Source organism: Cinclus cinclus, chromosome 7 (assembly GCF_963662255.1).
Source record: "Cinclus cinclus chromosome 7, bCinCin1.1, whole genome shotgun sequence".
In the NCBI taxonomy this organism is placed as follows: domain Eukaryota; kingdom Metazoa; phylum Chordata; class Aves; order Passeriformes; family Cinclidae; genus Cinclus; species Cinclus cinclus.
In genome coordinates, this window is record NC_085052.1 from 3,183,675 (window position 1) to 3,327,265 (window position 143,591).

The 143,591-nt window shown below is 44.5% G+C and overlaps 2 protein-coding genes across 6 annotated transcripts; one reads left to right on the plus strand and one right to left on the minus strand.

The window, feature by feature from the left end:
• The first annotated feature begins 6,041 nt into the window (after positions 1 to 6,041).
• Positions 6,042 to 76,526, plus strand: CTBP2 (C-terminal binding protein 2). Of its 3 annotated transcripts, none has more exons than XM_062496266.1 (10): positions 6,042 to 6,576; positions 20,752 to 20,911; positions 66,236 to 66,390; positions 67,940 to 68,084; positions 69,550 to 69,756; positions 70,341 to 70,555; positions 70,965 to 71,095; positions 72,018 to 72,145; positions 72,780 to 72,897; positions 74,351 to 76,526. In XM_062496266.1, exons 2-10 carry the CDS (start codon positions 20,854 to 20,856, stop codon positions 74,529 to 74,531), a joined length of 1,338 nt encoding a protein of 445 aa, XP_062352250.1. In that variant the 5' UTR covers positions 6,042 to 6,576; positions 20,752 to 20,853; the 3' UTR covers positions 74,532 to 76,526. The 3 variants fall into 3 exon arrangements, with proteins under 3 accessions (XP_062352250.1, XP_062352249.1, XP_062352251.1); XM_062496267.1 differs by lacking the exons at positions 6,042 to 6,576; positions 20,752 to 20,911 and adding exons at positions 61,006 to 61,035; positions 62,961 to 62,967; XM_062496265.1 differs by lacking the exons at positions 6,042 to 6,576; positions 20,752 to 20,911 and adding an exon at positions 36,231 to 37,917.
• A 952-nt stretch (positions 76,527 to 77,478) lies between these two features.
• Positions 77,479 to 119,231, minus strand: ZRANB1 (zinc finger RANBP2-type containing 1). Of its 3 annotated transcripts, none has more exons than XM_062496323.1 (11): positions 119,152 to 119,231; positions 107,386 to 107,483; positions 105,814 to 106,664; positions 95,166 to 95,353; positions 93,488 to 93,641; positions 91,042 to 91,113; positions 90,106 to 90,304; positions 86,627 to 86,747; positions 85,670 to 85,799; positions 81,716 to 81,945; positions 77,479 to 80,169 (listed from the first exon to the last, which is right to left on the minus strand). In XM_062496323.1, exons 3-11 carry the CDS (start codon positions 106,625 to 106,627, stop codon positions 79,951 to 79,953), a joined length of 2,127 nt encoding a protein of 708 aa, XP_062352307.1. In that variant the 5' UTR covers positions 106,628 to 106,664; positions 107,386 to 107,483; positions 119,152 to 119,231; the 3' UTR covers positions 77,479 to 79,950. The 3 variants fall into 3 exon arrangements, with proteins under 3 accessions (XP_062352307.1, XP_062352306.1, XP_062352305.1); XM_062496322.1 differs by having other exon boundaries at positions 105,814 to 106,710; XM_062496321.1 differs by lacking the exon at positions 119,152 to 119,231 and having other exon boundaries at positions 105,814 to 106,710; positions 107,386 to 108,168.
• Positions 119,232 to 143,591: the final 24,360 nt, after the last annotated feature.

Genomic DNA, 143,591 nt, shown 5'->3' on the forward strand with positions numbered 1-143,591 from the left:
TCTTCAACAATTTAAGAGCTTGGAGGGGCTGAAACAGTAGCCAACAAGTGACCTGCTCATGTATTAGGTTGGGAAATACAGGTCTGAGCTCAGCCCCCACTGATTCAGGTGCTAATGAACAGCCCTGTTTTCTCTTCATGTAGTGTCACAGCAGACCTTCTTTCCTATTTTTCCTCCAAGTATCCCATCACAGCTTTGGGAAGGGAAGGGAAATCTAATTTGTGTGTAAATACAGTATTGTGGTGTTTGTTTAATGCCTTTGTTTGCTTTGAAAGTTCATCCCGTACTAATGAATTTACAAAACCTACATTATCCATAAAACTGTTGCTGGTGCAGAATCCTGTCATAACTCAGATAGCGTATTTAAACCACGAGTGAGTTTGCTCTATCCTTGAGTTGATAAATTGTGTAGCTTAATTTGGTAGGAATCAGCAATTTTATGTCGCAATTAATTTTAAGCGCAATAGGGAGCCAAAGGACTAAATTTTTGTCCTTGGTTTTCTGCACATGTAGGGGAATATCCTCATGTTTATTGTTCAGGTTGCTGCCCTGGGATATGGTGTGTGTGTGTCTCCAGGGAATGTCACTTTACAGGTATTATGGCCATACTGCTCCAGCTCATGGTCCAGCCCTCCAGATAAACCATTTTGGGGGTTTCACATCTCTTAAAATATGTCAGAAAGAGGGAAGATGGCCAGAAAATCCCTCCTCAGGATCTGTGTTGCTCTATCCCCTTTCTACTGCCTGAACTTGCTGGTTGCCTTTTTTATTGTGTAAGTCACCACCATCAGGGGTGATGCCAAAATCATGAACTTAGAGTCAGAGGGGAAGAGATCAAGTGTTTCTGAAGTGATTTCCATTGTTTGTTTTCTCTTTGCTGGTCTCTGATATCCAGCCTGGAAACGTCCCGTTTGTACAGTTGGCTGCAAAACTGTGATTGTGTAGGATCTGTTCTGGGAACCAGGAAAGCCTTAATTCCAATCTCAGGTCCTGTCACCAGAATTACGTAGTGGAGCAAGTCATTTGACTTGATAATTTATGTCTGTGACACTGCCTGCATCCTCAGCAGTGTGCAGAAAGCATCGGAGTTCCCCTAAAGCTAAAACCTGTCTTGTGGCAATAAAAAATGCCAGGAGAGGTAATCTGAAAGGGATTTATTTAGGATGCTCTTAAGGAATATCCACATTTTGGGGTTTTGCTGTTTGTGAAATGGGAGAGATTTGGGGGCATTGTTGGGAAAAACCAGACAGACATGACTGAACTCATGGAGTAAATAAGGGTTTTATCATAGAACCAAAGGCGTTGGGCTCCCATCCATGGCCATCAAGCCACTGGTGTCTAAGTGGGTGCCACTGCTTTGTCGGTGGCTGGGTGTGGATTTCCAACATCATTTGTATTACAGCAGTTCCCAGAGTGGAGTGATGGCTTCCAGAATGAGGTTTGGGGAAGTTATGAACAAGGTCATGAGCCTGATGGAAATTTCATTTTGTTCCATATTTATTCTGCTGTTTGGGGTTGCACAGAGCTACTGGTCTGTAAAATGAGGTCGCAGCCAGGAAAGAAAGTTTGGGAGCTGTTGCTTTAGAGTTTGGGTTGAAATTAATTATTTGTGTACCTCAGAGATTTGGACTGTTTTTTAAACAAGGCAGCTGGGTTAGAAAGCAGTGGGAATTCATTGTGAAACATTCTGTGTGATGGCCAGCACTTGAACCTTGCACTCCCTTGGTGTGCCACCAACCAGAAATTTCAAATTGGCTGCTCAAAGTTGGCTGTGTAGTCACCCAGATATTTCATCACATTATTTCGGAAATCCCAGTGGCTCTAGATGTTCCAGGGCCATTGTTGTCATAGTTGGAAAAGTTGGTCTGGTGTAGCTTGTGTTACACTCCCACATGTTTAGACAGGAGAAAGGTGGATACAGAAAGGAAGGCCAGACTAATGCTGGTTTGAGAAAAAGAAGTCTAACCAGTGTGGAATTGGATGTGAGAAATTTAATACCAAAGATGTCATCTTAGTGTCTTCGAGGGAAAGTATTCTCTTATTTTTTTCTAAGATGAAAACACCTGTGAAGTAATAATCTTTAAAAAGCTGGGTGCTCCTCATACACCAACTCAAAATGCCGATAATTTGCGGAAAGGAAAATCTTTATTTTCATGCACATAACTTGTGGGCTGTCTGGAAAGCAAAAAACCTGATAAAACAGCTGAGCCAGGCACTTGAAAGTGCTTTTCAAGGGGATTTATTTCTCTGTCCAGGTGCTTGCATATGCTTTCCAAGGGCAATTTCTCTGTTGAGCCCCTTTTCCTGACAGCTTCCCCATCACCCATTCGCTCTTTTTCTGCCATGAGCTCTGTGATGTCCCCACCACACTCCTGCTCTCCTGGTTCAGTGTTGCAGGATTATTTTCAAGGTGGATGTTTATATGCAGGCCATGTTCATGAGGAATTAGTCATCTGTGCAGTTTTTGAGTCGTGCAGTGCTGACTCTGGACATATATTTGTTGTTGTATTTGTATGCTATGTTCTGAAGAAATCCCAAACAAATATTTAAAGGTGTTCTGCTTAGGCCGGAATTGCTAATTCATCTTCAAATCGCTGTGCTTTGGGGATATTTGGTGGAGGGAGGAAGAACAACCCTCCCTCACCATCCCTGGCCTAGGAATGCCACGTGGGAAGCTGCAGGTTGCTCCTGCTCCTCTGGCTGCAAACTCAGCATTTGAAAGAGAAATTTCTCCTCATTTTTATGGTTTGACTTGTGACTTAATTGTTGTGTGTTCTGAGTTCTAAGGAGAAAAATAAGGAGCAGGAAAGGAAAGGAGAGTAGGGTTTCCATATGCTTCCTGCATCTTGGGGACCCATCCTCTGTGTTAGCTGCTGATAAGGAGGTTTTAAACCCACAGGTTTTAAAATGTGGCACATAGTTAAGCACCAGGGAAAATAGATGCATTTTTTGTCTCAAAAATAGCCATTCCCTGGCAAAGACTGTGCCATTTGGACCACCCCTGCTCTGGAGACAGACTGAGAGAGCTAGTGTTGTTCAGCTTGGAAAGAAGGCTCTGAGGAAACATTGGAGTCCCTTCTAATATCTAAAAGTGCTCCAAGAGAGCTGGAGAGGGGCTTTGGATGAGAGCCCAGAGTGACAGGACAAGGGAGAATGGCTTCACACTGACAAAGGGCAGGATAAGATTAGGCATTAGTAAGAAATTCTTCCCTGTGAGAGGTATGAGGCACTTGAAGCCCTGAGAAGCTGTGGCTGCCTCATCCCTAGAAGTGTTTAAGGCCACACTGGACAGGGCTTGGAGCAACCTGGGGTAGTGGAAGGTGTCCCTGCCTGTGGCAGGGAGTGGGAATGAGATGTGGGGTCCCTTCCAGCTCAAACCAGTCTGTGGTTAGGCTGTAGCTCTGTGTGTATGTACAGTGCTGCTGGTCAAGGTTTGAATAAAACCGCTTCGTCCGTCTCTCACTTCAGTCAGTAAAACATGTTTTGATTAGGAAAGCCTTATGTCCAGCCTGTCTCTGTCAGATGCACCTTCCTGGTCCTCAGTAAGGGCAGTCTTTCATGACTTCAGCTTTGAAATGCTGAAGCTTCCATATTGCTCCTTCTTGCACTCTCCTTTTCACTCCCCACATTCATCCTACTCTTGAGAGCTTTGCATTTTTAGGGAACTGAAGAAATTAATCCCTTGAGTGACACCATGGCCGTGGGTGCAGATGTTTGTGTTCAGGAGTCCCAGAGCCTGCAGTAGGTCCACGTTCATGTTGATATTGGACAAACCCCAGCCTGTGTGACCGTTTTCCCTGCTGGCACTTCAGGTGGTGCCTATGAGTGCTGGCAGCCGTGGCAGCGGCGCTGCTGTGGGCTGCCCCAGAGCAGTGATCGTGTTTGCCTGCTCCCTAGCAACTTGGTGTGCTGCTTCAATTACAGAGGGCTCGGAAAAACGCGCTCCATCTGGTTTTCCAACCCCAGATGCGACCACCCCAAAGAGTGATCTAATTCTTCTCTATATAGACTTGAAAACTTCTCACCAGTTGGTGGTGTGGGAAATCAAATAAGAGTCCTTAGGAGCAATAAGATCCACATGCTGGCCTAATTGCACATGGAGCTACGCTGCTGCTCCTGCTCCAGTGTGTTTGCAATGCTGCTCTCAAAGGCGTATTGTTAGGAGAGGGAAAAACCCACAAATCTTAATTTGAGAAATAATTTAATGTGGGCCGATAATTGGCTATTCACGATAGGGGCCCCTTCGTGTCTGGTGTGGTGTGTAAGGAGAAGGCAGGCAGGGTTCACAGGCAGTCTTGGTCTATGGGCCAGGGGATGTGGAAAGGGATGATATCTCATCCTGCTTTCCAGTACTGTCCTTTTAGTCTACATTAGGTCATCTGGGAGTGTTGTTCTTGCTTTAATGTGGTTTGGATTTGTTTTAAGTTAAGACCATAAAAATGGTGCTGCTTTCCATCTCTGCAGACTGAATCAGGATAGGACAAGGGGGAATGGTACTAAACTAAAAAAGGGGAGATGTAGGTTAGATGTTGGGAAGGAATTGTTCCCTGTGGGGGTGGTGAGGCCCTGGCACAGGGTGCCCAGAGCAGCTGTGGCTGCCCCTGGATCCCTGGAAGTGTCCAAAGTCAGGTTGGACGGGGCTTGGAGCAACCTGGGATTGTGGAAGAGTGGAGCTGCATTATCTTGAAAGACTTTTTGAAACCAAACCCCTCTATGATTTTGTGACTGTGGGGAGGGAAAGGCAGAACCCAGACTGGGGAGTTCCTGAGGAATGGGAGAGTATCACACCTTGACTGAATGCCGAAACGTAAAATTCCCTCCCTCCTGCAGAAGATGCCATCCTGAAATTCCTTGTTCAGGAATTTTTGTTGGCTTAGGGCTCAGGATCAGACCTTACGATTTTAAGCTTGTCCTGAGGTGCCAGCAGCTCATTCTGCCTGGCTGACAATGCACTCTTCTACACCTGAAGATCAAGAGAGGGAAAGTCTGAAACCAACTTCCTACGCACTTAAAACTTGGGACTGAGTTTTAACGAGGGGGTGCCAGCCTTAAGCACTCTCTCAGCCTCTGGGAGCGAGCCCTGGGTCGCAGCAGGGGTGTTTTCCGTCGGGGTTTCCTGTGGGAGCCCCGTGCCGTGCACGGGAAGCGCGGCCAGGCCCGTGGCCATCAGCCTCCCGGGCGGGCACAGGGAGCGGTGCCAGCCCCAGCCCAGGGCAGGACAGCCCCGGGCAGCCACCGAGGTGAGCCCGGCACTCCGCAGGAAAAATAAAAAGCTACAGAAAGGCACGATCCCTTGGGACCCCTGTTTTGTCAACAAATCAAGCGGGCACTATTTTAAGACGCTATGTACCTCAGGCTTCCTGTTTTTCAGAAGAAACTTCTTGTTTTTTTCGCTTTTATGTTGATGGATTTATTTTAGCGGCTTGTTCCTGAGCCGGTGTGAGGACTTTTGTGTCCCACGAGGAGGGAGGAAGGTTCCAGGACACCCTCATCCCCCTCCTGAGGGCTGCTCGGAGGGTTCCTGGGTGCACCAAGGGGACTTGAAGGTGGGTGGTTGTGGAGGGGACGGTGCTCAGCTGAGCCATGTGTGGCCCTCTTTCGAGGAGCAGTGGCCCAACCACTAAGGACAAAGTAAATAGTGTTCATTTCCTGCTGACCTTTTAACACAAACAGATGTTTTCTCTTACAAGTACCATAGGCCACTCTAGTCCCTGACCTCATCAAGTGGGCTGCTGCTGTTTTCGTGCTAGGCAGTCTATAAAACTCCTTATTTAACCTGTTTTGCTGATACCTGCCTGCAGAAGTGGATCTCCTACCTTGGGCAGGACCTGTGTGCATTTTAGTATTTCTGACTTTCTTTTCTCTGGATGGACCAACCACTTCCTCCTGATTTTTGTCCTCTGTGGAGGATGGCAGATGTTTCCTGTGATGGGCTCTATCAGGCAGCTGGAGGAAGTGAGTTTCCCTTTATGATATTTTCCCTAGCATTCCTCACACAGGTTGGATTTGAAACCCCATTGCTGGAGCAGTAAGTCTATCACCCTTATCCCTGCTTGTGGTGGTTAAGCAGCATGAATGGGATCTTAGAATCACCTCCAAGCTCAAAAAGTAAAAGCATGGCAGTGCTGGAGCTGAGTCTTTCATCTGTGGAGCCATCCCAGGACCTGCTGGTGCCTTCTCCTCTCTGCCTCATGGGTCTTGGTCCTGCCCAAGGGAATCAAAAGGAATTCAGCTCCATCCCAGTCTACTCTGCTTGGAGATCACATTGATGTTGCTTTTTTGCCATGGTGTCTTCCTGCCTCCCACATCACCTGTGGATGGTGATGGGCAGGGATCTCTGCGGGAATTGAAGCAGTTTGGAATGTGGTGTGGTGGGAAGAGCAGTTAAGCTCTCATTCCTGACATGGGCCAAGGAACATGCAAGTCTGGCCGTGACTTGCTGTGCCCAGGAATATCAGAGATACATAGTTCATCCAGGAGACATTTACAAGTGATTTCTCTGGTGGATTTCCTGGCCAGAGCCTTGTTCTTCTGCCAGTCCTGCCTGGAGACCATGGGAGCAAGCTCTGCACTGAGGTAATGGAGGAGGGAAATGTGAAGGCTGACTGGTGCATGTGCCATCAATTCTTTGGAGACCTTTCCCTTTTGGTGAAGAGCCTTTTTCCAAAGTTGACATGGCAGTAGTGTCTCATGGGATGTCATCAAGCAGGATGAGGTGTCTCTGTGTCTGGGATGAAAAAAGCCCTGTGTGGTGCTTGTGGACTGGTTTATTTGCTGTGCTGCATAGTCCAAAACTTGACCTGGACTCAGAAAGCAAATCCCAGAATCCTACATTGGGTTGGAAGTAGAAACTTAAATCCCATCCAGTGCCACCCCTGCCATGGCAGGGACACCTCCCACTGTCCCAGGTGCTCCATCCCCAATGTCCAACCTGGCCTTGGGCACTGCCAGGGATCCAGGGGCAGCCACAGCTGATCTGGGCACCCTGTGCCAGGGCCTGCCCACCCTCCCAGGGAATAATTTCCTCCTAATCTTTTTGGGTCTTCTTTACCTTTCATGTGGGGGACATTAGAGGTATGAATAATTAGCATTGATGATTTCAGTTATTGTGTTTTGCATCTGCAGAGGCATATACATTAATCCAAAGTTCATAGATTTACCTTTAAAGACTTTTTTAATAGCATACTGAACATAAGTTGATACTCAGGTTGTCTCTTGTTGGGTTTTTTGTCTTTCTCTGAAGAGATACTTTGTTTTTTATTTGTTTTTTCAGTATTCTTTGTTTGTACTTGGGGAAAGATGTTCAGAAGTTTTATTTCAAGAGTTGTGATTCCATCCAAGAGCAGCATTTCTGTGCAGGACAAGGGGAAACAAGCCCTCTGGGAGTCAGGTTACCCTCCTTTTCCTGTTAAATCAAGAGAAGAATGCAAATTCTTAAAAATTCCTGACTACTACCCAAACATTACCATTTTTAGAGTTACAAGTTTAGAGAAAATGACTCACAGGCACTTTTAATAAAGGATTCTCAAAATAGAGTGGAGTGTGATTCACGTTGAAGAATGAAGACCCAAGAGAGGCAACAAAGAAGCCTTTAACCTGATGCTCAACCATCCCCATGAGGATATTGGGAAGGGGATGGTTGGGATTCCCCTCATGTCACCTGGTGCTGGGGGAGCAGCGTGCAGGGATCCTGCCTATCTTGTTTGTTGGGTTTTACTGGTCGCTGTAATTGGGCAATGCCTAATTGTTGAAGGCAACCCTGAAGATGACACCTTTGAGGCTGAGGTATAAGCAAATCTGCAATTACAAACACACCTGCCTTTTGTTCCCCAGCACTGAGCGTGTGTCCAGCACCACACTGGGCTGTTCTGAATTTTAGGGTCACCATGGCAAGAGAGATGTCCCATCCACAGCAGTGTGCTGCCTGGAGGGACTTGGAGTGAGGAGCCAGAGCTGCCTCTACCTGAAAGTGAGGAGCACTCGCAGAAAGCTTGTAACACAAGCCTTGTGAGAAAAATTGTTTAACAAATAGCCAGATAATCTAGTTTGCCTTTTCCACAGTGTTTTAGCTTGCCTTGCACTGGCAGTCAGCCTTTCCCAGGTTTAACCTTGCAGAGATTTTATCTTGCCAGTCTACAGAGGTGGCTGCTGGTTGTGGAAAGCATCCCTGACTTACCAAGTGGATTACTGGGCAAAATCGATTTTACTTGGTGCATTCATATGCTGAAAAGCAACATAATAGTGTCTGCTTTGCTTCCACACCACTGAGAGGGGAAGTGCCCCAACATGTGCTGGAGACCCTACATGAGTCTGAGAGGCAACTGAGTGTTCTGGACCATATCCATCACCAGCGTAATTCTGACAGCGTCGTTTTGGCTGACTGAGCAGGACCTGCAGAAGTGCCTTAGGTGTACGTGCTGATGTATATTTTGTGGCTGTCTCTACTTAAGTGCTGTACATTCCCCGTGAGCTATGAGAGCAAAGACCTTCCCCGTGCTCCTTGCAGCTTCTTCAGTTGATATATGGTGTTTTTCCTCCTTTTTGTCAAAGTGTCCTCTGTCCCAGAGATAATGCAATTGCTATTCAGTGCCGTGCAAATACTCTTTTGTATTTGTATCTCTTTTCTATTTAATTATACTGTATAAATGTCCTCGGTAAATTTGATAAGTTGGGTGAAGGATATTGATTTTTGAGTCTCTCTGTTGCTGGGCTCCTTGTAGGAGCAGCCATTCCCCAGGCCTGTTTTCTGAGGAGGTTTTGAAGGTCCAGTGTTTAAGTAGCTATGGATAACAAAGGAGTTTCATTCTCTACACTCACATTTGATCTGCTGATTGCAGGGTTTAAGGCCAGAGAGAAAACATTAGTGTTGGGTGCTTTGTTTTTTAAAGCCTTAGACTCACATTATCTGCAAAAGCAGGTGGGAGGGGAAACCAAGAATAGAGCCATTGCCTTCATTGCTGTAAATAAAGCTACCAGCTTTGGGATGAAATGAGAGAGGGATGCTCCCAGAGCAGGATGAGGTCCTGGGGAGCAGTGGGAGGACCCTGGAAGTGTTCAAAGGCAGGTTGGATGGGCTTGGAGCAAGCTGGTCTAGTGGAAGGGGTTTGGAACTAGACAGTGTGTAAGGTCCCTTCCAACCCAAACTGTTCTGTAATTCCATCATTCTGTGACTTGCAGCTGGGCAGGGCCCCCTTCACCCCTCCATCACCCCGTGGCTGACAACAGGGCAGGAGGGGAAGGAGAGACCAGGGGTGTGCGGGGAGGTGGAGAGGAGGGGAGGGAATTTGCAGGGTTAAAAGGGGAGGACCAAGGGTCTATTTTTAACTGCAGTTTTGAATGTGAAGTGTCACTGATGTTAAAAAAAGCTTCTGGTAAATGGTGGGGAAGATGCAGGCGCTAGTGCAAAGCCAGCTGCAGCTTTTTGAACTGTTCACTGATGTTTGTGAGGAGGGTGCAAACACTTGGTTTGTGGTGATGTCTTAATTTTCCTTTCCTCAGCCCCAGGTCTCCCTGCACAAGTGACTTTATTTAAACAGTGCTTAGCTCTCAGCCTCGTAAGATTATATTTGTTCTTTAAGAGTCAGAGAAGAGAGGAATACAGATATTTATGCACTTTCCTTTTGCACTTGCTTTTGTTGCATTCTCTTGGAACATAAAATGTTTTCCTTTTTTTTTTAATGCTGAAAATTGGACGCTGATTTTTTTCTGGCTAATTTCCATGTATTTCTCAGACAGGATGTTTAGCCTTGATCTATAATGCAGGCCCGTGGCTGTTCTTGCTAAAAGTTTGATCCTACCAGGGCTTTCATTATAAACCCTTATTTTTCAGTAGCAAATTGCTTTCTGCAAACGTCACCTCTCAGAGGTTTGGGTGGGTAAGGGGGGGGCACTGTCCCTGCATTGCCAGGTCTCTGCCATCCATCCCAGCTTCCCCAGGATTCGGGAACGTGAGGTTTTGGCGTGTTTGCTGCTGGCAGCACTGAGGCAGGAGGCTGGAGCCATTGCTGTCAGGCCAGTGATCCATGGGATAATGCATCCCCAAGTCGTGGCGTTTCTGTCTATTGTGTCACCGATCTGCGCATTAAAGGGACCCCGAGTAGGTGTTGCTACAATAAACCCTAACAGCTCTATAGGAGCCGTCACACTTCATTGCATCAATAATCTGTGTATTAAGGCGTCCTGAGCAGGCCTGGGCACACAATGGACCGTTATGGCTCCAGATGAGCCTGTATAAATTTAGGTCAGTAACCTGAGTGTTGTTAAATCCCAAAATTGCCCTGCTACAGAGAGCTGGCAAGGCTTGGAATAAAAACATGTAGATTAGGCAAACCTGGTGTTTGCAGAGGATACTCTTGACTAAAGGTTGGTAGTGGGATAATTATTTCTTCTTATTTATGGCTGTTACCTAAACCTATCTCCACTCACTTGGCTCCCTCCTTCTCTCTCCTTTGACTCAGTGTGGGCAATGCTGGAAGGGCAGTGAGGGAGAGGTGGGGATGGAGAGATGGAGGGATGGAGGGATGGAGGGATGGGAGGAGCAGGGAGGAGGCAGCGTTCCACAGCTGAGCCGTCCCGGAGCCGCCCCGCATCCCGACCCGAGCTCTTTCCCACGGGACTTCATGGAAACACTCACACATTTCCATCCTGCCTGTGCCTGACCCCGTGGAGCTCAGTATTGTCTGGAGCATGGCAGATCGCTGGGGGCTCCCCAGACCCCTGGTTACTCCAGAAGCCACCCTTCATCCTCATTGCTGAGCCATTTCATGATCCAAGCCCTCCTTGGTGCCTGATGCCCCAACACCTGGCTGGGCTCTTCTCCTCTGTGCCGTTCTGTACATCCTGCCCCTTCCTTCCTTTCTCATTTCCCTCAGACAAGGCCCTTTTGTGGGTAGGTGGAGGGAGAGGAATGCCTCCAGCGCCGGCCGGAGAGCCCAGTTCTCATTGTGGGTGTACGCCTGAATGGAGACGTAGCCTTGAACTCTTGAACTCTCTTTTTTTTTTTTTTGTGGAGTAAAGCTGCTGTGTGCTGAAAACAAACAGGACTCACTCCGATGGAAAGAGATTGTATAGTAGGAACAGGTCTCAGACCACAAGAAAGGGGTTTTTCCATGTTTCCATTCTGAGCATTTCCATTTGAGATTTTGCCAGCAGTTGGGCAGCAGAAGATGAATTAGCTGAGCTGTTAAAGGTATTACATGTGTTTCCCCCTTCCGAGACTTGTTAGAACATATTTTCTTCAGTGATAGTAATAGGTGTTACAAACAAAACACAGTTTTCCCCTTTGAATATTCCTTTACACAGAGCATCATCTACATTTAAGAAAAAGTACATTAAGCAACATGAATAGCTTCAGGCTATTTTATTTCATGTTGCTAAATAAGTCAATGCAGATGAGTGCTTTTTATGTAAGAGTGGCTTGTAAATATAAGAACTAAGATAAGGGCAAACTATAATTCCACAGATTTCCTGGAGACAGAATAGTGTCACTGCTGCCTTTCACTATTTCTAGTCCAGGCATAGATCCCAGGACAGGGATTCAAAAAAGATTGAATTTGTGCCATGTGTGGGGGAGTTCAGTGTGCTGGAGGAAAGCTGAGTCTGCTGGTTTGCTGGGGCAGGAGTGGCTTTGCCCTTCAGGTAAGAGAGGCCCTTTCTCTGGGTGAATAGTGGGATCTCCTGCAGGGCTTAAGGTTCCTCCTCTGACACTCAACTGGGATTTGAAGAAGTGGCCTGGTGTGATTTTTTTCCCAGCCTATGTGAGTATCCATGCAAGATTTAATTGTCCAATCCTGATTATGGAAGAATTAAGAAATGAGGAGTGAAGGATAGAATTCCAGACTTGGAGACACACTCCAGCTGTTTGTCCTGTACACCTGTAGGGCTGGATGTTGGTGCCATTATGTCCTTGTCACATAATGCAATGCAGCAGCACCTGGTTACAGCTCAGGACACTGAGTATGCCATGGCTTTGCCTATAAGGATGTCCTCATCCTTATTTCATTATTTATTTTAATTAGGAGTAGTGATACAGAGCCAAGGACTTGCAAGAGTCTGAAAGACAAGTGGTCCTGGTTGTTGGCTTGGGCTCCCAATGGAATGTTCCTGGGCTGGTTTGGGTTTGTGTTGCTGCTCTTGCTGTTTTGAACTTTCTGTTGAGGAGGAATTCAGGAGTAACTTGTGAGTATTGCAGGAGTGTTTGCTACATGCAGATGTTCTGCCACATCCTGTAAGGCAGGAGCTCTGGGTGCTGCTGTGATGCCTCTGCAAACCCTGGGGTCATGGCGGGACGTGGGCTTGGGGGATCAGCAGCACAGAGTCATGGGGATGGGAGAAACACGGGGATTCACAGGGGCATGGGATGTGTGTGGCAGGAGGGGGGCACAGAGGTTGGGAGGATGTGGCTCTTGGCCCCATGGAGATTTTGGTATGCAGTTCATACTGAGGAAGTTTGGCCACCCTGATTACAAACATACGTATATTTGGAGATGTATAGAGAGATATCTTGCCTCTTTCCTGATTTGATTTGCATTTATATGGGGAGAGGAAAACCACTGGAGCAGGGGCGTGGGTGGCTTTGTGTGGTTCCCTAGCCAGCAGAAGCTGAAGGCGTTTTACAGTTCATATTTAGCAGTATTAGTAGTAACCAGAAGGAGACATCTGAAGGTAAGTGGCCATGTCCTGCCTCCTGGCACTGAGGGAGCTGGATTTGCCTTTGTTCAGCCCTAGAGATGAATGAGCTCTCCTGTCTAGCTCCAGAGATGGATAATGATGCCATGGCACAATTTGCGGTTGTTCTCAGTTAATCATGTTCAAAATTTAAAACATAAAGTGCTGTTTGTGAGAGTGAAAAAGATTAAGTTTGCTGTGTTATAGCTGGGGGGGTGAGAAGTGAACGGAACAAAACCAAACCTTGGAAGCAGCAATAGCTGAACACCAAAGGGTTTATTTAAGAAGGACTTTTTTCATAGCTATTTCATCTTATTTTCCTCATGTCCTTGCTCTTGCTTGCTCATCTATATGCAGCATATGGAAAGGTTGAAAAGTGGCAATTACTAAATGAGAGTCGACAGAAACTGTTCTCCAGCAGCTCCAGATGGGGTTAGTGATGCTGTTCCCAAGCTGTCGGTGCTTCACTCCACAGTATAAAATGCCCTCTAATGGACAAGTAACTGCATAACTCATCCAACAAACCAGCAAATACTCATTTTTCTCAGGATTTCTAATCTGCTGTGCCGATTTTGGTGTGGGAGTAATTAATGGCTTGAGTAGAGAAGAGCTTTTGCTTATCCAGATGTGCAAACAGTGAAGGTTCACCCTTCTCCAGCATTGATCTTTGTGATTAGTGCAAGTCAGTAATTTGTAATTTAAGGAATTCTGGTAAAATGTAGAGTGAGGTTTTATTTTCCAGCATGGCAGGGACCCCCAGAGAATGTAAAATTATTTATGTGTCTTTTCCTCTTGTTTCATTTGAAAACTTCAGGGTAGTTTTCCAGCCATTTACGTGCTTCAGCAAGATTGGTGTGTATGCTATCAGCGTCAGATACTTAGAAAAACAAGATAAGAGAGGTTGAAGGAGGCCCATGATTAATTAGCAAATAGATTAGGCACTCTGAAAGCTAAGTGGATAATTGGGGTTCAGCTCCTGGTTATTGTTTTGCCCACCACCAGCTTCTGAAGGCTGTTGGTTCAGGGTAAGCAGAGCATCGACCTGCTTCATTTCTGGTGCCAGAAAGAGAGATGACAGTTATTTTCTTTAAAGCAATTTTCTTGCTGTCTGTTGGGGTTGTTTGTTTGTGTTTCAGCTTTAGGAATGAAAGGAGTGCAAGTTCTGGTATTTCCTAGTTTTACTTGAAAGCTCACAGAAGATCTGTGGAGGGCTGTTACTACCTGGCAAGGGAGCATTGTCTGTATCTTCTTTTCTCAAAGTCAAGAGCAAATCACTAATATTGAAAATTGAAATTGGTAAAAGAAGCTGAAAATAAAAAGGATGTCTCACTCCTCTCTTTTTTGTACCGTGGCTATTGTGGTACAATATTGAATATTGTCATTTCAATTGGTCTTCATAATATCTGTCTGGCTGCTGAGAACCCAGTCTCGAATTTATAGCCTGACACACAGTTCTTACAGAAAGTTTTCTAAAAATCCAGCTCCAAACAAAAACCTTTCTTGTACTTTGCACATCATTAAGGTGGAGAGGAAGAAAAATTATACAAACTCATATGTCTTTTTACCCTTTGAAGGACACCTATATATAATTGTGATTCTTCTTTTCCTGAGTCAACAAGTAGCTTTGATGGAGCAGAACTGCTAAGGAATAATCACTGTGACTTTCAGGGTCTGTAACGGATACAGGATCAGGCTCTCTGTGTCATTTTTGAAGCCTCATTATTTTGGCAGGGTCTGTATCTCGTTGCATAGTGTTTTAAGATGTGGTCTGCATCATTATGTAGCATGTTTAATTTAGCAGCAGATGTGCAGGCTCATATGCCATTATGGTACATTTTGTTCACTCATATAATAGCAAGTCCCTCAAAATTGTTACCACTTCTTCAGCACAAGACTCGTACAGGGTGTTATTCACCTTTTCTGTGTGATGAGGAGTGGAAGAGCCTTTTGTGTGCCAGCAGCAGGTGCTCACGTGGGAGTGCTGGCTCTCTGTGAACACATTTAACCTGCTCCCTCCCTGCTTTCCCTGCATCCAGGGAGTGCACCTTCCCCAGCAGGTTTCAGGGGAACACATCAGGCAGGCAGTTGAAGGGTGAGGTTTTGGTTGTTAGGTTTCTGAGCTGGAAAAGAAGCTGGACAAATAATTCTTCCTGCCACTCCCAGCAGCCTCCAGGCATTCCCACAGAGAAGCCTTAACACAGAACATCACCAAACACTCCACGGCAGTAAATCATGATAATAACTGCCAAAAACATTAAACCTAATTAATAATGGCTTTGTAGCAAGAGTCCTGCCCTCACTGTTTTGAGGGTGATGATGGTCCGGGGGGGATGCAGACTGCTGGGAGGGTGTTGAGGTTTAATCCCAGCCAGCAGCTCAGTCCCGTGCAGTCATTCACTCCCTCCCGAGGGATGGGAGAGAGAATCAGAAGCATAAGAGTGAGAAAACTCGTGGTTGTGATGAAGGCACTTCAGCAGGAAAAGGAAAAGCCCTGCATGCAAGCAAAGCAAAACAGGGAATTCACTCCTGACTTCCCATGGGCAGGCAGGCAGGAGTTCAGTCATGCCAGGAAAGCAGGGCTGCATCATGCACAGCAGTGACTTGGGAAGACAAGCACCAACACTCCAGACATCCCCCTCCTCCTTCCTCTCCCCCACTCTACATGCTGAGCATGACAGCACTTGGTCTGGGACATCCCTGGGTCAGCTGGGATCAGCTGTCCTGGCTGAGTCCCTTCCCAACTCCTTGTGTCTCCTCACTGGTAGGGCAGTACAAGAAGCAGAGGCCTTGACTCTGTGTAAGAACTGCTCAGCAACAACAAAAACATCCTTGGATTATAAACCCTGTTTCCAGCACAAAGCCAAACCACCACCCCACACCATTTACCACAAAGAAAATTGGCTCTGCCCTAGCCAAATTTACAGCCAGGGTACTTTTCCCAAAAAAACAACCAAAAAAGAAATAAAAAACAGAGAGAGAAAAAAAATTATTATTTTTCTTTTTTTCTCCCCAGCCTCCTATTTCACATGCAGTGGCTGAGTGTTTAGTGGAGCAGGAGAAGTCAAACCCTGGCCACAGAAACTCTGTGATTTCCCTTCCCAAGTGAGGGGATTTATATCTCTCCCAACCTATTTTGGTTATTGAAATTCTATGTTTGTTCTCACTATTTGTATAAATGTTTAATCTATTTTTGGTTCCTACTGGGCTATTAGGTTTAAATGGTGTCTTTAACACTGTGAGCTTCCTGTGTTGTCTCATTGTGCTTTAAAAGATAATATCCCCAAAACCCATCCCCAGAAGGACCAGTCTGTGCTTTCTCTTCCCTTCTGTGCTTCCCTCCTCCCCTGCAGTCTGGGAGGGAGAGGCAGGTGATGGGGGCTGAGCAGGGCATCTCACTTAGGGCTGGATGGGAGGAGGGATGACAGAATGTTCTCCAAGTGTTCTCCTTTGTCCGCTTCCCTCCCCTGTCATTATCTCTGCGTGTCTCCTGCTTTCTTCTCCCTGCCTTGCCTTTCTTACACAGAACTCTTGTTCCCAGCCCCTCCTGCCCTCCCCAGGCAGCTGAAAGGCTGAGCAATGGGCATGGCCAGAGCTCAGGGTAGTGAACAGCCAGGGATGCTGACGCAGGGCTGGAACAGTTCACAGCTCCGAGGGCTGTTCTTGCGTTCAAATTTCAGTTTGAGTGGGATCAAGCTTTGAAAAACTGGACCTTTACGCAAAGGAGGATCCAGGGAGAGCTGCCCATGGCATCAGAGGATACTGACTTCAGCAATTCTTCTTGGGCATCCTGCTCTGCTTCCAACTGAGAGGACTGATGTTCTACAGTAATCATGAGTACAAAACCTTCTCCAGAAGCCTCTCTTTTCCTGAGAGCCTAGGAAATACCCAGCAGTGCCATCAAAACATTTGGACTTGTAGGAATTGTACATGTGAAAACCCAGTGTAGATGTGAGGAGAGAACGATGGAATTTTTCCTTTGCTGTTTGGAAATGGGACCTTTTGCAGTTAGTGGAGCTGGTAGTTCTCTATAGTAGAGACTGTCCATTTTGTTGCTGCCGTATTTCATAGAGGGTAGAAAATGTAGTCAGTTGGTTTGTCACAGAACAGGGTGTAGGGAGCACCATCCTGCTTTCCCAAGGCTGTGCACAGACAGGGAATGTGTGAGATGTTGTGTCTGGAGCACTGGAAAGGGCATCTCTTAATCACCTGCCATGTGCTGGGTGGTCTGGTGGCAGTTCCTGTGATGGATGCTCTAAGATAGAGGACCAGAGAAGGTATGGATGCCTGGAAATGTCCAAGGCCAGGTTGGACAGGGCTCAGAGCAACCTGGCATAGTGGAAGCTGTCCCTGCCCATGGCAGGGAGTTGGAACTGGTTCATCTTTAAGGTCTCTCCCAAACCAAACCCTTCTGTGGTTCTGTGATTGATGTTTGTGCTCCTGTCCTACCTCCATGTGCCATAAAAAGATGGTACAAAAGTTCAGCTTGAGAAAGAGCTTAAAAGACAGGATGTTCTTCATAAAATTACTTTTACTTTTATCTAATCATGCATCTTATTTCGGAGGATCACCTTTATTTCTTTCCATTTTCCATCGAAAGTCAGGATAAAAAAAAGCCCTAATACAGCTTTCTCTGCACTCATTTTCTGGCTCATGGATTGTGCTCTTTAACAGGCAGTATTTAGAAGCTATTTAAATGTGTTACGTCAGGATTGAGGTTTTTTCCCTAAAGTGTTGTATTTCAGTAAATTCCTTCCTTAAATAAATAAATAGCTACTGGACTATCATTGTGTCCAAGTGTTTTCAAGAAAATTTACATTTTGAAAGACACTGTTGGAGGCTAACATGGCCATGCAATTACTGTATGTAAGTCACTTCACTTGTTTCCTAATCTCGCTGAGGATGAAGTACAATTTTTGTGCGTTTGCCTCTCCCTCTCAAATTTCCTTAGACGATGAGGTTTTCTTGTCTTTTAATTGCTGACCATGATTTTTGTTCTGCCTAGCCTGATTGTGTTTATTTTGTGGTGGGAGACATTTAGCTTTGTGATTGTTTTGAGATTGGGTTGGCTGTAGAAACCATTGGGGATGGATTGAAGTTGGGGGCACAACTAATTGCAACTTCCATACCACAAATGGAAGAACTGCTTTCTTAATTACAGCCTCATGCAAAGGCTGGGGAATATCCTCTTGTTTCTGTGTCCCACACATCTGCTTTTCCCCATTTTATCCATCCCTGCCAAATTCTGCTCAGCAGCTCCTGCCACATTTTTAATAAATCTTTTTAGCTGGGCTTTTATCGCTGGTTGGACACCATGGACACCTGTCAGATAAAGATGGGGCAGTTCATGTCATTAGGAAGGAGCTCATTCATGGGCATTACATTAAGCTGTGTGGGACTCTGATGAGCAGTAATTTCTCTGATTGTTATTAGTTTCTTTTGTAGGAAGTTTTCCTCCAGGGAGTAATGCAGGGAATTAAGATGGTTGGGGGAAAAAAGACTTTAATGGACGCATTTGCCCATCAGAAAATGCACTGTCAGAATTAAGTACACTTTGCAAATTGGTTTTGTTTGGGGAAGTAAAGGGGGAAGGAGTTGCAGCCACCACATAATGAACCATTTGAGTGTTTTCAGAACAAAATGGTAACTTTTTCTCTTACGATGTGATTTTTTTTTTTTTAATAACCTGGTATTTCTCCCTCAAAGTGGGATGAGATGTAATAGAGGTAAAAAATCATGTGTGTGCCTGTAAATGTTGATCATGGAAATACCATTAGCTACTTGGGCTTTAGCTACACTAACAGCTTAATTTTTGTTGCATGAAATATTTTGACTGCACCAGGCTTCTGCCTCCGGAATGGAAGTTTTCTGCCTCTTCTAGAATGTTGCATTAATTTTTAATATGAGTGGGAATCGTGCTCTTTAGCATCCTTATGTTTAAAAAAAAAAATCAATTAATTATTGCTATAAATCTCAGTGATTATGCTGCAGTTGTGCTGCTGGGAAATTGGCCATTAACTACCAGGAAATCGCCGATCATCCCTTAGTTGGAATTCAGCTGTACCGACATGAGGCTTTTCCTTTTGGAAATTAACTATCAATGCGATGCATAATTGATAACCATTTATAATAATAACAATAATCCCCATGAAATTGTCATCCCAGAGTGCAGCAGCTTTGTTAGAGGCTTTACCCCTCGCCTGCTCAGCCTACTGCACTGGTTAACTGGGTTTTCTGGGAAGTTATTGGAGTGTTTTTAGGAGAGTCAGTGCTGGTGCAGAAGAATAAAATGCAAAGTAGAAATTGCTGGCTGGGCTACGTGAACCTGCAGGGATGCTCCAGAGGATGGGTTAACTGCTGCTATTGCTTCTCTGCACAAGGGAAAGCAAAACTCCAGGTTAAAACCATTGCCCAAGGTGAGCTTCTGCACATCAACCTGGATTTTCTGGTGTGGTGTTTTCTCTCATGTCCTGCATTTTGTGAACCGGATGGGTTTTTTTGCTGTTTTTTTTTGTTGTTGTTTTTTTTGTTTGTTTGTTTGTTTGTTTGGGGTTTTTTTGGTTTTTTTGGGTTTTTTTTGGTTTGTGACCAAAATTTTGTTTGCAAATGCTGCAGTGTGAAAATTCACCTGCTGGAGAGGAGGTGTATGGGGGTCGGTTTGAATGAATGATGCCAAGTTTGTAGTTACTTCTGGCTTTTCAGAATTTTTTTCAAGTTCTTGTAAACCGCTCTAGTGTATGTAGGCAGAGAGGTTGGGACTTTACACGGCGATACAGATGGCCACTCAGAAGAGGGTTTCTTGCTGTGCTTGCACTCATTTTTGCTTTCCTCTTCCCCTCCTCTCTGTGCAAAGCTTCTGAAAATGTGGTGGTGCTTTGCTTTGCCTCTAGAAATCACAGATTTACACTAATTTTTTTCTTTTGGTGCCTTGCAGTGAATGGTGGATGGCTGGTGGGGGGCAAAGACCTCTTTCTTGAGCAGGTTTCTTTCTTGGGAAGGTTTGTAGCTGTTATCAGGGTCATCTGTCCTTACCTTAAAACACAAAAGAGGATATTGAATCAGCAGTTGCATGAAGTATTAGTGTGTTATGTTGGATTGCTGGAATTCAGTTTTTAGCATAAGGTCTCTTCTTCCATGTCTTGATTCATGAATGCTGTTGTGGAACTTGCTTTGAAAAGCTCTCATCTGGGTTTTACATCAGAAAATCAAACCTGAAGTACCATAACAGCACATTCAGAGGCTGCAGCTGAACTCAGATCACTGTTCAAGGATTAAATAAACCTTTGGCTCTCTGTAGGAGCAAAACATGTCAGACCTGAGAGTATCCACTGAAGGTCTTTCTCTGTGCCACCAAAATGCTGAAAACCTTTAGCTGTTGTCTCTTTGGAGAGCATTTCTTGTCAGTCAGATGCACACGTGGCTTCGTGGATCATTTTATCTCAGTGGAGTTAAAATGTGTGCACTAGAAATGGCACCTGAAGTTTAAGGTTGCCCCTTCAAGTATGAGGGCAAGGACAGGCTGCAGTGACAGCTGGAATATACATCAAGGTCTTCTTGTAAATGAAGGTCCATTGATGATCTTTACAGGGCAAAGTTTAAATATGAAAGTGTTTTTTTAAGTACTGGCAGAGCAAGAACTACTTTCCCTGTTTTATATACTCTCTAAGAATCCTTCAGCATCTGTGAGCCTACAAAATAACCTTATGGATTTTATTTGCTAGGAATAGATTTTTCAGTTAGGAATACAACTGGGAAGCCCATGCAGTGCTTTGGCAGTTTTTGTGTACAAGGCTGGTGTTCTGAATCACAGGGAGGATAAAGAGACTGATGTGTGTTGCCAGATGTGTGGTTTGTGGGGTGCAAACTCAGAGCTGTCCTTTCCAAAGCCTGCTCTGCTGTTGGGCACAGGCAGATCTCACCTGGTGTGCTGGAAATCCAACACTGATTTGGGCTGGAAGAGGCCTTAAAGCCCATCTCGTTCCTTCCACCTTCCACTTCCCCAGGGCTTGAGCCCCATCCACCCTGGCCTTGAGCACTTCCAGGGTTGGGAAGTCAACAAATCTTACGAATCCTCTTCTTTCTCTGCAGGATCCACAGTGGCGGTATGCACGCCGATTCCTCTGAGTTTTCCTGAGCTCCTGGGGGACTGCTGTGCTTTTTGAGTCAGAAAGTTGCAAAATCCCATCAAGAATGGCACTTGTGGATAAACACAAAGTCAAGCGGCAGCGACTGGACAGAATTTGTGAAGGTAAGAGCGCGCTTACATTCTCCTGATAGATGATCAGGGTAGAATATCTAATTTTTACTTGTTTCTTTCAGTACTTAGGCATAAAGAGATCCAAATCCAGGGCTGGATTCCCTGTCCTCTCTGTAGGCTCAAAATACATTCACACTCCTCTGGTTACTCACATGATAGTCACGTGTAGTCCCATAAATAAGATTTTTTTTTTATTACCAAGTCACCTCCTCTTATCCTAATTTCTGCTAAAACAAGTTGGTGAGTCCCAATTTAAAACGTATTTACTATCATCCTGTAGGAAATTATGGAAAATTTAAGAGTTGTTGTTCTTACGGTTTTGAGCACATAGTTGTAACAGCTTTTATTTCCTTGGTGTGTGGGCAGGTAGGTTTGCTGCATTTCTTCATTCATGGTGTGGTTGCAGTGTCTCAGCACAGGTGACTTTTACCTTTGAGAGTAATTTTCCAGCAGAAAAAGTTTTTAGGAAACATTTTCTATTGCAGCTCACATGGTGTAAGTTACTTATGACAGAAATCAAGCGATGGTGAACAAGCTCTGACTTTCTGGTGTACACTCCAATAATTCTCCAATGCTCGTGCAAGTTCTGCCATCAGCAGCAAATGCAGAACAGAGTGTTGTATTAGGAGAACTATCTCAACATCTCCTCAGGATTCCCAGTGTTCAGCTGCTCTTAAGGAGATGGATAGTGACCTGCAGGGCAACAATTTGCAGTATTACTTGAATGCCAACGAGGTGAAATCAGATTTGGTGGTGGATGAAAGCACAGAGCTCACAGGGGAGTTGTGCTGTGCCTGTTTGAACAAAATATGTTGGGCTTTTGTGGAGTTCCAGTGTGAAATGGTGATCAGCAGGACAAGGGTGGATTTTGCCTTGACTTTTCTGTGTTATGTATTGCTTATTCTACACTGCTGCTGTTTTAAACTCACTGTAAGTTACTTATCTCTTTTAATTTTGCTCTGTTAATTTTGGAGAAGGGGAGACAAAGCAGAGATGAGTTAGGAGGGAGTATCCAGAGTATGCTGCAGTGTGGAGCTGTCTCTTTCTTCTACTGAATGTCATAAACACTCAGGTGTAGCACACTATCTCATCTTCAAAACTTACTTTGAACTTGACTTAAAAGAGTTCTATCAGCTGAGCCTGGATTTTCAAAAGCTGCCTTCCTGGTTTGATGTTTACCATCAGATCTAGTTGCTGAGTGTACAAGAAATTCAAAAGGATCGTACGACAAACCTGCTAACGGAGCTTTAGATGTGATTGAAGTTTAGATTATTTTTCTCTGATATATGAGCTTTTTTCTTCTTTCTTGGTCAAAAGATATTATTTTCTCATCTGTAAATGTGCAGGAGACGTAACTTCTTAAAGTATACTTTGTCATTTGCCACTGGGTTTGTAATTTGATGGATGTGGTGGGAGACACTGTTGTGTTGTATTTGGAAGCAACAGACAAGTACTGAGCATGAGAAGCATTGTAAAAATTGCCTTGAAAAATGCAAAGAGCTTTGGATTTGCCAAAACACCAGATTTGTAGGACAGCTGAATACTCCACTGGCTTCTCTGATGGCTATTTTTTACTCTAGGCTCCTAAGCTTGGATTATAGCATAGAAAAGCACTGAAAGGGGCCATTCCAGCTGCTGTGAAAACACACTTTGAAGAAGAAGAAAAAAAATCCTTTTTCTTGGTTTTGTCTTGAGAGGCATATGGAATAATCAGTGAAAGATTATGAGAAATTAGGCAACTAGTTCAGCAGGTGGAAGAGTCTTTGCAAACAGAATTGTGTTCAGTGAGAAGAATCTATTGCTCCATCAAGCTTAGGGCAATGTGGTCCAAAATAGTTGCTTTTAATGATTTCCTGTTCTGTGGAAGCACTTAAGGAGCTTTTCCCTTTAAATGTGAATGGGATACAAAACTGCATTTACCTGATGAAAGGCTAAATGTCTGGTAGCACAGAGGTGGATTTCTGGGCTTTTCCTGAAGTTGCATATACCATCCCTTTTACTATCCCCCACACAAACCCTTCGCAGAGTTTGCTAGGAATGGACTTTATTCCATGCAGTAGGATGGTGGCAGGTCTGGAGGTGAAATATCCTCAGGCTACATGTTGTAATCACTGTCCAAAATGCCAGACAGATTCTTCTTCCTGCAGGCTTACTGAAACCATAACCAGACACATGTTGAGGGAAATGCCTTACAAACTGTTGGGGCATTAAAAGAGTTTATTAAGGAGTTGCAGTGTTTGTATTACTCTGTTAAATGTACATCTGGTATGGAAAAATAATCCAAGCCATACAAGGAGGTGATATAGTTTTAAAAGCCAGTTTACAGCCTTTACAGGCAGGTTTATGAGTCTTCCAAAGAGAGGGGCTGTGCTGTCTCAGTGCATGGCTCAGCTTCAGCAGCTCCTCTGGTTTTGGTTTTTTAAATATATATTTATGACATCTTTGTATGACAGTGTTACTTTTTGCTCTGAGCAGGCTGGTTTGAAGATGTGAGCTTTTTGACCAGGTCACAGATTTGGATCTGTAGAGGAATATGGGTGGGATAAAGGTCCAGACTTAAGGGGATAAAGGAATTTCAGGGCAGCAGCCTGCAACAAAGACATTTTGAATAGTCTGTCAGCAATTAAGTGGGTTGGTGATGCCCCTCTCAATGAAGTGAAGTTGGACTGTGCTCACAGTGGTCTTGGCTTACCCATTTCTTTCTCTTCTGCTTGTCCCAGAGACTTTGGGTGCCTGTTCTGTAATTGGATCCATATGGGTGGCAGGATGGACCCATTGAATGGCTGGGGCTTTTGCAAATAATATATGCAGAGTGGTTTACATAACTCTTGTTTGTGGAATTGTGTCTTATTCCATAGTGGGTCAAAGTATGCTTAGTGGTGGAGCCGCTGGTGCTGTGTGGAGTCAGACTTGTCCAGCAGCCCCTCTTTTGGGTCCTGTTCCCATGAGCTTGTGATTTTGCCACATTTAAAATCTGTTGGAGCTGAAATTTTCCATACCATGATGGGCTTTTACCTCAGGGTGAATGAAAAAAAAAAATGTGCCAGCAAAAATTGTGGAGCCACGTCCAAGTAGGAGATGGAGAGGGAGGGATGTTGGCTTTGTTGTGTGTGAAACAAAGCTGAGGTACAGTCCTGCAGCAATGGATGTGGGGCTGCCAGACTCGCCTGCTCTGCCTGGGATAAAAAGGGCCTGAATTTTGCAGCCAAGTTGCTGTGTGTAGGAGCAGGCTGGTTCCCAATCCTGGTGTAGTTTCCAGCCTTTCAAAGAAATGGCAGAAGTTCACCTGCCTTTCATTTAGGAAACAACAGCAGAAAGATTAGACGTAGTTTTTTCTTTGCTAGCTGTGGCAGGCCAAGGTGTCTGACAGTGCCTCCAAGAGGCTCCACACTCAGAAGACCCTGGCACTCCTGGTGCTTGGCATCCATCCCTCCCATGGGATTCCTGTGCTCGCACACAACATTCCTGGGCAAGGAAATAACTAGCAGCATCATTTTTGCTGCTTGCTCAGCTGACCTTTATCCTGTGCTTCTGCCAATATGGTTAAACAAATATTAAACATCAGCAGGAGCTAGGCAGGGAGTGAGAGCAGCCCATCCAGAGTTGCTGGTTGTGTCTCTGGGAGCAGGCAGGGGAGAAGGTGCTATGGCACTGAGTCGTTTCCTTGTTGAGCATCAAAACTCAGCAGGGACAAGGCAGCAGTGGTGGCACATCCTGGGTGCAGGATGGCAGCATCTTGTCTGTGTGTGGGTTTCCCAACACCACTGAATTCCTGTGTGATGATCCCAAGTGCTGCTTCTGCTCCAGACTGTTGCAGCTCTGCTAGCCTGTCTTCTGCAGTGCCAGGGAATGGGAAAGCCTGGCTTTAGAGGTTATAGTTTGTACTAACATCTATCCAGGGAATGGGAAAGCCTGGCTTTAGAGGTTATAGTTTGTACTAACATCTATCCAGGGAATGGGAAAGCCTGGCTTTAGAGGTTATAGTTTGTACTAACATCTATGAGGCAGTTAAGCTTTCGACACACGCCCCAAAAGTGGCAGCCCTGAGACGAGCAAGAAGCAAAGTGAAAAAATAATTGCAAGGCCAAGTGAGCCCAGACATTTTCTGACAGTTTTTGCTCCAGGATTTGTCATTTTCCAGTGGGAAATCATGTCTTTACGTGTCAGTTAGTGCCACCAAAGTGGTCTGTACTTTACAAAATAGAACTGTTTGCAGGGCAAACAAGCCATCCGTGTTCTTTGTTTTCTTTCAGATCCTTTGATATGTCTGATGCCTGATAAATGCCAGCACAGTCACATAATACTTTTCAGGGCTTAATGCACAAGTCTCTGGCTTTTTTGACTTACTGCCTTACATTCTGAGTGGCACCCTGGTGTCTTCTTCAGCAGAGGCTTCTGTGGTCATACTTCCTGTGGGAATTCCTCATGTATTTACCTTCCAGCCACTGTAGGATCTGTGTGTGGCCAAGACTCTCCACAAATCCTTGTTTCTCAGTGGGAATGTGACCCCGTTGTGGCTACTGAAGCCTCTTGGGTGGGTCTGAGTCCTTGATGCAATAATTTGTCTTACAAACCTTGAATAGGCAGCTTCCCAGGGCACACTGTCCAGCTGGGATTGTGGAATTATAGGGTTGGTTAATGGGGCTGCCCAGGGAGGTTGGGAGTCCCCATCCCTGCAGGTGTCCAAGGAAGGACTGGACTGGTGGTGGTGACAAGGTGGGGATTGGTCACAGCTTGGACTCACGGTCTCAGAGGTCCTTTCCAGCCTCATCAACTCTATGAAATGGGGGAGGGAATTTGGGGTAGGAATTGATGTTTTCAACATCACCGAAGTCATCTCTGCTGTGGCTGCATTAGGCTGGTTAATTCATTTCCAGGGTGGACAGAAGTTTTGTATCCCACTCTGCCCCCTGTGACAGAAGTCAGTGTAGACCATGCCCAGTGATATTTAAATAAATACACTGTGTAATGGTAGGTATTGTTATATTCTGGTACATAGCTGGGTCTGTGGGAGGGGTGCTTTTTATCTCTTTATTTCAGTTTATCCGCCACAGAAATAGACTTAATAATCACAGTGTCAATTACTGCTTATTGTGCATGTTGTTTAAAAAAAACCCACCCTAACCCTCATCAGAAGTGCCCCTGAAGAACTGTGATGTTTCTGGCTTTTCAGGAGTATTTGAACAATGTGTCTCTGAGATCTGAGCTCACACACTAACAGCAGACTATGGAATAGGTTCTCATTCAATAGCCACAATCATGCTAAAAAATAGAGGAACCTTGTTCCTGGAAACAAAATGGAAAATACACATTAAAACTACAACTCTGGACAGTGGCTGCCTCTAATTCTTGCTGCCTTGTATAATGTAACAGTAGCCAAAATGAATACATTTGATATTTGGGTGGAGAAATTTTCATACATTCTTGCAAATTTGCACACCAAGTAGCATCTGATAATACTTTTTTTTTTTTGCTTAGAAATAGAATCTTGTTATCTCAGGAAATCCTTATCACCAGTAGGCATTTGATGAGAAACAATGAGTTAAAGATGATATCAATCATGGAAGAAACTGCTTGTCCTGAGTAAAAGTGACTTATTTTGAATAAATGTAGACCTTTTTTATCTAGTGGATTTGAGTTTCTTTGTTCCATGAATATAAAATACAGTACAAGGATTTCCCCCCCACAACAAAGCTTTTTTGTACTTCTTTTTTTTAAGTTTCCACCTCAAAGAACATAAACTATCAGGCTTTTAAGGAAGGGTTGCTTACCACATTTAGCCTAGAGAAAAAGCAGTATTAGCTTGTCAGATCTTCTGCCATTGCACCCTGTGCTGATTTATGCAAACTGAAGATCTATCTGGCTGCTCCTGATGTTTTGCTTTTCCAAAATTAAGTCTTTGGCTTTTATGGAGGTTTCAGAAAATTATTTCAAGTTCATACTAAAGCTGGATTAGACCTCTTTTTACCAGTGAAAAAGTAATGCTCTTAATTATCCCTCCTCTGATAGAAGCATGGCATATTTGGGAATTACTTGTCATTAATAGGTTTTGTTAAAATTTTAAGAATTTTTTAAAAATTGGACGGCATCCTGTGAATGAAGAAAGTTCAAACAACCTCAGTGGGTTTACAGATATATTATTCAAGCTTATTGACCTTATTCCATGGTTTCCAACCCTTGTGCAGTGCAGAATCAAGACTCTCTATGCTTGTAGGAGTCCTTTTTGTGCTTTGGGGTGGAGCTGGTGTCCAGGGCTGTGCTGTTGTCCTTGCATGGATGCACAGGCTGCTGAAGCAGCTTCCAGTCCTGTGTGGACATTTTCCTGTACATTCCCTCCTGTGACATTCCATAGGGGAATGTGCATGACAAGATGTAGGACTCCAGCCAGATATGAAGCCAGCCTGACAAAATGCCCCAGGCATCCAGGCAAGAGTAAGACACATTTAGATAAGGTTACAGACAAAAATTCCATTAATTTGGTGTACATCATAGTAGATGTGTGGCTCAAGCTGTTGTAGGAGGGGGAGCTCCCCTTTCCCTGGACTTGAGGGCCATATGCACCAAAATAGAAACAAATACTTCTGTTGTTCTCCTTGTGTTTAACCCATGTTGATGGGAACGTAATACATGTCTAACTCTTAATTCTGCCTTGTATTTTTCCATTTTCCCCAGCCTCCAGAGAAGGTTCCATGTAATATTCTTTATAACTTCATGTCATTAATTAAGAAACAATTACAGCTGATGACTTCAATACCATTAACTTAATTTCCATCCTTACCACATTTCCCGTTTAAATTAACTGGTTTAAGGATTAACGTGTTGTCATCGTATCTGGGTTTTGGGGGGTTTTTTTTTTGCTTCTTACTGTAAATCCTCCTCCGCATTTGAAGCTTACTCAGAAAAGTGATAATATTCCCAGAATATTCACTGGGAAGGGGTTGTTGGAGCAGGGCCTCGGGGCAGCCCTGGCGCCTCTTCCCGAGCTCCAGAATGCTGCAGAAGCTGCCTCCAGCATCCAGGGGGTGGAAGTTGGATGCTTCCAAATATGTGATGAGAAATGATCAGTTCCTCGGGGACAGAAGAGAACAGGATGGGGTTTCCTTCAAAATACCAGAAAAAAACCTTACATCTGACTCCTAAATTGCACTCTTTCAGGGACTGATGGTGTTTGGATCTGGACCAGTCTTTTCAAATTTTTCCTGATTTCCTCAATATTATGCTGGTAAATATTTTGACAGGAGTAGGACATCTGGCTATACTAAAATAAAGCTGCAGGGAAACACATTACACAACTTTTCTTTTATATTTTTTGCTCCCCACAAACAGATGTAATGGATCGAAGTGCCAAAACAGTGAAGGTTTTCATTAGAGAGCTTTCTTCAAAGAGCAAGTTTTGAGTTGGTTTTGCATTTCTTAAAATTGAAGAACATTGATCATTTCTTAGTGACACTTTTATACAGCCCATTAGCTTAACACTATTAATTTGGTTTTTCTTTTTTTTTTTAAGATTATATTTTTAATTTTTGTTTAAAACAAAACACTCTCTGCTGCCATCTAGCACCACAAAACTTAGTAGTAAACAGGTTAAGTTCACAAAATAGCCTTAGTATAGATTGGCCCCCATTTTTGAGAAAAAACTCTGTTGCTGCTGATGATGATTCAGGAATTTGATTGACTTAGCAAATGAAAATGAGCAAGGATGGTGAGGGAACACAGTAAGATATAGCTCACTTTTGATGGTTTGCAATACAGCAGTACAAACAACCAGTCTTTTAAAAAAGCAAGACATAAATGCTTTTTTAGCTAAATTAATATTTCCTTCTGTCTGGTTTTGTTTTTTATCTGTGGTGGGTGTGAAAGGGAAGTACATGTTTCAAGCTTGTGGCATTGTCAGGGGGAAGTAAGGCAGAGAGACACCCTGAACCCCAGCCTGTTTATCTCCCCAGACCCGTGTTGCAGTCTAGTAATTAATTATTTCCTATGCAAAGCCCAGGCATGCATGGCAGAGTTCATATTTACAATATATATTAATTTAACAGTGGATTTCTCTACTGCTTTCTGGGACAGGTATAATTCCCATGCTTTTCATTACGTATGCTGTTCAAATCTTGATCCTGAATTCTTATTAAAAATGATGAGATTTGACCTCAAAGTCTAATACCCAGTTTTGGAGACAAGGTGCTTGATGTGATTTCCAGAGGATTATTTTTAAGAGCATTCTCAGATTAGATCTTTGCGAATGGTTGAGGGATGTGCCCAATGAACCTTGTCTGCTGCTTTTCACCCGTCGTTCAGCATCCAGATTGATTTTTATTTTGCAGTCCTTGAGACTGTGTAGCTGTGTGCTGTAGGGATACATCTGATATTTTTATTATCCCTTTGTTGATGCAGGAATGTGACAGTGCTGTTTCTGCCAACTTTTATTGGAGTTTCCCCATGCTTAAAGGCAAAATGGTTTCTGATTGAAGTTTGAAGAGCTTGTAAGGCTCATTCCAATGGCTCAAAGTGTGTTTTACAGCTGCACTTCTCTTTTTTAGCTGCAAGCGTGTTTTAGATGATTTCTGCCTTCCTGCATTTGTTACCTGCAGTTTGATTTTCTGCCTGGATAGCAAATCATGGAATGGTTTGGATTAGAAAGGTTCTTAAAGACATCTAGTTCCACCTCCTGCCATGGGCAGGGACACCTTCCACTCTCCCAGGTTGCTCCAAGCCCTGTCCAGCCTGGCCTTGGACGCTTCCAGGGATGGGATATCTACAGTTTCTCAGGGCAACCCCCAAGGCTTTGCCAGGGAGTAGGATAACATGAGGTGGTAAGTTACCACATGCTCACTGGGGTGCTTCTGGCACATACCTCATTCTGAAATAAATAGAAGATAGTTCATAGAATCACAGAATGTGCTGAGCTGGAAGGGACCTACAGGAATCACTGAGTCCAACTCCTGGCCCTGCACAGACACCCCAACAAACCCCCCCTGTGCACCCCTGAGATCAGTGTCCAAACACTCCTGGAGCTCTGGCAGCCTTGGGGCTGTGCCCATTCCCTGTTTGGTGCCCACCACCCTCTGGGAAAGAACATTTTCCTGATACCCAAGCTAAACCTCCCCTGACACAACTCCAGCCATTCCCTCTTACCATAGGGAAAATTGGGGTAAGGCACCCATCTGTCTGTGAGACGGGATATCCAGATGGAGAGCTGTTGTGTGGCAGTGATCAGAGGCATGGCTGGCTGGCCATGAGGGTGGGAAGGAGCACATCTGCTACATCCAGCCCCTTCCATCCAGAGATCAGCACAGAACAGCAGAGGAGAGGCAGCTCCACAGGGACAAAGGGAAAGGTCACTCATTTATTTTCATGGAGTTCTTCTGTGCACCTTTTCAGCACGATGCTGGCTGGTGGGAGTAGAAGAAGCTTCGCATCCTCTCTCCTCACAGTGCCTTGTGGGATTTTGGGGCAGTTCTTGGGGAATGATTCAGAAGGGCACTGCAGTACAGTGTCACCAGCTTGGAGAGGAAACGTCTGCTGCCTTTGGCATGGGAGGTTCTGTGCTCTGCGTTGTGTTGGGGTCTCTTTGACCTTTTATTTTCCTGGGCCCAGTCATATGTCACTGGTGGGAATGGAGGCTGAGCCCAGTCACTGGTCCCAGTTTGTGCATCACATTTCAGGGCAGCGTGTGCTCGTGCATTCCTGGAGCCTGTCACGCCAATGCTTATGGCACATTCTATCCCAGCACTGACAGATCCAGTTACAAACGGACATAAGCTTTTGGTTTTTTTGCTTTAAAGTCATTAAAATGCAGAGTTCCATGAGGCAATGATTGTTTAATAACCGGCTGATCTTCAGAGTGTTTTGTTGTAAGGCCCCAAGTTGGTGTTTGTGAGCGTTTTGTTGGAGTTACAAAGCATCGATGCTTTTGGTTTGGAAATTGGTAAAAGCATGTGGCAGGGCTTCAAGTGCTGAGTGCTTTCAGATGCTGTGCTGCTCCTTTGATTATTGAAAATGATTCCAGCACAATCCTGCTAATTTTCTCTTTGTGCTCCCTTAATTTCAGGAGACTGTTAAAAAGTCCATCTAGGCAGAGTGCTTATTGCCACTGTGAGGGAGATTTTGCAGAGCCAAATTTTAGCAAATGCAGTAGTTTCAAAGGATTTGGAACATGTTCTTGCTGCTTTTCCTCTCCCATTTTTCTTTTTAATTTTGTTCCTTTTCAATTGGGGGGTGTGTGTGTGTGCATTACTCACACTGCATCCCATTCCTTAGCACTCCTCCATAGCATCTATGGTACACACAGTATGGATTAGCTCATTTCTGCTTGCCTGGCATCCTGCAAGCTGAACATGGGAGGAGGATGTTCAGGAGAGGCTTCCTGAGCTTTGGGGGTCATTAGGCACAATCACACGCAGTCCTTGAAAGCCCAGGCAGGGAGAGCAGGAGCATTTATCCTCCCAGTAGCTTTGTACCTTGTCACCTGAAAACACATGACAAACACTGATTAATCTTAGCACCATCTGAGTGTGAGAGGTGTATATTATTATATCCCTCTTGATGGAAGGGGAATCAGCAAGTAAGAAATTAAGCAATTTACCCTCTGACAGTGGCAGAGCGAGGTATAAAGCTGGGTGTCCTGATACCTGCTCTCTCCATTAACAAGAGATGTATTTGTTCTCCAGAGGATTTTTCACTACTAGGGGTAGGATTCCTTTGCCTTTGAAAGAGAAATAGCCTTTCCCAGACTGCTGCATCTTACAGTTTTTGCCAGAAATTACATTTGGCACGTTGTTTCTGTTCGACTCTCTCCCAGAAGAAAATAATTGAGGAGAAAACATCAGCATCTTAATCTGCATTAAAAATATTTTCCCCCAATATAAATAGGATTTAAATTTATAGTTGAAATATATTTTACAATAATACGAAGCAAAACTAATCCCAGTCTGTATTATTTTGCTGCACTGAATAATTTTTCCAGCAACATGCTTTCAGAATAGGTAATGAAATGTTTTATATCAATATGAATGAAATTTTGCAGCCAGCCTCCCTGAGTCAGTGCTACAGACTCCAAAAACTATTGTTTACACAGTTTTGTTGCAGATTTAGCATGCTGATTTTGTACCCTGGGTTTTAGGTGTAAAACACTTTCCTCATGGGAAGAGAACAACACTTTGTAGCATTGCTTGTTTCATATCCACTGCAAGAGGGTTCCAGGCTCAGATTTCTTGCTGTCAGTTTTGAATGCAGTGTTTCAACAATGAGCCCACCTTTCTTCTACTCTGTCATCACCTTTTTACAGAGCAGACTCCTATGGTAATTGTATCATAACCAAATACTGTGGCCAAATTTACCATGTATGAGACCAATGCTAAACTGAAAATCAGGGTATTAAGTCAAAACTCTACATTTTTCACGTGATCTGAAATACCAGAACATTTAATCTCTTGATCAGCTTTTTTTTTCCCCCTTCTGTGAGTGCTTTTTTTTTTTTTTTCCTTTCCCAAAATACCTCTAGAATTAGAAGATAAAAGGAGAATAAATCATCTGCCTGTTCCACAGTCCTTGTCACCCCCTCATGTTGAGGATGTGGGTGCTGGTGGCTCCTTCACTCCCAAGAAACACAGTGGGATCAGTTACATCAGGCTGAGCCCCAGGGCCTCTGTATCTTCTCCGGGCCATCCTGCTTGGGTCTGGATGTAGAAATAGGAGCAGAATCATTTCATAGAATTTAATAGAATCACAAAATGGTTTGGATCGGAATAGACCTTAAAGCTCATTTAGTTCCACCCCCTGCCATGGCAGGGACACCTTCCTCTGTCCCAGGTGCTCCAAGCCCCAATGTCCAACCTGGCCTTGGGCACTGCCAGGGATCCAGGGGCAGCCACAGCTGCTCTGGGAAACCTATGCCAGGGTCTCGCCACTCTTACAGGGAACAATTCCTTCCCAATATCCCATCTAACCCAGTTCCCTGGCAGTGGGAAACCATTCCCCCATGTCCTATCAGTCCACACCCTTCTAAAAAATCCCTCTCCAGCTCTCTTTGGGGAGCTCTTCAGGTGCTCAAAGTTTGGATAAGATCATCCTAAAGCTTCTCCAGGGTGAACAAGTCCAATTCTCTCGGCATTTCCCCATAGCTGAGGTGCTTCAACCATCAAATCATCTTTGTGGCCTCCTCTGAACTCATTCCAACAGCTCCATGTCCTTCCTATGTTTCAGTTCCCAAATCTGGACACAGCACTGCAGGTGAGGTCTCACCAGTGGAGTAGAGGGGGACACTCACCTCACTTGCCCTGCTGCCCATGCTGCTTGAATTTGCAAGGGGGCTGCTTTTAAGACTGAAAAAGCAGAAAAAGACAAGACCCTTCCTGCCCATCTATAAATATTTCATTCTGATAATTTCTTATTCATTTCTTGATTCACTGGGGGTGTAACATTTCCTTTGCTGCTATGCGTGGCACAGGAGGCAGCCCAGCTCCATGGCTCCTGGCCACATCTTCCCCACTGGATACAGTTCTTGGTCATCAAAAACTGGGGCCAGCAGAGCCCTCCAAAGAGGACATCTGGCCCTTGGCTGCAGGGAAATGTGCAAATCCTGCAGCCCCTGGTCCTGCAGGCATTTGCCTCTGCTTGGCTTGGAGCACAGGAATAATCTGTTTATTCCATTTAGGTCAGCACTTAGGGATAAACCATCCATATGTATGAGTGTTCCAGTGGCAGGTCCCCAGTTAGGGTTTCCTGGCCCCCATGAAGAGCTGGAAGAAGAGAACATCTCCTGCCCAAGGCTGCAAGGGCAGGCTGATGCCAGGGTGGTTTTCAGAGCCCAGATGTGCTCCTGTGAGTGGGATGGGGGGAGTTTGGAGGTGGCTCTCTTGAGTGCTGCTGTCCCCCATGCATGCTCTGGGTAGGGCACAGCCACCAGTCACACATGTGTTGGTTTGGGTGAGGTTTCCATTGTGTGTCCATCATGAGACCCAAGGGCTTGTTAAAGCCCTCGTTTTTTTCAGAGGTAGTGAATGCTGCAAGCTCCCTTCTGACTTCCCTTGCAGTTGCTGAAAATCAACATTTTTGAAATCTCATTTCTCTGTGGCATGGTTTGTTCCATTGTCAGCCAGGGCTTAACATGGTAACTGTTTGTTAGTAATTTCTTTGAAGACAATGGCAGAAGATGCCCTTGATCTACAGACCAGGATTTTATTATTTTGTCATATACATTTTTGGTAGATTTCTTCTACTGCTTCAGAACAAATGGCACCAATCTTTCTGTATCCAGTTGGGAATACATTTTATTCTTTAGCAAAATGTTGTTGTAATAAAATGTTTTTGTTGGTTAAAATACCCTCTGCTTTATTTGTAAGCCACAAATGTGTCTTCCCATATTGACTCTCACAAAAGAAATTTTCCAGTGTGCCTGAAGTTTGTTAGTTAGTTCAGTACAATACCAGTCAGATATTCTCTGAGAATTGCATAAATAATATTTTGGACCCTGTGTTTTGCATGTCTGTGTAATATCCAGCATAATTTTCAAGATCATGATTCTTGAGGATGGAGTTGGCAGAGAGAATGTTTGAAGAGGATTTGTAATATTTACTGCAATAAAGAAATTTAGGGATTACTCAAAGATCCTGTCAGTATTTGGGTCAGAAATATAGCCCAGAGGTATTAGTATGATAGGCAAGTATAAGCATTAGACTGTATTAGTGATTTAGCTATCATAATAGCACAATAGTCCATCATGTGATGGCTTGTGCACTAAACATTTATTGTGGATTAGCTGGGGAAAATGCTCAAGCTGTCTTGCAAACAGGCCAGGGAAGGTGACTGTTCCTCCTTTCGGTGGGTCTGTCCTGGAAGGGGATGTGTTGGAGGGGAAGAAATCTGTGATTGTAACTGAGAAAGGCAAAACTGTTTCCATCTGCTTTTTTTAATTCAAAAAAAAAAAATGTTGCCTCTGTAGCAGTGGTCAGAAAAATAAGAAGCAGTTGAGCTATTTCTTCTTTGAAAATGAATATTTGAGCATGAGCAGCCTGTCATAGTTTGGGTTATGTGTTTTGGGGACCCATTTTAATATCTCTTCTGAAAACAATGACTCTATATGGAAATTTTTATTACATTCCCAAATAACAATTTTCTGTGCTGTGATTCCCTCTAAATCCCTTTGCCCACTCTAAGTGTAAAAAAACCTTAATCCACATGAATGTTGAAATACTGCTCAGTACAAATTGAGTTTTGTGTGATGCTTCTGAGTGTTTTCCTATTTCATAAACATGTATTTTTTCCAAAGGAAGCTGGAGATAATGAGTAAAAGTCTACTATTCCTTTTTTGCTTTGTTAGGCCAGGCTTTAGATCCTTTGATCCTCCCCTTGTTCTCTGTGACCTGCGCTAGGGTCTTAAAATTATACATTCCAGATTACACCTCCACAATTTTCTGTCCTGGGATGATGAAAGGATTTGCGTATTATGGTAATATTATAAAAAATCTTTTTGGAGCCTAGTTAGCATGGCTAATTCAAAACTGCAAAAAAAAAAAGTAATTTCCAAAGCAAATTATAATATTCATAAAGTGCTAAACAGATACCTAATTTATAACCGCTCTCGTATTCCCGAGTATCTTGCACTGGCCTTTCTTAGGCCTGTCTGCTGGCTCCTATTTAATTTGTCCTTAGCTGTGTGCAGTGGATTAGCATTTCATCAGGTTGGATTAAGATTGAGCTGACACTGAAGGTTTCTTTTTTATTTTTACATGCGCGCGTGCGGGGCCGAGCGGATCCACCATCCCCGGTGGGTGCTGGGACAGCATCCCCAGCACGTGAGGGGGGAGAGGAGACACACGTTTAAAGAAAACGTTAAAAACAAACAACAACAAAAAAAAATCACTCCCCGGGGGAAAAATTTCATTGAGGTTGCTGGCTGGGTCAGTGCGTGAGATTTCATCAGGCTAAAATGATGTCACATGGAGCGAGGGCTTTAGTGGTTTTATTTAGCTCCTAATCCCCGCACACTGCTCGGCCGGTTGTCCATGTGCTCGCGCCGTCCCCAGCAGCACAGGATAAAGCATCTGGGCCAAGCACGGCCGCTCTCCTGCACGGCTGCAGCTCACGGCCAGGGCAGCCCCGCCGCCGGCCGCCGCATGCTCTGCCTGCTAAGGTTACCGAGGATTAATAATTCAGGTGACACTCGGAAAGGCTAAACCGCCTGCCGGTGGTTTCTGAAGTCCCGGGAGGGCTCGGGTGCATCACGGTCCGGTTTGGATGCATGCCGGAGAAGCGCTGAGAAGGAAGGCACCTCCTCTTCTCCGTGTCAGCAGGAACAAGAGGCCTCGTGGTGATGCCCATCCCCAGCAAGCACCCCAACATCGGCCGCTCGCAGAGCTGGGACGCTGCCGGCTGGTATGAGGGAAACTGGGAGAGCGAGAACGCCTTTGAGTACCAGAGGCCACCGGGCCGGAGGAGCTCCCTGACCTATGGCGGTGAGGGCAGCTGGTACGAGCCACCGCGGGCGAATGATATCATGTTGCAGGGCGGTGCGGAGCTGAAGCAAGAGGCGTACCCGTACCAGGATGCCACCTTCGCACCGGGGCCCCTGAGGAAGGGCTCTGTCCCCGACTTTACCTACTGCGACCGCCCGGGACCCATGGCTGGCCGGGGCTCTCTGCCACCCCAGGATTATTACAGCGACCCGTCGCTGTCGGCGAGGTCACCCAAGGACCCCCGCTGCTACCGGGACCACGTGGCGGGCAGGCCGCTGGCGAGCTACGGGGCACCGGGCAGCCGGCTGTCCTGGGACCAGACCTCAGCGCGCCCGCCTGCCCCACCAGATGCCACCCGCCTCTACAGAGACCCCAAGCTGGCCCTGGATGGGCAGCGGATGCGTGGCAGAGATGTGTCCCCAGCGTGGTACGGCACGGAGCCCCCCGGCCCGCGGTACGCGGCAGAGCCGCCTGCTTTCCCCGGCAGGCCCGGCTACAGCGATGGGGCAGAGCGGCCTCCCGAGGCTGCGGTGGCCAGGCAAGCCACCCCCACCTGCCTGGTGGTGGATCCCACCACCAGCACCGGCACCAGCTATGGGCCAGGCAGGGAGAGCACCGGCACCAAGGGTCCCTACGACAGCTACGAGCCGGTGGTGGCGACACCTTCCCACCCGCCGGTGCCCCCCGCCTTCCCTGGGTCAGAGGGCAAGAGGAGCTTTGACCCCGAGTTTGTGGCGCTGCTGCGAGCGGAGGGCGTCTCGGAGAGCACCTTCGCTGCCCTGCTGCAGCAGGGCTTCGACTCCCCAAACCTGCTGGCCATGATGGAGGAGAACGACATCAAGTCGGTGGCGCCCAACCTGGGGCAGGCCCGCGTGCTGTCCCGCATCGCCCACAACTACAAGGCAGAGATGCAGCTGCAGAGACAGGAGCGCAGGAGCGGGGCGCTGCGCCCCAGGACCCGCTCCAACAGCTTCAGCCACCGCAGCGAGCTCCCTGCAGAATACGGGGTGCCCGCCGTGGATGGCCCTGGCAGCTCGCAGCACCCGCCGCCCCTGCAGCCGCTGTCCCCAAGAGGTGTAGACATACACCGCCGACCATCCAGCGCCCCGACCCAGCACTTGCTGGAGACCACCAACTACCCGGCCCCCGCGGGGGCTCCTCAGGGGCCACACTTCCTCCCCGGTTCGGGATACAACACCCCCCTGCCTTGCAGCACACACCCACGTCCCCCCTCTGCCTACTCTGCTCCCGTCGGCTTGCCCATGACAGCGGCCAACCCTCATGCCAGCCCCAGCCCCAAGACGGCGTACCCCACCACCTACACCGTGCCCATGGAGCTGATGAAGAGGGAGAGGACAGCGGTGGCGTCACCGGCACCCAGCCCCCACAGCAGCCCCCAGCTCCTCCGGCGGCCGGGGACAGCAGGGGACAGCAGCCTGGCACCCACTGGACCCGCCTTCCCTGCCCAGCTCTCCCCATACCCGAAGCTCAGCAGGCGCACGGGGCCTCCTGTCATCGTCTCCACCATGGCATCACCTGAACCAAGTAATTACTGAAGGGGCTTAGTCCATATAGTAGTTTAGAACCACCTTGTTGTTATTTATTTTACCCCTCAAAAAACCCACGGTCAAATATCATGGTGGTTCATGCCTAAATGTTAGGCACTACTTAGAAAATGAGGTGAAGGGGATTTATTTGCAGGGCTGTGCTGGCCATGCAGAGCTAAAGATCCTGATTCTTGCTCTGTGGTTAAATTTCAAATATTTTATTTGTTTAGCCAACTTCAGTTAAACGTGAGCAGTATCTCAGATAATGCTTCCAGGGTTAATCTTGCCGTTCCTGTTGTTTGTTGAGAACAGGAGATTAGACACTGTGCTGGCTGAGCAATTAGGACTACAGGGTTTGCTGCAGATTGACTTTTTACTGCTGTTATCAGGCACAAATGTGTTCCTCTGAGGAAATGGTTAGCATTGTTTTGACTAAATTCATCAGATAGTTAATGGTGTTATTCGAGAATCGACTTACCTTTGGCTATTACCTAAGGCTTTTCTTCTTATTATTAATTTGCTGTTTTATCAGGCATACAAAATAAACCCCTTGATTTCCTTCTCAAGATGCCTGTAAGTGAAGCGATAGAGCTGTTAAAGTAATAGGGCTGTGCTTAAAACTAAAAGCCTGTCATTAAGCACTGGAACAATAAAAATGAATGGTGGCTCCTGGACTTCCCTTCCCTTTCTAGAAATGCTCAGGCTCTTGGCTGCTCAGATGAAAAGCTGAACAATCCGAGCAGGCTCTGCTCCTCCACTTTGGAAATGTGGCACTCAGAGCCTGATAGAAACTAACCCTGAAAATCACCCAGAGAAATATAATCAAATCTGTTCATTTGTGCCTTGACTCGTTTGAAAAAAATGTGGAAAGACACCTCTTGAAATGTTTTTTGCTGGTAGTGACTCTGGGACGGGGGAGTTTTCTCTCTGTGCAGCTCAGCTGAACTCCCATTCAAACGATTCCTGAACAATGTCCTGAACCAGCACACACACACACACACAAAGCTTTAGTAAGAGGGATACCATTTATAGGCATCGAGATGGTGCCGAACTGGTGATGCCATTCCACAGGAATCTAAATAAAGAAATACTTAGTGAGTGGAAATGATAAAGTTGTCAAAGTGCAGACTCTTGGCACACCCCTTTGCCTGCCATACCATAATTACACAGCTAGGAAGTAAATGCCGGTCCTTTCACGCTTATGGGTCCTTTATGTAGCTGGTGTACTGTATTGATTTCTAAAAAATGCTTCAATATTAGGCAACATGTTCTGTGTTGACATGGATCAGATGCTAAAGTAGTACATCCAGGCAATATTTTTAAATAAATGCGGCTAAGAAGACGAACTGGCATAATGTGGGGAACACAAATATGTTCATTTATTTGCGCTGCGTCTGATTGAGCCGATTGGTCGATGCCGACGCAGCAACAGCTCTGGGCTGAAAGTCCTCCAGAGCACAGGGGTTGAGAGCAATCTCCTCCACCATGGGAAACAGAGCCCTCCTTCCCTGGTTCTCATTTATAAACTGCAAACCCTGTTCTCTAAAAATCTTGAAATTTTCCCTTCACCATATTACCGCTGCACAGCAAGGGGAAGCTAGCAGCATTTTTGTGCTGTTGAGCTCTTCCTTGCTACTCAACCTTCTTTTCTTCTTTTTTTTTCTTCTTTTGCCTACGACCATCTCATTTGCATGAGGATGACATTTGTTGCTCCAGTAATTTCATCTGATAATGGCCAGCTTGCAAAGCGGATCTGAAAACATATTCCTTAATTATGTGTTGCCAAGCAACGAGAGGGTTTGGCCATAATCACAGAAAGATTATCTTCTCATTGAAGGCCCTGAAAGGTTTAGCTAAAGTAGGACCTGTAAAATTGTCTTCATTTTTATTTATTTCCCCTTTTTCCTTTCCAAATAGCCTGAGAGGTTTTCTTCCTGTTAAACTATATTTTAAAAACAGAAGCCGAGGTAAAGCACGTGGTACATGGAAAGATTAAAAATGGGAAAGTGTGTGGTGGTTGTAGATGTTTGAGCTGTGTTGAGCAGGAGTGTTCATATTCACACTTACCCACGAGGGGATAAGCTGAGGTTAGAAATATGTTAAGATGTTTTAAAGCTTCGAGTGGACGGCAGAAACTTGACTAAATCCAGGAAAATTGTATTTGCCAGCCAGGAAGAGCCAGGATGTGTTTTCAGGAGTGATGAGTCTTCTCTTGGCTGTAGCTTTGGCTGTGGATATTTGAGTCACAAGGTGAAAGCAAATTTAGTGTTAAACGCTGTCTCCAAATGGCTGCAAATATTTTCTGTCAGTGTAGGTTAATGTCTTCCCAGTCAGCAGAGGGTTGTAAAGTGCATGTTACAGCCCAGTCATGTTTTGAAGCTTGTTACATGGTTAAGATACAAAAAAAACCCCAAAAAAACAAAAAACAAAACAAAACAAAAAAAAAACCAGATCATTTGGATCTTTTTTAAAGTCCTGTGAACTATGCATTGTAGTATTTTTACAATGAGCTGTTCCTAAATGCCCCATTTGTCATTTTGTGCTGAGTTTAACACTCTGATTGCATTCTGCACAGCTGCTGTTCACTTTGGAGTTTGGACAGAGGGCTTGCAAGGAGGAAGGTGTCTTCTCCTGCCTGGTTTTCCTAATGGTAGAGGCGGGATCCCAGGCAAGGCTACAGGCACATGCTACATGTTTATGAATCTCTTGCTTTGGCGTGGTCAGATAAGGGAAAAGGAGCAATGAGATTTAGTGCTGCAACTGCCTTGCTTTCCTTAAAATAATTAGTAAAAAATTGGGGAAATTGCCCTTCCTGGGACTGGCGGGGTTGTATGGAGAGGAGGTGGTGAATGAGCACCTTAAAGCCTTTGCTGTGGTGGTAGAGTGACGTCTCCAGAGATGAGCTGGCTTCCCATGCCAGGAACTCCCCTGGCACACCTCTGGCAAAGCTGCTGCTCTCGATGTCATTGGGACCTTGTCAGGAATAGCTGACAGGAATTCTCCTGCAGCCTCTCCATCCACAGGATCACCAGCAGTGAACACAGGTCTGAGTGACAAACAGGTGTCAATAGGAGGGCTGAGCCAGAGTGGGTTTGTGGCCAGCCCCGTGCTGAGCTGGGACAGAGTGCCGGGAAATAAATAGTCCAGGTCAGCAAAGCTGGTGAGGGCAAATAGTATCTCATAGTCACTGATCACACTGCTGCAGCTCCACCTCCAAATTTTGCAACTTCAATTTATGATGTTTGCTAGTATTTTTAATAGATTACTTAATTTTCTTTTTTTTTTTTTTTTTTTTTAATAGCCCAATGTTTTAGTAGTAAAGCAGCTGGCAGATGAGAAGCCTTGTATTTCTGTAGCTAGCCTGGACTTCTCCCAAACAGGGGCTGGTCCACATTTCTGTTTCTGATGCTGGATTTACGGAGCTTAAACAAGAAATGGTGATTCATTGCAAATATGTCTTAGGTGGTTTGTCAAGCTCTCATTTACACATGAAGATATGAAAGTGAATTATCACAAAAGGGAAGATGCTTCCCACAGGGATGGAGGAGCAGAGTTGCCCTGTATAAAATCAGGTGGGTATCATTAGGAAGCAAGAGAAAAACTACTTGGCTGTAAGATTTGGTCGAAAGCATGACCTTTTCCTGAGCAGGGAAAGCCAGGCTGAGGGCAGCTGCCTTCCTTGGACAAGTTATTCTCTCCAGTGTGAAGGGGACTCATCCTCTCTTTTATCAGCTTAGAGCCCAGCTAGAAATACCTTTCACTGTGATTAGCTCAGCTCTGCTTGTACTCTTTAACACCTCGTTGTGATGCCTTTTATTGGTATTTCCCCTCCTGTGACAGATAAAAACTGTGTTAAAACCACACATAATTGCAGGCTGAAACTCTGCACATGGGCAGCCCCCAAAGTGGAAAGGGCATAGGCAGGACTAAGAGACTTGATTTTTAAAGGATGGTTAAAAAGCCCATCAGAGATGGTTGGAAGAGTGACATTTACCCACTCCTGTAAGCTATTAATTCTTTTAACCTAATTAATTTAAGATAAATTGCCACAGCTTTCTATGAGCAAAGTTTAACAGGATATTTCCTACACAATATAAATTTCCTGAGCATTTGCTGATGTTGATTTATTCTTTGCCCAGTACAGTGGACAGCTCAGAAGTCGACTTCAGGTTTTCTTCCCTGTGTTTTCTGTACAAACCTCAGCATGGAATCACAGCTTGTCCATGTAAGGCCACTCAATTAACAATCCGGACTGCAACAGCACCAAGGGAAGCTCCGTGCACTGAATAAATCTGATTTAATTTGCACATTGACCTGACAGACCATAGCATGTCCTTGGAGCCATTCCCAGCTAGTGTGTTAGTCCAGGTAAACTCTGCACTGTGCTCATGAACAAAAACATGGACTAATGTTTTTAGCTGGGATCATAACTTCCTTACAAAGATACAGGTTGAAATCAGCACACTGGTCTTTCTCATCTCTGCTGTCCCAGTGGTCACAGCATCAAGACACTAATATTCAAAATTATAAGGGAAGTAGCTGGAAAGCTCACAGTGAGTTTGTGAAAGCCTTTCCAAGGCTGAGAAGGACACTCACCAACCTCTGCTGAGCACATGAGTGTGCAGATCTTAAAACTGAAGGGACCCCAACTGCCCCCCTTAGTAGGGTGAGTGGCTAAAGAACAGAATGTGCAAGAGATGTGCAGTTGTCTGTCTTGATATTACACTGGCTGTCTTGGCCAATCTGCATGTACAGTTCATTGGTGGCAGAGAATATGCTTTTGAAATATTTCTTTAAAGGCTGAAATATGCTTTTGATAATGGTTTTATCAAAAGCAATATCAAGTGTCAAACTCATTCCAGTTGCAATTCATTGACTTTAGTGCCATGGCAATAAAAATGAATTTGGCCTGTCGCTGGAGAATGTGTTGTCAGATGCACAAGTGTTGTCATCTTCAATTTACACTTTTCTTTCACCCTGTGTCTCTCTGGTTCTCGAGCATTGTTAGGACTTTCATATATCCAGATCATTCTCCGACTATATTTGCTGACATTTTTTTAGCTTTCTCATAAGTAGTTTCCATAGCTACAAACTTCATGTTCGCAGAGGAGAAAAAAATTTAAAGGTTTCTTATTATTATTGTATTAAACGTTTTTTATATTTCTTCTCCTTGTCATTCCCATATCATCACACTGCAGCCGAGTTTAATGAAAATGCTGCACAGCTGAATTGTCTGTTATTTTTAAAAGCAAAGTAGGTGCTGAGCTGAATCCTTGAAAAGCAGAAGACCAACATCATTAAGCCACTGATGTAGAATAAATGTTGCAGATGTAGGACTGGTATTAGTGATGTTTATAGATGGGAACTGGCAGGCGAGCTTTTGACTTTTACACCTAAATAAAACCCGGTGTTAACAGCATTCTGCTGGCTTTTGGTAAAGAAAGCTAATTTTTAATCTCTTTTGTCTGCTGTTGGTAGTGATTTGTTTAAGGTGAAGTGTTGCTTCTGGGAGTGGGATTCACAGGGGTTGTGTTTCCGGTATTTAGTTCTGCCTCTCCAGTAGGGAGGTGCTGGAGCAGCTTTGTTCAGGGAAGATGGAGGTTCGGAATGCCCAGTGCTGTGTCCAGGGTCTTGCCTTCTTCACCCTCAATCCAATTAGCTGCTCCAGAGCAGATGGAGCAGATTAGTGCCCAGCTCTCCTTCTCCACCCTCTCCCCCGATGCAGGGGTGTGCAGCCAACAATCGGCTTAACCGTGGGTCCCGTGGCACAGCACCCACCCTGCCCCTCAGCAGGGAAACCTCGCAGCTCTGGGGCTCCTGCTGCTCATCCCCCAGCCTGCTGGCTCCAGTTCTTTGGTAGTTTGGAAGCTCTTGACCTAAACTCGTTTGCCAGGCATAAAATTCCATTTGTTTGTTTGCAAAGAGCGTCTGCAACACGGCCCCCGGGTGCGGGAGCTGTGCTCCACATTGGAGCCACCACTCCAGCAGTAGGGTCGGGAAGGAGGATTGGGGTCCTTCCCCACCTGCAGCATTCTCTCCCTAAATCACAGTCAAAAATGTTGTGTGGCCAAGGGAGATTATGGCTCTTGCCTCATCTTGTACATGAAAGCAGTGTCAGGCAAGGAGAAGTGATGCCAGAGGACTGTTCCTGCAGTTCTCAAAAGCATCACAGTCCCTGGGAAGAGGGTGACTTAGGCTCTGTAATGTAAGACCTGAGTAGGTTGTCACAGTATGAAGGAAACCAGCAGGGCTTATCTACTGGTGGAGATCCTCAGTAAATAATGGTATGAACAGCCAAGATGGTATTCCCATGTTTTATTTATGTATGCGGATATGTATAGACATGAAAATGGGGAGAAAAAAAATCTCAAAAATATAATCAGCATCTCAGTCATTATCCATTTGGATCAGTGCTTCTGCAGTCTTTATTATTTGCCAGAAGTGTCTTGTTTTGGTTATCAAGCAATTTATTATTTCATAGCTTGGAGAGCAAACAAGCAGACGGGACTTTGTTTAGACAGCAAACACAGTGATAAGAAATAATTTAGGATATACTTCCCATGAAAAAAGTCAGAAAAAGAGGATCAGAACTAAGGTGTCATGGAAACATTTGGCATGTATTTTCCAGATGTGAAAGTGGTGTCTCCAGGTAAGTTCCCTCCATCCAGGGAGCATCAGGAGGTGTAGGGTGTAGGGATGCAGGAACCTGGCAGTACCCAGCTGACTCCCCTGCTGCTCTTCTTAACCTTAACGCGTTTCCTGACACTTGTGCTAAACACTCCAAATCCCTGAGCTGCCTCCTACACATTCCCTTGCTGACCCTATAGATTATCAGCCTTTTCTTAGGATGGCCCAGTCTCTTACTGGAGTCTCTCACTGCAGAGTGAAAAAAAAAAAAAGGGAGGAATGGAGATGTCACACTCATTTGTTTTCTTCTCTGGTATCTTCTGAGTGTTTTGTTAAAAAGGTTTAAGTGAAAATTGAAAAAGTACAGTAGTTCATGCAAGTGGATATATTTTGTTTTGTCAGTGCAAGGAGTCTTGATTAATATTATGAAGGATAAAAGAGAGGATGCAGTGTGGACAGAAGAGAGCTTGTCAGTATCTAGACCATCCTGCTGGGACACTGAAATAGTCAGGAATGCTTAAATGTCACTTTAGTTATCCTACCTGGCCAACAATTCCTGTAATCTCTCCTATCAAGCTTTCCCCATCTTTGAATTCTTCCTCATGTTGAGTAGACCTGCATAAAAGTGGGAGCTGTTATCTTACCAGCTGAGCATTTGGCTTAAGAGCCTTAAATTTCCATTTCATTCTTGTCTGCAGTGAATGTGCTCGTTTCATCTGCAGTCAGAGCTAAAAGATCCCCAAACCAGAATTACTAATAACTAATAACATCAGGGCAGTGCCAAACAACCTGTCATGCTCTACAGTGGAAGTTTTCCTCTTGGGGCTCATTTTTATTCAGAAGGGAAGGTGATCTCTGTATTTGCTGTTCATCCTAAAAGCCCAGGCTCCCTTGGAGCAGTGTGGCATCTCCCAAACCGTGCTCTGACCAGAGGGAGAGCCAGGGCATCACCTCCCTGCTGTGAGATAAGCAAGATACAGAGGTACATCCCATGGACCAGCAGCTCCACACTCTGGCTCTCAGCTGTTTTTCTCTTCAGGATTCTGTTTCTGAAGCTTGCATGAAAAATGCCAACAAAGTGGTTATTTATAATTTTTGTAGAATGTCTTTCTGGAGGAGCAGTTTCCAAAGTAGGACAGTGAGTCAAGCTCACTTGAAAAATGGTGACTCTGTCATTGATTTCAATAGGAGAAGGATTTTTACTCTCTTGGAAAAGAAACCAGCTCTACATCACTGACTTCCATTGCATTTCTTAAAATTAGATCCACAAACCCAATGGTTTCTTAAGCAGGAGAAGCTGTACATTTCATGCATTGGAAGCCCGTGCATTATTAAAAATAATAGGATAGATTTGTCAAATGGATAATGAGTAGGTATCTTTCTCTGTTTTTCAGTGTTTTAATGAGTGCAGGAAATGTTTGCTATTTATTTGCTTTCAGGTTTTACCAAGGAGCTCTGGAGATAATTGTCAAATTTCCAAGTGTGTATCAATATTTCATGAAGCTCTGTTTTCCCTCTTCACAAGTTGGGTCATTAGCACTGGGACTGATATTAACAGGCTGAAGCAAGGCATGAAAAGGAATTCCACCAAACCCTTGCAAGTTTAAGAATTTCTGAAACAAAATTCTAGTCAGGTCTTCTCAATAAAATAAATATTGGTGAGGTTGCATGGTTTCAAATGTTGAATCTGTTGGAGAATTTCTTGTTTGATCTTGGTTTCTGTGGTTTGTGGACTGAATCCAGAGAACACCAAGGCTTTGTGTGTGTGTTCTGTGTCTTTTGTGTGTGTGTTCTGTGTGTTTGGCCTCACGCCCAGCACTTACCACAAACTGGGGTGTACCTTACAGAGATAGGATATCCATCCACGTCATCCTTTGGAAAAAAGCAAATTCCACCTTTCCTACTACCAGCAGATTAAATTGTGTTGAATTATTAAAGGTCAAATTGCTTTTAGATGTGGTACCAGTCGTCACCGATGCTGACTTTTTAGTTTGTTGTTGGCTGTTCAGTTTTGGGTTATTTTTGCATGATCTTTGAGGTGCAGTATTGACTGTGTCTTGTTCTGTTGTTCTGCTTTGGACATTTGGCATTTATAAGAGGCTACATTTTGAATGCTGAATGTTTCCTTTTTTCTTAATTTCTGATATTTTTATGTAAAACCATCATATCCCTGTTCTCTTTCTTAGGCAACTTATCCCAGTTTTGGTTTGCTCAGCCTAAAACTCTGTTGTCAGGCTGGCTTTTTCTCCTTTTCATGATCTAACCCAACTAGCTCAGTGCAATGCTCTCAGGAAAAAAAAAATAACTCAGGAAATGGAAATTATTCACTGATACAGACCCACTGTGCTTTGCTGTAAAGAGGGTGAAAAATTGGTTGATAAATTACTGTGGCATTTTGACCATTCTAAATGGTTGCCATAAGGGCTTCACCAGGCACAGCTGAGTGGTAACTTGGAGAGAGCAAAAAATGCGATTTTTGATTGAGCTACCTGAAGTCTGGAGAATTAATGTGGAACTCTGAAAGTGTGCAGAGAGCTGGAAGGTGGATGGAAGGAGTATCCAGGGCTTCTGAAAGAGAAAAGTGCTTCAGAGTTAGAAGTGATTAAAGCAGAAAGGAACTGTGGTGCTTCCCTGGAGAGGGAGGGATGGATTTCTTCGGGATGGGAAGAGCTGGCTGTTTGACAGAGGGGTTTGAAGATCCTTGGAACTAGCAGATGTCAGAACTGGCCTGTCTATCAGTATTTTTGGATCATTTTAGGATTTGTGACACTATGGGCTACAGTAAAGCAAAGGAGGTCACTTGTGAGCACAAACAGCAGTGTTAATCATGGCAGCAGTTGAGGAGGAGAAAGAGAAATGGCAGTCATGTAATATTGACACAACAGGAGTGTGTGGGGATTATGAATTTGGTCACAGCTCAGTATGACAAAGTTTCAGACTGTAAACAGAAATATTTGTCAGAGGGAAGACAGTGCTCAGGGTGAAGAACGGGTGCTTTGCTAAGTAAAAAAAATCACCTTGTAAAGGATTTTCAGCATTGGGGGGGTTTTAAGAGAAATCCAGGGCAGATCCATTTGACCACCTTGTCTTTCTAGGAGAAAGTTTGGAAAGTTGGTGGTAAATATATAAGTAGCTTGTGCTTAGCTCTGAAACTGAGCTTTTCTCTGAGCTGGACTCAAGAATACAAGAGTTTGCAATGCAATTCCCACCCAGCTTTTGGTGGTTTTCTGGTTTGCTCATTGATTGCCTATGCCAGGTGCCAAGAGGACACGATTCCTCTGTGTGATGCTGCCTGGGAAAACCTGGCCTTACTCTGGACAACTTCCTGGGAAATCTCCGATTTCCTTTACTTCCACTCTGGGAAGTTATTAGGCATGCTGACTTAATATGGTTCTTACTTATTTGTTTGTTTAATCTGCTCATAAGGCACTTAGAGCCCCACGGTTCTTTGAAGAAGCACATACTAAGAGATGCTGGAAAGCCCTAAGTAGGCAGGGCTGGAAAACTACTCCACCAAGTCAAGGAGAGCAGCTTTCCTCCAGCACGAGCACATCTGGAGAAGTGGGAGAGGAAGGAAGAAGGTAGAGAGCAGAAGAAAGAGCAAAATACTGGAATCAGCAACAGTAATCCAACCAAAATACTGCAGCGGGACAGAGGGTGCCCTAAAGGTAGCCAGTTTCCAGGAAAGTATTCCATGCTTGGGAAGAATGGTGCTGGTAACAGTCACAAAATGTTTGTGTTCCAAGTTTTTTGTACACTTCCCCTCTCAAGCTGGCGTGGTTGCACGCTTTGTTTGTTTGCCTCCAGCTCCTACCCTTCGTGGAGTTAGAAATACTCTGACTCAAGTCCATCCAAATACACCAGTGCCATGCTTGGTAAGTGGGTCATGAGCCCTTGGGGTCTGAGCAAAGTTTTTCAATCAAAATTTATCAAAAGAGCAAGTTAAAATTATTTTCAAAAAAACTCTCATTTCCAAGATTTTGCTTTAAGATTAATTTTCTTGTAAATAATGTGTGACCTGTGCTTTGATTCTTTGCATTAATCCACATGGAGCTCCTGGGTGTCAATGTAAGGCAGTTTTGGAGATCTCCTGGAGTGATACCCATATTCTCCTGTCAAGTTTGGGATGCTTCTTGTTCATCTCCTGCCTGGAAGTGCATTGTGAGGGTGTCCTGAGGTTTCTTTTTGGAGCCACACTTGGAAAACTCAACCTTGCTGCTTCCATTGCTCTGTGGTCACCTGTCTGCAGCCCACAGCTGTGCTCCTCTGCCTCCCTCACGTCTGACACTCCTGTTTTGGTGCATTCTGTGGCTGGTTTGAAGCAGGAAAACCCAAATCCCCCATGCTCAGTCGGGTAGGGAAGCTCCCACCACCCTGAGGAGTGTGCACAGCTCTGGGAGGCCACAGCTTCATGTTCATTTATAGTGAGAGCATCTCAAGTGCAGCCCTGGAAACAGTCCATGACCCCTGTTTCTCCTTGGCCAGAGTCCTGTGCTGAGGAGAGGCATCAGCATGGTGGTTTTCTGCTGCATCCAAGGAGTCTTTTCTTCTCCCTTTGCCTTCCCAGTCTCCCCAGACACTGCCTCTTCCCAGGAGTGACGTTTTGGCACCGGACATTGGAATTTCCATTGAGGGATGTTCAGTTGTCTCAGCACAACAGGTATCAGCTTCTCTCTGATCACAGGTGTCAGGTGCTGGGCGCATGTCAGTGTGACCAGCACAGGGAAAAGTTGCAGTTTCTCTACCTGTGGTTTTCTTCCCTTTTCTGTTCAGTGTTTCTATCCCTGTGCTGGTTTGAGAGACACACCCACACTGAACTGTCTCTTCTTAGAGAGTTTGTCATCCTTGGAATCTGGTCTGCTGTTTAAATAAGCTACACAGCCTTCCTGGTTATTTTTTTCCATCACCAAGCAGGGCAAAGGCTGAGAAGACCACCCACCACCACTGCTGTGCTGGCAGGGGTTCTCAGATGCTGTTGAGGATGGGATGACTGATGCTCTCAGAACGTGCCAGTCCTCTCATGGACCACGATGGGTGGTTGCAGCCCACCCTGTGAAGTGCAGAGCCGCAGTGGGGATGTCCAGGGGATAGAGTGACAGCTTGTCACAACTAGACAGCAGTTCTGTATTTGACATCTTGAGGCTAAAAACTGTCAGTTCCTTATTTTTTTATGGTGTCTTAAATTGCCTGGACAGTGTTTTGAGCCTTTGTCAAAATTAATTAATTAAGGCCAAGTCATCTTCACAAGCCTCTGCTGGTCTGATTCAGCAGCAGGATTGTACCTGATTTCCAGCCTAATAATTACAAATGGTTTTGGAGGATCTGGGGGGCTGATAGAGCCCGTTTGTGTTTCCTCCAGGGCTACATGTGCTACAGTTTTTCCTTGCTCTTTGCCTTGGCAGTCTGCAGCATTGTTTTCCTCTTCCTTAGGAACACAGCCAATTTTCTAATTAAGGAAAATCACTCTGCAGCCATTGTCGCTGTTCATCTGAGTTCTTTGTCCATACCAAAGTTTCCATCTCCCCAAAAGTTTTGAAGTCACTCCTTACTACAGCTGGAGGAGGACAGAAGTTTTGGCTCAGGGCAGGCTCTTCCTCTAACTCTGTTAAGAACCAGGCATCAAGCACCTCCGTGGGCAGCACATTCATTTCACAAGAGCTTCAAATCCACCTCTGGCTATGACAAATGCTGCTGAGGTTATTTTTCTATTGGATTCATATATATAAAAAAATAGTTGTGAGAAATAAATATCACTTTGTGCTGGGCTTTACTGCTTACTGGGCTTTGAGCCTAAAAGGATTTAAAAGTCATCATGCTCTAAGGGAAAGTTGTAGCAAGAAAGAGGATGTGGAGGGTTGCTCCAGCCAGCTGTTGTGATTTGGGAAAAGGCTTGTCCTGACTGATGGAAAGGAGCCTGGGACTGAGAGGCAGCCAAGGCTGACCCAGCTCCACCCACTGGGATTAGGACCAAATTAGAAACTCAGTGTGCAGGGGTTTATCATTTCCTTTATATTGTGACATTAATAAATGCAAGTATTTATCTTCTAGTTGTTACCCTCCCTCGTATCTTTTGTTAATGAGCGTTGTCCCCAGTTCAGGCTGCGCTGGCAGCTGGATGGAGAGGATACAGACATTCATGTGCACACATTCAGGTGCCTTCTTGTGCTGTGCAAAAGTACCTGGGGGTGTAAAGAAAGAATATGGGCACTTCTGTGTGTGTCAGCTCCTCCTGTCAGCCTGGAGTTGGACAAGAGTCCTGGAGACAATGCCATGTTAATGCAGCACAGTTCAGTGCTTTTGGTATTTCACAGTGCAGCACAATGACTTCTTTTCTCATTTTGTTTCTGAAGTGCATCAAATTCAGAACATATGCACCGTGTCAGGGCTGCTCTTGCCAGTCAGCCTAGACAAAATGCTCCAATCAGGTCTGGTTGGTCACTCAGAGGGAGCTGTTGAACTCAAAGATGATGAGTTTAGATTAAATACTGGGGAGAAATTCATTACTGTGAGGATGGTGAGGAAGCTGTGGCTTCTCCATCCCTGGAAGTGCTCAAAGCCAGGCTGGGCAGGGCTTGGAGCAGTGTGGTCTAGGGGAAGGTGTCCCTCAGGGTGTTGGAACTGGATGAGCAATAAGGTCCCTTCCAATCCAAGCCATTTTGTGATTCTGTGGCTCCTGCACAGCTTGGCTTCACAGTGGAGGCCACGGTGGCCTGGTGCTCAGCTGGGTTGGGCTCTCCATCCCAGTCGATGTGCTTTCCATCCTAGATAGGTCCCATATGGCAGGGAGCTCTCTACTAGCCAAAATAAAGACACTCAGCAATCTGCCAGAGCCGATTAAAGCATGTAGTCTGTTACAGGCAGAAAGAAATACAGTTTGGGGTAGAGGATACAAAATACATTTGCAAGGCATCTGAGACTGGTGTAAGACATTCTTTTTTGTCAATGTTGTTGTTGCCAATAGCTTCTCTTGTGCTCAGACCAAAACTATTTAGGGTGGAACATTTGCTCCCTACTTTCTAGCAAGCCTGGTCGCAGGAATGAAGAATGGATTCTTTTAGTGGCCACAGCTGGTTTGAATGATCCCCACACTGAACCCATTGACTCCAGGCACTCCTCATCTGAATCACAAGGATGCAGCAACTGGGATTTTGTTTTTGTGCCTGACAGGGACAGAAACAGCGGAGCAGTCACAAGTTGATTGCTTGAGCCCAGGCACATGCCAGGGATGTCCCCTGCACACTCTGTAGCTCGTGCTGGCAGCAGGCAGCATTCCCCAGCTCACTCTGAAGTCAGGAGGCAGAGGAGGGTGAGATGTGTTGCTGTCTGGGTGTCTGTGCTGCATCCTCACCCACACCTCCTGCAGGGCCCCCAGAGAGGACAGTGTGGCTGCACATGGTTCACATCCATCCTGTTCGTTCGTTCATTGAGAGCTGGAAGAGGAGTTTTTCAAAGATTGTGACCCTTGCATTACATACAAAACAAAAAAAAAGTCATGAAACCCTTCAGTGTCAGTTGGCAAGACCTTGAGCAAGGCACTGAGATGGATCTGCACCTCTCTCAAGGTCTGCTTCTTCTGAGGAGCAGCAAAATAGCTTGTTTGGGTAAACCCAGGGAATCATCTCCACACCCTGTGACAAATCTACATCTCTTTTTATAGGGGAATCTCTCTGTTGGTTTTTTAGCTGAAGGAAGATTAGATATTGGGAAGAAATTGTTCCCTGGGAGAGTGGGCAGGCCCTGGCACAGGGTGCCCAGAGCAGCTGTGGCTGCCCCTGGATCCCTGGCAGTGCCCAAGGCCAGGTTGGACATTGGGGTTGGAGCAGCCTGGGACAGTGGGAGGTGTCCCTGCCGTGGCAGGGGTGGGACTAGATGAGCTTTAAGATCTCTTCCAACCCAAACAATTCTAGAGTCCTGATTTTATGTTGAGAGCAACTTCTAGTAAGTTCCTGTAGAAGAATCACCTTCCTTCTTCCTTCCAAAGGATGAGGGCTTTAGGGAGGAAAATTTTGTCTGCTTGCAGTGAGGGGACAGCCGGTCAAGGAAGGCAAATCGTGTTAGGCTGATAATCAGAGAGAGGTTTGGGAAAACTCTTGCTGAAATTAATGGCATTGAATAGAAAGGGTTTGATGGTGATTAAAAAACCACCTCTGTATTCTTTAGTATTCTTGAGAAAGTCAGCTGGCCATGTGCTCTGTTTTGGTCTTTTTTCACAATACAGAGTTTTTCTTTGTATTACCAAAGGTATTGATGAGAGGAGTAGATTACACTGAATGCTGTACAATTATCTCTTGGGTATTTGTGGAACGAATTATGAAGACTGTGAGAAATTGTAAAATGCTCATTGAGCTGGTGTCTTGATGAGCACCATGTCTTATTTCCCCTCTTAGCCAAGTCCCCTGAACCTGTTGATTGCAGCTAGCAGAGTGGTTCTGTGTTAGTGGCAGCTCTTGGGGGGGATTTAGGACCCCCTCAGACAGAGGCACAATGTAGGATTGTTATTGCTGCTGGAGCCTCTTTTTCAAGATCACAGGGAGTTTTCTTAACACACTCAGTTTGATTTGGGGTTTTTTTGTAATCTCTGTGATCTAAACAAGTGTATAAACACGTAGACAGGGGTGGGATGCAGCAGGATCCTTCTTTGCCAGCCGTCTTCTGCTGCAAGGCAGGAAATTTTGTCAGCTTTCTGAAATTTCAGTGCAAGACCCCTTTCCCTCCCTTCCCCAATCTTACTCCCAACAAAGAAATTAAACCTGATCAGTTCATTTTGCCATACCTTACTTTGGTGAGTTCATGGCACAGTTTTAAGACTAAATAAATTAATTGAGACTCTCCATACGGCGTATAACTACAGCTCTTGGGTTGATAGGTGATGGGTTTTATTGAACCAATAAAATATAGAAAATGGTTTGAGGAAAAGAGCTTACTGCAGTGATATTGTTTAGTGTGATTTACAGCTTTATAACTGTAGGCAAATGTGAAATATTTTTCACTATCTTGGGTATACTTTATTAGATAAACCTATATCCTCTGCTTACCTACATCAGCACTGTGATAGTGAAGAGACATAAAAATGAAGACATTTTCAGCCCATTAGAGTTAACATGGTTTCAAGAGCAGTCAGTTTCTCTACAGTTTGGATTTTATTTGTCTCTCAGTGTGCTGAGGTTGCCTGCAGGAAATCTCCCAGCAGCTGTGGGAGCTGCACTTTAGCAATCCTTAGCATGCACAGGAAAATAAGACACCTTAAATATGAAGGCTGTTGGCCAAAACACCAGCTTGTGAAAAACAGAGAGAAAATACAAATTTGTACAGGAATTCTTTGTTGGGCATCCTGCTCCGTCTCCTTTAGCTCTTGTTACATTGCTGAGGTTACCCCCATGAGAAAAGCCATGGGGCAGGGACAGGGCTGCTCCAGGAGGTCCTTAATGCCCCTCTCTGTGGCCAGAGGAGTGTGGTGGACTTTGAGGGCTCCTGGGCCACAGCCTGGAGCTGGGACAGGCTGGGGCTGCAGTGCTACAGCTCCTTCCCAAGGGATTGGGAGGGTAGGAGACACCCCTGGAACTCCAGAGTGGGGGTCAGACCCAAGTGCTTGGGGGTGGGGTGGGTGTTGAACTGCCGTAGCTCAGGAGTAGCTCATCATTCTTGGAACTGAAAAATAAGAATGTGCCAGTGTGTTATGTGGATTAATGAAGATGAAATGTGCTGTATAAATACATCAGGAGCGTGATCGTGCCGTTACCCCTTGGGCTACTCTGGCTTACAAGGAGAAAAGGTTGATTTGTATTTGTAGATGATTTTGCTTGTTCTGCCAATGCTCATTTTTGCTTTAGTACGAAAGCCAGGGAGTGTGTGTTTCGTTTGCTCAAAGATGGAGCAGATTAACCAAGATTTTTCTAGATTATCGTCGTTTAAATAGCTCTGGTTTAAGATGAATGTTTCAACTACAATTACTTATTAGTGATACTATTTTAAACACTGATGATAAATTAGGGAGGTTCTAAGCTCTATTATTCAAGGATCTGTGCAATATTTGGACATTGAGCATGGTTTTCCATAAACCAGAAGGCACTGGCGTGCAGCTGAGGGCCCTCTGACTGGGGTGGGAGAGGGGGAGATGAAGCAGCTTCAGGGGCAGGATTTACAAAATGAGAAGAGTTTAACCTTGCTTTGACCCAGCCCACCCTGGGCGCAGAGCAAAACGCCGTGTGAAAACCCTTGGTGGGGTGGTCATCACTTGTGCTGCCACATGGCAGGTCACAGGGTAAGGGGCACTTCGGTGTCACAACGTTGATGACTGTTTTCAGTCAGCATTGCCCAGTCCCCTGCTTTAATTTAAAATGTGAAATGTGTGGCTGGGGATTATCACTAATCCACAGAATGTTTTAGGGTCAGGGATAAGAAAAAATGTTAGGTATGTTCTCACCCATTCGTAGTGCATGCTGTGAATCCAGACCCCAGGAGCAGCCTGGCTGGTCAGATCTGGAGGGGTTGGTTTGCTTCAGCCTCCAAGGCTGGAGAAGACTGAGAAGGTGAGCTGGGGTGCCCAGAAGCACCTCAGCTTCCTCCTGGGTCCTTACTCAGAGCTTCTGTCCACTGTACCAAAAGAAATCACATCCCAAATGTCATTTGAGAATTTTTTTGAGAGAGTTACAGCTGGTTTAGGTCCACAGGCTCTTGTCCAGACCTGCAGCCCATGTTTTGCAGCCAGGCAGGAATGCTCGTGGCCAGGAAAAGGCTGATAAAGAGGCAAGGTAGAGAATGGGAAAGTTAATCATTGAACTTCTTGTTATCTTTATTCAGCTTGGAAAACTGAAGCCAGACCAGGTTTGCAGGGGGAGATAATATCCTTTGTTAGAGCAACTTACATAGTTAGGAAAAACCCCATGTGATTCTGGGACCACATGCTTTTCCTCAGATCTCCACAATTGCACATTGCATTAAAAATAAAATAAATTTAATTTTCAAAAGGTTCCGCAGATATTTGAAAGAACTGAATTTAAAAGCAACTTACAAAAAAGAAAAAAATAAAAAAAAGAGAAAAATCTCATTTGGTTTAATTTTATTTGAATGTTTCAAGAAAGATTCAATAGCCCTGAATTACAAAAGACTTCTATTCTAGCTTGAAATTTACTCATAGGAACATGACATTTGTGTACCTGAGGGCTGCCCAGGGCAGTGATGGAGTCCCCACCCCTGGAGGGGTGTAAGAGCCATGTAGATGTGACATTTGGGGACATGGGTCAGTGGTGACCTTGGCAGTGCTGGGAATTGTTGGACTTGATGATTTTCAAGCTCTTAAATCAAAATCTTAAATCAAAACATTATTAAATTATAATATTCTAAGGTGTATGAGTTTGTAAATAATCAGTGTATTGTTATTAATCAAGGCAATTTCTCTGCTCCAGGAGATAAAACATTATTATTAATAACCTTTCCTGTGAGAGGTTTTGCATACTCACCCTGACCTCATGAAATCTACAATTCAGTTTTATTTTCTTTTTTCATTTTTGAGTGGATTTTCCTTTCTTTTTTTTTTTTAATTTTATTATTTTTGGTAGCCTGCTACATCATCCAGCACACTAATTTAAAATTCCCTCAATCCACCTTAGTCTCAGCTGTGATAATGCATGGCTCGAGGGCACAGATAGCTAAAAAGGGCTGTATTGTGTGGCATCTCTAAATTCTTTTTTCTGAGAAGTTGAATAAAGAGGCTGAGGTTTCTTAGGGCAGGCTTTGGGTTGGTTTTTTTCTTTTTCCCCAGCTGGATGAGCAGCCTCACAGGTGGTTCAGTGAGAAGATGTCAGGCCAGAAGATACTGCTGGAGCCCCATGTCACCCCATTCCTGTTAAACTTTCCAGCAGAAAATGCTGCTCTGGGAAGGTGACTGCAAGCACAGTGTGGGATCCTTCATCATTTTCTTGATGTATCTCGGGAGACAGCTTTACAGCAATATTGAAAATAATCAAATAAATTGGGTAGGGAACATGGGTTGAAGCAAGAGTGATTTTCTCTTCAATATTTTTTCCTGGGATATCATACACAGAGCTGTGTCTTCTTAATGCAGTCATGCTTGGGAAATCCTGCCTGAGTGTGCACCCAGAAAATATTGGAGTTTGTGGAATCACTGAATGGTTTGGGTTGGAAGGGACCTTGAAAGGTTGTGTAGTTCAATCCCCTGCCATGAACAGGGACACCTTCAGCCAGGCCAGGTGGCTCTGAGCCCCACAAGGGGATCAGCCTCCCTCCTTAGACTGTTCCTTGAGGGACACAAAGGAGTGCACCTGGGGTTTGGTGGTCACTGCCAAGCCCAGAGATTTGTTTGCTCTGTTTTTATGGTTCTGGGCTGCTTTAAGTGTCAACAGGAATATAAAGTGTGCCCTGTTTGTTTCTTTAAAATGCAACCACGATAAAATGCTATGATAGACCTGTAAAGCTTTTGTTGTAAAATTAAATCAACTTTAGTAGCAAGTAGGTTGTAGTTAAGTGCTTTTGAATGTTGGTATTTAGGGTTTTTTTCTCACTTAGTTATAATCTGGTGCTAGAGGGAAGTGAGGGTGTTGATCTCAGGGAAATGAGTGGGATTTGCAGGCATTGAGCACCTCCCAGGACCTCCCAGGGTTATTCCTCTGCTCACATACTTCACCATCCTTTCTGCACTTAGAGGAATTGGTCTCAAATCCCTCGAAGAGCGATGGGAGAGCACAGAGGAGCTGCAGATACAGACTGGGATGGGGAAAGAAACAGCTAAAAAATGAAACAAGAAACTAGGACACGAAAAAGCTGGAGCAGTGTGAACATGGCAATACTTCCTGACTGCACTGAGGGTTCCTTCACTGGATCTTTGCCATGGGGATGTGGGAGAGGAGAAGGTTGCCAAAGGTCCAGCAGCCTTGGCCAGAATGTTCCCACTGTGGCTGTTGGGGCTTCAGGAGGGGTGACCTCACAGCAGGGACACGGAACAGACGGGTCCAGCTGGGCTTGTGCACTTGGCCAGCACCCAGGAGCTATTTTAGGAGGTCTTAGAAGGGACGAGGCCTTGGCAGGACCTGTGGGTTTGCAGTGAGCTCTCAGTTCTCCCTGCACAGTCCAGTGGGCATCACACAGGCTGTGGAGGAGCTCCTGGCAGCACACGTAGCTCACAGGGCTCAGGACCAGCCCAGGGACACCCCATGTGCTCCTGGCTGCCTCGCAGGACACTCACTGCCCGTGGTCTTTTTACACTTTGAATAAAGGTGCTGGAGGTGTTCAGGTGGATTTAAAGGATTGGAGTCATCCCTTGCCCCGGGCCAGAGCTTTGGCTGCTCCCTGGTCCATCCACAGTGTGTACAGGAGGAGCTGAGGCAGCTGCCAGCTGTTCTTGGCACTCTGTGCTTGGCCAGAATTTGCTTTGGGGAGGCTCCTAAAGTCAAGCTGGGCTCTCACTGAAGGCTCCCACGTTGCTCTTATGGAAAAAGTGTGAGGAAAAGCCCGGGCTGGATTCCTGGGGCGTTATTGTCCTTTCTGGCTGTAAATGAGTGACTGGAGATGACAACAGCTACAGGTGGACATGGAAATGAGGATTTATCTCCCAAAAGGCTCTCCAGGCTCCCACCCCAGCAAAGCAGTCTTGTGTCTGCAGAGACAGAAACTCCTCCGATGCTGTCTCAAGCCTCTTCTGGGATCTAAACCTCCAGCAGATCTCAGGAATGCCAGCAGCAAAGCAGAGATGCTCAGAGGAAGCTCTGTTGCTTAAAAGATGGAGAGCACTTTCTGTCCAGCATAGTGGGAAGGATATCAGTGTTTAAGAGCATCATTTAATTCTACAACTAGCTCCCAACATGGCCTTTTCTTTGTTTTCCACTCAGAATCTCTCATTATCGATGTGCAAATACAATTTCCAAAGGTGCTGGTGGCACACGGACAGCTGGTGGGATTGAATCCTTTCTGCTTCCCAAAACTGGATCCAAGTTCTTGCTTTAATACTTTACCTTTTTTTTTTTTTTTTGAGGGAATTTCCAGTCTAAACCATAGGGCTGTCAGTGGTCTGTCTGGGTGCCAAAGCCAGGTTTGCACCCCTCAGTGCTGGTGTGTTGTGGACAGCCCTGCTGCTGGTCAGACAGCAGAATTCCAGGCTGTCCCCATGCCAGGGCTGTCATTGCAAGTCGACAGGCTCATCTTTAATCTTGATTTCAATATCTCATATTCCAAAATGTCTTTACAGCCTCTGAATCCCTCGGGGCAATTTGAAGTTTGAGCAGCCTCCTGCCCAGATGGCCGATATCAGCAGCTCTCCCCTGGCAGCAGCATCCTTCTCCTTGGGTTTATTTATTTTATCTTTTCAATCAAAAAAACTAAAAAACCAACCAAAAACCAAAACAATGAAAGCTGCCCATTTCCTGGAGCAGATTTTTTTTTATTTTTTTTTTTTTACTGCTGTAATTTGTTTCCATTTGGATGGAAGGGAAAAAGATAAATGGATAAAGAGGGCAGGGAGGAACCCAAAGGAGAGCTGGCATGGGATGTTGTCCCTGGTGCATGATGCCCTATGGCTGGAATGTGGCTCAGAGGTGAACGTTCCACCCACGAAAAATAAAGGAAATATCCTGCAGCTGAAGTGCAGGACAGGAGAGAGTACTGGATAATATCAGGAAAGCTGCCCACTGAGCACTAGGAACACAATTTGTTCCCAGCACTGGGCTTAGTAATGGAGCATACTCAAGGAGAATTTATTGGGGCTTTTTTTGCTGCCTTCTCTGTGTTTTTTTTTTTTTTTTAATATGAGCTGTAAAGCTCAGCCCTGGGCAGTGGGACAATTTGAGTGTCCTTATGGTCCTAACCACCAAACAAACCCTAACTGAACTTTACTCCTCTTTCTCCCATTCCTCTCTTAAAAGAGAAAAAAAAAAAACAAAAACACAAAAAACCAAAAACAAGCAAACAAACAAAACTCACAAAAAATTAATAAAGTATTTTAAAAAATTAAAAGAATACGGGAATCTGAGCTGCTCTGAGCAAGCAGTTTCTCTCCCAGGTGCTTCTTTTAGCTTTCTTGGTAGCATCCCTCCCTCACCACCCCATATGGCCTCTCCCATCTGCTCTGCCTCTCCCGTGCCCTGGCAGCTTCCACTTCTTCCCTGGTTTTGCCATCCCATCCATCCCTGCCCTGCTCTGCACTCCCCCTTCTCAGGGTCTCTGCATGGCCCTTGGGCCAGCACATCCCTCGGGCACCCCTGTGTCCCACAGCCCTGTGTGACCACTGGGAGTTTCATGTTTAGCTCCTCTTGAAGTCACTCCTTGGTGTTTGGTGTTCACAGACACAGATTTACCAACCTGACAATGAGGGAATAACCTGAACACCCACATTTTGATATATAGCAGAGGCCGTGTTTCTCTTCTGTCACTCTTTTATTGCATTAACACCAGTTCATGTCCTTGCAGCTGTATGAGCTGTACTCCTGGGTGAGATTTAATTCAGTCCAGAGATGATTTCAGAGACGAGCACTCGAGTTTTGCAAAGCCTGTTCCCCAGGGCTGCATCCCCATGGCATCAGCAAGGTATCCCAGTGCTTTAATGGAAGGACACCAAAGGAGGTGGTTTAGGTATGTTTCCCTGCAGGAATTCAAATAAGAATAATAAAATACAATGCATATTTCTATTTTAACTGAGTATTTCTCTGTAGCTGCTGTGTCTATAGTTCAGCTGGGGACTGTAACCATGGTGCTTGGATCAGCTAATAAGGATATTGTTTTATATGGGAACTTCCTATGAATTTTAAAAAATACTTTCTTAAAGGAAGTCCTGACAAGTTATTTGGGAAGGGAACTGACCAAAATGCAGCTCTTGTGTGCTGACTGGGGAAAACATGCTGGAGAGGTCAGAGCTTTGCACAGGCTCTTCCCAAAAGCAGGTCTGAGTTTTCCCCTTGGCAGCAGGGCAGGATTGGCCTTGTTTCCTCTTGCCCATCTCTCTGGAGCTCAGGAGTTTCTCTGAAACAAGATTTCCCTCACCAGGCAGGACTGCCATGAACCTGTGGGTTTTTCTAGTGGGCTGGAAGTTGCCTCATCCCTTTGTCATCATCCCTCTTCCCCAGAGCAGCTCTGGCTGTGAGCCTGGAGCTCCAGCATCAGTTCAAGCACCTGGGTCTCCACTGAAGGAGAAGATTCTGCACTCTTTCCCTGGTAAGACCCTGGCAGCCTCAAAGATGCTTTGCTTTTAAAATGCAAAACAGTCTATTATTGTTTGTAAAATATATATTTGATGTCACTTTCAAAACATGCTCTGTGTTTGTGTGGCTTCTGTCTGCACAGTGCCAATGCCTCCAGACTATTTGTAGTTTAGAAAAAACAGTAAATATCTGTTTGGGATTTTTTCCCCTTCTTTCTAAGAGATAATACTTGTGTCCTATTTCATTTTTGCACATGCATTCATTATGAGAAGCGTTTTTTAACAGGAAAAGTTAAAGAAAGAGCATCACTGGTGAGCATGTTATGGTGGATGCTGGTCCTCTGGGTCCTGCAGCATCACAGTGCTTTCCCAAAACATCCCCGTCCTCACAGAATCACTCAGTGGCACCTTTGCCACTTTCTGCTTGCAGGGAGTGGGGACCCCTGGAAGGGCACCTTGGGACCTTGGCTCTCCAGCTTGTAGTGCAGAGGTGATGGCTGGGATGGCACATCTGTTGGGAGCTTCAAGTGTTTAAGCAATGGTTTATGTTCACGAGAAAGATGTGCCTAAGTCTCCTTGTCCTGTAGTCAGAGACTGGATTTTAGGGAGGCTTTAGGGGATGTCAGTTTTACAAGTCAGTACCAACTCCAGGTAATAAACCTTTGTTCTCCTTATTCGTGCCCTATCCTCCAGTTCCAGGGGTGCCCTGGGCGTCCCAAAGCTCCCTACAGGGTGAGCAGGACCCTGTCTGCAGCGGGCTGTGTGTGCCACAGGAGGATGCTGTTGGAACCAGTAGGATGGTGATAAAATGGGAACAGATAACACTATGGAGAGGTGAACGGGACTGAGGTGCAGATATTTTCTTATTTCTTGGATGGGGATTTTCTATAGCTGTTGGCAACTGGAAAGAGGGAGAAACAACTGCTCCATCAAGTGCTCCAAGCCATGCTCTGGAGATGGGGCACTGCACAGGGTCAGCCTGCCCTCGTTCTCCACGTACACAGCAGCAGTGTCCTGAATACTGCTGACAGAGTGTGGGATTGGGATGACAATTATAAAGTCATAAAATATCCTGAGCGGGAAGGGACTCACAGGGATCATTGAGTCCAAGCCTTGCACAGATACCCCAACAATCCCACCCTGGTGTACCTGGAGTGTTGCCCAAATTCCTGGAGCTCTGGCAGCCTTGGGACCGTGCCCATTCCCTGGGGAGCCTGGGCAGTGCCAGCACCATCTGGGGGAAGAACCTTTCCCTAAAATCCAACCTAAACCTCCCCTGACCCAGCTCCAGCCATTCCCTCAAACAGTGACCTGGGGCTGCTTTGACCTATTTGGGACAAACTGGGCAGGACCAGGAGATGGACGTGTCCAAGAAGATGTGGATCCTGCCAGCAATGGAAGTGGCTTTTCTGATGCTGAAAATCAGCTGATTCACATATCAAGAGAGAATTTGGCCCTTGGTTTCTGGGTGCAGCTGAGACCAGCACAGCCTTGCTTTGTGTTTGTTTTTGAGGTGCTGCTGCCCAGGACTATCAGCCTTTTTCAAGAGCCACACTCTCCATGGAAAGAAAGGCATATTTCATTTTTAAGCTGCAAAAGAAAAAAAAAAAAAAAACACGCACACAAAAAAACCCAAACAAACATAAAACGCAGCGTGGCACAGATTAAATCCATTTGAGACAACTCGGGGAAAAAAAAAAAAAAAACCCGTCGTATGTGCAAGTCAATAGGAGGAGGGGAGTGGAAGGGGGAAAAGCAACTGTGACATATACAAACCCTTTAGTGTGCATAGCATAAGATTTTTTGGCTGGCACTCACATGATTTTATTCAAGGGCTGGGAAAGAACTACGATTAGTTAAAAGCTTCGGCAAAGTCTGGAGGGAGTGCTCTGAAGAGTTGGGAGCCGCGCAGAGGTGACCGTAACTCCTCTCGCAATTTCAGACCATTCTTCTGGGGCTCAGGACAAAAGCCTTTTCTTTTCCCTCCGTGTTCAAAGAGACATTTGTCTTGAGATGTTGCAGCTGTGGGCCGCGGGATCGCTTGTTTGAAGATACCCCCTCGTAGACGAAAGGAGAGGCAGCGCTCTGAGAAGTGGTAGTATTTTATCGTGTGTGGGTCCCCCCTTCCTCCTCCCTCCCTACTCCTCCACTGCCATGTGCGGTTTTTAATAAGAAGAAGAATGTGGAGGCAACATTTTCCAGGCAAGGGGAAATTTCCTGTTTCTTTTCTGTTTGTTTAATAAAGTGTGTAGTTGACTGTAAAACTGTAGCTACTTGGTTGCGAGCGGGTAATTCAGGCGAGTGTCAGGATCGCTTCTTGATGCGCTTTTGTATACTGCAGGGCAACATGTTTAAAGCCTTTTTTTCCCTTTTTTTTTTTAATTTTTATTTTAGTGTTGCGTGGCGCAGGCAACTGAGATTAATAAGAATTAGGCAAATGGCTTCTGCTTTTGTTTCGGTGAGATAGTACCAGCCGTCTTGCGGTCACACAAAGGCTGCCATTTAGCAGGGAGCACTCCCTAATTCTCTTGGCAGGGGTGCCATTGGGATCGGATACAAGTGGGTGGCAAAGGGGAGGAGCGGCAGGAAAGGACAAGCAGGCTTTGTGTATTAAAAATGAAACAAAAGCACTTTATACGCGGGGCTGCGTGCAACAAGCGGCGCTGCCTGTGAGCTGGGGTGGAGTTTGAGTTCTCTGTGCCTGCAAAACCTTGCTTTTTTCCCTCTTTTTTTTTTTTTCTTTTTCTTTTTTCTTTTTTTCTCCCTCTTTCTTAGCAAGCTCTTTCCACACTGCTGGCCAGGCTCCGCAGGCGGCTGAAAACGCCTGAAAAAATTATATATATATTTATATACACATGTATATATTGAACAATACTTGCCCCAACTTTGCAGGAGCAACTAGGGGGGATTCTCAGCAAAAATCAGCTTCAGGTAGCGTGGGAGGCACCGAAATTGGGAGGCAGAGCTGATGCCAGCCCAGCCCCGAGGAGAACTGGTACCCAGCTCCACAGGGGTGGTGATGCTCGTGGTTTACACAGCACTGCACCCTCGGTTTGGCAGAGCGAAAGGGTTAATGGCTGCGAGGTTTTATCACAATTTCGGGGGGAGTGGCTGCTGTTTAATTACTTTCTGATCCCTGGCATACCTCGTTCTTAATGAAGCAGTCGCCTGCAGAAAAAAAACATGCTGTATGAGCGGGGTGGCTTGGTTTTGTCAGCCCAAACGTGTTGGTTTGGATGTGTTTGTGCAGAGGTAGGAACCAGGACGGTGAGGAATGGATGCAGAGTGGTGGAAGGGTGGGCAAGGAAAACAGAGCATGGTTTAAGCTGCAAACCTGCCAGTGGTTTTTATTAAAATGTAATTTCCATACATTATGCACTTCATCCTGTATTGATTTGCTTCAGAACTTTCCTTGTCGAGCTGAAATAAATTCTCTCCTTGAAGCAGGAGAAAGGAGAGCAGTTCCTGTGAGTACCTCTCGGGTTCCAGCCACATTCATCCTCAGTGACTGCACTTGAGTGTGTGGGCAAGGGTGACGTGCCTAAGAAGCCTGTGTCATCATGCACAATTATATCCCTAATCCCAAGCAAAGACACAGATGCTGTTAAAAAAAAAAAAAAAAGGAAAAGGGGAAAAAAACCAAAAAGCTATGTTTTGTTTGACTTTCAAAGAAGCTTATGTAAGGGCAGCATAATAAACCTGTTATTTTGGGGCTTGGATTAAATGTCAAAGTTTCAGATAACCTGTGGTTTCATCTTCCACCAGCCACACTCACAGGAAGCCACTCCAACCTCTGTGTGCCCACTGCTCTGCCTTGAGGATGGTTCTGGTCCCTGGTGGGCACTGGGCTCCAAGCTTGGAGACAGGGCTGGTGGCTACTGGGGCTGGCACCTCTATGGCCACCTTGGCCCTGCATCAGATTCCTTTTTATTTGCAGTTGTGGTGTGAGGCTGGCAGGTGATGCTCTAAGCCTTGGATATCATACACATTAGTAAGCATTTAAGTCAGTGCTATAATTCACTTGCTTGTTAACCTGAGAAAATAATCTAGCTGGGGGTGCAGTGCTGCCCAGAGGGATTGTGTAAGCACTCAGAGATTTGGGCATGTTTTTATTCTTGCTTATCTTCTTATCACAAGCTTCTTTCCCTTATCCAGATCGTCTCGGCACCCTACCCTGCCTACTGACACACTTGCACTCCCATCTGGATAAAATGCATGCAGACATAATGGATTACTTCCAGTAATGGAGACCTCAGTAGGGAAGGGGGAGGGAAGGACCAGTTCCAAAAGCGCCCACCTGTAATGCTGAAAACCTTCAGTCAGGTCTGCTGGCTTGGTTGGCTCTTCATTTCTTTAAGCAGATTCAGTAGAAGAGGAATGGAAAGCCACTGAACCCACTCCATTAAACATGCCTGTTTCCATGGAGTTTTTCTTTCCCATGTGAAATGAGTGTAGCTGTGTGAGTGTGGCAGCAGTGAAGGGTCCCTCCCTGGGACCACGCTCGTGGTGCCTGCAGGTCTGGGGTTCATCACTGTGAACTGTGAGTAGTGCCCATGTCTGTAACACCCACGTCAGCTGGGGGAGATTCCCTCACAAAATACCCCAAAACAGCCCCACAGAGTTCCCTCAGCCAAGCCTTGGGCCTGTCCTCCTAACCAGCACAACCACTGCATGTAAAGGTCAGCCAGATGTTGGCTGGTAGCCCTGGTTCTTGTGCAGAAGTGGGGTTTGGTAAGGAGAGGCTTTGCTGGGCCTGCATGTGTGAGGGTTTGGAGGCTTAAACCCAGACCCTCCAGCTCCAGCCATCTCATGGTACAGCAGCAGAAATACAGCACCACCTTATACCCAGGGTACCTGTTCCCCTTACCTGCACTCTGTCCAGGAACTGCCTGGGCAGCTGAGAAAGATACCTGAGGTATTTTGCAGGGTCCTAATATAATAAACATCTTTACTGAAAGGGAGGTGTTGAAATTTCTAAATGACTTCTCCTGAAACGAACCTGTTAATCCCCAACAGAGCAATAAATAGGATATAAAATTCAGCCTTCTGTGGCCCTTGGTAGTGATCAATTACTTTCTCATCTCAGAGGAGAATGTTGGGTTTACAAAGATGAGCTTTGCTGTTCCCATGAAACCTTTGGTAGCCAGTCATACATCAGAGTATAACCTTCTGTGCTGAAGAGGTCTTCAGTGTCCTGCTCTTCCATGATTTTCCAGTAATCCTATTTTTTGAGTGATTCTGTTTTGACTTGTTTTTCTGAGGTGGTCAGAATGGTAAAGCCATTCCCTAAAAAAACAAAACCGCAGCTGTGTTCCCAGAGAGTATTCCAGTCCTTTGGGCAGACTTGACCCCATGTTGCTGTTTTCCCTGACCCTGCTGTGCAGGGTGTCCCCAGGTGCTGCTGTCCTTGGGCTGCAGAAGCCCTGCTGTAAGCCCCACTGTAAATCTCACTGTAAACCCCACTGTGTAATACCCCTCTGTGTAATCCCCCAAAATAATACTCCTCTGTGTAATCCCCCAAAGTAATACCCCTCTGTTCCCGCAGGTATCCGCCCGCAGATCATGAACGGCCCCATGCACCCCCGGCCCCTGGTGGCACTGCTGGATGGCAGGGACTGCACTGTGGAGATGCCCATCCTGAAGGACCTGGCCACGGTGGCCTTTTGTGATGCACAATCAACTCAGGAGATCCACGAGAAGGTACTGGGAGAGGTGGGGTGGGTTGGGGACAGTGGGATCTGACCTTGCTCTTCCATGTCTGTAAAGCACCTTCCAGTGCCTAAAGGAGCTCCAAGAGAGCTGGAGAGGGGCTTTGGACAAGGTGTGGAGCAACAGAACACAGTGGGAATGTCTTCCCACTGCCAGAGGGCAGGGATGGATAAATGGGATATTGGGAAGGAATTGTTCCCTGGGAGAGTGGGCAGGCCCTGGCACTGGGTGCCCAGAGCAGCTGTGGCTGTCCCTGGATCCCTGGCAGCGCCCAAGGCCAAGTTGGACATTGGGCTTGGAGCAGCCTGAGATAGTGGAAGGTGTCTCTACCCATGGCAGGCATTTGGAAAAAAGAGCTCCCTTCCAACCCAGACCAGACTGTGATCGTTTGATTTTTGAGCAGAAAGTGTACAAAGCTGCACTTTGTGTAAATCAGCAGATAACATCAACAGAAGCCACTGCAGATTAAAATTCATTCTGGCTGTTTTAGAAGCCAGATGCTATTTTGGAAAAAAAAAGAGAAGTCACTTTATCTCTTTGCGTCAGGTTTTTCACATCAATGTTATTAACGTTTCACATGTTTTTTGAAGTCTGTGTTGTTGCTGCTGTGGCTTTGCTGACACTATCCCAGCTGCAGCTGCTGGATCTTCACAGGTTTTTGGGTGCACCTCCAGCAGCTCCTCCTTCTGCAGGGGGAGTGGAGGAGGTTTGGGAATCATTAAGGCAGATCCATGCAGTGCGGATGAGTGTTTCTGCTTGGAAGCTCAACTACTTGTAAATACTTCTCTTAAAACTATTATTTTAGATACATCAAATGAGGTTTGAAGTGATCAGAAATCACTCCCAAGATCTGGGAAAGAGGAATACAAACAGCATCAGTGCTGGTCTTTGCAGATATTAAATTTGGGAGAAGGAGAATGAGATGTTTTTGTGAGACATTCATAGATGAGCCAGGCTTGGGGGGGTTGGATGGGTCTTGAGTTTCCAGAGCACTGAGGTAACTTGTGGTGAGGACCAGTGATGGTCTGGATCTCCACTGAAGGGGACAAAGCCCAGCCCTGTGAGACTGTGCAGCCTCTGCAGAGCTTCTCAAGTCCCCTTGAGAAGGGCCAGGAAAGGTAGATGTGACTGGTGTGGCCGGGGTCTGGACATGCACAAGGAGGTCAAGGTGTAAGGAGTGTCACACAGTCCTGTTTAAACCCAGCAGACACTGCTGCAATTCCTTTCTAAAAGCAGAATTACTGCTGCTTGGAAGCAGAGGGATTTGCAGATAACCACCTGGAAAAGGGTCCAGGTGAGAGACAAACGTGTTTTTCATCTGCCTGGTCTGCTCAGATGTGACATCATAATTTTCAGATATTCACCAAAGCCATTCCCTGAGGTGTTGGAGGGTCACACCCCTGCAGGGTTTGGTGGCACCTGGCTCAGACAGCAGGTCATCAGTGAAAATGTCCAACTCAGTGTGTCATATTCCTGATTCCTGAGCAGCAGCTGCCCCCCAGGTGTGCCAGTGGCTCCTGACTCCTGTGCTGTGTTGCAGGTGTTGAATGAAGCTGTGGGGGCCATGATGTACCACACCATCACCCTGACCCGGGAGGACCTGGAGAAGTTCAAGGCCTTGAGGGTCATCGTCCGAATAGGCAGCGGCTACGACAACATCGACATCAAGGCTGCTGGGGAGCTCGGTAGGTCCCAGCTCTGTACCCTGACTCCTTCCCCTGTCCTTCCAATCCTTTAAAACCAGCACAAGGAGCTGCTGCCTCCATGGCATCATGCTGGCACAGCAGAGTTCCAGGCAGGACCTCCATTCAGCCCCTAAAATTACAGGTGCAGTTTAAGTTTTTTACACACAGAGAATATGAGAAGAAAACTGACCATGAAGTGAACAAAACTGTGCAGTTCTAGAAGGCAGCTTTTGGGTTCATACCATGTTAAAATTGCCGAGTCTGAATCCCTCATTCCTGCACTGTTCCAGGTGCCCCCTCATACTGCTGGATATTTGTATGGCTGTTCTATTTCTAGCACAGGAGAGTTGGTACAGCTTTAGAAAAATTGGAGGAAGGGTGTTTTATTACATTTTGTTATGCAAGATCAGTCTCTTGATCTGCGCTGGTTCTGAGTCATGCCTGCTCGGCTGGGAAGGCGCTGTGTTGGATGGAGGAGCAGGAGCTGTGTGTTGGGCTGTTGCCACCTCCTTTGCCATCTCATCAAAGGTGCCTCAGAAACTTGAAAAAAGCTTTTAGTGTGGATTGTCAAAAACAGGGAGAGTCATGTTGTCAGACAGTGCTGGGGCCACCCAGTTTCCAAACTGGTTTGGGTGGTCACAGACTTCTGGCTGCACATCCCCAACTGCAAGAGCTTAATTGTATCCCTGGTTTTAGCAGCTGAGTTGCAACAGGCTTTACTCATCTGATCCCAAGATTCAGTCTGTGGAGCAGCCCTGCAGTAGTGTTTGGGATATGTTGTATTAAAGGTTATCTCTGGGGAAGTGAAGAATAACAGCCATTCCACCTGAGCCGTTTTACAGAGATAATTGCGATAAGAGAGTCTCAAATAGTCATCCCTAAAAAAAGCAATTCTCAATATAGCGAGTTGTTTTCTTTTTTCAAGAGAACAGTGACTCCTCAGTCTAATGGTTTCTTCATGTTTTTAACTCTTATTGTTATTATCCATTATAACAATGTTCTGAGCCTTTGAACATCAGGAAAGGAAAGATATAACGAATAAAGTAATGGGATACTGCAGCATAATCCTTCTTTTTTTACTTGGCAAATTGGGTGGCCAAATGATGTGGTTTCGAGTAGAAAATGTAATGACTCCCCACAAATGTAGCGTAAAGTTTAATTGGTATTCCTTTCCATAAGGTAGTTTTTAAACCGTGCAGTCAATCAGTGACCAGTGCCTGAAGAACGGTGCCAGGGCCACCCACTGGCTGGGCTGGGCACCAGTTTGGACCCGTTAAAAGGGACCCCCAAAATGGAAGGATGGGGTTGAACCATCATCACCCGTGGGTGTTTAAGGGGCACGGAGTAAACAGCAGTGTAAGGAGCTTGTGGGATGGGCAGCTGGGAGTCCTCCCTTTCTGTAAATGGGTCCCTTAGACAGGTGACAGGAGCTGGCAGGGCTGTGATTTGTGTGTGGCTTCCGCAGGGATCGCCGTGTGCAACATCCCCTCAGCCGCCGTGGAGGAGACGGCCGACTCCACCGTGTGCCACGTGCTCAACCTGTACCGGCGGAACACGTGGCTGTACCAGGCTCTGCGCGAGGGCACGCGGGTGCAGAGCGTGGAGCAGATCCGGGAGGTGGCCTCGGGAGCCGCCCGCATCCGCGGAGAGACGCTCGGACTCATCGGCTTCGGTGCGCGGGACAAGGGAGGGCGACTCCTGAGGGGGCTCAGCGCATCCTCCCTGCCCTGGGAAGGACCCAGAATGAGCGTTGCCAAAACCAGAACCACCACGGTGTATCTATGTGAAATAGAGAGAATATCTCCCTTGTTTTTTTGGGGAAGGAGCTGTTTTTGAGCTGTGGTTGAGTCCTTGGAGGAGCACTGGTGAAACACTGGTGTTTTAGAGGGACCACACCTCTAGAGGTGGTGCTGCTGTCCTCTACCAAAAAAAGACCCATCCCTGAGGCACAGCTACACCAACCCAGCCTTCCCGAGCCACTCCAGCCTGCACAGTGACAGGGCTTTGTAAAACAGAGCTTGTCTTAAGTTCAGCCACAGCTGCAGAGACTTCCAGGGTTAGATGTGGGATCAGCTAATAAGCACGAAAAGCTCATACGAGCGTGTTTAAATGGGGACACCGCGGCAAGGCAAGGGAATGTCTGGGAGGCCCAGCAGGCCCCAGGGGACAGTCCTTAGGTCCTGCTGGGAGCCCATCCTCACGGGCACGGGGAAGCTGGGCTCAGTTAACTCGCCCTGTCCCTTCCCTTCGGCACAGGTCGCACTGCGCAGGCGGTCGCGGTCCGAGCCAAGGCCTTTGGCTTCAACGTGATCTTCTATGACCCGTACCTGCAGGATGGCATCGAGCGCTCCCTGGGCGTCCAGCGGGTCTACACCCTGCAGGACCTGCTCTACCAGAGCGACTGCGTCTCCTTGCACTGCAACCTGAACGAACACAACCACCACCTGATCAACGACTTCACGATTAAGCAGGTAATTAATTAATAACCTCACGTGCACGGCCAAGGAGAGCTTTGTTGGGCAGGGCCTGAGTGCAGGAGATGGCCATGGATCCCTCAGCTTCCCCAGTGAGCCAGCAGCTCCAGAACAGCTGGTTGCACCCAGGTGTGTCTCCCCACAGTGTTCAGGGGAGCGGTGTCCTGCCAGGTAAATGATCCTCGTCCCTTGTGGTGCAGAGGTGATGGCAGCAGTGGGTTTTGTTTGCCAACACCGACCAAAGATGGAGATCCCATGGAAAAGGCATGTGCGGTGGCATGGGGATTGCTCTGGGGCTGAAGCACAGAAAGTGAGATGCTGTCCCAGCTGGAGGCAGCACCCCAGGGTGGGGGGTGAGGAGAGGATGGGGTCAGTGCACCCAGCTGATGTCATCCCTCTCTGGCAGATGAGGCAGGGAGCGTTCCTGGTGAACACGGCCCGTGGGGGGCTGGTGGATGAGAAGGCCTTAACCCAAGCCCTGAAGGAGGGACGGATACGAGGGGCCGCGCTCGACGTGCACGAGTCAGAACCGTTCAGGTAAAGCTCTGGCCCTGGGGCGGTGTTGGTGTCTGTCATGGCACATCCAGGGGTACCCAGCACCCACGGAGTGTCACTGCCCCTTATCACACAGCCCAGCACTGGGGGACGGTCCTGCCGTTGTCACCTTGCAGCAGCCATCGGCTGTAGTCCAGGACTGGGGTTATGTGTGCTCAAAGGGACACGGGGAGCTTAGAACAAGAACCCAGCCTGGTGTTAGGAAAAATCCCAAAACATTCACTGGCCCGAGAGAACAAATTCACTGCAGTCAGTGCTGGGCATTCTTGCCTGCAGCCTGGGAAGGGCTGGGTTGTAACTGAGAATGCATCTTCTCTCACCACAGAAATATTAAATGAATAAAATTTTTCTCCTACACAAGAAGAGCCCCAGTGTCCACCCCTTCTATCCTAGGATGACCCACAGCCTACCCCTTTATCCCCACACTGCTGCAGATCCCCTCAAACATTATTCCTGTGGGAGCATTAAGCCAAACTACCCCATGGGTTGGTGGTTCAGCTCTTTTTTGGTGCATTTTTAAAAGCCTGCATTTTCTGAGACCTGCATAGAAGCTGTGCTTCCTCCCCAGCACTTCTGTGGCTGTTTTGGGCTGGCAGGACTATCAGACCAGGGAATCACGGAATGATTGGGGGTGGAAGGCATCTTAAAGGTCATCTAGTTCCAATTCTTTGCTAGGGGCAGAGACACTTTTCACTAGAGCAGGCTCATCCAAGCCACATCGAGCCTGGTCTTGGGCAGGCCACAAGACTTTTGCTGTTCATATTTTATTTTTATTTTTTGTTTAAACATTGATTAATCTCTTGGTTTGTTTTTTTTGTTTTTTTTTTGTTTTTTTTTTTTTTTTTTTGTTTTTTGTTTTTTTTTTTTTTGTTGTTGTTTTTTGGGTTTTTTTTCCTGCTCCCAGTTTTGCTCAAGGCCCATTGAAAGATGCTCCCAACCTGATCTGCACCCCACACACAGCCTGGTACAGTGAGCAGGCATCCCTAGAGATGAGAGAAGCTGCTGCCACCGAAATCCGACGTGCGATCACAGGTACCCATCCCCGGGGACACTGGCCTTGGCTCCCTGGGTGCCTGGAACAGAAGCCAGGAGGAGCAGAGACAGGGATTCACCCTACCCATGTCCCAGCAGGACAGTGGAAAGAGATCTAACCCCAGTTTGCTTCTCAGTTAAAGAGCTGAGAACCCAAACTTCCCTGTTTTGTCAGGAGTGGGTGAGGGGTTTTGTGTTCGTTTTAATTTTTTTTTTTTTAATGAATGGGCAAATACTGGTGTCTGTGTCTGGGAAGAACAGGACAGGGAATTGCTGCCCTGGTTACTGGTGCTAACCCACACAGTGGTGCAGACACAGCCACTGCATTCCAAAACCAAATCCCAAGGTGGTGGGCACAGAACTCCAGCAAAAGAGTGCTTCTCTTGTCCTAAAAGTCACCCTCAAGGGAACAGCTCCTCTGCAAGCCAGGTGTTGGGAGCGAGGGTTGGAAACTGGTCTCCAACCCTGCACCTCGGGACAGCCGAAGCATCCTGAAATAAGGAATGGGGGAGTTTTTTTTTCCTCCCATTCTTTACACTGACAGACATAGTATAATGATAAGCATTTTAGCTCATTAGAGGGTGATAAAGCTGGGCCCTGCCTGACACAGACTCACCTTTCTCACCAACTCCAGGGCGCATCCCAGAGAGCCTAAGGAACTGCGTGAATAAGGAATTCTTTGTCACGACGGCTCCGTGGTCAGTAATAGACCAGCAGGCGATTCATCCCGAGCTCAATGGTGCCACGTACAGGTGAGCGGGAGAACGGGAACACCGGGAGCCGGCATTGGCAGGGCTGGGACCCGGCTGCTCTCACCCCAGCACTCACAGCACGGGGCTTACTGATGCTGCTTGAGCCAACCCCGGTGGGTAAAGCCTCCCTTTCCAGAGCCCTGCGGGCTGGGAGGAACGGGGCAGCGTCTCTGGAAGCAGCAGGATCCCCCCCAGACCCCTCCACAAGCTGGATGTGACTTCTGAACTGCAGCTGTAACTCTGTCCTGTCCATGAACAGCCTCTTGTCGGTTAATGAGCCAGGGGAAAAGCTCCAAATACAGGGCTGTAGTCAGGTGACCCAATTTCCACCTAAATCCCAGATTAAGGGTTACTTACTGCTCTGTTTAGATGGCTCCAAGTGTGCTGGTAGGAGACATTAGGCTCAAGGAGCTGGAGCATGGGCTCATTCAGGGTATCACCACTGCCAAAAATACTCTGAGCTACAAAATACCCTGCAGGGTACATCGGGTCATGCCAGGCAGAGCCACGCCACCTTTACCCAGCAGCAGAGCCCCAAGGCAGCTCCCGGGCCGTGCAGGAGGCTCCCTCTGACCAGCAGAACGTCCAAACCCAGAAAAAGCCTCCCCATTCCCACTCTTGTTCCCAAACACATGGGCACAGTGCCAGCATCCGAGGACAAGCCTTGGCTTCCCAGCTTAACCTGTCCCTGCAGGGAGCTTCATCCTGGCTAAGCTCCCTGGAGCTGCAGCCCTGGAGCCCCTGTAAGGTGGCTCAGCTCACCACCTTCACAGGCAGGTAAAATTCCCTTCCCCTCCCGCCTTCCCAATCCATCTTGCCTCAAGGCAGTGGAGCCACAGGGAAGTGGGAGCCCTCAGGCCTCACATGGCCACAGAGCTCCACATCGTTTTCTCATTGCCCCCACATCACAGCTGAAATTACCCTTCTCCTTTTTCAAACTACTGTTGTTTCTTGGAAAGTGTGTAATTCCTCCTGCTCTTGGAAAAGCTAGATTAGATCTGATCCCATCTTTGAGCTGTGCTGTTCCATGAGAAAGGTGCAGTTCACCTTCCACCCAGGGAAAATTCACAAACCAGGTGTTAGTGTTCAAGGCAGGGATCACACACAGGGATGATGGGGTTAGCATGCCAGCACTTGGGAGTTTCAGAGAGCATTCCAGATGGTTCCTTACCCAGATTTCCAAAGGAGAAGGGCTTCCCCATGGTTCAGGAGGCTGTGAGAAGGCACAGAACAAGCTGCAGTCCTGGTGGTGTGGCAGAGGACACTTACCCAAGGCACCACAGTTAATGTTTAACTCTGAGCTCTCCCTTGTAACTTAAAAGGAAAACCAAACCTGGTTCCAGGAGGGAAGTGGCATCTCTGCTGTGGTTTTTTTTCCACAATGGTGGTGGGGTGACGGGTGTGTGACAAGCTCTGCTGTGACAAACCTGCCTCTCTGTGTCCCCTCTGCCAGGTATCCCCCTGGGATGGTCAGTGTGGCACCAGGAGGAATCCCAGCAGCTATGGAGGGCATCATTCCTGGAGGCATCCCTGTCACTCACAACCTTCCCACAGTGGCACATCCTTCCCAAGCTCCATCGCCCAACCAGCCCACAAAACACGGGGACAACAGGGAACATCCCAACGAGCAATAGCAGATAATTTAAAAACCATTCAATAAACTTAGGACCAAGAGACATTGGAAAAGAAGTTATACATGAACTAAAAGAGAAGAATTTGATATGGAATTTGTAATGTTGATTTTGGACAGACGCATCATTGGTGTTCCAGTGTTCCCGACAAAGTGACAGCAGCCAAGACTGGGGAGAAGCTCTGGAGAAGTCACCTGCTCCCTGCAGTGCTGAAAACTAGGATGTGATACATTAATGAGCAACTTCTGTTATTGTGTGTTGAGTTTCCTTCATCTGTGCATCAATCACATGAATAAAAATGAATTTCTTTCCCCCCCTCAATTCCTTGGGAAGGACAGGGCTCCTGCACTGTGGCCAGGCCACTGAATTAAGCCATCTTTACAGAGTTAACAAGAAACCATTGTGTGGCTTCAGCCCTTTTCCTTTCTCTTGCATCTGGTGACCTCTCTAACAGGGGGCAGCAGTCCTGGCTTAGAAGTGGAAGAAAAATAAAAAGAAAATACTCCTCCTCCTCCTTCTTTTTGCAGTCTCACAGGGCCAGTGCTGTGTAACAGAAGTTCTCCTGCCAGGTCTAAGTTCCAGCCATTCCAGCCAGGATCTGTGGGATGGGAAGGGCAGAAAGGGCTCCTGGCACTGACCATTGCCCTCCCAGGCTAAGGAAAACCAAACTGCCAGTCTCTTCTCTGCCCAATACACTGAATAAAGTAGCTGTGCATCCACCTACGCCCTGCAATGATGCAAGAAAAAATAAAAGAAAAAAAAAAGAAAAAAAAAGGAAAAAAAAGAAGAAAGTATTAAATTTCACACACTATTTGTACTCAAATATATTTTCTCAGTTTTAAATCTGCAGCTATTTTATCAAGTGGAAAAAGTCTTGAGCTGGAAAGGGTTCAAGAATAATGTTGCATTTCCTTATGTCTCAGGAAACACTTTTTATGGTAACTTGTCAGACTGTCTATGAACAAAATCCACTTTTTTAGACATTGATAAAAGTCTTCTTTTCTTCACGTGATATTTTATACAAGAACACTTCAAGATGTGTTATTAGATGTGACTGATTTTAACAAATCCTATTAGATTTGTATCAACTAGCTACATGTTATATTCATAGTCTTTGTGAATCATCGCCTTTTTGTTTTTAAAGATGGCCTGTTTTGAGCCTTTGTATGGGTACATTCCTGTTTCTGTGACAAAAAAAAAAAAAAAAAAGAAATCTTGAGCTGTCCCAAACAGACAAAAAAAGAAACCAATGGCTATCAGTATGTTTTGTTTTAGTGTGTTACCGTTACTGTATTTGTTTATTGTAAAGGTGGACATTTAGCGTTCAGTGCAGTTTTCAATAAAAAGTGATAAAATTTCTATAATTTCTGAAAGGCAAGAGCTCTCGCTGCAATCTGGGGCTTGGAGACACAGAGGTAACCATGAGGTACAGAAACATAATTCTGGTCACACCTGGTGAATATTTACTCCAGTGGGAGGGGAAGGTCTCTTCCAACTCAGACCATTCTGTGAGCACTGTGGGTTTCCACTAAGCAAGCTACAAAGGCAGCTACAATTCAAACAACGTTTTCTGTACATTCTCAAGAGCTGAAGCATTATCAAACCATTGGAAAATAAAGTGAAAAAAGTGCTCAAGAGGTGCTGGTGGCTTTGAGCCTCACTGGGCAAAAGGCCTGTTCTTGTTTCCACCCTTCTTTCCCACTGTGTCCAAGTGCCACACACATGGAGTTAGAGGGGACTAAAAACAGCTGAAACCAAAGTGTCCAAGTTACAAAACTCTGTATTTTGTTTCCTTTAAATTAAACTGAAAACTTGGTTACAGCTTCAAACATCCAAAAAAGAGGTCACCTGTTACAGAGGTGATTGCTCCTTGTCAGTGCTCAGCGCAGCCCAGCAGTGAATTATCTGTGACCTCTGTGAGAAACTGGGATAAAACAGCTCAGATACAGGGGAAGTGTTTGGTAGACACTGAAATGACCATCAAAACCAAGAGGAAAATATTCAATTGATGTTAAGGTTTAGAGTTGTTTTAAAAATAAACGAGAGCCCAGGTACTTTGTTTCTCAATAATCTGGTACCTCCCTGCGCCGCAGGATCCCCTGTGCCTGCAGTGACTCTGAGCTCAGAAAATGCTGGAGCTTCCATCCAACACCCAGCTTCCCTTTCAGCCAAAACCAAGGACAACAGTGCCACAAGCTCAACCAGAGCAGAGGTTAAACCATCCCAAGGGTTATAAGTGTCTGCAGGGACAACACCAGCAAAACATGCAAAGATGGGAGCTGTGGAAGCAGAAAGGGAAGAATGTCATCACACCAGGAGCTGCAGCTCTCAAATGGAAAATTACTGGGCAAAGAAATGGGAGATGAACAGCTGCTGCTGAAGGTTTGTGGCTGACAGAGCCATGCTGCTGTTGCCCCACTCAGGGAAGGCAGACAGGAAGGCTCTCCTGGGATAATCATCTCTTTGTCCAGGGAGAGCTCCAGAGATGTCAAAGTAGCTGTCAAAACAAGCAGCTTCAAGGTGACAAACATTAAATAAAACCTTTTAAAAAGGGTATTAGGGGAAGTTACTGAATAAAAGGGAGGAAAAGCAGCAATTAAATTCTCCAAACTCAAATCTACAAACCAACCTGGGGAATGGAGGAAACGCAACTCGGGGGTATTTGCCATAAGCCATGCAGCAGAACTTTGGAAGAATCCAGAATTACTAAATTTTAATATATTAAAAACAAAAGAAATACAGGGATTTTCACTGAGGAAGTCATAAATAAAACCAGAAAAAAAATCCTGACCAGCTGTAAAGGAGGTAGCGATGAAAAGCCAAGTTCTAAGAAAGCGTGTGCTGCTGCGAGCAATATATGAGGAAAATAACATTGAGAAACCCAATTTTTTATATATTTTTTCATGACTGAAAGTGCAGAACTTGCTGACAAGCTGCAGGGGAGTGTGTGCAGATTAGTCTCAGTGTCTGTAAACTTTCAGGTGTGTGATTGAGGAGCCACTGACATACACTGATTGCAGTGCGAGCATGAAGCCAGGGGTTGCAGTTCTTTAATCTACAGGTACAGGAGGTTTGGATTACTCTGATTCTGGAAAAGACACTTCACCAGTTCCAAAAGGGCCTGTGAAGCATGTGAACCTGAACAGAACATTGTACAGCATATCAGAACAAAGCAATAATGATCAAGGAAGCCAAGTCATCCGAAGTACCAGGACTGTCTTGTCAGAGCAGAGTGAGAAACTCATTGGTGCATGCGTTTTAGAACAGCTGAACTGGCCATGGGGACTCCCCTGCTCTGGGAAGGCCTGGGGGACAGGGCCACAATGCAGGCTGCCCATGGACTTGAAGCAGCCCAAGGACTCAGGGGCTTGTCCTTCTGTCCACAGGGCAGCTGGTCAGGGGCAGGCTGGGATCTGAACTTACAGGTCTGGCTGAGTTTGGACCCCCACGGTCACAGCACAACACATAAACCACTCCAGCACAGAGCAGCTCAGGGCATGGAAATCCTCATCCCAGCTCACCCTGCATTCAGCTCCCCTGACAGAAAAGCTTTACATCCTCAGCTAGACAAGGTATAAAAGGATTTCACTGCAAGGTAAGGACAAGAAAAAAAAAAAAAAAATCCCAATTGAGAAAGGGAACTTGGACCAGGATCGTGCGCTCATGAGGAACCCCTGTAATATCTGGGGTTGGTGAATTTGGGTCACTCACACATGGCAGAGCAGCATTCATCCTTCACCTGGAAATCTGGGCATGCACCAAGCAGAGGAAATCTAATGGCCAAAAAAGGTGAAGATATAATAAACCTCAGTGGAATCTAGGACAGGAAAATTGCAGAATTAATACAGTACTTCATTAATTCTTTACTTTCGGTGTCGTCACCAAGTTTCTGTAGGAGTTGTGCACGTTTCAACACCATCTAAGCAGCATTTGGAAGAAAAAGCAGCAAGTTCCTCAGGGTTTCCATAGCTCTGAACTACATAAAAATAGGTGCTATGGGGCGTCTTTCCAAATTCTAATTAAAACAATTTCATCTACTGCAAAATTTCTTATTCAACCACCACACAATCAAAAGTGCTTTTCAAGACAACCTGAATTGCACTGTATATGTAAAAACTGGCATTAACCTTTAGTGTTTCAATGAGATTTTTAGATAAACTTTATCCATTACAGGTTACATGGCTAAAGTTATCAAATATAATAAAATTTCTACTGGAGAATATACTCTGAACTTACAGTCTTAGGAACTTACATAAGTTTAAGTATGGCCACATCAATCAACATGCAAGAAATTCCCAGGTTTACATACTGAGAAATATAGAACAGTGCTTTTAAACAACTTGAGCATAGATTCTTCTTTTTAATTAGAACTGCCAAGTGGATTCTCACTAGATTTAGTGACCGAGGAGTAACCTTTAAAAAGGTGTTTTTTCATTTGCAGCAAAGTTTGAGTGATCAAAGAATAAATGATAAAATTATAACACAGCAAGATGGAGTTTTGACAAGATTAAATTCTCAATTGTGTTCAAGTTCTCAGATTTCACACAATTTTGTTTAGTGTATGCTCAAAGGAATAAAATCCCTATCTTTTAGGTCACTTCTCTGAATAAATATACTTATGTATACTGAAAGGAATCTATTAACTATTAGAAGGAAAAAAAAGGTAAAAAAAACCCCAAAAAGCTTTTTCAGGAAACAAATTATTTCACTCAATGAAAATTTAGCTTCTCTTCCAGTTTGTTCCATAGAGTTTAGGCTTTATTATGTGGGCACAGCAATAACTAAAATATTAGTAAAAGAATGAATATATTTTTGCTTATGACTTGCTGTGGATATCTGTGCAAACAAAAAAAAAAACCTCTCACAATCTGACCTGGGCACTAGTGAGGTTTCACAGCAAAGGGCCTTTGAAGGAAATGTCAGAGTATCTAAAAGGTGATGGAGAAGACCAGGTTCTACTGTAAAAGAATCTCAGAGGGAGGAGATATCCATCCAGCTCACATGTGCTTTCAGAAGTGCCCTTAGTTGAAAAATTTCTCTGCAATAATTAAGATGCTGGTATACGTTTCCTATTACACAACCTCTTAACACAACCACATGCGGTACATTTATAGACAGATTTACAGTCAAAAAGAAAAATGGGGTTGGTTTGGTTTGTTGGTTTTGTTGTTTTCTTTTTCCATCTTGATAATAAAATTAGCTGTTTTTTGTTTCTTTTTTCGTGTTTTTATACAAACTGTAGTCCAGCCCATTTGGCTCTCTCCAGGCAGCAGGATGAGCACCCATCCTCTCCCCGTGCTGTCGGAGAATCCTTCCCAGCATGTATCCCCTAGAACACGGGTCGTTGCACACCCGACTGCTACAGCACGACGCTCACTCGGGGTCACGCGCTCTGCGCTGCTCATTCGCACTTTATTCCCCCTCACTCGTCGTCGTCGTCCTCGTCCTCCTCGCCGTCGGACAGGGACGTGCAGGGCCGGATCTGCCGGTAGCGGTCGAGCCACTTCTCCACCATCTGGGTGACCAGCGGGTGGTTGCGCCGGCGGGAGCTCTTCTGCATGGCCACCAGAACCCCTCCCTCTGTCACGCAGCAGTCCAGCCACTCCCGCAGCAGCTTCTCCTGCTGCTCCTCGTTGCCTATCTTTGGGGGACAGAAAACACCAGGAGTGAGGTTCCCCAAAGGCCCGGCATCGTAGAGGAGACGGATCCCCCTGCAGACACCCCTGTGAGGCCCCCTTGGTATTTTCTCTGAGATAAGAAAAACTACTTACTGAGAAACGACTCATGCTAGAAAAATATAGACCCTCTCATCTTTTTGGTTACAATTGATTTTTCCTAATCGGTTATTTGACGCAAAGAACCCCGATGTAGTTGGACAGTGTTTCAATCCTGTACCTTACTGGTCCATTTTTGATCCCCTCCAAACCCTATAAAAGTACATGTAGTGCCCCATGAATTCAGATTGCTGCCTGACCCCTTCACAGAAGAAGCGAAGCCTGTGGAACAAGTCTGTGCTGCGTTTTCCCGACCTCTTTCTGTTGGCTGAGGAAGGTCTCTGTGAGTGAAGATGAAATCACAACAGAGCTGCCTGCCTGGAGAGGCAGAGCTTGCAGACCTTGTGGCTGAAACCTGCCCGAGAAGAGCAGGGGAAAAGCTACACAGCACCATTCCTGCTCCAAGCACATCGCTTTGGGTTCTCTTCCTCTTGTCCAGCCTCTGCTCTAGGCTGCCACTCCAAGGCACCCAAAAGGAAAACTGATGCCCAGTGCATTTTCAACCAAAGGCTGAAGGCTCTGGAAGTACTCTCCAGCTCTTCTCCCCAATTTTTCACATGTATATTTCCAGTACAGCCTGCAGTTATTTTTAAGCAACTATTTATCTACAGTCAGCACTATATATAAGGAGGGAAGTCTTAAAAGAGCTTTCTTGGCTTTACGAACACATTTTAGGTGCCTAAGTTCTTGACATGAAATATTTTTCTCTTGTAAAATATAACAAATATTGTGGCTTTGCTTAAGAAGCCTTTTTAGACTTGAAGTTTATATTTTTCCCCTTTATTTACAGAATGCCCACTTTCTGCTATCACCTCAATTTTCCAGCCCTCCCTTCACCCATGCACACCCTTCAGTGGAGTACTTCTGTGTCTTTATTGTAGTTATTAATGCAAAAATGAGCTGAGTTTCATTAGAACAGAAGGTGGAAAACGGCATAACTATGGGCCACTATCTGTGCAGCATCTCTTAGGAAAATAACCTAAAAGGCAGACTTCAGTTTTGCTTTAGTGACAGAACACTTATTTTTGTGTCATTTCTAGGTATGCTGATATTCAGTGTTCTCAGGCACAGGGTGGGATTGTTGGGGTGTCCTGTGCAGGGCCAGGAGTTGGACTGGATGATCCCTGTGGGTCCCTTCCAGCTCAGGACATTCTGTGATTCTATTCTATGATTCTGTTTCTGTGATTTACATGGACAATGAAGTTTATAGAGCTGTAAATAAGCATCAAATTTGTGAGAAAATACCTTTCAGAGTCACCTGGATTGATGGGGAAGGGAGAGCAGTATTAATTAACCAGAACAGCACATTCCCTGAAATTCCCTGGACACCAAAAACTCGGGGCTACAGAGATTGCTGAGCTTTAGCAAGCAGCTGTGACAAAGTCACCACCACACAGCAGGTATCTGTCTTACCTCTTGAGCAGAAAGGAAGTGAATGTGCAATAATTTCCTCTCGCTGTCCACCAAGGGTAGAAAAGTAACAGTAACATCATCGTCAGTGTTCAAATTAGCACCAGCGCCTCGATTGCCATAGCCATCGTTCTCCATGGCAACCAGGGCGGAGAAATGGCCCCTCGTGTAGCCCAGAGCTATGGGACTCTTCCAACAAAAACTCTGTTCCCATAACAAAGGCAAGTACACACCTGTGGGGAAGGAAAGCACAGGGTAAGGCTCAGAAGTGCTGTTCAACAAGGAAGGATTTTGACACAAACCTTGTGGTTTGGGCCGAACAGAAGCGTATCCTATTTAAAACGGAAATGGTTTGGTCTACATTGACACAGGCCACACTTTTCAGTAGAGCTAATTGTTATTAATTAACACAACTGTACAAGTTCAGACAAAAAAGATTACACTTACAACCAATACATTACCACAGCCCTAAAACTGATGGCCTACAGTGTAGTAATGAATACAAAACACAACATAAGAAAAGCAGCCTTTTATGTTTGGTAACTCTTCCTAAAATTGAAAAAAAAAATCAGATTCTGCATCACAGAAATAAAGGCTACAGTCAGATGTCTATTTTTACCACAGCAAAAATTCCACCATCTGCTCACAAAACTTATTATTAAAAGAACTCACTGCACAAAATGTTACTCAGCACTGATGTAACCCATCCCAGAGAACGGGACTGCTCATATACAGTACTCACAGATTCAATTAACACACGTCAATTATTCATATCAATTTTAAAAGCATTTTTAAGAAGTACTGATGCTACCTTCTTCAGCTACAACCAACACCTGATGTCACACATTCTGAGAAGAACTGCACTTTTTCTCCCCACCATTTTAACAATAAAGACAGCAATTCGCTCGAGGTCTCAAAATAAAACTGGAACTCCTTTCTTCCAGGAACATAAATAATTCTTGGTGTGTACTGCTGCAAGACAACTTCAGCAAAAGCATAGCTCACCTTGTGACAGGTTAAAAATAGCCCCCACATAAACTCAAGTGCACATGTAGCATAGCAACCCCTCCTAGTACAGCTGCTGCTGCAAACACAGCTCCTCCAAAGCCACGGAGAGGGAAGGGCAAGGCTAAAATGGGAATCTGAGGCACGGGGTGGCTTTGGAGGTTCTGCTTAAGTTTTGAGCTCATCTTTTTTTGTACTGCAGGAAAAATTAGTGATGGCTACCAGTAAATAACTGTCCCTTTTTCCTCCCCCACCCTTGTTTTTGAATTAGCAATCAAGAGGTACCTAAAAGTCTGGCCTTTTGTTTAAAATTAAGATTCATACAAGTTTTTACAACACCTCAGTTTAAAGACGGATCCTTTTAATACTTTCTTAGCCTTCCCCTCCTCCTATTCCCATTATTAAGTCTCACACTAATGCAAGGTTAAACCTGAAAGGTGGGGGGTGGGGGGAAAAAAAAAAAAAAAAAGAGCATTCACCAAAATCTTTCAAGCCTTTGCACTTAGGGAAAGAACCAAACATCCAGTCAAAATTTAAATTTACATGACTATGACCTCCAGTCAAATGTTAAGGAAGACAGTTCCTCAATTCCTGGGAGCACAGCTATGTGACCTTTCAGGACTGAAAATCATGTCTGCCTCCATCTCTACACTGAAATTCAGCAAGTGTTTGGAAATCTTCTTTCACCATTGTTTTATTGGTGAAAATTCCACACCAATCATTACCCCAAGACAGAAGGCTGTGCTATAACTTTCCATTCCTTCTCAACATTGTGATGAGCTCCACAAGAAAAGAATTTCAAGCATTGCCAGAGAGAATATCTAGTGCTCTTAGGAGTTATAAAAGTCAGTCTGATATAAAGCCAGAAGGTTGTGTAACAACAACTGACATGAACACAAGTCACAGAAAATAAAGAGTATGGGCTAACACCTATCCTGAAACCACCCACATAGGATTTAGTTTCTCCAGCCTGACCTGATGACCACTTCAGTCAATCATCTTTTTTTCCTGTTCAATTTTACAAGTTGTATATTTGTACCACTAAATGCATGTGGCCAGACCAGGAAGGTCTGACCAGGTCATAGTTAGGCCTTTGGCAAACAGACCTTCCACCACTGAAGCTTTAGTATTTAAAGAATTAACAGTCAGCTGGAATCTGGGAAACAAGGAGCCTGGCAATTATGGGGTTCACAACAGCTACAGCAAGGATGCCAAGCTGGAACAAGGAATCCCCGGGGAAAAAAAAAATTCCTGTCAGGTAGAATATTTTAGGAGTGGCTAAGAGGGTGCTACAAACTGAACCCTGATGTTGAACAAGCATTAAGAAAATTCAATTCCCCGTTTCTATTATAACCCACAATTACAGAGTGGTTTGGGTCAGACCTTAAAGCCCATTCAGTTCCACCCCCTGCCCAATCTTCCACCATCCCAGGCTGTTCCAAGCCCTCTGCAACCTGTCCCTTGGACACTTCCAGGGACTTTTCTGATGGCTGTGATGTTAAACAGGAACACCCCTGCACTCCCCAAAGCCCCAGAGCAGGAGACCCCTCCTGTCAACCCACCCCACTCCCAGTCCACTCAGCTGGATTTCAGCTGTGCCAATGGCATTTGATTAGCACATCAACCACATTAACCACATTATTATTAACCACAAAAATGTGGCTGGGCAGGGAAAGGAGCAATTCCAGGTACTGTGACACAGGACTCCAAGTTCACCTGCTCCCAGTGCTGTTTCCATGTATGGATGGATGTGCCTTGTGGCAAGGAAATCTCAAGTTGTAACTGTTTGGCTGGAAAGCCACTTGCAGTAAGAGGGTGTTCCACACACCCAGTTTCCTTCTGGTTCACAGAGCAAGAGAAGTTCAGCACATTTAGGCCATGTAACACTGGTCTGCCTCCATGCCCAATCTAGGAAATAAAACCACTCGCAAACCACTAAGCCTTGGAGTTAAGTCTGAACTTCGTGTTGCCTTTAAGTGACACAAGTAACTCTTCCTTTCCAGACCTTCATCATCAAAAGAGGAGTCAGTGTCTTACTACAATGACTACTAGACTTTTAGACTCTTCAGAAAAGTAATTAATCTCCCTACATGAAGTTTTGTTACTGCCCCAAACCTAGAAGCCAAGATTCTAAATAGTTACAAATTAACATTTTAACTGCACAGCTCAGGGCTATCTATAGATCATGGGCTTGCCTCCTTCCAAGGTCATCATGCTTTTTTCTTTCAAATCACAAAGATGTTTTGGGAAGTCCTCAGCTAAGCCATAAATAAAGAGTGGGTCATCATCAAGCAGATGTACTTGAGGTCAGGAGTACTAACTGTGGGCAAAACAGATGTCCCAGCTCCCCGGAACACACACAGTTCCTTCCCCATGGGTTCTGTTTACAGCTCAGTTTGTGCAGATGCTCCCAATCCCCTCTCATGTTTTATTATTTGAATAATGAAGTATTAGCATGTCACAGAGGGGAAAGTTGCCCAAACACAGATTTGGCTTGCAAAGCAGAAAATGCATCTTTAGAAATCTACAGATGTTAAGTCTAAGCAAAACTGGACTGAGTCATCTTCATATTTATATTAAGGACAGTCAGGCTGTTCTGAAGACAAGGAGGAGAAAGAAGTCAGAAAGAACCTGATCAAGATGTGCAAAATTATAGTACTAAGGAGAAATAAGTCAGTATTCATACCACACTTGCTGTAAAGTGTGAATCACTGAAACATAGGTACATTTTTAAAACTTCTTTTAAAGTATCATGGAATTCACTTTTATAGGCACCATGCCCACTATAAAATGAAAATCTGCAAGTCTGGGGAGGATTATTTTTTCTTTTTAATAGCAAATGAAAATTTACCTACAATAATATTCCATCCTTTTCCAGACAGTCACTTCCTGTCACTACTGATTTACAGCCCCATCTTGTTTAAAAGTGAATTTTAAAATGACAAGGCTTACCTTGGAAGCGGGTATATCCTAACGTTTCTCCCCGAAAACTCTTGTAATATTTTACTCCATAAACTATAATTGGTCTTCTAAGAATATGTGCAAGTACAAAAATGTGTGTCTGCTCCAAACTCGCTCCAGGCTGAACCAAACATAAAGAAAGACATCACTTGAACAGAACTTACCATCATCTACATTGAAATTTGAAAAACAGTCTTCAAACTGAGAGAAAATGCTTTTAGGAGTGATAAAGCTTTGGCAGGAAAAACAGAAGACTGGAAAATTACTGGAAATAAGGAAAAACATTTCAGCTTGTCAGCTGTCAGTAATAATTGTCTGTCCTATTGCCCAGATTCATTGTAATGGATTTCATCCCCCACTTAAAAGTGAAACTCCACATAACGCAAGGCCTAAAAATAATTCCTTCATCTGAGGGCACTTTAAGGCAAATACCTTTTGATGAGAGGAAAAGGGCACATCCAAAACAAATCTCAAAAAAACAGCACCAAAGTCATGTTTATACTTTAAAAGAGGAGCTAAAAATATTCCCATAGCTGGAAGCTTATAGGAATATAAATCTCATTTTGGAGAGGGGTTATAAAATCTCAGCTTGCTGGAGTTTGAGCAGTGTAAGCTGACAGATTTGGAGGTGTGTTTTGGGAGGTAAAAGTGCTGCAGGAGGTGGATATTAAACTATTAGTTGGTTCTACAGACTTCACTCTAATACCACAATTCTTCTCTTGTGTTGCACTGCTTAATAGGAAGCTCAAAAATTGTAATTTCAAATGAAACTTTCTACATTGGCAGAAGAGTTTCCCCAGTAAGATTTTAAGATCATTGGCTTAAGAGAAATGCTTTTCCTTCATACAGGAATATCCTTATTCCTGAAAAACTCTTCTAGTTCTGATACTTCTTTCCAGAAATTAAAATATCTTTTCCAAAAGCCCTTTGACAAAGGAGTTTTCTTACCTGGCTTGCAAGAGAGAGAATGAATGCCCAATCTTCCTGCCACTGTTCCTCTCGCAAGGAAAAATGTAAACCAAAGCTTTGGGAATACCACGATTCCCACTCTTTCCAGCGTGTGTAGAACCTAAAACGTTGAGAGAGAATAAAAAAAATGGTAAAGGCAAAAATATTTACTCAACCACCATAATCCTGACAGCAATATTTAACCCTTGTAATCTCAAGAAGGGGGAAGAAAGAGAGCAAGTAGCAGGAAAAGTGGATTTTGTTTTGCTTTTTATCTTCAGGGGACTCCATTTATTATTCCTCATTTAAGAACAACTTAAAAAAAAAAAACCACCAATGTCTACAGCAAATATGATCCAAGTTCCTACCAGGTTCCTGCCTAGTTTGATACTTCTTGTAAGAGGTTTTGGGGTTTTTTTAAGTCTTATTCAGCCTTATTTAAGTGTTGATATACAGGGAACATAAGTAAGACATTCCATTTCATACAGCAGCATTTGCTCACTCTTCTTACAGAAAAAATATAGGTATTTTCTATTTTTAACCACATCATGAGTTAATTAACTTCAAAGTACTTGCACATCAATTTCCAACAGCCCATGGTTAAGAGGCAGAATCTGTTTTATACCAGATTTTGGAGCAAAGGGGTGGTAATTCCACATTACATGGAACTGTAAAGCAGTGTGGATAAGAATCAAATATACAAAGTGGGATTTAGTTCAGTCATTATATTTTATTCAACCATTTACCAAGAAAAATGACACATTAAAAGGAAGATGTTTGCTTTATAATATTTTAAACTCTGTCCAATCACCACACTAAGGAAAAGCCACAACTTCATATTAGGAACTGGGATTTAGGGAACAGTGCTAAGCAAACTTTTAAACAATGTCCTTTCCTGTGAAGACAAAGAAACCATTCTGAAGTTTCAGCATATTGAAAACCTCAGTGAAATGAACTCATTTAAATAAAACCTGAGAATATTAGCAGGCAGTGAGTGTGTGTGGATAAGATCTTTCCTATGCTATCAGTGAAGTTGCAATCATCCTAGAATCTTGGTTTCTAGGACAGCAGCCACCAGCCAGGCTGGGCTTCCAGTGTCCAGCTAAAACCTTTGCATGGCTTAAAATTTCTATTATTAAGGTAATTTGGACAGGTCTGTGCTAACAGAGTAATATTTACAGAGAATCTTCTGATTCTACACTCCAGTTTTTATCCAAACACACCAACACCTCCACCTTTGTTGCTGATAAATATTTTGCCTGTTTCTTCTCATGAATCTCTATCAGCACTTTGTGTTAAATGAATTAATTCCTGGGTCTCCTGAAAAATTTAGTCAGATTCTGGGTGAAGAAAAAACAAAGCAAAACAACAACAAAAAAACTCCCACATCACCAGGGTGAGAGAGAAAGCCCAGAAAATTCAAGGGGAAAAAATATTAAAAAAGGAAAACGCCAAACTACTCCCTAAAAGCTGAACTGTGAAAGTTTCTCCTAAAAATGTTTTTTCCCTGAGTTAATCAGCCATATACAAGATTTTGATCTCACTCAAAGCAAACTTTTCAGGTTAATACAAGAGAACAGAATGCATCCATTAAAGAAGAAAATTGTGAAAGTCAACTTAGGGCATGTGCCTATTCTCCAGCAAAAGCTAATGGTGGAATACAAAAAGGGACACATCAGAACACACTTTTGTGTAAACTAAAAAGTGGAGTTATTGAAAGGTGAGAGGAAAAGACTCCACAGGCCAGAGCCTCTGGGAGCTTCACTATGGAGCTTTTTACAAGTACCAGACATAAGACTGTCTCTGGTAAATAGATTTTTCTTTGTTCAGCATCTAAACAAACATAACAAAAGGAGGTCAAATGAGTTACATGAGTGTTTTCTGTCTGACTATAAAAATACCCATTTTTAAGTGTCTTTGTGGAGGCTCTGAAGAATAATTCCACTAGATAAAAGTTTAAGCAGGGATTGCATTTAAGAGCCTGTTCCAGTGACGACATCACTTCCTATTAGCCACATGCCCTAGCCCACAAAATTAAATGCATCTTGTCAAATGGAATCTATACAGGACCTATAGGATGTAGAGAATGATCAATTTACTACAAAATCTGGCTAGAAGATTTATTCTAAAGACTTGTTCCTAACAAGGAACATAATTTGTTCTTTCTTGTCTGAAGACTCGTTCCCTTGAAGGAACACATCAATCAGTTAAAAATTATGCTTCTAATAAGGATAAAGATTAGGTAAATTCAGAGTAAAATGAAAATTCTGTCTAGACATAAACTAAAAAGCTTAACAAGACTTAGTAGCCTCTAAATGAGAGTTATGTTAAGATACAGCAGTAAGTCAACCACAGTTAAAACCAACATTTTGAGAGATTTGATCCAAAGCTCAGTAGCTTGCAGCATGTGTTTGGCTCTGTTCCCATAAAGAACAAAATCTAATATATCCTACATTTCTGTTCTGGCCTTATGAGAGCTCCCTAGCTGATGCCAAGGAAATTCCTGCATGGACAAGATGCACACTCCATGCTGAACAGCTCCAAAGCAGTGGCAGATCCTTTCAGACACTGGTTCCTGGGAAAACTGCAACTGAAGCACCACTTTCTGGAATCCAGCTCTGGATGCTAATTTGGGGAGTCCTACCCCCAGCAGCACAAAATTTACTTACAGGTACTCCTAAATGAACCTTTGTTGTTGACCTCCTGTATAGCAAGAGGACAGGCTCTTTCTGCAGTATGTGCTGACAGTGTTTATCCTGTCCTTGACTACAAGAACATTAAAGAAATGATCATCTGTGACTTGGATTATCAGTCTTTTTCAGCTCATCCCTTAGTCCAGGGCACCCTGGAGAGCTGTTGGACACCACTGGGGGTCCAACTAAGACTGTCCCTCTAGCAGAAGGAAACCACAGTATCCACCTAAAGAAGAAGGTTGTCAGTGTAAAGCAAACTTTTGCAAAACAAAAGTTGTTTTACAGAACAATAAATCAATTTTATGGCCAAATGACAGAACCAGTTAAATGTCAACACTCTCTGCTTTACTGCCAATATTTTAGCAGACAAAACAGGGATAAAAAAAGAGCAATCCTGAGTAAAGGCGTAACTAAGCAGATGGAATGAAAATACTGAAAAGTTGATAAAGAACAAAAGTCTATCTTTTACTAACAATCTTCTGCACAGCTCCCACCAAGCAGCAAGGCACGGCACGTGCATGATTTACATTGCAAGGACACGAATTCCAGCTGCAGTAACTGTAGTCAGTGCACGCTTGACAAGTATAAGCATTTTAGTGTTTGAAATGCCATTTGCTGAGCATCACACGCCACCCCTGAGTTCAGGGCGTCCAAGTTTCCAGTGCTCACATTTAAAATGTGAGACAAAGATCCCAGCTGGGACCACGGTGACCCGACAGCTTTGAGAAGCACAGTCCCCAGGGAACTGGGGAGGGGTGGCTGTGGGGTTTTGCTGCCCTGACTCACCAGTGGGAGCAGTCGTGTAAACTGTCGTGCAGAGCCTTGCGCAGCACGGAGTCCTTGTCGTAGATGCCCCAGGTTGCCTGGAGCACGGAGTCGAGCAGGCAGTCCCCGGCAGTGCGGTTCCAAAGTGCGTACAGCCTGCTGTCCAGGCGTGTCCCCAGCTCCAGGGACCAGTTAATGATGGGAGACTCCTCTTCCAGCTCTGCAAAGGCACAGCCAGCTCTTAAATGTGCTTATTCATCTCAGAGAATTCACACAGCACAATAATGGCATCTTCACGATACTTTACCCTTTTGCTGAATAAAACTCGGCTTTCCTTCACACGGTGAAGAGGTCAACTACACTAGCTGAGGACATTTCTTCTACTGTCAATAAAATAAGCCAAAACCAAACCACAACACCACATAATTTGAGGACTGTTACCAAAATGCAAATATTTTTCTCAGTTTTCCTTAAAAAACCTGTGACTCAAAACTGATTTCTACAGATTCCATTCTCTCTCAACCTCATAAAGAGACTGAAAATATTAAAATAATTTTACATGGGCATGCAGTGACAGGACAAGGGGGAATGGCATCCCACTGCCACAGAGCAGGGTTAGATGGGATGTTGGGAAGAAATTGTTCCCCATTGTGACAGTGGTGAGCCCCGGCACAGGGTTCCCAGAGAAGCTGTGGCTTCTCTGAAAGGCCCTATTCTGAAAGTTGCTGTTTTGGAGCAACCTGGTCTAGAAGGATTTCAAGGTCCCTTCCAGCCCAAACCATTCTGTAACATTATGAATTCCAGGGTGAAGATCAAGTTTAAAGCATCCAACCTCTATTTAAAACATGTTCATGAACAGAGCCACATATACACAGACAAATGGAGTTCATTTTTAATAAGAGACACACTTTCTAATGAAAAGCCAGGAGTGATGCCAGCTGTTCTCAGTGCATTTACCTTTCTGAACATCTCTGTCAAGTACTTCATCAAATAATTTTTCCTGGACTGTGGGCGGTAAATCTTCAATATCTGGAAAAACAGAAAGCAAATAAGAGTCACTTAATGTTACTGTAAAAGAAGCATCACCAGCTGCTGCTCAGGAGAACTCACAGAACAGCTTTTGCCCTATCAGCCCTAACACCTCCTCTGGAAAGCTGCTGTCAAGTGTGACCCAAGGCTCTGCAGAGCTGCTGAGGCAGGTTTGCATCTCAGTCTCACTCTCACACCTTTGATACAGAAAGGATCATCACAGCATGCATAGGCTAAGACTGGATTTCTCTGAAGGAGAGAATGGAGAATCACTTTGAGGTGAGAAATCTAAAACCAGAGTATTTTTACTTCCAACCCTATTGTGTTTTAGCACAGCTTCAATCCTAAGTAATGACTTTCCACCCAACTGGAATGGCTCCTTCTCCGCAGTATATCCCAATGGACAGCTACAGTTTGCCAAGACATGTGCTCTTCTCCAGAACATCCTCTTCCTTTGTTACCTCATTCAGGCTTCAGTGAAATAGTTTTGAGAACCCCAATGGTTTGCAGCAAGTTAAAAAACAAGAAATGGGAAAACTATTGAGCTATGTCATGGAAAATGCCACCAGTGACAACTGCTCCAAGAGCACTACAGACAGAATTTGCAACTACCTCATAAAAAAGAAGGAAAAAAAAAAAAGGTGGAAAACTGTATAAGGGGCAGAACTCTTTTGTGACTGCAGTATCATTTAAAACAACAAACACTGTCACACATTCTAAAACCCAGCATGTGCCACACAGTAAATATTTGCTCCTGGCCTTCATTCCAACAGAGGATAAGCAGTAAAGGGTTGCCAGGCAGAGCAGCAACCAGAGAAACTTTGCTGGTTTCAGTATAATCATGAAACTTAAACATGTGAAAGCTAAGGCAGTAAATAAAATAGGAACAGGAACATCCAGCACCCCTTCAGGCACTCTAGGGGATAAGGACTGAGGCCTAAGTGATATTTCAAGGACGCAAAGATCTCTCTTAATTGCAGTGTGGTAGCTGCCAGTCCTGCTCAGATGTCCAATACCCCAGGGCTTTTAACTCCACATTTAGGCACATGAGTTGCTACGGAAGCACATTAATGCCTGGTGCAGGCAGGGCGATGTGGGGTGGTCTTTTTATTTTTCTATGATTGATTGTGAGGCTTTTTAAGGTAAAACTGCTTGCAGTGACCAGCAATCAATGTAAAAGCTTTGCTCTCTAACATCCAAGCATTGGCTTTTCAGGAGGATCCAATCTGTTTATTTGAAAGGTCGACTGGAAACTGGTTCCCAAACTACATTGTTTAGAAAGTATCTGACCAGGATTGTGTGATTTATACTTCTATCCTTAGAAATGCTCTCTGGAGCCAAACTGCAGAAGATGTACAGTTGGCAAAGTGTGAGGAAAGTGGAAAGCCTTGATGCACAAAAGCTTTTGAACAGTTTTATTTTTTAATTACTTAATAGCTATTACATGGGTCAAAAAGCTGCACAGTGCTTTAAGATGTCTCTCTGGAAAATACTATACAAATTCTTAAGCTCTGGAGAGAACATTTCTTACATGTGCTATGAAATCCTTCTATTGCCCCTTTCCCCTCCCTCCCCTAAAAAGCAATGGAATTTTAGTCTCCCAGACACCCCAAACACCCACCCCACGTGCCTCTCAGACATGACCCACAGAGTACAACTGAATACAGCAACTCAATCAGGTGCACAAGTGGTTAACATCTAGACCTTCTGAAGAGGAGATGAGGTAACACTCAACCAAAGGGGTTCCAAATGGAATTCTTGCAATGTTTTTTATAAAAGACAAACAGATCTGCTGATTGGCACAGTTTGCAGCTGCACATTTTCTTACTAGTGGTAGCATTTCTATTAAAGGAAACAGCTTTTGAAGATTACAAGTCTTCTAATAGCTCCTTGTTAATAGATAAACATTCTCTTGATCCTGGAGCACATCTCAGAAGTATTCAAAAAGTGCTGTTGTTACAACTAAGGTAAAAAGAACAGCTCTGGGTCTCAACAGAAAGGACTGAAAGATAAAACAGCCATGTGAAAAGTCATATCATGGACCAGAAATTTCTGGGCTCCAATCTTCACTTTAAATACAGCCTTTCCTTAGAACACACCACTTTTCTTCATGTCTAAGTAGGACAACAGATGCTCAGTTCACAGGAACAATGTATGGATTGAAATGTGCAAATACGGAGTAATCAAATTCAACTACTAAATCTGGCCTAATAAAATAGGTCTTAATAAATAAAACTCTTAATAAATTAATGAATAAGACTCCTAACGAATAAAACTTCACACACACATCACCACCAGAAAATCAAAATACATAATTTTCAACTAGTGACCAAGCAATAAAACCTTGCAGCAGGAAGAAGGACTCTGTAGCTACCTGCAGGTAACGTAAACGTCACAAGGTCAGTCAGAAAATAGCAAGCAAAGTCTCCCTTTCGCTGATGAAGAGATGCAGCAATTTCACGGCGGATTTGTTCCGTCACCTCTGGACACACCATGGCAGGAATGCACTTGGCTGCATGTTGGGACACCTGTAACACAACACAGTTACTGCACTCAGGATTATCCCATCAAATATAAAGATTTGGGAGGCATGACGACCAGCAGAGAGTATTTGGTTAGCAAGGAATGCAAGAGAACTGCAAACACTGGCATCCTGAAAGGTCAAAAGTTTAGTGATTCTTAATGAAATGTGTAATGTGTCATGGAACTGATGACATAGATCTGGTTAAAAAACATCTTTAAACTGAAGAAGTGAAATTAACAGGTGATAGCTCCCAGCTGAAAAAGAGGAAAAAAATAGGTAAGAGCTCATAATAACAGCAATCTCAAATCTCATGCATGAGTCAAGCCTAGATTTAACAAAACTTTATTACCACAGCGCAAGAGAGTTTCCTCTAATCTTCCCAAAAACTATTAAGCTAAGATAGTTCTCCAGTTCTAGTCATCACTGGCAGCAGAAACCCATTCAATGATGAAGGACAAGTGGCACAGGGATGACACCAGATGCATATTTTAAAAAACACCTTTAAGACCCACAATTTTACTCATTCATATAATAGAAAAGGAAATTATCACTGGGGCTCAAAGACTACTAAGCATTTCCAGAAATAGCAAGATGAGCCAGTATTCCTAGGCACTGAAACAAAACCAAACAAAAATCTCTAAGACAGTATTTCAGTAAATTAACTTGTTTTTAAACATGTAACTCTATCCACACAGTTATGTAAGCAGCACAAAGCTACTGATATTAGTCCTATATAAATATATACTCAAGGCTTTAACTACATTTGTCTTGCTTCATCTACTCTTTTTAATTATTCAACACTGAGCATTCCATCATCTTTATGTGCTTTGCAACAGCAGCTTTCAGAATTGCACCGATCATCAGGCAAGGAGGCAGAATAAAAATCTGGCCCTGATCAGGTGAGGAATCAAAAGTCTGAGTTGAAGAAAACAGACAAAAAAAGGGTAACACCAGAATTATTTACAGTGCGAAGATGGAGAACAGCAGAGGTCACCAGAAGTGAGGTGACATAAGGAAACGGAATGTGGAAGAGCAAAACAGAGGAATCAGTCAGTCTATGAAATGGGCAAGGAATAGTAAAAAATATAGCAATTTTGCAAAGCAAGAAATTTGCCTCTCTCTGGAAGAGAGGCTCCCACAAAAGCCAGGAAAGCCAGCCCAGGTAGACTTACTCATTAACAAACTCAGAACAAACTACACTGTCATTGATGTCAGTGCTTTGCTTTGAGAGCATTTCCTCTCCCCCACCCAGAGTACCGGAAGCCTCACAATAGCTCACTTCCACTGCCAGTAAGGTCACAACATGTGCCAAGACTGTTCATTAATGAGAAAACTGAGCATTCTCAGGACCATCACAACAGAGTCTCTTAAAGCAAACTCACTTCTCGAGGAGAACTCCAAGGCACGAGGCAGCGGCTCGCGTATATTCTACCACCACCAGAAATCAAAGCTGCACGCCACAGGCTGCACACAGTGGTGCAGTTACACGAAGTGCTCTTCCACCCCTGCAAGGGCCAGGGGAGCTCACCTCAGTGAGGAGGATGGCCAGCATGTCCTGCCTCTGGAAGCGGATGGCCAGGTGCACCAGGGTGTAGCCCACGTCGAAGGCAGACGGGCGGTTCAGCAACCGCACCTCGTCCGCCGTCAGCTGCCGGGCAATGTCCCCTCCGGATGACTTGTAGGCTTCCACGGCAGCTAAATCACCTTCCACAACTCCTGAGGGCAGAGAAACAACACACAGTTCATTCTGGACTGTGAGGGAGCCATTCCAGAACAAGGCATCTCACTGAACAGCTCACCTGTAGTTAGAGGCCAAACAGAGGACGATCAACTGCATAGCAAGAAACTTGCCAATCTTTAATTATTTTAAGCAGGAGACTAAAACATATTTACACTTACCTCATCTCTCAGACCATTTCTATTACCCACACCAGCTGGAAAATGTAAGAGATCAAAAGCCAGCTCAGAAGTGAACCCATGAAGTGAAACCAGTGAAACACCAGCAGTAACAGATACACAAGCATTGCATTTGACCAGAGAGAAAGTCATTTCTTCACAGTACAGACATTAATTTGATTATTTTATCTTCCCTTTTATCTCAAAAAACAAATTACTAGATCACAGAAATAGGATCTATTAAAAGGTTTTCGGACTACATGTTTTATTTTTTCCAAACAGTACAAATGGCACAAAGCATAAATTTTTCTCTTCAGCTCACCATCTCTGTTAGTAATGGAGCCTGAGAGTCTCACTCAGGATACTCTATTAAAACTGAATTAAAGAAAAATTAAATACACTGTCTGTACCTTCTAAAGCAAGATGGGAGGAACAACAAATGACCCTAATGTCTTCTAGAGTCCCTGGCAATCTGTGATTTCTGTACCATGCTTCATATCAGGACCAATCATGCTGAATGTATTCCTTAACTGCAATTATCAGAATACACTATCAGTAAGATGGGGAGCTGATAACAGGATCTGTTCCAATAAAAGACTTCCTAAATTTAGAAATTCCTTCAAATATATTCTATTTTAGGTATGTGGTCCACAAGAGAACAGTGCAGTGCTGAACTGAGGAAACAGAAGAGTGTCCCTAAAGCCATCTTTACTGGAGCAGTAAATAGAATCTCACTCCTGAGAAGCAGCCCTTGTTGCAGCAGCTCAAGCAGAGAAGAGCACAGATGACAAATGAGAAAGCCCTATCCCTATTTTCTGCAGCTCAACCTCCTTCCCAGCTCTGGAGAGCCAGCAGCTGAGTGGAGGCTGGGAGCCCAGAGATTGAGACCCAGCTCCATCCTTGACTTCATTTGCTCACCAAGACTCAAAAGCTGATGAACAGGAAAAGTCAGACCCAGTCAGGACAATCACTTCCACTCAGGACTTGAAACAAAAATTTAAAAAGGAAAAAAACACAACACTTCTCTCCCCCTCAAACAAACCCCTCATCCCAAACAAGCAAAAATCCCCTACCAAAATTAAAAAGACTCCAACAAAACAAATTGAAGTAGCTGCTAGCAGAGAAGCACACTAACAACTGGCTTGATGGTTAATCCAGGATTTAGAAAAGCATTCTTAGCTCAGCCAAAAAGTATCATTTTGAATGCTGAGATTATAAAGCTTTCTGAGGAAATGCAGGGGGGACAATGGATTACCAGTGCAAGACATTCCTCTACAAAGTTATCAGCTGTGCTCCATAAACCTCCACAGATAACAGATTATTCAACAGTGGTCTGAAGCAGAGAAGTTCCAAAACAATTCAGTTGTGAATTTCAGTCATACATTATCTACCCACTCATTCCAAAATCCTAACAGGTCAGGGCAGAAGGAAAACCATACAGGAGAGTGTTTTTCAGTTTTCTGCTGGATGTGTCTGTCTCCTAGGGAAGACACTCCTGTTCCACTCCAGCACTACTGTCTCATTCAGTACCTGCCCATGTATTCTCCTCAGATGAATTTTGTCTGTCCAATTTTAGTTCTTGCTCTGTGGGAGTCACAAGTGACAAATGTAGAACTTTATTTCCATGCAAACACATTTTTGCCACTGATTAGGCAATTCCTCATGGCTGCTGCAATGATCATTCCAACCAAATACTCCAAACTGACAGGTTTTTTTGTGTGTGTAGATTTGCATGTGTAAACAGATAAATCAAATTTCTCATAACCTGCCCTGTTAAAGCAAGTTATATCACAGCTTTGGCAAACCCAAAAATCTGGGGAAAGAAAAAATTTGATAGACAAGCAGGTTCTTTGCTATCTTATGATATCCTTAATTTTTTATTATTACATTAATTTAGGAGAAACATCTTGTTAAAAACTAAAAGGCACATCACCCCTTTTTGTATTTTAACCTCTCCTACAGATATGGGAGAAACTCCTGTTACCACATCTGCACCTTCCACAACATCCCCCAAGACAAACACACCAAAGACCACCCAAGACTGGTAGGTGGCCACTCTGAGCATCAAAATATCCACAACTGATTTCAAAATTCAAACAAATATCCTGAAAATGATCTTTTGGTGACAGATGAACAGACCCAAATCATATTCCAGCCAGCCAACCTGTCAAGCAGTAGATTCTACTACAGCCTGCTACTGGGAAATTCATTTTTATTGTTCTTCCAGTCCCCTCTCAGCTGCTTATTTTCATCCCACTCTTCATCAAGCCTCAGCAACAACTGGGATCTAAGGCTGATGCTGAGGTGGTCACGTGAGGTTTGGCAATGCCTTTTTCAACCACTGACTACTACAAGCTTCAGTAAAGATCCAAATCAGTGACATGTGCTCTGTGCAGCACTGCCAGTTCTGGAAGTTCATTCCCACGTCTTGCAGTACTTGACATTCCTAAAAACTCCATGTCCTAGAATTACTACAATTGTTATATAAGCTGTCAGTTAAAAAGTACATTTTTAAACTGTGCTGATGAAGTTTAAGATAAAGATCAATTAATGCATCCAAACCAGGCAAACTGAGTGATTTTCTAGGTCTTATTTAAAAAAATATACATGTATTTTTAGTGGTATTTTAGGTATAGGGTTGGTGTGTTTGATACATGACACAAACCAGCACAGTTACAGCTCATGGAGAGATGGCATAACTGTGTGCATTGATAGTATCTGGTCATCCTCTAATCAAAACAGGCAAAAATTACTCTTTTTAGCAGGGAGAACCATCAGGAAATTTTTGTCTAGTCCAACCCACTACTGTAGGGCTTATATTCCATGGGCATTACATGGAGCCTCTTTGGCTCCTCTGAACCACAGCAAGTAAAGTTAACATTTCTCTTCACCTGTTCTGCCAAATATCTATTCCACTGTAGCCACTTCAGGAAAACAGGGAAAATTCCTGACAACCCATCACATGCCACTCTGCTTAAGTGCCAGTCCATACAATCCAATGCAGCAGTGACCACAAAATATAGCAATAACAGGCAGACTGTCAGAAATATGAACCAGGAAACACCAATCTTGCCCCAAAACTATGAGGTGAATTTGCCTACATGCAGCATGCCTGCAATTCTGAAATTCAGTATCACCATACCAAAATGAGACCTGAATATTGCTTGTATTGACAATAGGAGGCACATTCCCACAAAGGCTTTGATTTCTGTGGGATGAGGGAGAGCCTCCAATTCATTAAGTCTATTTAAATAGATCTTAAAACCCCCACTGTTTATGAGAAATATTACAGAAATATTTACTGATGTTATTATTCCCTGCATTTCACAATGCAGAAGTGCCTCAGTACTTAGCACAAGCAGACTCTGAATCGTGTCCTGATCCAGCACTGTGCCAGCTGGATTACTCCCCACAGACACCCACTGCATTCCTCAGACTGGTAAAATGTCAAAAAGAAGAGTGGCATTTGCCTTAAGATTGTTCCCAGACCACCCGGGAGCCTCCAGGAGCTCAAACCCTTGTGAGGGCACAGCCCTGATTGGCTTCAAGAGCCACACAAATGCAAACACACCCCAGAGACTCAGTGCCTGCTCCTGATCCACACAACCACAGCTCTCCTTTAAAGCAGAGTCCAGAAATGTCCCTTTTCTGTTGCCCATGAATACATCAGTCTTTGTGTGCCCCCTAAAAAATTCTGCTTGGCCTAATGTAAAATTTCTGACTATAGTCTGACATCCTAAGGGAAAGGACAGAATGCCAAGTGCTGCATCCAAGTCATGGGAAAATACAACTGCAAGTCAGAATTCTGCATTTACAGGTTCAACTGTGCTCCCATTTTGCAATTCAGGCATTTCCTCTTATTGGAAGACTTTCACAGTACCAGGTGCCAAGGTTTTTTTTTCTTCTACTAAAGCCCTGCTTTTTAACAAACAGCACAGATCAGACATTTCCAATCTTAGTATATATTAGATGACAGAAATTAAGAAGGGTATTTTAAAAGACTAAACTAAACAAAAAAATTAATCACCCAACTACAATTCTTACCATCTTAATCCTACTACAACTTCCACTACTTCCTTCTTTATTAGATGTCAATATTACCCTCATATTAAATAAGCAAGAATTAGCTGCTAAAACCAATCTATTTCAGCTTAAGGTGCTATTAAGTTTATTCTTTAGAACATATAAATATTTATAGGGTTTAGTTCAGTTGCATAAACTTGGAAAATACGCAATATAGGCTTACAAGCATTTCTAGAAAACCAAGTGCTGTCTTCCCTAACTGCACAGTTCCAGTGGCTTCAGAACAGCCAGACAAAAAAGTTCCCAAGGAAAATACAACAGCACATCTTTTATTTACTTCAGTATCTTTCTGATAGTTGTGGAGGACTGGCTGGCATGAACTGCAAATGAAGCAGGCAAATTCTTTCAAGCAGACTGGTGCAGTTGTGATTATCCAAAGAATCCCCTGGGGATTAGGGATTTCTGGGATTCAAGGAGGCAATGCCTTCAATAACCATGTTCTCCCACCTAAGCAGACTGCAAAAGGAAACATTTCATCATAAGGAGGTCATTGTGCCTCCTGTGTGGTACAATGTCTTGAACTGCTTGGCAAGAGAAGGCAAATTTTTCAAACAACCAAGTTATACATTTTAGAAGTCAGAAGTTGAGACAGATCCTGCTGTAACATAAAACAGATCAGAGCCCTTTGCTGCTTCTCTTCTGCCACAGATCCAACTGCAATGGGTCTGTCGTATATATGCTCTCATTTACTCATCTAAGGCCTAATCCTAAAACTGGTTTAAGTGCCAGAAAGTGAGAGGCTGATCAACTGACCCACTAAAACGTAATTCTGACACCTGTTAACAATCTCTGCTCCTTTAACACAGACTGCTGAGGACCTGTGGCATTCTCTGGAGCTGAGTCAGCCCTCAGACTCTTCCAGCACTTCAGAGGCACATCAGTTGGCCATAAATGAAGTTTTACTGATTGTAAGTGACTCACAATTTCAGCCAGGGAAGAACTTCTCATGAAGGAAGGACTGCTTTGCAAGCAAATATGACACATCAATTGATAAAAAAGAACAGTTGTCTGAAAAACCTTTATGAGCCTCTAACACACCCTTCTGTTCCTTCTCTTTTTTGATTTCCAAGACCTCCCTTGTCAGTATTAGCACACGATCAACAGTAGATCACTCTCCAGGTAACAACACTGAGACAGAAACTTCTGTATTTTTGATTCTTCAAGCTCAGCACCTTGCCTTGCATCAGCTTAAAAAAAAAAAAGCAAATACTTCCAAGAAGACATGTACCTTAAACTTGAAGCCATCCAATACATGAGAAGATGACTACTGGTTATTTTTTTGTTCCATGCAAACAGCTCTTCTCCCTATACACAATCTATGTAGTATTTTTTGAATGCCTCATTACAAGACAAAGCAGCACAGATGCAAGAACAACTGTTTTTAAGATGTCCTTATCCCTCTCCAATCTATCAGAGGTATCCATACCCCTTGTTGCTTGCAGGGTTGTACCCCAAAGGCAGGTTGGACAGTGAAAAATAATTAAAGTTAACCATCACTGCTTCTAAGAGAAATTGAAATAACTGGTTTTAACATGATCATTTATTCAATTATTTTTAGCATAAAATATCACAGTGTTGAAGAAAAGCAGTCAAGAGACCAAAATAAAAGCATGTTTCAGGAGTTACAATTTTCTGGCAAGGAATAAGGCAGGCATAGCTTCCCTCGAAGATGTGCACACACAAATGCAAAGCATTTATGACAGGACAGATGTACAAGGCACAGATGACAATACACAGAGCTCTCCCAGCCAGGTGAGAGTTGTGATCTTGCATCACTGCAACCTGGCACAGCAGCCAAGTCACACTTCCCACTATCCCAGAGGAACAGGGAGGAGGCTGGGCTGTGCAACTCCCACAGGGACTCTTCCCCTCCCAGCCATCCCCGCAGGCACTGTCTGCTATCCCCAGCCAGGCCAGCACAGCAGGGCTGTAACTCACCTGGCAGTGAGTAACCCATGCTGCACTTCCCTAAACAGTTCCAGCCTACACTGACATCAGCAAGGAAAGGTGCATGACCTCTCCTGGCCTCCAGCAGCTTGTTCCCACCCATACACTTCCCACTCCCATAGCACAGCATCAAGAGAACCATCAAGGCTCAGCTGTACCCTGGATGTGATGAGGAAGCCAGTCTGAACTTACTACACCAGCAAAAAGAAACAAAACCCCCACCTCTTCCCCCCCCTCCCCAAGAAACATCCCCTAACCCAGCTTCATTTTTCAAACGCCCAGGAGGACAGAAAGGGGCACCTGGGACGACCCTGAGTGGCAGTGCCAGCTGAAAGCACCTTGCTCATGTCAGTTCCTTCAGGCTGCCTTTATAAATATTTAGAGAAGAGCCAGAGGCTCTGCAGGACACAGAGCAGGAGGTGCCTCCATGTCTCTCGGTAGGACACAGCCCAGCCAACTCCATAAAAACGTCTGGACAGGGAGATTCTCCTTGCCCACAGGGTTTCTGAAGGCCTGGGAAACATATCTGGCATTAATTCAAAAAACTAATAGCATAAAAGAACCCTGCAGGAGAGATAAAGCAGTTGACAAAGGAAAAACTAAGCACACATATGTAGGAATACTAGGAATGAACTTACAACCCTTTTAAGAATGTACTGCAAAACAAGATTCATCACAGATTGCTCTAAATATTTTGGATTTGTTTAAGAAACACACTCAAGATTGTTAAGAAGTATGTGTGCCTAGTTGATTTGGGAGGCACCATCCCCACAGGGATCTCTGGCCCATGACAGCAATACCTACCTTACTGACCTGAACCAAGAGAAGAACACACTGTTGCAGCAGGTGATAAACAGGTGGAAGAGAAAGGAAAAGCAGAAGAAATGCAGTTTACTTTGAATCTAGCAGTTCAAGCTCAGGAGTTACACTCACAACTCAAGAATCCCCAGCAGTGCCCTGCAGCAAACACTCTGCCAGCACCACTGCCAAATCCAGCCCTGAAGTGCCAGGAGATGGGAAGCTCCAGGGTAACACCCAAGCAAACTCTGGATGCCACAGAGGTTTCACAGGCACAGCCATCCTCACCCATTCGTACTCTTTAAATCCACAGCCAGCTGGAACCAGCTTTACCAGGCCCCACAGCAACTCTTGGTTGCTGTACATCACATTCCATAAATCCCACAGGCCACCAGGACTGCCTGACAGTCTCTGCCATAGACACTGTAAGTTACAGAAAAGGTAATAAAGTTTAATTTAAGTATACATCAGTTCCCTCCCCTAAGAAATGAGTCACCTTGGACTTAACATTAATCTTGTTCTAGGCCACTATGGTAGAAAACATTGCTGTCATTGCAGAAACCATTTGTAATTCCTCTTTGTAATTTAAAGTGACATTTGGAGGAAGCCAGGTTAACAAGCCACACTTACTCCAGTTTCTGCTAGGATTTTAATACATTTTAACCACATCAATCAGTTTAAAATCTCATCCTTTCAAGAGAGAATCACTCAACAGATATATTCACTCTGAAAAAAACAAGTCAATAAAAAAGCAACATTCAAGTACATTTGCTGGCAGAGCTTGAATGGGGGAATACCACTGATCCTTCTGATTTGGAAGGAATACCCTCCATCAAGGAAACTATTCATGCTGAAAGGCAAGAGTTGCACTCATCACATTTCATCCAGCCTGGATTTGTAAGGAAGAGAAGCCTTGATGACATGTTAACTTACTGAGGTGGGAAAAACATTAATGGATGCCTCCAACAAAACAAAAAGAAATACAAACACACACAAAAATACAAACCCACACACCTTCTTAAATCTATGCACATCTCTCTTCATGTTTCAGCTAAAAAGAACAGATGTGGAAAAGAGTAGTCTGATACATGTTTTTTAATGAAACTTGACATTAAGTTTGAAATTTAGTAAAATGAACTTTGTACTGGAGTTGAGATATGAAGAGGGAGTTCAACCAAACAGCTGCCCTAAAGTATCAGACATTTTCCTTAGTACCTTCTGACAGATAATATCATCTAAGAGAAAAGAAAATAACTACTCTGCCAAAAATTCCTCCTCCTTTAATCTTTATTTTTAACTTCAGGGTTAACTTCAAAAGTTAACTTTTAAACATATCTCCTACAAAAGATGGATTCAAAGCAAATGGACTCTCCACAACCGACTGAGCTTAAACTTGGAGGTTTCAGTCTGACGTTGTCAAATCCTAACAAGGCACCATCTGTCAGAGCAGGGTGACACAAACTCTTGGTTCATCAATGTTCACAAATTTACTTGGCATTTAACATGAACTTGTCCTATTTTATAATTTTGCTTGGCTTAGGACCGACAAGTGTTCAGCTCAGCTAAAACTTCCCAAGAGCTCCAGCTGGCAAACAAACAGAACTCACTAAGTCACAGCGACCCACTTGATCTCAATGGTAAAAACAGATGCTTTGGGCTAAATTATTCAATTGACAGCTAAACTGGCTTAAGTATGTCACACTAAGATCACTAGCAGAAATTTAGTTTATTGCTATAATGATACTGGCTAAACTGGTGTATTTTTTCCAGCACAGATACACTACACACAACCAGAGACAAGCACAAGAGAATCCATGTGACCTCAATCAATCCTCCTAAGGTTATTCCTATTACAAGGAGTTTTGGGGGGGAAAAAAAATCGCATCTGTACTATGCAAAATGAAACTCTGAGATGAAGGACAGAGAATTAACATCTTTGTTTGCTCGTTCCTGTCCCTCCCCATCATCCCTCTCCCCCAGGAGAACAGTTAGGTGTTCAAGTTAGAGAAAGAAATCCATGAAAGCTTCCAGCAAGCAGCAGTAACAATCAGCACACAACTCCACCTGCATTCTGCTCTTCTCACCAAGCTCCTTCAGACCAAATTATTATTGCATTACAAAACTTCTAGAAACATGGTTGTTTTTTCTTCTAGGAACTATACAATCACAAACAACATCCTCAAATAAAAATGCAACCCTTCCCACACAGGTTAAATCAGAAAGTGTGAAATACTTTAAGTAACAGTAGGATAGTCAAAAAATCACTTTTGAAAAAACAAAGGGGAAAAAAATACCCTCATATTTAATACAGTTGTTATCAGAATGTAAGATGAATATTTTTGTAAGGCATAGGAATGTGCATGTCTAACTATTCACACAACACAAAAACAAACTAGAATATTTATTAGGTCAGAGAAACCACACACAGCATACCCACAAAAACATTTACACCTGATCAAATATGTTAAACAAGGCAGCTCTACTAATTAGCTTTTTGATTACAACAACCATGAAGTGACTTTGTGAGACATTAAGGAACAGCATGAGACATACTAGTAGAGCCAGAGTTTCAAATGAAGTGTTTTACTCTAAAAATAGTTGCATATTTCAAGTGTTGAACCTGCTCGTGTGCTGGGGCACACGATATCTGCTTCTGGGAAGCTACAGCACAGAAATTAACTCACAAGGTCAATAAGTGAAGAAAACCCTGCTCTCACTCGGCTCTGTTCTTTAACAGCACTGCGAGAATTATCCAGCATTTCCTTAGGAAAGCACTAAAATACAAAACAAAATTGGTATTTGAACGTTTTTTTAAAGCAGCTGACTACAAAAATACTTTCAGAAAGCCTGTAAACATTTACAACACAGTATGTGTATTAATGCAACATTATTACTTTCAAGGTCAGTATTACACATGCAGTTTCTTGGAGCTACATATTTTGGTGTTATTTTTAACATCTGACAGAGCATCTTGTACTGTTGCAAGCTCTACACTGTTTACAAATACTCCCAAGCTGCAGCTGCTGACTCTACAGAGCATGTCTTGCCATAGCAAAAAGAAGAGTAATTTTAATTATCCAGTAATGGCATTTTTTACAGTACTATATGCACTCGTGTTCCACAGATTGGCTTTGTAATTTTTCCACCTTTTGACAATTACATGGAACAGCAGGATTTGATTACGAGAATATCTATTTCTACAAAAGGTCAAAAAAGTCCAAGTACACTTGAGAGACACGTCTAACCCTGTTCAGATTATGGATGAACTTCACAGCCTCTCTTAGCAGGTGCTATTTCAGGAACTTCTACATTTGGCTCACTTTTTTAAATGAAAATACAGAGATAAAAAAAGCTGTTTTGAAATCAAATGCCAAGTTTCTGTTTTAATTCTTCATTCTCCCAAAATACTTAACCACCAGCACAAGAGCAGAAGGTAGCAGTAAACAACTTACCCACACAAGCATTTAGGAAAAGCCAGTCAGTCTTTTTCATTCTATTTTTTATTTGCTTTAGTTTTTTGAAGTCAACTTCAAGCTCCTCCTTGCTGCCAACAGCTCCAGCCAATTCAATTCTTTGGAAGTCCATTTTCACATCAGATTCACGTTTGGTTGTTGGTGGAGATCTTCTTTGGCTATTACCACTACTACAGCTGCCTCTCCACCGAGCCCTGTCTTGCTCATTTATGATGGAAGAAGCCTCTTCTGTGTCTGCCAGTTCTATTGCTTCAATGTTGTTGGGTCTGGGGTGGTCACATACAACACATTTCCTGGCCTTGGCCCAGTTTTCATATGTACAAACAGAACAAGTCCAGTGCTGAGCCCTTGTGTTGAGTTTATTTCTGTCATTGTATTCCTCACACGGATCCACAGAAAAAGGGACAGGTCTGGACCCAGAGCCCGAAGACTGAGGGGACTCCGTGGGACTCCTGGTCCTGCGCTGAGACAAGCACTGGGTACACCTTATAGCTCTTGGCCAGTTCAAGTACGTGCACATGTGGCACGACCATTTATTTGCACTTTCCATACTGTAGGATGATTTAACCCTTGGTCTTGCACTGGAATCCGGGCATATCAAAGGACTGCTCCCTCCTTCAGTACTCGTAGGATCCCAGTCCCTCCCGATATCACTGGAACCACTTTTGAAAGGATCTTCTGTTATAATTGTTCCACTGGGTCTCTGGGCACGACACATGGTGCACTTGATTGCAGAAGGCCAATTCTCATATGTACAATACTCACAGGCCCATTTAATTCCACGCTCTGTCATCGTGCACTCCTTGAAATGAACTGCGGCGGGCAGAAAGCTGAGGAGTCAGAACACACCATCAGTACCCAGTGCCAGCAAAGGAGCTGTTCAAAACAACACATGAATGAGATTTAACCCGGTGGATACAAAAATCAGGCTGGGCAAATGGGCAGTCTTTTTTAGTCGATATTATTACAACATCTAAGGGGTGTAAAATCACTATGAAAAGGGTAAGACTTGACCTACCAGCATTTTACATGCCAAATTCAGGATTTACTAGAGCAAAAATGAGAAAAAAACCTCAGTCCTACATTTCTGAAACTCTTCAAATGTGCACAGAGACTTCCAAACAAATTGAGAATACGCATTAAGTGCTGAGAATATTGGAGAAGAGACCAGTACAGCTACAGAAACAAGTTATAAATATTAAATTATTAAAATAAAATTCAGTATGAATACAGCAGTACAAGAAAAGGAACACAAAGTCTAAGTGCTGTAATAGGCCCTACAGGATTTGGAAGGAAGGAGTGCATCAGGTGGGCAGTCACACAGTGAGTAAGCAGCTCTTTCAGAAAAGGAGGGTGTTGGAATTTACATAATATAATTTGAAAATTTTAGAAATGTGCTTAACCAAGATTAGGTCTTGCCTGGACATCACCCATATCAGTAGTGTTACCAAGTGAAAACGCCACTGAAAGCAAGCACAAGCTGTGTGTGTTGGCAGGCTAAAACAGTATTTTCATGGAACAAATTCAGATTTCAACCCAATTCCAACTCACTTTTTCTCTAATGAAGAGGGGATTCTGTCTTCATGCTGGCTCAGACCTTTTCTTCAGATTGCCAAATATGAAGGATGAGACTAAGCAGATAACTATTCCTGTAAACAAAATGAAAACAGACTCATTATAGGTTTCCTACTGGACCTGAGTAACCAGAAAGTTAATTATTAAATGCCACACCTATTCTAATCCCAACTTACTTGGTTAAACCCAGTCATGACCTGCTTGAGGCCATGAGAGACTGGTTAAAATAAACCAATATTTGTAAAAAAAAAAAAAAAAAAAAAAAAAAAAAACAACAGTGGCCACACAAGTGGTCAATCTGCTGAAGTAAAAGAAGTAAATCCAAGCAACAAGTTCACACCAAAACATCCACCAACACTGTTGCTGCAATCTGAAACTCTGGATGGGGAAGGCAGAAAAAGCTTTGTGCAGAGAGCATAATAGAGGGAAAGGGTGAGGCAGGTAGATAAAGGACAAATAGACAAATGTACACAGTATTTTCTCCCTTACCTCAGAATAGTTAACCAGCACGTAAAACTCAAAGAGCTGGTTTTAAGAATGCAAAACTGATTAAATACAAACTTGTCACATCACTTAGTCGACTGACACTTCTTATTTATCATATTGCAACTCTCCCAGCTAACAAAGCCACACAGAGCCTAGGAAACTAAAAGTCACAAGAAGCACAACAGGATTAAATTCAAAACTAGACACATCAAACCAAAAATTAGTTACTACCTGTTCCCCAAACAGCCAGTGTTTTACAAGTTAGTACACTCTTCACTGAAATACCTTCACACACACCTTGCTCTATCAAGGCATAGCTAAAACTTCTACTTCAGTTTGTCAGCCTCATTGTTACTATCTCCTCCTGAGGACTCCAGCACAGACCACGGTTTTTTCCAAGAGCTCAAGTGATCTATTCAGCAGATCAGGTGGCTGCATGAATGAGGGGCTATCACATGGCCAGGACAGAGGAGAGGGCAGCACTATCCTCTTCCATAGCAATCCATATTTATGCTTCATGAAAGCAGAGGAGCAATCAGGAACACAGAAAGCTCTCTCATAAAGTTCAGGTTCCACAATACTGGTTTTAACAGCCTGCAGAGAACTTCACTCCCACCTCTATGTTATAAAACTGTGTCAGACTGAGGAATGTGCTGAAAAGGCAACCAGATTTCCTACTGCTTCCCCTCCACCATTCCTGACAGATGTCCATGTCCGTTTACAATGGGGAAAAAAGGAGCGGGACCATACCAGGTGCCCCCTATCTGTGACAAAGTGAGTGAAAAATGCATACAGATATACAGGAGAATATAAATTTAATTTGATTTTACTAAAGGTGACTTTGCAAAGACAACTTTTTTGGGAATTTTAAGGAAAAAAAAGGTTTCTCTACTTTGCCAAAACGCCTCCTATATGAATACACTAGACACTAGGTTTATCTATTCCATTTGGTCAAAGCTTTTTCCAAGGTTTTTAATTACTTTCTTAATAAGCTTTTTCTCTCTAGAAATAGTAGTTTTTTTAGGAATTAATGTTTTGCAGTTAGAAACACAGGAGAGTTGAACAGGGTTTTCAGAACTGAGAAGGCAGAAGCACACTGCCCTTGCACCTGCCCACTGCCACCAAGGACCACCAAGAGTGGCTGTCCCAATACCTCAGTGATTGAAAACAATTCCTACTGGAGCAGAAGTTGGTGTGGTAGGAGTAGGTGATGCTTCCCATCAAACCCATAAACAGTGTGTGATGGGTATCTGTAACTGTACATGGTTTCTTCCCTGCCCTAGTTTGTAAAGCCTTAAACAAAGCAGTTCCCACTGCAGACAAATCCCAACCTGCATTTGGGATGGGGCATGAAAACAAGGCATCATCTGTTTTAGTGATATTGAGACTGGGAAAGGAGATTGCAGCTCAAGTTGGAAAGCAGCTGGCTGCAAAAACAATCTAAACAAGTACTGAGACACTACTTAGGGAACAAAACAGCTCAGGACATCCCATGTTACAGGAAAGCTTTCATACATATCTCAACATCAGCTTTTTAGCTGCAATTATCTTCTGTGCCCCTTAAAAAGCAGATGCTCTCAGACATAATTCTTAGAGAGGCTGAGTATCTGCAGCTTTGAAAGCCTCTGAGATATGAGCTCACCACCTCTGAACACAAGGCCTCGGGTTATTATGAAGTCAGGAATCTAAAAAGGCTCAATAGAGCAATGCAATTTCTCTTCCTTGACAGCTCTGCCAACACCAAGTACAGTGAGGAAATTCAGCACCGTTTTTTTTTCACTGTTTTACTCTTTTTTACTTGATCTGACCTCGAATTCTACTCACCACCCATGGACGGGTCTGGTGGGAGCAGAGCTGGAGGTCAGAGACACCAGACCCATGCAATTTTGTTTACATCAGGAAATGCAGTGACAAGACAAGAGGAAACGGCTTCACATTGAAAGGGAGTAGGTTTAGATTAGGTATTAGGAAGAAACTGTTCCCTGTGAGGGTGGTGAGGCCCTGGCACAGAGAAGTGGGTGCCAGAGAAGCTGCGGCTACTCCTGGATCCCGGGAAGTTGCCAAGGGGCTTGGAGCAACTGGGATCACTATGTCCCTATGTCACTATGTGAAGGTGTCCCTGCCCATGGCAGGGGATTGGAACAAGATAAGTTTTAAGGTCCCTTCCCACTCAGACCATTCTGTGATTCTATGATTTACTGGAGATACAGCATCACCATCCAGCCACAGCAGTCTGAAGCTTATTACATTTTTTCCCAATTACTTCTTTGACTCTGTTTTCAAGTCAACCTGTTATTTTAGATTCCTCACAGAGGAGAAGCTGAATCATGGAGTGCCTCCTCTGACAAATAGCAACATAGTGACTGTGAAGTGCAGATGCGTGCTTTTATGTCCAAAAAGCATGAGCAGACAAGAAATTAAAACCCACAAAACTTCAACCAAATTCCAGTTGATCAGTTTACACAGTGTGCCGAGTATCTTCTGAGCACACTTGTAGAGTAACTCAATACACTGAAGAGAAAAATATATTAAGTTCTGATAAAAAAACCCAAAACCTAATCAGATCAGCCTTTTACTACATAAAGTCAGTTGTAAAAGGTGACCTAGAATAACCAGAAATTTGTTTTTTGCTTTGCTTCAATTTTTAAAAACATTATTCTTTTTTACAAAAACACAAAACGGCTCACAGAAATCGGGAAGAAACAATGAAGTTCTCAAATACCACTTTTATGACAGGATATATTACACTCTCCTCTTCAATTTATTTGCTCTGTCCAGAAGTTGTTTTCCCTTCAGCTCAAGCAAGAAACAATATGGAGCTCCACTTCATTAAACAATCAAGCCCTCCCTGTAAACAGGCCAGATGCTGATTTAGACCAGTCTACACTACGGATTTTTTGCTGGGATGGTGCTGGCATCTGTGCTAGCTGAAACCTTACGTAATTACACCAACCAAATCAGTGTTCCCACCTCGAATTCATTTTGTTCATGTCTACGGATTTTCAGATAAAACTGCTTCTGTGTTTACAGGGGGAAAGGGAGCTCAAGGTGCCAGCTTCAGCCTTCGACAAGACTTGCAAGGCAAATCAAGAACCACCCTCCTTCCCCCCCTTGCAGCTGCCCCTCATAGGCTGCTCCAAAAAGAAAGGCAGGCTGCTTTCTTTCTTTTAAAAACACTAAAGCAACTTTTCAGATGAACACAATAAGCAGAAGTACCTTTCCCTGAAAGAAAGGGAATCTCTACAAGCAAATGCAGAAGCTATTAATTCAGCACTTCAGGAGTACAGAAGCAAAACCTTTCACAAATTCTAGCCTATTTTTCCAAGGTGGACATTCACTGACTTTCTTCTCTTACCTTACCAAACTTATTCCACCTTCAGCTATTTGCTCATCCTTCTCAATAAGTCAGTATAAGCCTCCACAGATCAGTATATTAAAAGCAGAAAGCTTGAACTTGGGCTTCTGTAGTTTGATGGGAACTAACAATAAGCTTCATTGTCATCTCCTCAAATTAATTTTAATAAAATTAAGAACCCTGACCTTGTCAATGGAACAAACAGATCAGATCAGCACTGAATCTGGAAGCTTTGCAGTAGTATCTATGTATTATAATAAAGAATGGAAAGACTATTGTGAAGTCAAACACAGAGGGATTTTCTGCGTTAGCCCAAACACACTGAAGCAAGGAATTTAATAAGCAAGCATAGTTTGCTTTGGTTGTTAGGACAGTTCTTTTAAAAAGCAACAATTCAGTCCCAAACAGAGCAGCAACAAGAAGAAAGCATACTGTCATCTCAGCAAAAGAGCACTGAAATAATCTTCTGCAAGCTGCTCTATGAGGTGGGGGTTCTTACTTGGGAAATGTTGATTTCCTTAAAGAACACCAGCTGGCTGTTTGCAGGAACTGGACCCAGACTGCAGCAGCCACAGAATGCAGAAACCCTTCTCACCAAACAGACACAAGCAGGATGAGAGGTTTCTGTCAAACTGCATCATCCTCCCATCCTCATGGCAGCAAGAGCACTGCTCCAAAACACACACACATCACCTCTGGCTCTCCTGAGGAACGAGCTGCTCCTCTGCTCACTTAAGACTGGCACAAATCTGAATTCCAATAAAGACCAAATCACTCCCATGCACATCACAACACAACCTATAAACTACAGCCTTAATGGTGCATGAGAAAAAAAAAATAAAATATTTTAGTTGGAACTGAGTAACTATTTACAATTTAGCATGTTAAGTGACTTCTAACATTTTCTTCAGTTTTGATAGTGCAGATCACTAAAACTACTCCTTACTGCAGATTTCTAGGTATGACCTGCCTCACTACTTTTCATCTTATAAGTGGGGAATGAGTTAAAATCCAGGAGACCTCAGCTCTCACAAAGAAACACAGCGCAAGAAATACAGTTCTCTTAACCAAAAAAGCAAGAAAGTAAGAATTAACTTCTGAACACATTCAGAAGTCTGTTCATTGGGTGAATTCAGATGGGTTTCATTTACATAAAATTAATAAAAAATTGTTTTCATTCTGCTTTATGGATTCATATCTCATTTCAAAGCATCTTAAATCTACTTTATTAGGTACTTATGGTATTCAGAGAAATTATGCTGATTTGGCTTCAGCTTTCTTTTCAATATTCTATTCACACTTCCAACCCAACTGCTGACTTTTCATAAGCAAAAGAATTTATATGCAGCTTTAATGCAAGAGGATGTCCAATTTTGCTAATGCTCCATGAACTAAGAAGAAAAACATCTGGGAGGTTTCTGATGTTTGGAGACATCTGAAATACAAGACTGACAATGAACTCTATGAGTAGGTCTACAACTTAATGTAAATGGATGCTTTTGCAAAAGCTGGAAACTCATTGCAGAATTAACAGATATTTGAGAATAGTAAACATTTTCTCTTTTTGCTGTCTTTGTTTTATTTTAATGTTTATCTCTTGAAGAATGTCTGTCCTCTTAGCCACTACAGTTAAACCCTCTTGTGTAACTTGCACAGTGCAAGTTTGCATTTTATTCATTACTCATCTCAAGTCAAACTCCATCTAGCTGTATTAAATTTGTGACTAAAAGCTAGGAAAACCTTAACTGCTGAAAACAACATATAAAAACCCAGGAGCAGCAGCCTGCAGTTCAGTTCTCTTTCTTTGTCAGGGTTGCTTTTTTCTTTAAGCTCAATTAAAAGTGAATGACTGTCCAGATGAGATGTTACTACACATCAGGATGGACTAAATATGACCAACTGCTTAGAAACCAACTCCATTCGGGCAAACAAGAGTAAGCAGTTTAACAGTTACATAATGCACAACATCTCCCACACAACACTAATCAAAACCCAAGCAAAATGACTTAAAATAATGAGCTATGATAGAACATTTGCATAAATACAGCCAGCAGCGTTTAATGAATTTGACCATGAACAGCAAGAGATGAATAACTGACTTAAGATATACAGTAACAAACATACACAATTAAACAACATTACTGTTAAAACTGCACTTTAAGAAGACATTAGCCTTGGACAAAGTACAGAAGTTGAACAAGATGTTTCTTTATAAAAAGTGAGGTCAAATACAAAAACAGTTTATCTGTGTTTAGACTGTGCCTCAAATACCAGACCCTCACACACAAAGAGGAAAACCAGATATCATGCTCTGACTGAAAACACACTGTGGAGTCAGACATCAAAACTCTGAGACACTTAAACCTGTCCAACAGCAGGAACATTACATCAAGACTTGTACATTTTCTAGTAATTACCCCCTGGACCTCCTCAACACTGGATGACCATAAATTAGAGCAGGGCTACACACAGTCACCATTTGGAGGAGGAAAACCACGTGCCTCCAAATGAAACATGGAAACATATGCTCAGCATCCATTACTGGGCAGTATGCTCCTAATTACTGCCAAGGCACATTCAGATACAGCCAATACTGTCTTTAGTACAAGCACTTGCAATTGGAATACACTTAAGTCAAGTCCCAGTTCAAGTGAGCCAAACAAACTACACTCATTCCATTCAGTTCTTCCTAAAATGCTGGCAAGGCAACAAAGTATCAAAAAGAGGGAAAAAGAAAAAATAGTAGCAAAAATGCTATTATCACAGCACACATCCACACTAGTGTGGATGCTGGTGCTTAACACAGTGTAAAGAACTAGTGTCAAATATCACAGGGAAAACAAATCCAAACTCCTTCTAGAGACAGAGTGATACCAGATCTTTTTTTAAAATCACCTTTTTTAATGGTATGATTAGTAATCTGTATTCTAGTCATAATGCATCTCTCTGAGTTAATCACTGCAGGGTACTCTGCACTCCTGGAAAGTTTCAGAGTAACAGTTCTAAAACAGTAATAACAGGTTCTGGGGTGGGAGTAAGTTTCTACTAAAGGCAGCACAGAACAACCTTCTTTAAATACAGCCATGAGGTGACAATTTTTTTTATCCCTGCCAAGCTAAACATGAGGAAGTCAAAACTAAAAAAGTAATTAGTCCAGCAACCCATCTCAGCCCTTCAGCAAGATAAAAATGAGCTTCTCAACAGGCACTCAGCAAGGGGAACCTTTCCCAGGTAAAACCTAAACCCACTGACACACCTGTCAGAGGGTGTCAGTGACAACCAGAAGTTACTCAGATGCCAGAACGAAACACCCCTGACTTACCAGGGCAGTGAGAACCAGTAAAAACCAAAAGTATATCATCAACACTCCTTGAAGCCAAGACCTGTAGATCAAGGCTGTTCCATGGGAGTACTGCAATAACAGCAAGGACTAAACATGCCAGCTGTCTCTACAGATCCCTGCTTAGATACTGGGAAGATGATTGAAGACTCAAGGAATACTTTCAAGCCCATTAGTCTGAGAGAAGCACAACTCAAACTCTCACAATGCACTTACGGTCCCATAAAAAACAAGATTCTCTCATAAACCAACAATCATAAATCAAACTTCCTATTTTTTGATGGAATTATACACACTTATGAGATTCGTGGGAGATGTTTTTCTTCCCAGGTAATCAACTGACTGCACCAAGAACCACAGAGGTTTTAAATGACTGGAGCTATAAAAGTGTGTGTGAATTCAAAGTCACTAAAAGATTACAGATAAAAATAATTCCAATACACTGGGGGGGGGAAGTTCAAAAAACAAAACTCAGATCACTCAAGTTTATTTTTCCTTCCAGAGTCACATAAATCGTGGTTCTGGCAGTTTTCTTTAGCTCAGGAACCCTAGCTCCTGAACATCTAGAAGTTACTGAGAAAACCAACATACCTTACTGAAATTTCTTAACACCCACAAACTCCTCAGTAACCCAAACTTTCTCTGTCTTACTAGAAACAGCTTCTCAGGACCAGATGTTATATCAAACTGAAGTCAAAGAACCACATGGAGGGTTTTTAAACCTTAACATTTGATTACAGAAGTAATGGCAAACATAACCCAAATAAAACAGCACTGTGTCTTGGCTTCTGGCACAGTTGGAGGGAGGGGAAGAGAAGACTGCAGCCTCTTTCTCACAAGTCACAGTTCCAGACACAAGTCCTACTTCCACAGCCCTATTCACACGTGCCAAAGCAGACAAGTCCATCCTTCCAGGGCCCTGCATTCCCTGGACAGCAGCTTAAATGTCTGCTTTTCACTTTGTACCTAGTTCTCTGTACTTAGGTATTTTCAGCTCAGTTCTGAACTTAAAGACAATCTTAAATCCTGTGTCTTCCCCAGCATTTTTCTTAGAAGTAATAACTGTCCTTAATTTAAAATTTGCGAGCCATTTTCAGCAAAATGATTCAACTTAATAAACCATGATAAAAATATAAATAAATAAGCAAACAAACAAAAACAACAACAAATCATGCAGTAGTATCCTTGTCTTAAGAACAAGCAGAACAGACTACATCAGGAAAAACCCAAATAAACAAAGGGAAAAATAAATTTAATTTTATCTCCTGTACAGTAGAAAATGCACAAGGACTACAAATTTGGCTTCTTCCCAGGCAAGATGCTCGGCACATACCAGTCACTACCAATCTTTCTACTGCATTACCTCCCCATGTTCCTAGTAAAACACCTACTACTCCTTCTGCCTTCTTGAACTAGGGACTCCATATCAGCCCCCCTCTTCAAACATCACTGCCCTCATTCCCTGCTCCATCCCCTCTCCTCTCCCTGGTCTCCACCAAAGTGAGTTTCTGCATAAATGGGACCTCAGCAGAGGAAAAAAAGTTGCTTTGAGAAATGTCAGGTGGACACAACTCCAGTTTGAGTACAGAGCTCCTGAACACCTACCTATGCCATGAAAGAAGGAAACACAAAATCATAATTATGACACTCTCAGAATCGTTGTTGAAATATGACAGTTCTTCTTTTAAAGCATGTTAACTGGTAGACCCCAAAGAGGCAATTACTAATCTTGCATGCCAAGAAAGTTCCAAAATAATTAACTCCATAGAGCAGCTGTGCTCCAGCCACTGATGATGCAAAAATGAGTACAGTCACAATCCTGTGCAAGCTGAAGCAATGATAGCTACACAAGAAATGCTGTGAAAAGTACCACGAAAGTGCCTGGATCCCAAATGTTTGAAATCTTAATTTAAAGACAGATGTTTTAAGGTGTAACAAATTCCATTCAACTGACATTGCAAAGTTTCAATTATCTATGTTACTGATTTTTCCAAGTTACACCATCTGACAAGGGAAATGGCAATCTCTTCATCGGCTGTGTTGAAAAAAATTCTCTTTTCAACTCAGCCTTGTTTCCCTCCTCATACACAGTACTATTTTTAAAAAAAATTAAGAACTCTTAACAGCTAAGCCAGCCATTTTCAGCTGCCAAACTAAAGTTTAGTTCCATTTTAGTACCAGGAGACTGTGGATCATAATTCAGGCAGTTAAACTGAGGATTACTTGTTGACATCAATTTTGAACAGCCCAAAATAACCCAGTCTTCAAATTTTAGGGGGAGGAAAGGGCATGAGATTACTTAAAGAACTGGCAGTAGCTGTTTAAATGCTTTGCTGTGATTAGCAGAGAACACATCACCACAAAGAATGTATTGATCTGATGTTGTGCTAGAACTGATATGGCAAAGAGAAGCTGAAAAGAGAAACATTAACACCCAAGTTAATACCACATGAAGGAGCCAGTAAATCTCACTTTAAAGTGACTGAAAGAACATTTGATTATTTGATTGACTGCATTAAAAATAACCTCCCATTCAATCAGTAAACTATTTCCTACTTACACTTCTGACTTATTTACAGATCCTTCTTGCAAAGGGCACCAAAGATGGGCGGCAATTCCTGAGGAATTTACAGGTCAAACAACACACAAGGAGAACAGCCACACACGAAGCTTAAAAAGTCCCCTTGACCCATTCTGAGCTGGAATTAGTCTCCAATTAAAGTCACGCTTCTGTGATGAACCCCGTTGATGCTTTTGTGCCACTGAGCATTCCAATTACATTAATATTTGTAATTATACTTCTGAGAAAATGCTAATGGACACAACTCCACAAGAACAGATCACAGCCTCGCCAGTGTCACCCCCACCTGCCTGCACTGGCTTAAGCAGTAGAAGGAATGCAAATGTAGCATTTTCTTCTTCCTTCAAGAGAACTACACCACATAATTAGAGTTTCACAAATCCCACGAAATGCAATGCATCCAAAGGCTTTATTCTCTTTGAATGCTGTGATGAGCTTAAACCAGAGGCGATCTTTCACATATGACATTCCAGACTCAACACGCTGAGACACCAACTCAGCCTGGCCCTCAGGAGGCCAGCAAAAGAGTTCCACAACATCTCCCTACTCACCTGTTTCCCACTCTCTGAGTAAGTAGTGGAAAAGGGGGGGAGACAAATAAGCCTCACAAATCTCTTCCGTGAGACTGATAAGCAGATGGAAAAACAAAACTAATTACAACAGATCCCTCCTGAACTACTGTTAAAAGGTTCAGCTCACAACAGAGCAAACTCTGAGAAAGAGGGACTTACTACACAGAAGAAATATTGCCTTTCAATTTTTGCACCAACAAACGCATCAAAACACAAAACTCACATGCCAGCTCCCTCGCTTGTGACACCGCAGGCAGCTGGTAAGCAGAGACTGTTCAAGCACAGCACAAAGCCCGTCAAACAACGTTTGTTTACTACATCAACCCCCAAGAATTCCAGAAAAAGTTGTTATTACTGCCGTCGCTGAAAGTCACCGTAGTAGCAGAAAGTTCTCAGCAGCCGGGCTTGTGCCAGCAGTGTAGGACACCCGGACCCATCTTCTCCATCATTTCTCCCACCCGCTGCTCCCAAGGGAGTGGTGACTGCTGTGAGGACAGGCTGATTCTGTCCCTCCCAAGGAAGGACTCACAGACACATGCAAAGGACTCATAGACACATCCATGACCTCCGCAGACAAATTTATCTTATCCTGCCAGGAAGCTGCTGCAGTCTGGGACCGTGAAGGCAGACAGGGAGGCGCTGGCAGCGTGGATTACCAAGGTCTGCCTCGCTCCTTAATCCAACTTTCCTAATTTTTGTTTAGACTTCGGTTCCCAAAGACGAGCTCAATTTTTAAATACTTCTCTCACTGTACTTCACTTCTGATAAAGCACTGACAATAGGTGACCACAGAATCACAGAATTAATCACAGAGTGGTTGGGCTAGAAGGGACCTTAAAGATCATCTTATTGCAACCCCCTGCCATAGGCAGGGACACTTTCCACTATCCCAGGTGGCTCCAAGCCCCGTCCAGCCTAGCTTTGGACACTTCCAAGGATGGGACAGGCAGTATCATGGAAGTTCGCTACCCAAAATCCACACACAACCCATCACTTCCATCACCTACTCCACCACCGCGTGCAGATCCACATGGGCACATCCGAACACGAATAAAATCAAACCAGCAGGGTAGGAAGAAGTGGGAGGGAGGCAACACAGGCATGATCTCACCCAGGCACACCAAGGCACCACAGCCCGGGGTCCGGAGCAGCAGCCACCGGAGAAAAAAAAAAAAAATCCGAGTTTCCTGCCTTTGTAGCGAGGCTGTGCCAGCCTGCCTCCCCTCAGCAAACCTTTCCACGCGGGACACCGATCGCAGCGGGATCCGGGGCCGCGCCGGAGGCGCCTCCTCACAGCCCCCCCGACCCCGCAGAGGGTCGGCTCTGGCTCAGCTCGCCCCCGTTCCCCCCGCGCCCCCTCGTCCTGCAGCGCTGCCCAAGGAGGGCAGTGAGAGCAAAGGGGATTTACCTCTCCGCCGGGATCCGTCCCTCAGTCCCTCAGGAACACGCTCGGAGCCCTGGGAGCCGCCTGCGCCCCGCGCCGCCCCCCCCCCCCCCCACCCGCGCTCTCCCCCCGCTCACGACATGGTCTCTCCCGAGGCGCCGCGGCTGCCAGGGCCGCGGGCGCTCCCACTCGGCGAGGCGGGGGGGGGGGGAGGCTCTGCCCGCGCTCCTCTAATGGCGGCGGCCGGAGCGGCCCAAAGCAAAATAAACCCCCGCACGGCCGAGCCGCACGTCAGCGCGGCCTGACGCCCTGAGCACCGCCCATTGGCTGGTCCCGCTCCCACATTCCACCAATGGGCGGGCGGCTCTTTGCGCAGAGCGGTGATGTCATCCCTGCCGCGAGGTGCCGCACGCAGGGTGGGCGCTAGGGGGCGCCGCTCGTGCCGGGCCCCTCAGGGCGGGTCTCGCGGGACCCTTGGTGGGAATTCCGGGCTGCCCCTTCCCGGCGCCTCCCGCTCCCCTTCCCGCAGGTCTCTCCGGGCCCCTCGGCACCCTGCGACCTTCCCCGAGCCAAACATGTGCCTGGGTCGCCGGCGGTAACGCGCAGAGCGTTGTGGGGCGGAGACGAGAACATCCTCCCCGTGGGTCCGCGTCCACCGTGGTGCGGGGTACATGGACATGGGAGTTTCATGTGGGAATAATCCCTCAAAAAACCTCCTTGGGGTGGCACGTGGCCAGGCTGCAGCAGTGGAGAACACCACTTTGTAGCAGCTGATCACAGAATCACTGAGGTTAGGAAAGCCCTCTCAGATCACCCAATCCAAGCTGTGCCTGTTCCCCTCCTTGTCCCCAGCCCAGAGCACTGGGTGTCACATCCACTGCTTCCTTGGACACGGCCAGGGATGGGGAAGGGACCACCACGGCTCTGGGCAGCCCTTTCCAATGTCTAATCACCTTTCTGTGAAGAAATTTCCTGCTCAGGTTCAACCTGAACCTCCACTGGCTGCATTTTAAGCCTTCGTCCTCTGTTTCTTATTGGTGCTCTGGAAATAATTTGCTATGGAATAACTGAAGGAATTAATGGGTGGGAATCCAGAATCCACCAGGTGCTATGGTCAGGTTGACGTGGTGGTAGTGTGTCTCAGGACTTGACCTCAGAGGTTTTTTTCAATCTGAATTGACTTCTGTGAAATAAAATTTTAACATCTCCTCCACATGTTGATTCCAGCCGTTCCTGGCTCAAGGCAGTGAATGTGTGGGATTGGAGTTCACGATGTCACCCTGCCCAAAAGGACTCAATCCAAGCAGCAGCCTTGCAGTGGAAACCCATTTCTCTTCTGGGAAGGAAAGACCAGCAACAGCAGCTCTGCCAGCCCTTGGATTCAGCCCATGTGCTGGCTACACAATATTTTTTTTTTGCTTTCCACTCAAAAGCTGTTAGTCTGCATCTTCCTTAAGGTGCCCTTGTAGGCTCACTGATAGAAAATGGGTATTTCTCCACATCCTTGCTTTTCCCTCATGGGTTTTGCATAATTTGAATACTTGATTTATTTTTTTTTACCTCCACTGCAGTTACTACTTCTTATTTCAGGCTTTCTCAGATGTTTTAGCACTTTCTTATTTCCATGGTTTCGTTCCCCATTCCCAGACTCTGTTAGATAATGCCTTGAGCTTGGTGTTGCATGGGGGAACTAATCCAGGACCAGCTGGATCCCTCCCTTCTCCCTCAGTCAGCATTAAAGGAAAGCACCTGAGATGCTCCAGCAGAGCAGTGCTAGAGAAAATCCCTTTGTCCAGCAGGCAGACAACCAGGACTGGAGTCAGGACAAGTAAAATATAATTACTTATGGAGACTGAAATAGAAATTAGTCTTCATTTGCAATTAAATTAGTTCGCTGTAAACATTGAGAACTGTTGCAGGGGGAGGGTAATGTGATTTCTCTCTCCCAGACTAATTATTTACTAAATTCTCTTTCTGACTGCACTGAACAAGTTGGTGCATTTCTCAAAACACAGCAGTAGAAAAAAGGGGGGCTACTTTTTTTTTTTAAATAAGACTTGGATAAGTCATGTAAAGTAAATATTCCTTATCTTGAGGAATTTTACCATCTCTGCACTGAGAAGTCATCTGTAAAATGTATCCCTTGCTCTTGGCATCTAGGCAAGATGATGGAAGAGCTGTTGGGGTAAATTCTAAATGCTGTCCCAACTGTGCAACAATGGAAATTTCCAGAAATAATTCGTACAGATTAGATTTCGTAAAACGATATGAAAATACAAGGAATATCTAGACTCATAGAGACTTGGGTTGGAAAAAGTTATGGCCAGCTGAAAAAAAAAAAATCCAAAGAATGCTATGATTCTAAGAGATTTTAACCCCTGCACAATTGGTCTGCAGAACAGAAGCATTCAGTGTAGTGAAAGAAGTCCCTGGATAGTATTCAAAGGAGAACATGTGGTCAAATTGAATTTGAAAATATTTACCAGAGCAAAAGCAAATCTGGGCTGCATCTCCCAATTACCTGACATTTTTGATGTTGGTGACTTTATTGCTAAGGCCATGTCTTTGGCTTTAGCTCAAAAAGCTGCTGGTGTCTCCTGCCAGGTTTACCATGCGTGAGTTTGCCATTTGTTCTAGACTTAAACAATAAAGTACAAGAGGAATGACCTTTCAGCAGTTTAGAACATTGGTATTTACACATATAATTTATCCAAGAAGAGCTTTCAGACTTCTAATTTGGAGACAAATCAAAATCTACATGGCTGAATAGTCCAGTCTTCAATAGATTTGGCATTTGATCATCTTTTCTTTTTTTAAATGTCAGAATGATAATTCTATTTTTGTTAGAGGTAGCAGAAGTGGTAAGCAAGTACTAATTTCCTATATCCCACCCAGAATTTTCATTTCCTTTCACCAGTTTAAGGAGAAATTTTAACTCCCTAGGAAGGAATTTGGAGCAGTCATACTCATTTGACAGCTGAAACTGTTATTTTGGGAACCTTCCTTTGCAGAGCTGGATTTTCTCAGGCCTTGCAGCTCGTGTGCCTTCACACACAAGTTTTACAACTGCCCCTTGTGTCTCACAATAAACCCACAGCAGAACCACGTGATAAAAATATAATTTGCACATATATGTGTTCCAGCTTTATTTTTCCCCCACTTCTCAAACATCATAAATCCCTGTTCTTGTAACTTCCCATCTTCCTCAGCCATCCTAAGTCTAATCTCCTTTCTTCCTGTTCCTCCAGAACAAGAACTGATGGTAAATCTCCTTTTAAGAGCTCACAGATTTGATAAAACCCAAGCAACATGCACAAATGATGTGACTTTGCAGGAATATCCAGCTCAGAACCCCCTTGGTTCCCATCCTCGCCAGCCTGGAGCTGCCCCAGCAGCCTGGAACCCTTTGTTGCCTGCAAGGTGTGAGCCTTTGCAGGCAGCCAGCGAGGCAGATGGCTGGGAAGTTCCTTCCTTTTCCACAAAGAATTTACAAATTTAGGATATTTTTTGACGCAACCCTGAGTTGCAATTCGCCGCTCTCTCCTATTAAACACGAGCGCTCTGCCTTAAAAGGTGCCATGATTTTTTCTGTCCTGGTGCTCGCTGTTAGTAAAAGGCCTTTCCCTCAACCCTCCCTGACGTTTCTGTTCTGATTCACCCTGTTTGTACCCAAGCAAATGATACTCAAAGCTGTAATTAGATAGCAAGCGTTGAAACATTCCACAGGAGCACATTTGTTGCATGTAGTAGCTGGGGGGGACTCAGGGACACAAAATAGTGCTTCAGGTAAGCAAAAAGAAAGACAAAAACCTAATTATTTTCTGCTGGCATGGAGTGGTTTTTTGCTGCAGCAGAATTACCTCAGCTTGAGTGCAAAGATTACATCTAGTTAGTGATGTCTAAGTGCAGATCCTGCTCTTATGTAATTCTCTTTACCCTGGTAACTCCTCGCTCTCAGGCAGAGTGCCGGCTCCCATTAGGAGATTCATCCTCAGCTTATCCAGGAGCAGGGATGTACGTGCTCACCAGATGGTTATTTCTCACTAGCTGAACTTCGGATATGCAGAGCTCCCTACTCAACCAGCTCCTCAGATCCTGCTCTTGCTGTTGCTTTATCCTGTGTTTTCAGGAGCAAGGAAGGGTTGCAAAACTTAGATAAAGGGCGAGAAATAGAAACGCACAAAAATCCAAAGGAAGCACAGGTTTTGGATTAAGAACAAGGTGTTTTAAATGGTTCACTGATTCATTACCAGTTTCCATCCTCTGAGTCAGCCTGAGCCTTCACACCCAGTAAATCCCATCCTTGTGGCTCCTTTCCTCATTTTCATTTGAATCATGAAAGTGTTCAGCTATAGCTAGATCACTCTCCCCGCTATCTAGGCAAGGATTAAGTCAGAGTAGGCTAAATCACAGACCCATAGAGCGCCTTGTGTTGGAAGAGACATGAAATAACATCCATGGAGCAGCAAGACCCCCCTCACAGCTCTCCAAGTAGTCACGGTGTGTGGGGGTGATTGTTTCTGGGACAAAACTGCCAGGAAAGCTAGAGAATAAAAAATCTAGTTTGGAAAAACTGGGCAGAAATGTCTCTAAAGTCTGCACTCTGAAATGTATTTCAGTAGCAAAAAGGAAAATGTTCAAAGAGGCGAGCACTTGCTTTGAAAGCTTCCACATTCTCATATTTTTCTTGCTTCCTCTCTGGTTCCACATGGAGCAGAGGAAGGGGCTGAAGGAGTAAATCCATCAGGATGGGGCTTTCCAGCTGAAGGGTTTGAGCCCAAGGATCAGGGAACCTTAGACGGTTTCCTCAGTTGGGCAGACCTTGTGTAGGTGAAGGATTCTGTGGTCAACAGAAAGGCAGCGCACGTGCAGAAAACGGGGAATCTGGGAGGCGATGGGGGGCTGTGTTCCAGCACTCAGCATGGATCTGGAGACTCCACGAGACTGCAGGAGCTGCCCGGCCCAGATGGTGAGCACAGCGTGGCTGCTACTCCGAGCATGCATCAGCAGGTCTGTCACAGCACAGGAATGCAGGGGGGAGGACAGAGAGGAGGAAAAGAGACAGGGAACCGAGGGAAATGTGAGGCAGGGTGTTCAAGGGGAAAGAAAAATAGAACAGGAAAATATGAAGAGCTCTTCGGATGCTCTGAACGTCATCAGGGACGACAGTGACCAGTCACAGCACAACTCTAAAAGGAAGCAGGAGCCTGAGTCCCTTCAGGGGCATGTAAGACATTTGTGATGACTCAAGACAAAAATCCATTTTAAAAATGGACTGAAATCCATAAACCTACTGCTGTTCAGAAATGTCAGGCATGAAGACCCTGCGTGGCTCTGCACAATGGCCACCATCTCTCTTGCCATCACCACTCACACATTTAACTACCACCAACCCCAGACCCCTCCAAAATGCTTCTGACATCAGAAAATGAAGTGTGGGATCAGCATTACACTGACTCCTCCAACATTGCCAACTGAGGCTGGAGGAGATGAAGATACCACATTATGCTGCCATTGGTTTTGAGGCTGGCTTAGGCAATCCCCTCCTCTGACTCCTGGCTTTTGTGAGCCCCCTGATGGCATCACCCCTCCCAAAACATTGTATAAAAGCCAAAGATGATAAACCCAGTGGCTGTGGAACTGAGAGGCAAAAACTCCAACATTTTTCTGCTTTAGGAGAGCCCAGCCCTTCTCCTGTGCAGCAAGGCAGTGTTATCAGGTGGCTTTAATATGCTCCAAAGTCAAGCCAAAGCTGTTAGTGGTTGGTGAAAGTGAAAATAGGATTGATTATAAATAAGGCTGTCCAGGAGCACACGAGGCAGCAAAGAAGGGACATTCTGTGTCTGGTTTGCAGAATGCAGTGCATCATGTCCAGCATAATCAGCACCAGCTAATCAGATTATTTGATGAGCCAGAGGGAGCAAAATCTATCTTTGAGTTGACGTAATCCACCAATAGACTGCTTAAGGATTCTGGATATTTTCATTCTGTGTCTCAGAAGCCTTTCTCTTACCTATTTATTGAGACTGATCCTTTTTATGAGCAAATCTAGGATTAAACACAGACGGCTCAAATTAAAACCAGAACACAAACCAGGTAAGAGTGAGATTCCAACAGAGCAGTGCCAATTACCACACTACTGGCTCAGCAGGATGGTGAAAGAATATCAGGGATACTTTAAAGCCATTAGTGGAGACCTGGGATGGTACCTAAGGAAGATAAGGAATACGCAGGTCTGGAATTAAAATGGGGAAAAGACATTTTTTCTGGAACATTGTGAAGTTTTGGATGAGATTTTTGTTTTAATTCAGACCTAGCCTGATCCATAAATTCTTATCATTTTAATATGATTTAATACATTTTAGAGGTATGTTCTGTAAAAAAACCTGTACCTTCTCTTAGCCTTCTTCATCACAAATAGGCAGCTTCAACAACTGCATAAAACGTAGCTTTCCATATTTTTCCTAATTTAATCTTGCAGAAAGCTGTCTAGCAGGGTACCTCATAATGCTCTGCCTTATTTACAGATACAATGAGGGGAGCAGAAAAATAAATCATTTTCAAAACAGATTACTTTTCTGGAAGGATAGTTCTTTGATTGCTTTTATTCCTGACTTTAAAAGGAAATAATTTAGTAATTATAGCTTGAGCAATATTGTTTACTTGTATCAGGCCTCACAAAAGCTGCTGTGCCTGCCTTTCTTGTATGTTGTGTTAAAAAGATGGGTAGAAACAGAATAAAATAATTGCAACAGAACATAGCCTGGGATCACTGTCTCCCTCCCACTGCACAAAGAGTTGCAGGAGCAAAGCTGAGACATTTATTGAGCAGCAGGAGGTCATTAGCTTGTTGTCAGTCCTCTTTCCATTGACAGCTTGACATGGCTATCTGGTAGGTAAACTGCATTATAACAGGCTTTTTGTAACACGCATTTCTGCTTTCATACGAAAAGTATGTTTGCTGTCTCCCAAATAATCCTTGCCACGCTGAGAAATTACAGATTTTGCGTTTCAGGAACGTGTTGCTTCAGTTTTCCAACCACATGTCTCAAGCTGCATCTGAGTTTCTCTTGCCTAAGCCCTTTGAAAGAAGTTTAAGCTTCAAAAGCTTCCACTTCTATAAGACAGCCAGCTCTGGAGCTGCCCGTGTTCGTGCACAGCTGTAAATTTACAGGGCTCTAACACCAAAGGACAATTTAGAGCATCTCTTGGGATTGTGTACAGCTGAAATTACTTAAATATTACAACGACTTAGATCTTCCGTAGAGGTCAGAAGGAGGACCGAGGATCAGAGAATTCAGGAGGATATTTAACTGAGGAATAAACGACTGCTGCCCTAAGCCAGCCAGATCCATGTCTGTACATCTTATTACTGCCCAAGCACCACAGCAGCAGAGAGGCTGAGCCACTGACTTAGCTTCGCCCAATGCAATTCAGCTTAATCAATAAAACCAATTTTACAAAATTATGCAAAATGTTGAGCTGCTGCTGGAATAATTGGAAATTGGTGGGGCTGCTCGGTCTCAGGAATGTCACATTCCTTCACTGGATGTGGAAACTTTGAAATCCTTGGTCAGGAAGGATTCATGTCCTTTTCTTCCTGGACATGGCTTTCACTTAGCCCAGTTTCCCCAAGACTTCCCATGGTTCCTCCCTCTGCCAAGTCAACTTTTACAGTCAAGGGGCCTGGGCAAACACCCAAGGCCTGGGGGGAAAAGTCCAGATTTGGCCCATTGCCCACAAGCCACATTTCATTGGTATAGAAAAATCACATTACATTGCTTATATTAGGAATATTGATTACACAGCTGATCATAGAATCACAGAATTGTTTGGGTTGGAAGGGACTTTAAAGATCATTTGTTCCAACCCCCTGCCACGGGCAGGGATACTTTCCACTGGACCAGGTTGCTCCAAGCCCCATCCAACCTGATGTAGATGATGGTCCAGGCTGCCTGTGTCAGAAGCAGAGGCTGTTCAGATGAATGGGGCTGATCATTTGCATCAAATTAGGGAGCTCATTTCTCAAATGGAACCCAAACCTGTTTGGATTTAAGCTTTCCAAGCACTCTGCTGAAGAAACAGAAGTTCTGCCATTTCATTTTGTTTCTGTTTGTGTTATCTTGCCATCCTGGCTTTGAATTTTCACTCTCTTATTCCAAGTACATGTCTTGCCCGATTTGCTTGATCTTCAAGAGTTTTCACAAGTGTCCTCAGGCACTCATGGAAGAGGCCAAGTGAGCTGGGCTTCCCTCAGAGCACACAGCTCCAAAGCTGAACTGTGTTCATTTCTTGGCTGTCTTCCTCTCACATGAGAGAATATTCCAAATAAGGCCTCACTGGTGTTGCTCAGAATCAAAATAGCTCCATCTTATTTAGATTTGATAACCCCTGGAGAAAAGTCCCTTGGACTTTGGCTTCCCCTCAGAACTGTTGACTGCCTCGGCATATGGTCCCGCTAGATCTTCTCAGCTAAACACTGTTACATCACAATTCTGTCAGCTGTCAGTATTTTAATGTTTTTCTTGGAATGTTTGCTTCCTGTCCTAGACCTTCTGCCTCTAGAATCAAGTGATTAAGTTAGAATGTGAAGTTTTATTTTCAAAGTAGATTTCTAATCCTCAGTGCAACACAGAAAACCATAAAATATTGACTAAGTATAAATAAAGGGTTCAGAAACTAAAAGCAAAGACCAAAAAAAGAACCACAAATATCAGTTCCCAAAACTCATCAGTTAAAAATATAATTCCCATGTTTTAGAACAAAACAAACCAGCTGGTCAAGTTTTTTCCCAAAGTTTTTGATTGCCAGCTCCAGAGTGCAGGAGGCATTTCTATTTGTGCCAATACTGGATCAATATCCCAGTTCACTTTAGATTTGCTCTCACCAGCAGCTCACTCAGGCTGAGTCCTTACATCTAATACTGATCGTGGGCTTCCTGAAACACTCCAGGAAAAGTGAGGAATATTAGCATCTGTGTTCTGGGTGACATTTTGGGTAGATATGCCCTGTTTAACTGATTTTCCTCATCTAACAGAACACCTACATAATCCTTTTCTTTCCATACCCTCAGGCATTGTAGCTGGATTCATAGCTGATGCAGCCCATTCCAGAGGCCCCTGTGCCACAGCTCTGGCTACAATATTTTTTTGTACTCTTTGGTATTCCCTGCAGATTTCCAGGGGTTTGGAGTAAGATGTGTATCAGATAATGCCACGGAATCACAGAGGAGCAGGCTGGAAGGGACTTCAAGGATCCTCTGGTCCAGCTTTTCTTGGCCAAAGCACCACCTAGACAAAATCTGGTCAGATCAGGGTCTGGTACCATTGAGTCAGAATCCTCCAAGGGTGGAGATCCCACTGATGGCTTCTCTGAGCCCAGGCTCTGACTGACACTGATTATTCTTTTCCTGATAAGCAGTCTAAGCTTGCACTATTTGTCTCCAAAACATGCACACTCTGCCTCTTTTCAAACCCAAATGAAGTTTAATTGAGTTGGTTTTCCTTGAGAGATAATGTGACTAGAGAGCATGAAGTCCCAAATGTAGTGAGACTGTGTGAAATAAAACAGATTATGGATTAGAAACACAAACCATTAATCTAGAACACCAAGAACAGTTTTGGCTTCTTTTTCTGCCTGCCTAATACTGGAAGGGCCATGACAAAAATAATTTAATTGATATTTCTCATGCAAATTTATAGCTAGAGCTGATTAAAAGCCTCTATTTCTTTTCTGCTTCAATTTTCAAAGTTCTAAAACACTTAATTCGAAACACTTAATTCTACAAAAGAGGTAATGGAAGTAATGCAAACTACATAATGAAAACTTGCCAGAAAAAGAAAAATGTTATTTAAAACAAAGGTTATCACAGAATTTTGAGCTTTTGTAATTTATCTAGAAACTCTGAAACTTGCTCTCCAAAGCTCTGTGGGATCTCCTAAAGCCTCTGGTGTCCAAGCCAGGGAGCGAAGCTGATTTAGAGGTGGACCCTGAAGTGATAGGGATGCCTCCAGAAATGGGAGAGTCCCCAGGGACACACTCTATTAGCTCCAGGTCATCTTCTGGTCATCCTGGCAGACTGGCAGCACTTTTACTGTAGCTCAGAAACCTGCTGGAACTCCTGAGCTTGTGCAAACCAGCTTGGTTTCAACACACCAGCATTTACTACAATGTCTCTATTTTTGGAAGCTGTCCAGCCAGCAAAGTTTCCCATATAAAAGGAAGAGTTTCACTTCTCATCTAGCATCTGCCTCTCCAGCAGCCACTTGCCTGCGAGCTGCTCTGAGCTGTTCTCTTTTCTGAGGGCAAGGAGAAAGCAACACCTGCAGCTCATCACACTTGAACACATCTCGGAGCATTTCCCTGCATCTGAACTAGGCTAAACAAGTTACCTCCCAGGCACACTGACCCCTCTGGGGAATACAAACACCCTAGTTCAGACTACACTCGCATTATGAAGACCTAATTTAGTCCTGATGTTTTGAGATGCACATGTAAGCTACTTTTTACAAGGTCACCCCCAGCAGAGACAAGGAATTTTTCATTATTAGTGTGAAGACCTTGAGTTTTGAAAAATGCTCTTGACTTTCGTCATCATCTGCATGCTGTTTTTTTCCATCTCTCTTGCATTAAATAGTCAGTAGAAGAGGCTGTAATTTATGCAGCAGTCCTGACAGTTGTCTCAGGGGTTCTGTGCAAGGAACCACCTTCATTTTAACAGCTCTTTTAAAATAAATGGTCTCAGAAACACCACACAGTTTTAAAACTGAAAACACAAGGCAGTTTACATGGTATGGAGGGAAACCTGTATTTGGTGACTAATTAAAACATTCAGCCACAAAAATGATAGCTAAGAGAAGATGAAGAAAGAAAAGGTAAAACTGTGTTCAAGGAAGACTTTTTGCTATTTAGACACATTCTCTCTCTCCTTGTATATAAAATATTTTGAAGGTGACTCCTAACCCTGTTTGTCCTGAAGTGTTAATACCAAGTGCTTAGACAGGAAAATGATGTCAATCTGCCAGTCACTAATTGCCCTTCCTTGTGGTCCCCGTTTCCTTGGGTGTCTGGTTTCTCCATGGCCCTGATGACTCCTCCCATGCCAGAAGAAATATTTAGCTCCCATCTTCCTGCAGAGTAGCAATTTCCCTATTTCCATAACTTAAGTCTTCCCCACCGAGCAGCTGCAGTGTCTGCTTGAACTGGGGAGTATTTATTTTGTGAAGGTTTTTCTAAGCCCTGATCAAATTAGTTTGAGAGGAAAGATACCTACAGCATCCTAAACAACAGCTGTTTCTGACAAATCAACCCCAGGAAACATTTTGTCTGTTTATCCTATGAATTGGCAGAACATGGGCTGCTGTATCCTGAAATATTCTATCATCTGCCATTAAATAAATAGGGAACTGAACAGTTCCTAGCTACAGATCACAAATGGAAGTGGGAGAAAAGTAAACATCCAGTTTAGCTTTCACCTCAGTGCATTGCTGCTTCCAGCTCACCTGAAGTTTCTCAATAATATCCGTAGGAAAATAGGCAAGTACCTAGTGGGGCTTTTCTTTTAGTGGACATCAATTTCTCTGAAGTGCTCACATCCTTCTTGTCTAAACTTATACATTCTAGATGGATAAAGATGTCTGTAAAAAAAAGAATTATTTTCCAACCTCTGCCTGGCCAGGGGCCAAAGGAAGCTGTGTGATGTTCAATCTTGCATTCATACAGTGTGTCATGAAAAAGAAATATACAGGGGAACTCTAAGGGGCTCAATCAGACACTCCTCAGTCTGTTTTTCAATATTTTAACATGGGAATATTTTCCTTCAGTTAAAAAAAATACAAATATATGTATATTTGTTTTATTTTAACATGGTGACCTTGAGGGATTGTGAGTTTGGGGTTCAGAGGCTTTTTTCCCTATAGGGTTTCTAATGATTTCTAATGGCAGCAAGGATTCCTGACTGCTGCATCCATGATTTTAGCTGCAGGCAGGGCAGCAAGGACAGACCCTGCTCTGTCAATCTGGTAATGAACAGTAATGACAGACTCTAAGCTGTCCTAAGAGGATATGACCAAGCCTTGTTTGGGAATGGAGAACTGAGCCACAGCTGGTGACAGCCAGGATGACCTGAGGGAAGGGACCTGCCCACAGCAAAGAACTTTTTACCCTCTCACGAATAAAACTGACCCCTCCACATGATGTTCCCAGCTTCTCCCCCCTCTCCAGCATCCTTTCTCTCTCCTGTTCCAGAACAGGTGTTCAAATCTGGATTAATTTTATTTTGTCCTAAACACGATGTTAATTCTCTGTTCTTGCTAGACCACAGCTTGTGGGGAGGAGGGAGAATTTTAATCCTGGTGAGATTTCCCACCCTTACAGATTCCCACATGGAGATTGCAGCAGCCTTTGTGCAAGTGTTGGAGCTGCTACAGGCTGTGGAATTTTGGGGAAGCAGTGGTGATGTATAAGCCCTGAAGTAGGAGCTTTCCTGCCCTGGAGCCAGGCTGAGCCCCTTCCCTGAGCAGCAGGGCAAGCAGCATCCCCATTTTCAGGAAATCACACTAATTACAGAGCTATTTCCTTCCTCATTTAAGCAGGCAGTTAATCCCAATGCTATTAAAATCCCAACATTTCCAGCTTTCCTCAGAAACATTGGGTGGTTATTCATGGAGCAGGCTCACACCACGCTGCTGCTTCTGTGGTGACACTGGACAAGTGACAAATGCTGCACGGTCACTATAAATTCATATTTTGCTGCCCTCCTTCCCTAGGAGACAGGCCAGAGCAGCCTGGGACAGGATCTGTGCTCCTGCTTCCTCCTGTGACAAAGAAGGTGCCACAGGAGGGCACAAGGAAAGTGAGTCATCCCTGTGATCATTAATTAATTAGTGTCCTGCTGCTCCTCCAGGCAAACCAAACAGATTACATAGGGCAAAATTGACATAAACAAGTAGAAAATTCTGCTTATAAAGGAACTTGGGAAGACGTTCAGTCCTAAACCTGCCAGAGCTCCAGACAGTGATCCAGTCTGCTCTCTTTCCAGGATGCTCTTGGGTGCATGGATTCATTCTCCTTGATGAAGGTGGGGTTCCCAGATTAAAGGATGTACAGAAATTGCTCTCCCTGATGAGAGAAATGTTTCTGTCTCCAGCCTGGATGGGTGAAGCTTTAGGGTCTGACTAAACCACAACCAAGGTCACCACTTCCCAGCAGGTGCTCCATGGCAGTCACTGCCTTGCCATGCCCAGGTTTCCAAGGAGCCTGCCTCCACATCCAGAGCACTGAGGGGATCAGGACAGCATCATTCCCATGGTCAGGAGCCTCTGAGTTTGCAGAGGCCACCTGGAACAGGGCACACAGGATCCCCTGCTCTGTCCCACCTCCCTGTGCTCGAGAACTGTGCATTTTAAAACTTCCAGACACACACACAGGTGCATTTTGCAACAAAGTCACTAAGAAAAGCCGAATCTAATCTGGATTTGTGCACTTCCTTGTCTCAGCATTCCTTGCCTCGCACAGCAAAGACAGTCTGTCAAAATATGACCTTCTCTGGTGTTCCCTCTACACCCCATCCCTTAGCCACCCCACAGGAAACAGCTCACCAGAAAAGGCAATATTATTAAAAAAAATAAAAATCTTCCAGTCCCGAGTAAGAGAAAAGTCTTCCAGTCCCTCTGCTCAGAGAGAAGCCATCTGGGGGTGGGCTCAGCCAGAGGGTCCCTGCTGCCCGCCCTCCCAGTCCCCCCCATCTTTCTGTGCCTCTTCCCAAAACTGCTGGTGGGGGAGGCAGAGCAGAGGCAGCAAATGATGCTCCCCAGAACGTGGGCTGCCTGCCAAGGAGCACTGCCAAGTGCTGGCTGTTTAAATTGCTTAATATACTGTATGAAACAAAGATCGATATCAGGATCGTGGGCTCCAGCCCTGTCTCGGAGCATGAGCTTGTCCAGAGCACACAGCATCCCCCCGCAGCTGTGCCGAGGCACCACACGGGTTCAGGGACCTGGCCCCCGAGGCAGATCCTGCTGGGCATCCTCCACCTTACCCCAGCCAAGTTCAGAGAGTTACTGCTCCTAAACTGACCCTCTGCAAAGGCTGGGTGTTCTTTTTCCTGACAGCCCTGGGATCTCCATGTGCCTGGTGATGGAAAAGACCTCAAACCTCAGACAAGGGTGCAGAGCCCCAAACTCAGCCCAGAGAGGATGTGGGAGGTTCAGTCACTTTGGGACTGATGGATAAAGCCACAAACTGTGCTGTTAGTCCCCATAAAGGTGAGGTCTGACACATTTCCAAGCGCTGTGGGCTCGGGTCCAAGCTCTAATGGCTTCATTGTTGTCGGGTTACAATGGGCTGTGATAAAATCTCCAGCTCTACAGAGAATTTCCTGGCGGGGATTCAACACACCTCGATTCCCCAGGACTATCAGAGCACCCCGTGGCCAGCCAGGGCACAGCCACCACATTCCCATAGCATTTCCAGGTTGGCAGCAGCCACACAGCACCAAGGGTGGCAAAATCTGTTTATTAATAACTTGTCCTGGGTCTCTCAGTGAAGGATGATGTGCTGTATTTGGTAAGTAAAGTGTATGAGGTCTCGCAGATACACTGGTTTATTAATTTGCCTCGTTAATCTAATTTTCTACACTCTTTGGGGAAAGATTAAATGAATCATATGTAGGCATGAAAAATTGGCGCAAGGGGAAGAAACAAGGAGGTCTGACACAAAAAAATGGAAGTCAAAATTCATTAGAAAACATTGAATAAGTGTTTGTGGTGACCAGAAGCTAAAATAACATATATTTGTTACGTGGAGGAAAATTCCCCTCTCCTCTATAGATAGGTGGGAAACCCTATGGAAACCCCCTTGTAGGACTGAAAATGAGCAGAATTTAAAGAGCTGCATGAAGCTGGGAACTGTGGATTGCCAAGGAGGTTCTGTGGTACACTCACATTTTGTGCCTCTGTTCTTTTGTTTTCTCAAGTGCAGATACGGCTTTGCAAGGAAAAAAAACAAAATTACAGCACGTGAAAAGCAAAATGCTCAAACAAACCTTGTGGTAGGTCACCACAACCCCTGGTAAGTGAGATGTGAGATAAACTTCCCTTGTTTACCCCATCAGTTACGTGTGTGGCCAAGGCCACACCATACTTTGATATTTTCTGTGAGCCAAACTGGGGGGGAAATCGTGTTTTCAGATTTTCAGTAATAAAAATTTTCCAAAGTCACATATTGTAGCAGAAATTCTCTGAAACAAGATGGAAGCTGTTCTCTGATGAAGAACTTAAAGACAGGTTCCAAGTCCATTTTACCTGATTTAGAGGTGGTTGAGACACTTGACAGACGGAAGGGTTTCAGGATTTAACCCTTAACCACACAGAGGCATTGGGAAGACCTGGAGCAGGGAGATTCTCCCAACCAGGGTTTAACCTTTGCTTTGTTTAAATGGGAATTTCCAAAAACCTCATGCAGCACATGAGAGAATAAATTTATAGGCTGAGCTTCCCTTTTTTCTTCCACAAAACAGGCTCTCTTTTAACAGTTGTTATGTTTAGCTGTTTTGCATGACTGAATTTCCATTCCCTAATGGCACATGATGTCCCAGCTTGGACCTGCCACCAGTTTGAGACTTTAAAAGGACTGTTCTCTCCTAGACTTCAGAGATTTCAAATTATAGCTTGTCAGATAACTCCCATCCCTGGTCCAAGTGGCAGGTCTGTAGTTTTACTCTCTTTGCTCCAGTGAAAACCCTTGGAACAACTCTCTGAAAAGCACCATGTCCTGGACTGGCCCCACAGAAAACAGTTAACCCAAGACAAGGGTCAAGACCTGGTCCCATCTTCAGGATTTTATAATCCTTTCATCATTGCAACATTTTAAAAGTTGTTAACTGCTTAGTTCACCTCATTTACAGAAAGTTTCCAGCCAGGCTGAGTATCTGCCTCATCTAAATGGAGCATCACCATCATTTCTCACTCAGATGTCTCAGAGGTCTTGGACCATCTCAGCTTCTGCTGCAGAATATCAAATACCTGAAAATAATTGAAGGGGACCTTTCTGAGACAGGTCCTTTTCCATCTGGGTAGGTGTGGGTGGAATGAAGCATTCCTCAGTCCCCATATTCCAAAGCAGATTATAGACGATTAAAGAGCTCAGGTGACCCACATGGTTCTGCAGGAACAGACTGGGGGCAATGAACACTCCATAAACCAGTGAATGCTGCAGCTCCACGTTCCCCTGGCTGCCAGCTGCAATGACTGCCAGCATCAGCACTGGCCATGTGGCTTCCAGATCAGTGCCCAGCCCTGCCACTTCTCCATGTGGTGTCCTTGTCACCTGCCATCACGTCCCCAAAGCCTTCCTGCCACCCTGGCACCCTTCTGCTTCACTCTCCCTTAGCTGTCTCATTTTCTCCCACTAGGAATAAACAACTTTTTTTTCTTTTTTTTTAATTTTTTTTTAATTTTTTTTTCTTTTCCTTTTCTTTTTTTTTAAATTTCTTTTTTCTTTTCCTTGAACATTTTTTAAATGTTTTTGCTTTGCAGAAATCAGCATTTTCCCTGCATGAAGCCCAAAGCCTGTTAAGGAGTTGGCTGTGCCAGGCAGGAATGTGTTTATTCCCGGGTGGAACTGATGGGATCCACCATCCCCTTCCTCATGCTTTGTGTTTCTCTGCAGCAGCACCTGAATCTTGAAACGTGGGATCTGCTTGGCTCTCCCATCCTTCCATGAGGGATTTTAGTGTTTTCTTCTGGTTTCCTGCTGAAGCAGCAGTAGGCTGAATTCTGGTCTGCCAGGCATGGTGCAAGGACTGTTCAGACTGCCTGTGGAATTTGGGATGGAGGGGATTGATGAAGGGTGTCAGAGAGATGCCTGGGAGCAAACACTTCCGAGATCCCTGAAAATGAGGTGTGCACCAGATGCCAAATTCTAATCCTTGTCCTGTGGCAGTGACTCAGTGATGAGTTTTAGGGAAATTTGTTTTTCTCTCTGCAGCCACACAAAGTGATAAATGGTTCACAAACAGAGATCCCATAGTGGAGAATTTTAACAGCTTCAGCAGAAGATTCTGCCCTGTTTGCCTCCCCCAAATACACAGCAGTGGTCAGAAGGGTTGTTTCACTGCACATGCATCGTGCTCGGGCAGCCGTGCATCCCTCTGCATCCACACCACCCTCTCCCCATCCCTGCTCTCCCACTGCAATAATCAGACCTTTTCCAAAGACATTTACCAGCTCTTTCCCTGTTCAAAATCCTAAAATAATTGTCAGGAGCTATTTAAAGCTCTTCACAGCCCGGCGCACCGTGGGTACAAACAAAACCTTTCTGGGTGAGCCCAGCCTGGCTGTTTATAAACAGGACACAAAAAGCTCAGTCACATTGCCCCGGGAAGCTCAGGGACTCCTGAACATGCCTGGAGCTTTGTGTGGCCAAGCCCATGGATCATGAACCTGCACTTTAATAATCTGCCCTGGTCAGAGCCAGAGCAGGCTTGGGTAATGCTGGGTCACCCTGGCCATGTTTCCAGTTTAATTGATGGAAATGCTTCAGCACAAGGGGAATGTGCACCCCACAGCAGCCTGCAGGAAAACAGCAATGCTGTTCCATGCAGCTGGTCAGGATCTGGAGAGGGAACAAGGCTTTGGATCTGAGAGGAAACAGGAAAACACAGGTGTAGAAAGCCAGCCAGGGACTGAGTGAGCCATGGAGGAATCCAGCTGTGACATGCAGTGGTTTACTCAACAGTAAAACAGGCCCCAAAAACTTTTTCAGATTGGATGGGGAATTGGAAACACAGGGAGTTTCTTGCCACGAGTACTCTACAGTGCACAAATGTCAGCAGACAGCCTTCCAAGTGGCTGTAAGGTCATTCCTATAAATAAATCATCCCGGCCCTGAGGAGCCCTACAGAGCTTCCCAGAAAATATGCATCCTGAAAATTGGATCTGAAAGAGGAGACAGGTAATGACTGCTCCTTTCAATGCTGCAGGAACAGAGAGTTTAAACAGGACCAACAATAAGCTCCTCCAGTTTTTCATCTCTCTGATGAATAATGCAGCACATCCCATGAGGGGATAGGCAGTGTGTTCCAACAAACTGACACCGAACCCCAGCAGGGACAGGGCTGCCTGTTCATCCACAGGATAAAAGCAGGGATGGATCCACTCCACAGGAGTTGTGTTTGCACACCCAGGTGTGCTTGGGTGGGTGATCCCTGGCTCTTTAACCAGGTATCATCCAGTGGACACCTGCAGCTTGCCCTGGATCCTTAGACAAAGGTGAGGAAGGAGAAAGGACACTAAATTACTGCCACCCAGCCCTGGGGCACAGCCTGCACACGGGCCATCAGTCTGCGTGGCTGAAGGACTAGCAAAGAGGCAGCTGCTTCTTTTTTCCATGTCTGGGAATTTATGTGCAAAGCAAACTCTGGTACCCACGCAGGAGGTGATGTCCAATGACAAGTTACATGGGACAAATCCCCCAGGGCTGTGTGGGCTGGGATTGGCTGCATGGCACACTGTGCCACAGCTGAGAGTAAAATCCATCCCTGCAAAGGAAAATATAACATGTAGGCAAACATCTGATCATATGTTTTAATATTTATGCAGCACAGAGTTTAGTATAAACTCCTTTGCAAGCAGAACTTTGTGTGCTGGGGAGGGAAGGCATCAGGGCTGGGGCAGGCATTGTGAGCCATGCAGGGTTTGCATGCCTTGTAATCGACTTCTGTGGCCATTACACTAAAACTACCCTCTGTTCTTCCAGGAAATAATTGGATTTCAAAAGAATAAACCATAATTATTTTTTAAAGTACTATTACGCCATCCTTATCCTAAAGCTTCTGCTGACCTCCAACAGCACAGATCAGACTCATGTAACCCTTTAACCTCAACTCACTTTAAAATATTAATCCTCATGCATGGCACAGCATTATTATCCCTTTCCTGGGGCTGGGCAATACTTGGCAGGAAGATGGGATGAGCTGCTGGAGCTGCAGAGAGCAAAGGGAAAGCAGGATGGGAGAAAGGATGTGCTGGGGTTGTGCTGAGCTCACTGCTCAGCTCCCAGGGCAAATCCAGAGGGATGGCACCACCCCAGTGCATGGAAAGCTCAGCAAACCCACTGCAAGACAGAAATAATACCGACCTTGTTTGGGGAAAAAGAGTGAGTGTATTAAAATATTCCCATGGTAAAATTATCTGTGCCTTTTTTTTTTTTTTGAGTTAACGTTAAAAAATAGCTACATAGGAATGCAAAACAACCTCTGATTTTAATTGTTTTGCTTCAGAAGATACAAGGGATGGAGAAGGTTTCTAAGTGAGCGAGAGCTGCACTAAGAGAGAGTAATGTGCTTCATGATTTTCCATAAAGGATGAAAACTGTTGATTAATCTGAAAATATGGCAGGAAAGGTTCACTGTGGACTTATGGACTGAAAGGGCTTTTCTCTCAAAATTGTTTGAATAGAGAATTTACGATCAATACTGTTTCAGGTTCTATAATGAGCTCAGCTGAAAATGGGTGGCAGACACATTCTCATCCTACAGGAGTGGGAGATGGATGAGCCAACCTCCTCCTGCCTTGCCACATCTCATCAAACAGCAACCCAGAGATGTTGCCAGTAGCAACAATGAGCCTTTCACCTGTTGGAAGCTCTCTCCCCTTTGCTGGAGCTGCTTCCCGGGCCCTGCTCCTGCTGCACGTGGTGTCACCAGGGGCTCTGACATGTGTGTCACACCCTGTCCTTTCTTTTTTACCAGGTCAAGGCTGCAGCTCCCTGGAACCCACGGGGCTGGCATGGACCTGCACAAGGTGTCAGGGCACTGTATTTCATGGAATCACAGAAGGTTTGAGGTGGAAGGGATCTTCAAAACTATCTCATTCCACCCCCTCCGCCCCTCCATGGGTAATGACACCTTCCATTATCCCAGGTTGCTCCAGCCCCAGTGTCCAACCCGGCCTTGGACACTTCCAGGGATCCAGGAGCAGCCACAGCTGCTCTGGGCACCCTGTGCCAGGGCCTCACCACGCTCACAGGAAAGGATTTCTTCCCAACATCCCATCTAACCCACAGTGTGAAGCCATTCCTCCTGGCCCTGTCACTCCATCCCTTGTACCAAGTCCCTCTCCAGTTCTCCTGGAGCCCCTTCAGGTGCTGAAAAGGGTTCCAGGGTCTCCCCAAAACCTTCTGTTCTCCAGGCTGAACACCCCCATTGTGCTCAGCATGTTTTACTAGAAGAGGGACTGTGCTATTGGGCATCCCGGTAAAGCCAAGTCCCTCATGTCAGGATACAGGGAACCTACATGATCATCAACTCCACCTGCACTGGGACAGCATGCATCAGCCCATTAAACATCACGAGCTCCAAGAAGAGACTGAGTGGAGCTGCCCAAGGACTCAGTAGCTCATCCATCCTTGTAGTCATGAAATCAGGAAGTACTAGGTCACACTCTGAGAACAAAGATCCTTTTATCTTTCATCACACATAAGCCAAGAGACGTGGGGACCTTACCTTGTCCCAGCAGCTGACCTTCAGTCTTTGTGTCTTCAAAGAGATCCCACTCACTGGACTTCAAATGCTTGTTGCTGGCACTCAGTGTTCTCTGAAGATTTCATTAAGATGTAGAAAACAACCTGAAACCTGCAGCTGGGATTTTTTTAGCAAATAAAGAACATTAACAGTTTAAAACATATTTTTTAAAACCCTCATTCTTTTTTATGAGTGGGTTTTCACAAATATGCTTTGCAGTGCTGCAGCCTCCCCCCGAGGGCAGGCAGCCAAAGCCTTGCTGCAGACAGCAGTTGTCAAGGCAGTGTCTGATTGAACTGGGGGTAGGTCACCCAATGCCTTACAGATGGCAACCAGCACATCCCATCTCCCTGGCAGATCAGCTGGCAGATGCTGGGATGGGCTGGCAGCAATGGGCAGGCAGACGCAGCCACAATGTCCACGGTGTCCCATGGTGTCCCACGGTGTCCCACGATGTCCCACAGTGTCCCACAGTGTCCCACGATGTCCCACGGTGTCCCACGGTGTCCCATGATGTCCCATGATGTCCCACGGTGTCCCACGATGTCCCACAGTGTCCCACGGTGTCCCATGATGTCCCACAGTGTCCCATGGTGTCCCACGGTGTCCCACGATGTCCCAGAGTGTCCCACAGTGTCCCACAGCATCCCACAGTGTCCCATGGTGTCCCACGATGTCCCACAGTGTCCCATGGTGTCCCACGATGTCCCACGGTGTCCCATGATGTTCCACGGTGTCCCACAGTGTCCCATGATGTCCCATGATGTCCCACAGTGTCCCACAGCATCCCACAGTGTCCCATGGTGTCCCACGATGTCCCAGAGTGTCCCATGGTGTCCCATGATGTCCCAGAGTGTCCCACAGTGTCCCACAGCATCCCACAGTGTCCCATGATGTCCCACAGTGTCCCATGGTGTCCCACGATGTCCCATGGTGTCCCCCAGTGTCCCATGATGTCCCACAGTGTCCCACGGTGTCCCACAGTGTCCCATGGTGTCCCACGGGTAGCTCTGTGCACCCTTCAGGGCCAGCACCCAGCCAGTCCTCACTGCTTCTCCTCCAGGACCTCCCAGACATCCCAGCTCCCCTGCAATTCCATTGCTGATGGAATTCTGTGCCTTTCCTCTGCCCCAAGTGCCCCATGTTGCCAGCACCAGCTCTTCCCAAACACTGCTTGGTTTTCCTCAAGGTGTTATCCTTGCCTAAAACATCCTGAAATATGGATTCTGAAGGGATGATAAAAGTGCAGATCTCCTCCTCCAGTGCCTGTAAAAAGTTGTGCTTAACTTCAGTACTTTTGCATTCTCTCACCTTCCCCTAAAAAAAAAAGCAAAACTTTTTTTATTTGTTATTCTGAATCCATTTTTGAGATGATAACTCTGAAAGACTTGAGTCAGTACCTTTTGTAACTTCAGCTTGGAAAAAAAAAGAGTAGATTAAATATCTGCAGAGAAATTTGGTGAAGCAAAAAGAGCCTCAGCACAATAGCAGGTGTCAGTCTGCACGAGTATTTCTGGAAAAGGGAAAAGCACAGGGTGTTCAAATCAGAGACGTTTTGATTATCACCCCCCCCCCCCCCCCCCCCACAATGACTGTGCAGTTGCAGCTAAGAATTACCCAAAGGTATTAAGAATGATCATTGCCAAAAACAGTAGAAATAAAGAAAATCTAAGGCAGACCAGTGGAGGGTGTGGCTGTGCTTCCTGCAGGTCCCCAGGAGGGAAAGTCCCAGGTGGGGAGGCCCTGGCTGGTCAGAAAAGCTGTGGCTGCCCCATCTGATTTTGTGGCGCCCTCAAATCAAACCTAACAATGAAATGGAAAAAATAAAATAGAAACAGTTGTACCTAATGACAAAGACATGAACAACGAAACAGAGAAAATTACAGAGAAGCCACGTGCTGTGAACTCGTGGTTACCAGGGACTCGACACCGACCCAATTCCTTGCTGAGAAGGGAGCTCTCAGATGTGATTCCCAAGGGCCAGGATGGAATAAGCTGCAGTGGAGTTTCTAGGACAACTAGATAAAGGGAATCACTCAGCTTTCCCTGTGATGCTGCGTATTACAAAGGTGGATTTCCTGATACAGGCTGTAACCTGTGCCAGCTTAAACTGAAGATCAAAGCAATCCTACAGCTCTGCCTCATCTGCTGTGGTCACTGCAGCTGCAGAGGGACTCACTGCAGGACTGGGTCTGCACTGGGAGCTCCTGGGCTCTGGAAACCACTGTTTGAGGGAGGCAAGCCCATCGAAAGCCCGGGGGTTAATTCCACACCATCAACAAACATTTGGGCTTGAAATTACCCTTGCCACAATACTGAAGGCCAAGGCTGTTTTTTAAGCCTGGCAAAATCAATCTCCTTCCTCAGGAACATCAGCACAGAAGAAATGCCCAGGATAAGCCCCAGCCCCTGTCCCCATCGACTGTACACAGAGCATCCACAAAGCTGGAGAAATGATCTCTCACTGCTCGATATTTTTTTAGTGCTTCACCTGCTTTGTATTGCAAGTGCTTTGATAAATGAACTGAGAAGTTCCCCAGCTTCTTTTTTCCATGGGTGAACAGCTCAGTGGGAACTGCCAGAATTAACAGGGTGATTTTTCACAGCAGTGCTCTCTGACTCCCTGCTAAAGCCTCAATGCCTTTTCCTTCTCCTTTATCCTTGCAAACTCTCTGCTCTTCCAGCAGCAAGGCACAGATACATTGCACATTTTTGGAGACAGGCTCAACAGGCAATATTTAATTTGGGTATAAAGGCTTGATTTAAGGATTTCTGTGCAAAATCAACAGCTCAGAAAGCAAACATTCCCTGGTAGCAACCTGCAGGAGAGCAGTTAAAAACGGGAATAGCAGCACTGGGCTTCATGCATCCATAATAGGGAAAGGCACTATGGTTGGTTTTGCTGGGTTAAGATCACTTAAATGTGCCAAAGCAAATAATTCACCTGGGTCTGGACAATTCACAACCACATAAAAATGGCAGAGCAAGAACAAACCTCCCTCAGCCACCTCCACTGAGCAGCCAAGGTTCTGACCAGGAATAGGTGAGAAACCTGTTGCTAAAATAATAGCCTTAATCCCTAAAATTAATAACCTTAATCCCACCAGAATGCCTGGATCAGGAATTTATAAGGATAACTGGTACATCCCTCATCCCACCCCACCAGCACTTCTCCAGCAGAACGAGCTGGAGCTGTAGAGCTTCAGGAGTGGGCACTCCTGGGAGCTCAGTCCCTTGGTCCCTCTGCTCAGACTTTCTCCTCATTCTCTTCTCAGGGATTTATTGTAGGGCACTTCGAAATCCAAGGCAGGATCTAGGATTAGAAGAGCCGGAGGTGAAGGGTGTAGGAGTGTTCTCCATCCTGTCTTTAATCCTGTTTGCATAGAGGGGGCAGATCCCTTTGTGCAGCTGTGACATTGTTGGTGCAGCTGTCTGCAATTCCATCCTGCGCTCCCTGTTAAAATAATTCCCCATGCTTTCCCTGGGCTGCCTGCAGTACCTGCCTGCCCTCAGGAGCAGGGATATTGAATTCCTCAGGTTTTCTGGGACTGCACGAAGTCCATCAGGATGCAATGTGAAGCCAAGCACCTCCAATGTCAGAGGAAAAGGAGGGACCTGCCCAACAGCACCTGCTGAGACCAAGGTTCCCTTTCTGTGGGAATCAAAACTCCCACTTTTCATGGCTGATGCACTCATGGGAAGTTCAGATTTGTGTTCTTCCAAGTGTCCAGGTTACATTAAATTTAACATCCTTACATTAAGGGTTATTATTAACAAGTGACAGCTACTTTAATGCGCCAAAGTCAGCAAAGCATTCCCCTTCCTGCATGCCAAAACCTTGGATTATTGCAGGCAGTGAGCTTTAAGGTCCCCTCCAAGCCAAAACATTCCATATTCTGTGATTCAAACCTCTCTACAGGTTTAAGATACAAACTTTGCTGAA

Excerpts from the sequence above, each read along its gene's own strand:
- CTBP2 (XM_062496265.1), top strand. The coding sequence starts at position 36,231 with ATGCCCATCCCCAGCAAGCACCCCAACATCGGCCGCTCGCAGAGCTGG. Across the intron at positions 66,391-67,939 it reads CTCAGGAGATCCACGAGAAG|GTGTTGAATGAAGCTGTGGG; the intron begins GTACTGGGAGAG and ends GCTGTGTTGCAG. Across the intron at positions 71,096-72,017 it reads CACGAGTCAGAACCGTTCAG|TTTTGCTCAAGGCCCATTGA; the intron begins GTAAAGCTCTGG and ends TCCTGCTCCCAG.
- ZRANB1 (XM_062496323.1), bottom strand. The coding sequence starts at position 106,627 with ATGACAGAGCGTGGAATTAAATGGGCCTGTGAGTATTGTACATATGAG. Across the intron at positions 93,642-95,165 it reads TGGCCATCCTCCTCACTGAG|GTGTCCCAACATGCAGCCAA; the intron begins GTGAGCTCCCCT and ends GTTGTGTTACAG. Across the intron at positions 85,800-86,626 it reads TTCTCTCTCTTGCAAGCCAG|CCTGGAGCGAGTTTGGAGCA; the intron begins GTAAGAAAACTC and ends TGTTTGGTTCAG.